At 39.5% G+C, this 121,896-nt stretch overlaps 4 protein-coding genes across 11 annotated transcripts; 3 read left to right on the top strand and 1 right to left on the bottom strand.

The window, feature by feature from the left end:
- Window positions 1-581: 581 nt before the first annotated feature.
- Window positions 582-59,925, bottom strand: LOC120900155 (frizzled-2). Of its 7 annotated transcripts, none has more exons than XM_040306787.1 (3): window positions 59,077-59,925; window positions 28,138-28,294; window positions 582-6,705 (listed from the first exon to the last, which is right to left on the bottom strand). In XM_040306787.1, exon 3 carries the CDS (start codon window positions 6,643-6,645, stop codon window positions 4,327-4,329), a length of 2,319 nt encoding a protein of 772 aa, XP_040162721.1. In that variant the 5' UTR covers window positions 6,646-6,705; window positions 28,138-28,294; window positions 59,077-59,925; the 3' UTR covers window positions 582-4,326. The 7 variants fall into 7 exon arrangements, with proteins under 7 accessions (XP_040162721.1, XP_040162720.1, XP_040162722.1 ...); XM_040306786.1 differs by lacking the exon at window positions 59,077-59,925 and adding an exon at window positions 32,302-32,657; XM_040306788.1 differs by lacking the exon at window positions 59,077-59,925 and adding an exon at window positions 31,875-32,295.
- Window positions 59,926-89,558: 29,633 nt separating this feature from the next.
- On the top strand, window positions 89,559-92,005 carry LOC120904310. Its single transcript, XM_040314221.1, has 3 exons — window positions 89,559-90,230; window positions 90,424-90,554; window positions 91,719-92,005. The coding sequence occupies exons 1-3, from the start codon at window positions 90,086-90,088 to the stop codon at window positions 91,863-91,865; spliced, it is 423 nt and encodes a 140-aa protein (XP_040170155.1). The 5' UTR covers window positions 89,559-90,085; the 3' UTR covers window positions 91,866-92,005.
- A 4,755-nt stretch (window positions 92,006-96,760) lies between these two features.
- Window positions 96,761-103,389, top strand: LOC120903807. Of its 2 annotated transcripts, XM_040313422.1 has the most exons (8): window positions 96,761-97,065; window positions 97,237-97,453; window positions 97,518-97,674; window positions 97,742-97,907; window positions 100,392-100,525; window positions 100,590-101,120; window positions 101,194-101,369; window positions 101,446-103,389. In XM_040313422.1, the coding sequence occupies exons 2-8, from the start codon at window positions 97,245-97,247 to the stop codon at window positions 101,672-101,674; spliced, it is 1,602 nt and encodes a 533-aa protein (XP_040169356.1). In that variant the 5' UTR covers window positions 96,761-97,065; window positions 97,237-97,244; the 3' UTR covers window positions 101,675-103,389. The 2 variants fall into 2 exon arrangements, with proteins under 2 accessions (XP_040169356.1, XP_040169355.1); XM_040313421.1 differs by having other exon boundaries at window positions 96,761-97,453.
- LOC120903808 (probable small nuclear ribonucleoprotein E) lies at window positions 99,626-100,281 on the top strand. The gene is made up of 2 exons (XM_040313423.1): window positions 99,626-99,857; window positions 99,964-100,281. Exons 1-2 carry the CDS (start codon window positions 99,722-99,724, stop codon window positions 100,098-100,100), a joined length of 273 nt encoding a protein of 90 aa, XP_040169357.1. The 5' UTR covers window positions 99,626-99,721; the 3' UTR covers window positions 100,101-100,281.
- Window positions 103,390-121,896: the final 18,507 nt, after the last annotated feature.

Below are 121,896 nucleotides of genomic sequence, written 5' to 3'. Positions count from 1 at the left end.
GTAACCATTGCACTCATTACTTGCGGGCTAGCAGTGGTGCATGGAGCAAGTCCTTTCGCAGCAACGCGCGTTGCTAAGAGAGCTCTGCTCTCACCACTTTCTTTCTCTCTCGCTGAATGTTTACTCTCACGTCATTGCGGCGATTTTCTATTTTATATATAGTGAGATAAGAGTATATTGTAATAATTTGTGATATTATGAGCTTTTGCAGTTTAGTTATTGTTTAAAAGTACACAATTCTTACTTCAAAGATTTTTTTACAATATAGTTTAGCCATCTTCATAAGAACGAAATTAAAAATTAAAATGAAACTATGTAAGGATGGAGATTATTTCATGTATACCACTGTATATAGAAATATAAAACAAACAGAACGATATGAGTGGTACGTTAGCTAGATTAGGACATTAAAACGTTCGAACCGAACCGACAATCTAACGTACGAAGTGATAAGCAAGGTACAATATTAAATGAAATAAAAATAAAAATAAAAAAAGGAAATACCACATCATGTTTTTATTATTTTAATAATTTATTAAACAATTAAAAATATGCTTTTGTTTCCACTGTATAAGAGGTTGTCTTACAATAGTAGCTTTTACTGCGCGTTTTTTTTTTTCAATTTTCTTGTTCTGTTTTGTGTGCACTTCTTGACTTATCATTTATTCACTCTTCACCCCCTGCTGCTGTCTCTATATACTTGTTTCTCAGCCTACAAAAAAGGATTGTATTCTGTGTGACGCAGGCTAGTTTTTTTTTTTATCTAAACGCCTAATATTTATAAGTTTCTCGCACGTGCCTGCGTCGGGGCCCCGTTTTGCCGTAGAATGGCAAATAATCCTAACACCCATAAACAATTGTTATTTTGTGTGTTTGATTTACGACTACCTCATATGCGACACATGCCTGGGCCACTGTCCTGGGTTTCGCTCGTTCTTTGATTGGACGCTGTTACGGTATTTGTGTGTGTGTATGTGTGTATACAGCAGTAACGCCTTCAACATTTGTCCCCGAAACCAAACGAATTTGACAAGACTGTTAGAGAACAAAATATAACACTTGGCATTGCTTGCAAGTGTATCGTCAAACACAGAGGTGCAAACATAAGGATCCGTTCGTTTGATTTCGGTGACCCTGTAAAGTGTAGCTGCCGTTGGCGATCGCACGGTTTACTTTTTTTCGTCAACGCAGTAAATGAACAATATTCGTATACAGTCTATGTATCTGTTAAAACCAGATATTTTTAAAAAATTTCCTTTATTTGTAAATGTTTCTTCTTCTTCTTCTTCTTCCGTGTCCTAACGTTTGTTGAACCTTTTCGCGCAAAACAATATCCCTTCTTATTAGATATTCTCGTCCCATTCATTGTATTGTGCATGATCACTGTTAATGTGTGTTCTTTCCTCTTCTTTCCCTAGCTGCCAGGCGGCACAGTTTGGACAGAGCTGCTGTTGCAGGGATTAAATAAAAAAAGGAGAGCCTTAGATGCCTTTGGTTTTCCCTGTTCTACTACACGCGCTAAGCCCATTCTGCACCTACGTTAACAGTTTGGCTGTTGTGGTTGAGGAAATAAATTTGCCGAATAATTTTTCCACACAATCGATCGATAGATAAGTTGTTTTCCATTGCTTTTTGTCAAGTTATCATTTGTGATTAGGGGTTTGTTTTTTGTCACCGATCTTAAGGAAACAGTTGTGAAGTCCGTTTATTTAGCTGCATTGGAAAAAGGTGTCATTATTTTGGTTCTTTCTGCACGATACTAATACGGCCTCCCCCGGTCGTCCATGTGATGTGTTTTTGTTTGTTTCCGTTCACACCTTATTGTTCTGCCTTCGTTTCGTTTAGCTTACACGTCTAAATATCTATACACTGTACTGTACAAAAGCGATTACACTTGTCGTGTCGTGGAGCCTACGCGCTGAGATTGCTCGGTAAGCGATCTTCGAGCGCTCGAGGTATTAACACGAATCGAACACGATCGATACCACATCTCCCCCAATGATGGGCATCCAACAACGATGACAATAAATTACAAAACATTTACACTTAATTTTCTCATTTCTCGGCCGTTTATGTTTAAATATCCCTTTGCCCTACTTCCTGGCTATGAAACTAAAGATTTGAGGGGAAGGGGGTGAGGGGGACAACGAGATACAAAAATGCATGAATGTATACGCGCCCTTGCAGTTGGTTGATATGTACACTTTAACCGATTTACTTCCCGAAGCCAACAATTGCCGGCTGGTTGCTGTGAACCGTAGGAAGCTGGATGCGAACCGGTGTCTATTCTATTGTTAAGCATTGCATTGAAACAAAGCAGGACACAACACTGATTTGTAGTACGACGGGTAATCGGAAAAAGGAAATAAAAGGTAACAAAAAAGTGTAACTCAAAAATAATGCAACATAAAACAAACTAATAGAAAACATGGGCGAGGACACTGGATAATGTCGTGTGCCCGACCAGTATCAGCACACCGCTAGCAGGTGATACAACCTCTGCTTAACTTAAAATCTAACCGTAATTCTTAACCGTCACTTGCAACCCTTCGCTAAAAAAAGGGGGAGCAAAGGTTGCCGAGGGTGTGACTTTTATATGGCAATCTGAGAGAAACTTGCACTGGACGAGTATGAAAATTGGCAAATGAATGTGGAGAAAGTTAAAAAAAAACATACACACACATACATGAAGCAACTAAATCCCACTACAAACGAAACAAAAACAAACGTAAACAAAACGATAGCGTGCAGATATACTTTTGCAAACTGTACAACACCGGCTACGGCTAATTCTCACACCGATACAGAGGAAACGGGAAATTCGAAGCGGTATAATGATTTTGAAGCGTTTTCTTTTTTGGGTTTGCAGCGTTCGTGTGCAAACCAGTTCTAGCAATTGAATTGAATGCATTGATGACTGCTGGATGATTTACACTCTACGAAAACACAGAGTAGATACTCTAAATGGGATGCTGATAATTTGCAAATATGCTGCATATAATTGATCGGCGATTATGTGGGCCGAAAAAGGAGGTTGGGGAGGGGGGATTGATTAATTATTTCCAATCTACGATGGGGTATATAAGTTGCTCAATTTTGAAAAGCATTTAAAATTAATTCTAATTACGTATAAAAGTTTCATCAAAATGCACCATTTTAGAAAGAGAGGGTTCACCGGTAGTTAGTTGCTCGTCGTCGTCGCTGCTAGAAGCGGCACTCTGCGACACACCAATAATGTCCTCCTTGGTGGTGCAAGGTGTTCGAGTGTCTGAACGAAACTAAATATTGGCGGCAGTGGTATAAAACGTTGCCTTGGCTTCTTACACATGCATGTTGTGTAAACGGGGGATTTGCATTTGTTGTATTTTTTTTTTTGAGTTATTTCATCGGCATAGGAATGAGAAAAGGTATTGTCAATTGTGTTTCCTTCTGTTGTGTGCTGTTTCCCTCTTACTTTGTTCGCTGCGAATCAATCGCACACCGTAGACATTCTTCCCCATGTACAATATTATCGCACTGTTTTGTTACGTTCCTCTGCTTACGTTTGCTGGGGTGTTTAGCTCTATGTATAAAATATAACTTACAAACATCCGCAACTCCATACATCTCCACGAACAATGCATCTATTTACCATCTCTAAAACACTATTCCACTACTATCCTCATCATCGACTAGAAAGAGAGCCGCTAGCTTGAACTGTCCTTACAATATGCCTGCCTGTCGGATAAGTTATTCATAAGGAGCTTTAAATGTAGGTTATGCATGTGTATGGGGGCATGATGCGCACGATTACGGATAAGGTAGATAGAGCGTAATGATAGCTTATGGTGTTGTGATCGTCAGTGATAGCATTTTAGTCTGGCTCGTGCCTTGTATGCACGAGAATAGAAGTAGTATCGATTTGAGTTGAGTTGATTTTAATACTATTAAGAATTGCTTTCACGCTCCATTTCACACCCGGTCGGCTCCATTGCTAACGTTTGCCACCATCACCACCAGCTTGCTGGCCACGTAGGACGAAAACGTTCCTTCTCGCCGCCTTCCTGGACTACTATCCCTGGGAGCAAACGGTTTCGCCTTCCAGCAGCGAATCGGTGAAAATGGAAGGGATGAGAGCCGATACGGGTTTCACAGTTCACTTAGATTGCTGGGTGGTATTCTTCGAGTTGCCGCATCTGGTCGAACGGTCAACTATATCGGACCATAATCGCTGAGAGCTTGTCCCGGTTGCGGACCGGGCAGCGTAACAACGACTGAGACGGCGCGCGGATCTACGACCGATCCGGATCCGGCAGTTAAAGTAGATGCGCCGCCGATATCTCCAGGTCATACGTGACTCAACGGTGCCTGCTTGAGAACGTGATGGTGAAGGTGGTGGTGGCTGGTGGAAGCCACACTGCCTACGGTTTGCGTGTACGGGGTGGCCAGCAGGGAAGCTGCCGCCGATCCAGGTACACCGATGCCGGACGTGGCGTACGGTTGGGGCAGTGGTGGCCGTGGCTTAATAAGCACCTGTCCTGCACCGGTAGGATCCGGCGAACCGAACAGTCTTCTCCAGAGCCGCCGCCACGAATCGACCGTCTTTCCGGACCAGATCCAAACGCCCGACGTGATGCCGACGGCCAGTGCCATAAAGTACTTCAGCATGAGCACCGAGTAGAGCGGCTTCTGCCGCAGCCCGGGCGCTACCTTGCACGGACAAGTTAGGCCCGTCATCCAGTCCTCGAAGTAAGACGCCTCGTACAGATGGCAGCCGATGACGATCGTTGCCGGTACGGTGTATAGCACGCTGAAGATGCCTATCCGAATCATCAGCTTCTCGAGTTTGTCTGCCTTCGAGCCAGCACCGATACCGCCCTGCTGCTTGATCACGGACCGGATGCGGAACAGTGATACAAACCCGGCCATCAGGAAGGTGGTGCCGACGACGAGATACATAAAGAGCGGGGCAAGCACAAAGTTCTTCAGATTTTCGACGGACGTGTTGCCAACGTAGCAAATCCCCGCCACGGGATCACCATCGACGGCGGGCCGCAGCAGTACCGAGACGGTCTGCACGGTCGGAATGAGCCATGCGGCAAGATGGAAGTACTGCGAATGCTTCGAAATTGCCTCGTTGCCCCATTTCAGGCCGGCCGCCAGGAACCAGGTGAACGACAGGATCACCCACCAGATCGAGGAGGCCATGCCGAAGAAGTAAATCATGATGAAGATCATGGTGCAGGAGCTCTGTCCCGTTGAAGGGTACTTGATCGATTTCCCGTCGCACGCAATTTCGTCGTGGCCGAGAAAGATGCGCGTGAGATAGCCACAGGAAACGATGAAGTAGCACGCCGACAGGAACACGATCGGTCTCTCAGGGTACTTGAACCTTTCGGTGTCGATGAGGAAGGTGGTCAGTGTCATTAGAGTGCTTATGCCGCAGAGGCCGGACCACAGCGCTATCCAGATGCCGGCGAAGTCCTTTTCCTCCTGGGTGAAGAACGCCCCCCGACACGGGATCGCGCAGTTTTGCACGTCGCCGACCCTTTCGACACTTTGGTTGCTGCTTAGGCTGCCGTGATGGTGCAGTAGTGTTGTGGTGCTGCTTTCCCTCCCCAGGGTGACCAGTGGCTCCCGGCACCGGCACATGCACTCTTTTGTTCTTTCCCCTGGGGGATTTTGGCAGTTTTTTGAATTCTTGCCCTTGCATTTGTTGTTCTGCTGATTGCCGCCGCCGCTGCTCTGGCCACCGCTGCCACCGTGCGATTTGCGGGTCGGCTTGCCAGAGTGTCCCGAGCTACCGCTACCACCGCCCGACGACCCTCCGGCGCCGCGGTCTTCGCCATGCTCTTCCTCTCTCGGCATCTCCATGCACAAGTTGTCGCTGTCGCCCGATACGGGCAGATTTTCGCAAGCCATCCGTTCCGGCCAGTTGAAGCTGTACGACTCCATAATCGGTGCACAGCCGGCTCGGGCCCGCTCGCACACGCTGCGGCACACCGGCAGCGGTTTGTGGTAGTCCTCGATGCAGATCGGGGTGTACATCGAGCAAAGGAAAAACTTCAGATCCGGCGAACATTTGATCTCTACCAGCGGCCAAAACTGGTGCACCTCCAGGCCGGCTTCCTCCTGCGTTTCGTGGTTCATCTCGTTCGGAAACGAGGTTAAATTATAACCGATGCCCCGGCACATCGGAATGGTGATCTCTTCGCACCGCGAATTTGGATCTTTCGGCACGGCAGGTACGTGCGGCATCGGGCTGACACCGGAATGATAGCTACATTCCGCTACCCCACTGATCATGAGCAGCAGTATCGGCAGTACGCTTACTGCACAGCGTACTCCAACGGTCTGTTGCAGTGTACTTCGCACCGTGTGCCGTCTGTGTTTACTTCGCACCAGTGCCATTGTGTCTGTATGTTCGCCAAACGCGTTACGTTGTATTTGTCTGGATTGTGACTCTGGCAGGCGCTCTATCGCTACTTCACGATAATGTAGCTTCGTGCACTTGTCGCACACTCTGCTGGTGCTTTTATTGCTCAATTGCTCGATAAGCTGATTAAATCCCGTTTTCCCTTTGGTCTTTGGTCGGCTAGATTGTCCGCATCGTGCTGCTGAACATTCCGTAGCGGTGCGTGCTACATATACGACGACTAATTGCATTCGGGCGTTGTTCAGTAATGCTTCTCTCTTGCTCTCGTTGCGTACACAAAGCGTAGAATTCTGTAGAATAAATTAAAACAGACGAAAAAAAAACAATCATCAGTGGGTGAAAATTAAAACAAAACAAAAATCTACGACAGTATTACAAAATTCACAGAAAATTGGCACGACAAATTGACATTTGAGTAATGCTCCATCGTTTGCGATTTTAGCTCATATGCTGTTGTTTGCTTCCATACGAATTCAAATTCGCAGCAAACATTAAACGAAAAATGCTTCTTTTGCCAGATACGGCAACTAAACGGCTGCTTTATCTCCGTTAACCTACCTTACAACAGGGCATATGAATGTCAAGAGCAAATGTACTAAGTGAAGTTGGGTTCAGTACGAGTAACATCCTTTCGTACGTTAGCGGCAACGTATAAGTGACTCTATACAGAAGGGTCCACCACACTTCCTTCGGAATTATACCAGAAAAGGGTTTGGTTCGATTAAACGGTACAATTGTTTAATGTAGGAATGATGTGCTCTTCCCTATCGACCGACGCCTCTGAAAGTGATGAGTGCCCGCTTGACTTACGAACCAATTCATGCCAATGGGTGAATGGGAAGCTGAAGCCGCCTGTGGCGAAAGCAGTCCTATGCGCGTGTACTATTGCATCGTGTGTATTACTGCTCCAAGAAGCAGATTCTCGGAAGACGACGGGTCTTTGTACGGCTTCTCTTGGGGATCTCGGAGGAGAACAAAAAGCGAGCATAATCGCTTGCGGAACAGACAACCGACCGCTTAGGGTGAAGTGTTTGAAAGGCGTTAAAATTATTACACAAGCTGGGTGTCGCCTTACGGGTAAGCTGTTCGATACACCCAGAAGGTGTTGAGGGGACACTTGCGCAGATTGTCCCTCTCCTAAAGGTGCGGACTCAAGCGAGTTTTTGTGTAGAAAACGCCGGGGCGTTAAGTTACCATCACTGTATCAGATTTCTGCCACCCAATGTGTGGTTTGGGCCAAGAGTTTTCTTTGCATTTTGGCCGTTTTTGCTTCGTTTGCTTTATGCATCGATAAAGCTGATTTTTCGCTTACAATTGATAGGTGTCGTAGCGTCAACCTGTGCGCTAGCGTGTTGCTAAAGGTTGACACTTGGAGTTTCTTATCCCATGTTTTCGCGTCATTCCGTCATTCATGTTGTGCAAAGAAACCTCCCTTCGATCACGGTAATCTAATCATGTGGAAGTCTCCTCGGCAACATATGCGCAGCAGAGCAAATGTCAAACGGGGGTTTGAGTGTTACTCAGCCAGAGATCTGCCGCTCGTGTGATTCTAACTGTGTATATATTTACAATTACCCCCCTGGTATCGTGAAGCAGGGAACCATTTCAACGCAAAAACCATTTGTACATTAATTTTTGAACGCAAATATTCATTGAAACCATATTTTTGCAAGCGTTTTCTAAGCCCATGTTTGCGAACCGTACATCTTTTGCTCGTGCCGATTGAGCTAAAATAAGGGACAACAGGAAGTGATCAATAACGACCTATTCGCAACGTCTCTCGCTCTCTTTCTCTCCCTCTCCACTGGGCGTGTCTATCATTAGGCCTCGTGTTCAGGTGAATCTGCCATCGTACATATACATATTCCCAAGCATATGTCATCCGGTTCACTACGCGAAGGAAGAACGAAAATTAAACGGATGGTGTGTCACGGACGGAACATTTGGATGGGGTGTGCTGCTGCTACTGCATGTGCTCGGGTAACTTGGGCTCAAACTCATATGTTTCATCGAGTCGATGTGTCTGAACCGGTAGCAGACAGTTTAGAAAAGAAGGAGAGCATTAAATTTTATTATCTGTAAACTATTTTTATCGAACTTGCGCGTGGGTATCCGACGTTGTTTGTCTTTCAGCATTCTTGGCCACTGCCACCACTCGGGGTTCTCCTGCGGGGACGAGACCAACCTGCACTTGTGTGCATTGCATAGCCGGTAAGAAGCATCTGTAGGAATGGTGTGTGCGAAGGAATAACAAACCGAGGAGGAGGTTGTCAAAATCAAACCAGACACCGAACTGGCTCTGCTGCTAACGGAAGATGCTGTTCGAATGCTGCTGCAGATGTGTCTACCACGGTGGGGAAAGTAATACACAACTAGTCGCTATGTTTCTGTCCTGCACCAGCACACTCAGGTACGGTACGAGTAACAGACAAGCTAGTTCTAGTGCGATGGAGTAAACATGAACGCAAACAAACAACTGCATCTGGAAGTGGCTAGCATCGGGGGCAGTGCAGCAGACCGTGTATATCATGCAGACTTCAACGGAAATGTACACAATGTTACACTAGAAGCAGGGAGATGCGCTATACGCTGGAATGATTTTACTTTTTAGTGTTGGTTGTTGCATATTACACTCGAAAAGAACGTTAAATTGTTTCTAGTCGAACGAAATAGTTTTATGTTGCAATGTTGAGGAAGGAATACGAGTGCAACGAGCAATAAATGGTTAAAATCTTATGAATTGCATATTCTTTATATTTAATTCTCTACCAAAACTGAGCAGCCTCGGTTGAATGATACATTTCATATTTACAATGTTAATAGATTAAACGAACGAGGAATGATTCATAGACGTGCAACTGAATTATTTCACAAACATTGAATTACAATCAATTTTGTTTACGCCCTTTCTCTGTTCACATACACACACACATTTCCCTAGATCTTTCTCGGAAACCCCAAAATATCTAGCGTTAATTGCATTTTAATTACCAAATAATCCAAATGCACATAGACGCGCTGGTTTTGCAGCCGCTGGGACCGACCAAGTCCGGAAAGTAACGCAATACGGAACATTAAAAAAAGGGAACAGCCGGAAAACGAGCACCAACCAGAGCGTAGGGACATCCGCTACCGTTTACATTATGCTCAGTTCGCCACGAATAGAATTGAATTAGTTTACGTACCAGCCGTGGACGAACATTAGCGATCGTCCGGCATCGTGGTGGTAGTGCAAGTGAAAGGGTCACATGAGCGAGTTAACCGAACTAACTCGAACCAATGGGTGTATCGATTGACACGAGGGTGGATTGTTTACAGCAAGAATAGAAGGTAGGTACGGTGTGTTTACAGGACGAAGCTGTAAATACAACATTAAATTCTCACAAAACTATTTGGAATAACAAAAAAGTCTAAAAAGCTTTGTTGTTCATTTTGGCAAATGAAATAACGGGTGAAGAAACCCGTGACTTTAAATTAGACGAATGTAAAAGTATGCCCGAGCACAGAAAACTGCCACTCGAATGATTCACCTTGTCCGCAACCTAGCTTGATCGTCGAACCTTTACGCAGCTTGCGTATGATCGTACTTTGCGTGCAATGATCGCAACGAAACGCAACACCTCTGGGCGCAGCAACAGCAGGTCAACGCAATGCGCTTGTTGTTATTCAAATTTATCGTTTCCCAACGCCGGGAACCAGATCTTGTCCCGCTGACAACCTGTTTATAAAGAAAAATGTTGAATATCTCTCGACGTACTAGGGGTCCGCTCTTGTGATCCAAGAAGTGTGTGTCGCCCCGGTTCGTTAGCGATTGCGGAGGAGCCTGCAGTTGAGCCCCCGCTCGTTGTGTGGTTGCTTTTTCTCTCTCTCTGTCACACTCTCTCTTTCTCTGTTTCACAAGTCTAGAGCAACGAGATTGTCGTACATTCCACCACTTTCTGACTTTCCAAGGTACATACATACATGCGGGGGTAATTTATGGGACAGATTTGTGTAAAATGAAGAAAGGGGAAAATAATGAACAAGAAAATAACAGAAAAGGAAAGAACACACCGACGACATGTGCTCCAATCCATACTATACCCGTGTACACTACATAAATCTCCAACATCAACAACACTCAGATGGTGTCAGTGTGTGTGAGTGTGTGTGCGTTCGATCGTGCGTCGATTATTTGCATTTTAATTTATAAGTTTATGAATCTGCGCCAGTTTGTTGGGTAACCCACATAGAAGACGCCCGGGAACAATTCGTCCACCTCGTTGCATTTTAATGCACTCTTCTCATTGGTCTTGTGGCGCGTTGTGCAGTGTTTACGGGTCACCATGGCGTCAATATTCGATCATCCCCTCTGGGACTAGCCCGTCCGCCCGGGCTATTAAAAGCAGGGAATAAATGGGCTGCACAGGAAAGGGGTCACACGAATGGCGACGAATGTGTCATTTGTTTATATTTATTTTCCAATCAATTACTTAAGCGACTCCGTGGGCTGGCATCATCGATTAAATTCACGATCGCGTCCGCTTGGCGTGGGCAATTTGGTATTTTGCATCTCCACCGCATCCGTAGATTGTGCGCTGTACACTCGATGATGTTCGATTAACTTTAACTATGGGCCAACTACAGGCCAGAGGTAAATGGTATGTGCGGTGGAGAAGCACGTTGGAAAAAGCTGCATCTGAAGCGGACTTTGCTCATTGCCACTTTGCTTCATCCGTTAGTGATTCTTCAAGATCATCACACTTTCGCGCTCTGATCGTTTGGCAGCGTAACAGTGTCCAATAAATATTTTGACAGCAAGCCGGAGCAATCGGCTTGCGATGACCTTCTTGGGCAACGATTGTCAATGGCAGTAACAAAAAAGAAAATATTTGTTTAAAAAAAACCAGACAAAACACAATTGAAAACTTTCGGTAATGGCTATCGACACTACGTCAGCGAGCGCGAGCGAATGCTAGTGGGCCCTTGGGTTCAACCAAAAGGGGCGAGACTTGAGCAATTTTATTGAAGTAGAATCAATTGACTTCCAACCGGCCGATCGATGAAACGAAGGTTCGGCAAGCAAGCGTCGTTCAAATTGCTTACGGTATCCATATGTATGAGTAGAACGTAGTAGAAGAAATGTCATCGCAATAAAGCTTCATACAGAATTCCATGCGACGGATCGAACGAAAAGCCACCACCAATACTATCGAGCAAAATATTGTTCCTTCCCCTAACGGCGGTGTTATGAGCAGAGAATCGAGTGTAAAGATAGTTGATAAACCATATTGCATATTGTCTCCTTCCGTTTTGCGGAATTCTTCTACTATCAGGCAAATCATGAACATGTTGCCATTTCTTCGTTTATCGCTGAATCTTCCAACAGCTTAAGGTGGAATGAGCGTCGCACAGCAGCAGCATTCGATTTAAGCGGGTGGGGATTGTAAGCAACAAAGCAGGGAAATATAAAATCGATACGCAATTGCGATACACGCGTAAGGAAGGCACGATTACCAAACAATCGTTCTTGATGTGTCAGTTGTTTAGCATACCTGGTGTGGTGGACGTCCCACACATATGGTTTTAGTTTCCTATTCCGTTTAGCCTACAGCAATTCAATCGAGAGTAATGTAATAGGTACACACAAGCAGCTTTACACTCGTTTCCCTCCCTGCGCTCATGTTCGAAAGGTGCTATGTGCCGGCCGGGGACTGTCGACAGTCGTCGTGTGTGCCGGTCAATATTGACGCATTCACAATCGGGCATAGAATTTGGATAAAGGGTTACAAGGAAAAAAGAAAAAAAACCGAATCATGAAAATACAAAATAAACACAACAACTCTTCGAAATGATGCCAAGTGTTATAGATATACGCTTGCGGGCATAAAGTACACGACGTTATGTTCATTTTGATTTTAAAACAAGTTAACAATCGAACGATCGCGTTGGAACGATCGGTAGATTTGACACAGTGCGACATTAATTTGTTCACGCCTCCGTGGGCAAAAGCTAACACTTCGCGTGAGGTGCAAATTTTTACAGTTCGCTGTTGATGGAGCTGCGGTAGGTCGAAAAATTGCTAAAATTTGTTTTTTTTTTACTACTTTCAAGTTCAGCTTGGAGACAAAATCAGCCTCTCACTCGTAAAAAAACAGTGACCAGCAATAACGACATTTTGTTGGGTGCTGTGCTGTAAAATATCGTATTGTGATGTAGAATTACTCATTGCCCCAGTGCTAGACGATAGCGATTCTCGTGGTCGTGTGTTCGCGTGACAAACCAGAAAATATAGACAAAGATTTCTTAAAGTATTGCCTCAAATTGATACAAGCTACGGAAGCTGCCACGGTGCCGACTGTTTAAATATGTGTATTCTCTTTCAGGTCGACATTCTTTGCCCTGTTCTGTTTATTTTAGTTCTCCATCATTTTCAATATTTTCAACCACATAGATTTGCTTTTTTAACATCACCACAACGTTATTGGTGGGGAGGGAGTGTGTGTTTTCTTGGTGTTCGTTGTTCTTTTTTTTTGGTAAATTGTAGTCTAATTTTTCCTCGCTTAGCGCATCACACAACCTCCGTGCGCGACTAACGCTCAACCCAGACGCTGCTGCTAGGGTCTGTTCAGTCAGACAAATAAACCTATCGACGTACGCAGTCGTGGCTGGCCTCCCCATACGTGACGGGAACGTGCCGCAACGGAGAAAATAGGAACACCCCGTGGCCGCGAGATGATGTGTGCGATGATTGACATAGCGTGAAAATATTGAACGAAGCGTTTTTCATGCCTTTATTTTTTTTGTCCGTGGTCGAACGGAGAGCGAAAAAAGATTTCGCCACTTTTCTTAACAACACACATACACACATTATCTCTCACACCATACGAGTCTCGCAGGCAGCCGGATGACAAGAAATTAGTACCAGACGTAGCGAAATTATTCGCACCCAGACGGGGTACGGCGTTGCGTCTAGGCAACTGGGCACGCCATAGCGTAGTAGGGGAGAAAAATGCTCCAGTGTAACGACAGATGGTAATTAATAATAATTTCAGACTTTTCAACACCAATTTTGTGAAGGTACTGGATAAAATAAGGCAGTTGTTTGCAAATAGTCAACAGACGCAAGCCCATATCCTGTGTGAAAATGGTTTGAACGGTGGTTGGTGTCGATGTTTTACGTTTACTAATGGTACATGTGAATAAGGTCCAACGGGTAAGGTGTCCCGTAGACGTTGAAGTTGAAAAAAAAAACATTTTAGTTCATCAATCTTTCCCTTCTTCGTTCTGCTAAACACACTCTGTTTGACTTTCGTAAGGCAAAGAAAACAGACTTCAGCAGTAAAGTAGTGCAAATCTCCTGCAAAAACCTCTCATCGATTGTGAAACATGCAGCAGTTGTTTACTGTGGGATACGCCTATAGGCAAACATTGACATTGTGTCCGAGGTGCATGTGGTGCGCTTGTTTGCCGACATTGATATAGCTTTCTTAAGTGCGCACGCTGCTGTTTGCCGGAAAGAAGCTGCTCAGTGGTGTGGCGCGAGTGAGAGACCACCGGAAGGATGGCGAATAGTGAATGTGCGTGATAAGGAAATCCCAAGCTGCACACTTTACGATCAAGATGTGCTTAAAAGACCGTCCATGGTATCCGTAGTAGTGATCGTACATCGGCACACAATAGCACCCAACGGCAAAGACGGATCTATTCGTATCAACATCATACCGGTGACAGGGACAGACAACGATTTGCATTTGTCGTCCGATGTACCCACCATCCGAGTGTTTCATTTCGAAACCCAGATACATCGCGGAAATGCGACCATCGCGCGGAAAGATTTGAAAGAAAACGCATCTCACCAATAGGCAAATAGTGCAAGGCAAAAGCACCGATACGGAGAAATCATGCGTGATAGGACCGTTTTGTAGTGTGGCATGGGAGGTGCAGGAAGATAAATAACAAGTGAAAATTGTTTGGGAAACTGCTAGATAAACACTATTAAGATCTTAATTTTCACTGCACCAATCAATAACAAACACCGGGCACAGCAGTCAGTATCAGTGCTGTGCTCTTCGCCCGGACCGGAGGCACTGCTCCGCAGGAACTCGAAGATGTTCCGTTTCGACGATACGCGACGTCTGCTGTCACCGGAAATCGAAGACTTCATGCAGCGGATGTAAAACTCTGGGGGCCCTCGATAGCCACCCGATGCGAAGCTAAAGATGCGGCTTTTGCCTTGCTGTAATCTATTTCCAAATTGGAAAAACATGATCGACGCTACCGCTCGCTTTTGCAGGAAATCGGATGCTGTCAGCCAGCATGGCGTTTGGTAAACATTTCATCACCATCATCATCATCATCGTTCACGATTCCCACTGCTGTTAACGGAACCAGCGACATAAATGTTGAAAGAAATCTCACAACATTCTTGGCACAGCTTATCGGGAGTGTATGACATGAGAACGAGCGTGCTGGAGTATGATTGACGTTTTCGGGTGGACGGTGGATAAAACCCTGCACTCAAAGATGTTTGAACATTGAAAAGTGGTACGTAATAAGCCACATGACAATGTAAACTGTCACTTTCGCTTTGACTACACATTAAACAGGAACGCATTATGGGTGCGGTGCAAATTCAAGCATCGACAACTAGAAGGGTGCCCTCATCTGGGTGTCATGTGTCCTGTTTGGAACTGCCTCCAGTCAGGTTATTTTTCTGGCCCATATGGTACGATTCCCCAGAACGTAACCCTCGATTAATGGATCAATGCGAGAGCGTTTCGTTTGACGTTGTCATATTGACTTACACTAATGGGCAATCGCAGGGAATGACACCATCTCCATCACATCGTACTGAAATTCCACAGAACGTCGTTAAGATTCTTCCCGTAATATACTGCAAAGTCATATAAAAGCATAAGATAGAACATATTTTAAAATCTCGAAATGATTTTTAGCATATCGTTTTAAAGTTAGGCTTTTGAACAATGCACGATAAAATGAATCAATGCTGGAAACATCATCGATAGTGTCGTCAGGCGGCCGTCTTCATTATAAATTAGTTTACTTTTAGTGCTAAGAGCACCCAGGCCGGAAACCAGATCAGACGCTGTTTAACGAAAAGTACGCAGGTCTGACAATCTAACTAGTTTCAGGATTCTTCGTGCATTAATTAAACATTTTTTTAAGCAATTCAATGCCTAATAAAATCCCATTTACCAATACGGCAAAGCTGTTCCTTCTGAATAAAAAAAAATCCCACTTACGATTCCAATAGATTTCTTCTCCCATATGTCTTGTGCATGTAATATAGCAAGCCTTATGGTATAGAACAACGCGTGCACACGGTGTCCGAAGAAACTACTACACCTTTATGGTGTTTTCCAATGGTTTTGGTTTTTCGGGTGTAAAACGGCAAGTCTTTAGTGGCTTGAACACCGTGGAGGGTAATTTATTCTAACATGACTTGATTTCAACCACATCTTCGTACTGCTTCCCTACAGACTGATAGCATCGCCGTTGTTCGATTGCGTACGAGCGCGTCATTCTCACCGCAATCTTTCCCTTCACGCCATCGTTCGCCACAACAAGATTCCAGGAAAATTCCCGTAGGGGCGCGCGCAAAAGCAAACAAACCTTCGGAGTTGCAAACCGGAGCAAGTAAAATAAATAAATTTTAATTATTTATGACAATTTATTTATACATGCACTCGCGACGGACTCCCGTGCTTTGCGTTTGCCCATTGCCTTTCTCTTTAGCTTTTTCATATTTTCTCTCTTATTTTGAGACGTTTCGAGACGAGAACGTGCATTCCGCCAAGTTTTCCTTGTCGGTATTGTGGTCTTTCCTATTGCAACGGGCCTACCCAATGATGAAGGCGCGCACGTCGCCTCGTTTAATACACGAGAGCATGAGAAGACACGCGAATGTTGCGTTACTAGTTGGCCTTTTTTGCCATCTGAAGCTCGGCCATTTTTGTCATCGCGCGCTGCTCCGGTTAAGTTGATATTTTGCATTTTTAATATACCTTTTACTTGGAACATGCTGATGATGATGAGTGGAGAGCTTGTCTGCCTCTTCGTCAAATGGGAAAAAAAGAAGTGAATTGTATCAGTGTTCATACGAGACGAGAGCAGGAAACAGTAGTACGATCAGAAAACGCACGGAACAGATGCTGTCCAGTAACACTTTATGCATGACTTGGAGGTGATGTACATATTGAGGCAATTTATTTAAAAAGTTTCATTTCGTTCTCGTTACACATTCTGGTAGATTCTGCTTTTCAAATTTGGTGGCATTAGCAATATGATATATTTAGATATTTTGTTATCGGAAATAATGTACTGTATATTCTTGTATTCTTTTATGCATGTGTTTATGTTTAAGTGTCATATGTATTTTAGCGAAAAGTTGTAACAATAAGTTAATATAAGAATGATTTATTTAACTAATAGACTTTCTTGGAGAATCTTCGTAGATATTGATAGAATTGACCAAAGCAAATAAAATAATACAACATCTGGCAGGATGTCCCGATACGAAAAACGAAACGAGTGCAGGACTGCAGTGTGGTAAGGCAATTTAATTTACGATCACAACCACGCGTATATCATATCCGTGTGGGACGACGCGGACACACGCAACTCTAACCGGCCACCAACATTGGCGGTCATATTAAATGTCCACCCAGGCTTAATACTCTTTCAGTTAATGCACGACGGGATCGTAGCATGTAACGGAAGTCAACAGACATACTATTCAACCTTTTGGCAGCAATGGCGCAAAATAAAGTTTGCCCGTTTCTGGGTTCATCGTCGACCAAACATTGGCGTATTTATTTCACTAGTTTGGCAGAGATGAATAGTGCAGCAAGCGTACCTGTGAAAAAGGCCACCAGGGGAGACAATGAATGAAGTCGAACCACAGAGAAGGAGAGAAGTGGAGCAAAATGGGTATGAAAAAGATTAATTAGTTTGATGTCACATAAATAAGTGTCTTAGCGAGGAAAGCTTGAGTCTTTCAGACACAGATGGGTTGGGAAGTGTAATTGAATTTGAAAATGTAACACGACGAATAATTCTAGTCGGATTTCATGGTGAATAAAAATCTGAATATGGAAAGAAGAAGATACAAAAATACAAACGAGGGATTGCTACACGCATTGGTACATTTTGCAGGAAACTTGTAGTACAGACATAAGGTTGTTTTGATTGAAAATAGGGGTTTACATATACATTTAACTAATGCCGAACACTAAATAAAACATATTGTATTATTTAACGACAATGGCAAAAAACGATCAAGTTTATTTCGTATGCGTGGCTATCAAGAATAAGCACTGACAGGAAAAGTTCATTTCCGTAGCCTTCAAATTATGATCCAATCAATCTCCCTACATCAAATTTCCTTACATTCAAATTGATTTTGTTCAGAATCTAGGAAAGCAGCACACAATTCTGCCTTCATACAAATCAATCAATTTCTTAAAGGTTAGGGAACAGTTTCAACCAAAAGCGAGAGCATGGCAAACAGCAACGTTAATTATAATCGTATCGTTTCAAAACATTTGTCAGAAAAAATAATCTACAAATTGTGGTACAGGTCTTTTATTTGAAAACTTTCATAAGACAGTCGTGAAAAGCGCTTGACAGTCAGAATACTTTTCTTTAAAAATACTCCTTTCCCTTTCCATCGATGATACCCCGGATTTGGTGCGCTAGTTGCACCACTCCTTTAGTCCGAGGGTGGGACAGAGATTTCTTTTTCCTTTTTTCCCTCCATATTATGTATCAATGCATCAACGTTGTTGTTTTTTTGTATGGACTTTGTACATAACTTTAAAAGCTTAGTACAGCAAAACTTTGGTGCGGAGTTTTCCCACTTTTTAACTCTAGTTTTTTTTTCTTGGACTTCGGTAAGCCCAAACGATCAAAGAGACAAACTTTTTCGATTAGTCTACCACTTTCTTTGCTGCATGTCTGTACACCATTCACTGATCCACCACCTATCCTCCTGGGACAATTTGGTGGACTATCAGATTATTTGACTTTCAACAATATCTGTAGCACAGCAAAAGAAAGGCTGAAGGAGTTTGCGTTGCCAAGCTGATTGTTTGCAGATTAGACTTGATTAGTGTGGTGGTAGGTAGTCACCACTCCGTAAGTTCGCTAGGAAAAATCCACTTCGCATGAAACAGTTTAGAAGTGGCTCGACACAGAATTTCTTTTTCAAAGCAACAAAAACGGAGACAACGGTTTTGAATGAAACAGCGACTTAAATGAAATATTTATTTAAACACTGGGCGAACATTATGTTGATACTTTCAGGCAGTTTTTCGCTTTTCCAAGCAATGCAGATGTATTGATAGGGCCCAAGAATAAAACATTCGAGTTTCGCTTTGCTAACAAGCAGAGAGGGTTTGGGGTTACCGGTGTCCTTAATTTATACACAACTTACACGGCGCGAGAAACATGCAACCGTCGCCTTCTGGGGCGAGGACGAACATGGTATATTATTCTTATTTTCTGCGATCCCTGAAATTCGATAGCTCACAGCTTGGGCGTCGAGCGTTAATGACCGGAGCCGCAGCAACTCACGCTCTACGAAAGCTAACGAGTCGGCGTCCACAACTCAAGAATCCAGGCAGACGAACGAACGAGGAAAGCAACCCAACAAACGTGGTTAATTAACGTGGTAACGAAGCGTCAGCGCTCACCAACCATAACCATGTCGCCAAAAACGCCAGATTCGTGTGACAACTTGAACAGAAAATGTAGTCGATTGGGATTCTTACCATTCGCTTGGATGAAGCATTGCCTTTAAATTTCCCCACTAGAGAGCACTCTGCTAGTTTTGCCGTCGCCTCTTGTGTCTACCACATCCATTCACAGTGACTATCCTAAGAAATCGAGCACCGGCGTTCATGTTAGGACCGTAGAAACAACACTCATGTCGCAGAATCCCAGCGGGTGTGCTTCCGGGTAAAAGGGAAAGACCAGTCATACGATGGCCCAATGGTACGAAAAGGTAAGGCGACAGAACCCCGCCACACTGAACAATGACGCTCAACACAGACGGCTTAGCCAACGACAACTTTCCGCCTGCTTGTCGCCGCGTTGCCGCAGAATAGCTATTATCAACATTTTCCAATCACAAACCTTGGCTAGAGAATGTTCTTAAGCAGATTGCAACGCGTTAATCGTAGTCTAATACTTACGCCACTACGTGGGTGCAAGTTGACCAACGGACAGCAAAATATGACATCTTGGAGCCGACGGCAATCTTCGGGGTGCGGTGGATGGTAATGTTCAATCTAACTGGCCAGGGGTTTGTATTTGAACGGACCAAAATCATGTTTCTGTTTAGATTTAAAATTGTTACCTCCTCATCTTTACAGGAGCTGAGGTGTGGGCGTTGATGCACAATACATGGCTCGTCTGCAGCGCTAGGATAAGTTCGGTACAGTTCGGTGTGTACTGCAGTAGAACCAGTGAGCAGAATATAATGCACTGCAAATCGACATGGCACGAAAAACACGCCTCGCTTGTCAAGGCACCTTATTTCCAGCATTTAGAGTGTACCACAACCATGGTACTACATGGTGGTAATCACGAGTTCACGAAATGCTTGTAAGGTTGCCTTTCAACAAAATGAGAAAAGGTAGAAAATACTCGATGAGTCTAACTCTCTATAACCACACCATTGCAAGATATACCTGGTTGTCATCGATCCGCAGAAGATGCAACCGAGTAGATAAGGGTTTCGGGAAGCCGTTTCTCAATATTGCACCGTCGTCTGACGTTGGCTATACTCGCAGCACAGCCTCTGGCTCCTGCATTCGTGACAGCATCCCACGAGCACCACCACTCCCCGTAATGCAGTGTAAAACCAACAAAGCGCATCGATGTTAAAAAAGGACACCACCAACCACCAACCAGATGTTGTTGCCCGCAAAGACGCACACACTAACCGATTCTATTTGAGAAAGGCGAAGAAAAAGGTAGCCAGTAGAATTCCCAATTCTGGGACAGTCCCACGCAAGTCTCGGGGTCGTGGATGCAATTGATCTTTTTCCTTTTCTTTGCTTGTGGTGGCGTGCTGTTTACACGGAGCGATATTTCTGCCTCCACACCATATAGCATCACGGATCTGCTTTACGGTCGACCTTCGCGCCAGTCTTTCCATCTCTCTCTCTCTCTCTCTTTCTCCCTGTCGGCTGCCGGTGTCTCTACCGCCATCGTCCTCAACGGATCGGATCAGATTTCCAAAAAATGTTAGTTCGCCCGCTGGTTTGTGTTGCTGGCCAACGCTGTTTCCTGGAACAATCTCCCTCGCAGTGTTGGCCATGCTTTTTAATGGTGGTGCTTCTTTCCGATTCCTTACGATCGTATCAGAATACAAGAATTTCAATAACGATATTTTCTACAATTTATATCCTTCGTTTCATCATAACATGTCGCATTCGGTCAAATTCATGGCGTAGGAAGTGAAAATTAAAACCTTCGAGGTAAGCCATATATTTCTTCCATTGATGGCATTAAATGGTTTCGACTATTTTCAAGTTCTTCAATTTCAAAATCCAACATAAAGATTCATAGCAAATGTAATTGGAACGCGGTAAACAGGTGAGAGAAATTCCGATGGGATGGTGTGCTTTCTGTACAATGAATTTTGAATGTTACGATAAGCCCAATGACTAAGGATGAACAATCACTAAACGCTATCACCGATCTGGCCGCATCGTATGGAGGAATGCGTCCGGCCCCAGCTTACAGCACTGTAATAAAACAAGTTGCATAGCGGGTGTATGGAGCGACCGACACGATGAAAAACTTGCACGAATAAGAATATTTAATCAAAACAAAACAAATCTGACACTACCGAGAACAGCATGGGATATTGTGGACTGGCGGACTGATGCGCCACTGTTGCTGTTGTGGGAAACAAAGCATAAAAAAAATCATGAAAAGAAACCTGTACACGTAAGCAGCTCGCTCCACTGTGGCTGAAGAAGAATGCCAACGAGGCGCGTCTTGTGCGCTTCTTTCCACTTGTGTTTTATGCTGGGCTGGTGGTTCGCCGCTCTTGACGTTCCCTTGTTGACGTCGCGCCATCGCCCTGATCGGGACGCTTAGTTAAACAACTAGAACGTACACGCACAGCGGGAGGGCTCCGTGGTCTTGTGGTTCTTCTGCTGTGGCGCGACGCTACGAGGCGAAAGACACCGGCGACCCGGGTCCAAAGCCGGCCCGGGACGCGCCGGACATACTAAACCGAGAAGGGATTCCTCGGCGAGAAACAAATCTCCGATGAACGGCACGACACCGCCCGTCATTGCACTGTTTATGCTCATGCTCATGTTGGGCTGGCTGCCTGGAGAGACGAACAACGTTGAACACGGGATGTGAGAGATGTGTTTGGTCTGATGTCTGTCTTTCAAACACGACACGCTGCTTGTTGTACATTGCGGCATACGTTCGCGCCACACCGTTCCGGACAAGTCTTTGCCTTTCGTCTTTCCTCCGGCGATAGTGCTGGCGATAGAGTCTACGAGGAAGCGTTTAAAGGATATCTGATTTCATTTCGTTCCCGGTAAGGCTTCCCTCTGGACCGTTGAATGGTGAGAGGCTGGCCAAGCGGGGGAGTTTGGTGGTGTGTTTATTTTATTTATTTTACCGGACCTTACGCAGGGAAGCTGATGACCGGGGGGCAAAGCCTGTGCACTCGATAGGGTTCATCCGCGGGCAAGGGTTCAGCGACAAATAAGTGTTTGGGATTACAACCGAGGCGTCGTCAGTCAGCTCCGGTCATATCCCGTGGATTCCACATCGTAGCGTATGCATCCATGGAACCCAGAGAGAAAGTGTATGTCCTTTTTCTACCTGTGTTCGCGGTGTAGGTATGTTTTACGCCAGGGAAGAACGACAAGTCATACATGTACCACCACTACTACTGATACGGCCATGCCATATGATGGGTGAAAATTCATTAACCCAGACTAGGCCCGACACGACTCCACATGCAACACACAACTCTTGTGGCGCGCTGCAGACACCCTCCAGTTGGAAGACGGACCAAGGTTTCAACAGTATGTAGCCATGTGTGTGTGTGTGAGTGCCTACCTGGCAGCAGCCTCAAATTGGTATGCATCATTCAGCCTCGTTTAACTTCGCTTGCCCTCAGGGAGTCCCGCAGCGGACTGGACGGACAAGTTTACGGACTTTTTACCCCCTATCGGACATCCTTGCCGTCCGGGAGATGCCTGGTTTGTGTTTTACTATTCCTTTCGCACGCTGTACGTGTTTCCATTGCGTTTCCTCGCCCGTACCCCGCCCGAGACCGAGTTTACGAGCGTGCAATCAGCACCTTGTAAAGCTTTGGTTAAATGTAAACCTTCATGCTCAGGTGTGCGTGTACAGTACAGACTGCAAGATTTATCTGCTTTGAAAACGTTATGTCTTTTACATTGTAGTGTGCTGCTTTCTTTGTTCTTCATGCTGTCTTTCTCTTACTTCGTTGAACCGTTGTAGCCACTTATCCTCTGACCATCTTGGTTTGGTATGATAAATGTCATCCATTTATTAGCTCCATTGTCAGTAGCCTTTGCAACGGATCGATGAATGTGGAGACACTGCTGTCGCATTCAAATCTTGCATTGGTGAAATAAAATATTATGACAGTCAACGCTACTCCGACCCAAACCAATTCAACGAGCGATTGGGTCGATTGATTTTTAGATTGCGCTCCAATGGAATAAAAAATGGCCCATGGATTGGTTGAATTCTCAAAAACAAAAACATTGAATAAAAAAACACACGCACGGCAAACAGCAATCCGTTGGGCGTGTGTGTGTGTGTTGGTGTGCTGCGAGTCTAAATCCAGCCATTCGAGAAACTACCCACCATTATCCAAGCTACTAGAGGCAGAGATCGGGCAGGCAAGGTCGGGTAAGTTATTCTCTTCACAGTTGATTTGATGCTAATTTTTCATCGAACGAGGTTGGTTGGTAGCGCGGTCGAGCGAAGGAAGCAGCTGCTTGCCGGCAAGAGACGCCCGGCGCGAGATGAAGACGCGGCCAATTCCAGCCTTGGAAATGACAGCACGATCTGGCGAGAAAAAGCAACGCGAAGCGCACGGGAAGCACGGGAGCACGCACGAGAAGAGGATTATCGGAGAAGCGTTGGCACCACGGGGGAAGGGAATGAGTAATGCAAACATTACACGTCGTTTGTTTTAGCATTTTCGTTGGCACCCGGCAGAACTAAGCTGAGGAGCGTAACGAGAAAGCAACAGAGCGAAATCCGCCCGTCCGCCAGCAACGAGACGCAGCACGGTGACTGTAGACGACGTGTGCTCGATCATGAGCATCATCAGCTACATCATCAGCATAAACAAGCCTCCCCCCCCGCTCCTACTACCAAACGAGCATCGTCGTACTGCTGCCGTATGCTCGGACTCACGCTGTCGCTCGTTCGCACCACGGTCGCGCTGCTGCCACCACCGCGCGCGTTCTGACGCGGAACGGTTTGCGCTATGGCTTCGCGATACGCGCAACCAAATCTCGTACGCCAACCCCAACACTACCACGGATCGGAAGAACTGTGGGGGCATATGCGAGCAGGGGAGCTTGCTGGCTGTGCGCTCAATCGAGCTTGGCCTGGCGGGAGATAAAATTGGAGTGAGAAATGATTGCACGGTGGACGACGCGCACCGTGGTGTGTGGCTTTTTCCTGTGGGGCTGTGTGTTTGCATGAAAGCATGCATAAACAAAACACGCAAAAACGACGTCCTGGCCTGACTGCGTTGAAAAGAATCGTTAGCAAGAGTCGAGGTTTGCCTTATGTTGCATGCATGTTTTTTTAAATATCGTTTTGTATTGTATAATGCAGATTCGGTCTACAACGATGATCACCATCAATCTACGTGTGATATGGCTCCGAGGTTATGATGTGATGAATTCAATTATATGCTAATCTAATGATCAATAATACAGATTCAGTATAAGCATTCGTTCTGATTTGCGCGATCAAAACAAAACATTTGGTGTATACATAATTTTTTTTATTAGCAATCCGATATTGCTATAAGACAACTGGAATTCCTAGTTTCGCTTGCGTTTTTGTTTTGTTGAGTAGTCACAGTTTAGAAGTTGCGTTAAAGAAAAGTAGAATTGTTCTTATGTATATATTTTACTATTGTAAAATCGCTCCAATTCGAAGAGGATAGTTATTTTCTTGGGTAACTGGATACAAAAATGACTGAAGCTTGCCCGTTTCAGACTGCCGGTTCACCCCGAACCAACTGGATTCTCGTTGAGCATCGACTGTTGAAAGAAACCCCTTTTACGCCCATCAACGCCAAATATGCACCTTGCACTAATTGGTAGGCGGTGCCAGTACAATTTTATGCAAGTGCAGCTTCCACCCAGGCAGCGACCGCTCAACGTCGTATGCGCACAGCGCACTAGCCACGAGTGGAACCACTTGAGCTTAAAGGATCGCTAAAAGAACTGAGCAGTGCATGGATGGAAACCGGCAAATAATTTACGGTTTTTTTGCTTCCTCTTTCTTGTGCACGCACTCTTCCCATTCCGCGACCTCTCTTTCCGTTTCGAATGTCCCCCCCCCCGGCGATTTATGCACCGAACTGAACAATTTGCAGGACGACGAAACAAGACGTGAAAATAAAACGAAACGCCACGAAACGGGATGAGGTGATGATAAGCATTTGTGCATGTGCTCGCGCGTGTGGGTATACGTCGTGTAATTATTGTTTTCGTTTGCGATGCTTGTTTGGAAGCAAAGCAAACATCCCGAAAGGTAAAGTCCCAAATGACGTGTGTATTGTAAGCAAAGATGGAACTAAATGCGCTTAGCCACAACATCTGCACTGCTCTCTTGAGTTGGATAGGAAACTGTCTTAAACCTAACAAGAAGTCAAACAATTTTATAACAAAATGTTGCAAAGTTTAACAGCTTTGCGGTGTGTAATCATTCATACTGAAATGATGATTCAACTTGAATGCCGTTTGAAACGTGAAACGACCTCCCCGTGACTGTTAAAAACAAAGAGGGTGCAGCCAACGATATGAGCACGCAAGACGCACACGGCGCGTGAAAAGCACAAAATCAATATTTAACTAACTCGCGTATTAAAGATAACAATAAACTCGGCAAATAATTACCGTTGGGCTTCCGAATAATTGCCTAAATGATCAGCGCTGAATCGCTGATGGCGTGACCAGAGGAGCTAAGAGTAGGAAGAGTTTTACGTTTTCGGGGTGCGTCGGTTCAAGAATGCTCAAACCGTTTCTTCTGTTCGTTTGGTACACCTTTTACGAGCATGCAAGCCTCCATCGTTGGATACGAGGGAAGAAGAGCATTGAAGCGCTACAACACGGGATCGTCGGTTTGGCGTGTGTGTGTATTGTTCGAATTGGCTGGCATGTTTTGTGTGAAGACACCTTCTAGGAGCTCTCGTTCATAAGGAAAACAAACAAATCAGGGAACTTTAACTTACAGCACCGCAGCAGCAAACCGTATCTCGTCGGCACCCTGCCCCGATCAAACCCGGGCGAATCGCAGCTTCGCTTACACCGACGGTAAGCGTTCAGTTCCTCTCTACCGGCCGAGGAACGCAACAGAAATCATTTGTCTGCTTCTTTTGCGTACTACCCTCATCATCGTGTCAAGCTCCCAAGAGCGGATTCCACCACAATCTTGTCTGCGTTTCCCCAGCTCACCCATGGACGCGGAGAGATGGCCTCAGGGAAAGTCATTACGAGCGGACTCTCGATGATGTTTTGGTGAGTCTTTCCGGTGATAGTTCACTTGGAAACAATTCGCTCCGTATGCAAATGCGCAAATGCGAGGAAAATGCAATTCCATCTCCGGTACGCAATCTTCCTTAGCACGCTACAATAGTGAGTAATGAATGCGTGAAAAAGTAAAAGCGCCACCGTTGTGCTTTCCGTGCTGAACTTTCTAAATTAGTTTAAACAGTGAACAAAATAAGGATGATTTGATACAGATTGAGATTGAAACAGAACCAGAGAAGTACATTGCTTCATTAAAGTAGCAAACATAAAAATGCAACGAATAATCGTTCATTAATATTACATGCTGCTCTCGTTTTCCGGATAGTCATACTTTTAAGCCATCCTTCAGGGTCGGCGAGGGAACGTTATGAGTAATCGGCAGCTCTTGGAAATGATTTGCACAGCGGATTTTACGATTTCGAGTGATATCGTACAAATATATGAAACCGTAAATCTTATGTAATACTTCTACAAATTGCATAGTAAAATGTATGAAAAATAATTAAAAATCTAAAAAAAAAAGCATAAACAATGGCCACCTTTGCCTACGCTTCGGATAGCATAACGATATGCTCGAGATCGATCGCAGGGCAAAATACTTATACTACACTAACGCGTCATCGCGCCCTTCCCTGTTGTCTTAGAGTGCATTTGTGTTATTTATTCTCCTGCTGATCATACTGCCCAGGGCAGTTTGCTGGACGCGGGCAGCATAAATGCCACGGAAGAAAAGCAGCATAAAGTTCGCCAACTTCTGCTGCCTCCTACCAATAACGGCAGAGAAGCGCAGCGCATGGTGTGTGGTGGCTTGGAGAGCGGAAAAACAAACAAAAGCAACAGAATTGAAGAAAATTTATGATATCAGCAACTGTAGATCTTCGTGTGAGCCGTTGCGCCGGAACGGTGGGGATGGATTCGGTTGTCAGTGATGGCGAATCTTGCCCTTGACTGACCAACACGTCCTCCCGATACGATTTCTTCCAACCGCTTTCCAACCGACCTATCCACGATCGCGCTGAAGATTCGTGCGAACGGATTGAAAAGTATATGCAGTATACATAAAAAGATTCAATTTGGTGCTAAGTACACTTGTTTGCACATTTTGTTTTAAAATAAGAAAATCGAGCACACGTATGGGTACGTGAATCAACGACTTGGTCTTGTATTCACACTTTTTCTCTCAGAACCTATCAATCCGTGTCGCTGATCTCTTCATGGTTGTTAAGAGTTGGGCGATCAAGGAGCCACCGGAACAGAAACTGTGCTCGAGCCCACGTTCTGCGGACACTGCGTTGAAGTTGTGAAGAAGAATGGCTTGTTTGCATTTTTGAGCACCGAATCAAGCCTGTTCTCCGTTCCTTCTTCTGCGGCGTTCTTGCGAAACCAGAAGCGGAGCAGATTTGGCTGAATAGCCGCATAAAGGATGGTCGTGTCGTGGATAATCTGCTAATGAGCTGAAAGTCCCCCACCGAAAGGTATACATTATATAGAAGGGCGTTGATCGTATAAAACTGTGTGCGTTCTCATTTCGATTGCTATCCCTTGCGAAAGTATCGTACAATTGGGTTGATTTTGATGTTGTGCTGCAGTTCATGTCTCTGCCGTGTATGAACACGTAATGATTAATTAACCATACGATAAACTACCACAATGCCGTGCGCTATGATTTATTTGTTTGCTTAAAGCATAGCTTATCAATGCACAGAACATTCATACACTTACTTACTTCCTCAAGAGAGTTTAGTGGCGTTTTTCAGTATGTATGACTTTAGACCTTCAGATATATCGAGAGATAGTAAGTATCGCATTATTAAACAATCTTGCAACAACGAACAATGGTAATGCTCGGCTCGCTCAACTTTGAAACACATAACTATAAAATCTTCACGATCAGCTTTAAATAATACACATCTAACATAAGCTTACCTTTTATAGTAGTAGATTCAATGTATGTACGTTCATCATAGAACGTGAGTGTTTAAAGGCAGTCGATCTCGATTCAAATGTACGAGTAGCTAGACGACGATTGCTTCATCCTGTTCATTACACCACTCGCTACACAGTTGAGTGACTTTTCCGGAAACTAAACAAAAAAAGATAGAAAAACATCGCAAAATGAGACCAACCAGTTAAGTACATACACATGCGCAGCGTAAAAGGGGTTGAAAAATTAGTCCAGCTCATTAGAACTGTAAATTTGTGCTCGTTAAATTTCCGTTTCGTCAAGTAGCTGAAACGCTTCGAACGTTGTTAGTGATTGTGAGTGGTTGGGCTGACGCAGTAATGTTACAGAAGAGCGTGGATGCTGACGCTGTGTTGCGCCCAGCCCAAATGTTACACGTAGTCCCACCCAGTGCGCTTGTCGCGGGCGGGCGGGCGGCTCACAGCACAGCTTTTTCTCTTTTAATTTCACCGTTTCCACGACGTTTAGGCCGAAAAAATGGGGACTGAAACAATAACAAATAAACTTCCCTCAACAGTACCACCGTTTTTCGGTTCGCTTGCTCGGTTAACTGTGATGAATTTATTCGTCATGTTTAGTGAATCAACAATCGACTAGCTTCATTTTTCCTTGGACCTTGGTCGTAGTGCAATCTGACGATCACGATCGTTTTTCATCAACAGAAAACTGCGGCCACAGTTTTGATGCCACCAATCTTCTTGGCATTTTTTTACAGGGCTGGCGACTCTTCTGGCACCCTATTGTGTGTGTGTCTTGGGGCTTGGTGTTGGTACGAAAATGGAATTTTCATTTTAAACTTTTCTCACATCTATTTTCTCTTCTCCGTGGTCTTCCAATCTTCTTGTGCGCCTTCTTTTTGCAGTGCATATTTTTCAACTGAGAATTACAATTTTCCTATATATTTTTTTTACAAACACATTCCTTTTGCTGAACGATTAATTCCCTCGACAGCAGGGAGAAGATTTTACGGGCATGATTTAAGCGTGCGACCAGACCAATGGTGCACATCTATTTTTAACAACGGGTTTGATACGAATAACAGCCAACTGGTAGACTGTGGCCGTGGTCAACTCAATGATTATTTTTCAACGTTGATGCTCCCCAAAAGCTATGGTTTACTATTGCCCCGTAGCTAAGCAAGTGCTGGGGTTGGGGGAAGATAATTTGTCAATGTAAGCATAGATAATAAATATATATTAAAAAAATATGAAAAAATTCAAACCTAGGTTATTGGATTCTTACCAGGCAAAGCAGTGTAGAACGAATCGGAATTATCAATATTGTTGTTTCAAAGTTATTACACTGTATCAAGTTCCAAGCGATTACATCGAATGAATTTTAAAACAAATCTATCATCAATATAAATCAATTTTAAGAGCAAAGGATATGCATCTTCTATAGCCACCAAACTCAAAATTATATCAGACAAAATAAATAAAATATTCTTTTCTCGTTGTCAAGAGTTGTAAATGCATTAATAGACTTTTTGTACAACCTCATTAATAGACATTTTGTACAACGGAGAATTTAACTACGTCCGTTCTTTACATGAGTCACTAATCGACCATCCTATGGATGGATAACCGCCCCTAAAAACAGTAAAATGCACCATGAAAAAAAAGTATTCTCACAACTCATTGGTCCTTTTAACGTGTTAAGGCACAATGCTTGCCAATCAATCATTCAGTAGGCATCACAAGTTTGCAAACTAGCGCACGTTTGAAATTCGAATGTAAATATAAAGAATTTAAATTCACTACCAGTTGGAAATAAAAGCGTCGAAAAGCACAGAGGCACAGTTGCAGAACCCAACTAAAAGAACATTTCGTGCGGTGTTTGTAGTGGATATTGATTGAGCACGATTGGAGAGGATTGAGTGAAAAACGAATTCAAACGTACCAATCATGGAAAAAAAATCCAACAGAGGTGATGTCAACCTGGTTGCTTATAATTCCACATTTGCAAATCAATCGAAATCATTATCCGGTTGAAGGTGTGAGAAGAGGAATGATGATTAGAAATACCGCATTTCGTTGAAGCCATAAAAGACATGACCGTTTTATAGCTTCTTCATATTGGCGACAGTCGTGATTTGTTCGATGCTGAAGAAAGGCATAACAAACAAAAATAAAAAACCCTAACACCCAATTTTCTGTCGCTGATTATTTGAAAGCATGGCGTTTTGAAACCACACAGCATGCACAACAAACATCGCTCTTTTGCATGATTCAGTGAACATTTTTATGCACCAAGTTTAGTGCCATGCTCTATTTCTTGCTTTATCCTAGGTTCATGGTTAAATTAGGGCTAGAGTGCACCGAACGGTGTACTCTTCTAGTCTGCAGTTTTCTGCAACTATCCGCAGAACTTCTACTCCAATCGCGTTTCTCGTTCTTATGGGTGCACAAAAGCTTCCTCCGGCACCCTTTCTTTTGAATATTCATGCTGATGTTGATTGCAATGCGGCGCAAAACCACCGCCCGTACATCGCTGCGGTCTGATCGAAAACCGTAAATTCATCATCATCATCCCCAGGAACACCCCGTAGGTTGCGCCAACAATATAGGAACATTTTCTGACACTCGAATTATTTTTTTTTGTTTTGTTTTCGGTTGTTTGACTCCGCAATTCATTCTTTAGAAAGCACTGTTGTGAGAATGCAAAACAACCTCAGTATTGAGCGTAGTACGTGTAGATAGAGAGAGCTTTTTCGTTAATTTTCCCCATGCCATCCAACACAAGGCATACATTTTCGATAGGTCCAACGGTCGCATGATATGGCCGGCTAGAGTTCAAAGAGCTCATTTGCATTTCAACACGAGGCGAATCACGGTGACAGAGGAGTGATTTGCATCCTGTTTGTTAAGTAAGAGTTAAAAACATGCTTTCACTTGCCAAACTACACCCCATCAGAGGAATGTTTTTTCATCATATTTTCATTTTATTTTAGACACAATTAAATTGGATTTTTTTATATGTATACACATTTTTCTGTCTTTAAGCTTTGCATTTAAAAAAAAAGATTTTTTCTTGAAATATTAATCAATGGATTTGTACTGTAATAAATATTCCACGCTCGGTCTAAGGGTTCCTTTTGTAACATTGGTAAAGCGTTGAAAAACCGTCAGCTATATAGAGCCGGTAGCAAGATTGCTAATGAGCATACAATATTTCAGTAGAATAAACCAGTCTGCTGCTGAACCTGCCATAGCGAGACGCTTTTAGCGTTTCTATAAGAGAACATTGGAAGTAGTTCAGCATTTACGTAGCTGTATCGGCCTATGAATTAAAGATGCTATCCAGAATGGACTTGGATCATAAAGCTATTTACGAAATACCATTCAATAAATCGATAAAAGTTCGCGCGTATAAAGCATCCCCCGACATCTTTCCAAGTGGTTGGCGGTTATTGGTTTTTCGTTGCTTCTGCTGATCGAGAAATAGCGCTCTGTTCGATCCGGGTAGAAGACGTACGGGTGTCTTTAGAACTCGCCTAAAGAAGCTAGTAGCGTCCGTCCAAACACACACACTTCAGGTTTTGATTTCCGGTGCAGCTTTGTGCGCGGATGTAGCATAAACTCTTCCTTCGCAAAAGTACACAGCAAAGGTTTTTTCACTAGATGCACACACACGCACATTCGTTCGTTCGCCCATTTGGGGAAAATAGCTCGGAAAATCCCACCCCACCAATATCACTCACGGGTACGCCGCTGCCGGACGCTGTTGTTTTGCATTGCTTCAGAGTGTGTTTTTGCTTTGTTGACATTACGCCGAAGCGAACACGACTACATACACAGTGGCATTTTCTTTTAGGTGTTTCTTTTCTATCGCACACACTAACCGGTTGCCCATAGGCGTGTACCCATCTCGCTCGCACTCACGTCCCACGCGGGCCACTTGGGAGCCATTATTCTTTCTTTAGGAGAGAGAGCTAAAGCAACCATCATTTTATTCACTTGCTCATTTCGCTTGCTTGGATCTTGGATGTTGGTTTTTATTCTTCTGTTTCGTTATATACTCCCACAACGGTTGTGATGAGACGTGCCCACACTAGCTTTTCCGTTTCACAGAATTAGTTTTCACAGATCAAAAATGTAAAATGGAAAATTCTACCACCCGTCACTCACCTACAACATCACGCGCGTTCTTTTCGCTCGATTGTGGCTTTCGTATGCCGTACACACACCGATCAGCGCACTCTCAAACATTCTCGAACTGCTAACAATTTACGTTCAATCGCCCTGGTTTCACCTGGCACTAATATTCACTGACAACGCAAAACGCAAAACGAATGGTTGGTTCTATGCCGCACTTGCACTGCACTGTGAAACGAAGTTCGGAAAAGATTCGAAACACCACACCTGGAGAAACACACTTTTTCACTTCATTTGTTCAGAAGTTGGGCACCGTGAACTCGAGCGCAGCACCGTCACTCTGCACGCGACCGAAGTTGAGATTGAAGTGCGAGAGTGAAGAAAAAGTGCGTGAGCATGAGCGTGTTTTGCGTTGGTGTGCGTATCGTCGGGCGCGCGTTGAATGAGTGAAACAAAGCATGTGCAAGAGAAAACGAGAACGAAGCGCAGTTTCGAGACGAGCGCGAGAGCTAAATGAGAGAGAGAAAAGAAGAGCAAAACCGTACTGTTGAACAAGGTTGTGTGCGTTTCAGCAGGTATAAGCGCTGGCCGTAGGCAGGGTTGGTAAAACATTTCGTTGCAATATAGGGTGTAAACATTTTGAGAAATTAGAAAAGCGACGATTTATTCTTCATTAAACAGTTTTGATTATTTTTCTTTCTTTTTTACTACATGTTATATTTTAAAGTGTATTTGAAGTGAAAAAATATTTAAAATCCCTTGCCTCGTAAACCCTGTTTAATTTGTGCATGTGCATTCTCAATGTGTTTAGTAAAACAATGTATTGTCCATCCTTCTTCCTCGAACGTAGTCCGCCTACCCGATCCATCTGTTGTCTTTTTACTTATGTGCATCCACTGCATCTAAGGGGGATGAAATCAATGAACGAAATCGGAACGCATGAAATGGGCATTTGTAATTTTAAAATTCAAATAAATCACAATAATACATGGTGGACATTTTCGCTAATAGACTTATTACACACAGTTATCCAATCAAATTATTACACAAGTAAATGATGAACATGTATAATAACAATATCTAGAGACACATACACTTAAAAGGTTATGTTTCATTTGTGAACTTAACGTACATATCGTCCATTTGGAGCATTGATGAATGGTTATTTGCTAGGTTTGGTTATTTTATATCTTCTTCGACACGCATATCCGTCAAGTGCACTGGGGTACCTATCGTTGATTAAAAGCTATGTGTACGTGCAAACAGACGATCCCTCCATTGCCATTTTGAAAACAACCCCAAGTACAATCATCTTCATAAGTTTGCGGTGTCCTGCAACGGTCCTCTACTCTGCACGTTTGCTCAACCATCAACGGATCTAATGCGCTAGCTGTTGCGGCTAGCCAAACATACAAGAATCGCAACAACTTTCCTTTAAAGAGAAATAATTTTCGCTGCATGCACACCGTCGTGCACGGCGCAGCGTACAAATAGAGAAGATGCCCTGCCCGACTGGTTAAAGCATTTCGCAGCCATGTGATGCATTGCTCCGTCTGTCTGGCTCGGGTGTTTCCATCCTTTTAGTAGATAAATAGTGGTACCTTATGGTACCTGGAAACTGGGAAAGATAAAGTTGGTAGCGCAAGAAATGTTGCAGTTATGTGATGATGCAAGTGAGTAAACGGAAAGAGGAGCGGATGGCCAGACATAGAAGACACGCAGAGGGAAGGAATTTTGCACTTTTTAAGGCACCGAAACAGTGAAGGTGAGTGATGGTCATTTGCTATACATTCATGGTGCTATTAATATGAAACATAACGGCAGTAAGTATGTTGAATGGTATATACTCCCCCATATGAACATTCAAATGAACCTATACTTTTGTTGTTTTATGTTCCACAAATAATCTTGATGTGTATATTTAGGATCAACCAGCGTCTTTATCTCTAAACAGTCGAACAATATTTAACCTTCGTTGCACTATCAAATCTTTGTTGAAAAGGACAAACTCGACATTAGTGTTTGTGTATCCTTCCAGGCCGCACACTCCGAGAGTTGCATACAAAACTGCATGTTTATGGTGTGTACGCCACCATGTTTATAGTTACTTTATCTTAGCCATTTTCTGTTTATGGTGGCAATAAATGTGGAAAAAATGATCTGTATTCAATCGTCTATTTTGTTTCAATAGGGACACCCTATAGAAGTATGTATGCTTGAGACAGTCTTTACTATTCGAAGGTCAGAGCGCATGGGGAACCTGCTATCTGTCTTTTTTTCTTCCAAAAGGGAAAAATATGTTTTCTACAAAGCTGATACATTTTCTTCACAAGCGATGTTGTAATATGGTTTCGAGTTTGCTTTAGAATTTTTCTGTAGACGCTACAGCGTGTTCCATCGTTACAGTTAGGTAAATTTTATTAGATCTAGCGCCAATCTCAGATATTGAGCTAACAAAGTAAAAGAAAACCAGTGTTTGAACATTAGCATACCCCAAACACTGCGAGCCTTTGCAGCAGCTTCATGTTTTTCATATCTTCGTTTGTCATCGTTCGCTATGGCACACACATTCGTACGGGACCTTGTACCGGAGACATCGCTCACTTCCAGATTCATTTGCAGGGAACAGCAGGCAACCCGCTAACGGGCATGTGACCTGCCAGGAAGAAGACGAGGTTTATAGGAACCCCAAAAAAAACGTAACCAGAGAGAACAAGGAAAAAGAATCGAAGAAACAAGTCGAAATCATGATAAACCATAATATATGACCCTACTGATCGATTGGACTGATCGAAGATGGATCGGAATGGAATGAGTCCACGAATCGCTCATGAAAGCGAAGAAGGCAAAGGCGAAGAAAACCACCACAATAAAGTGGAGGAAGAAAATCATGTTCGAAATTAAACAAACAAAACGCAATACAATCTCCAATTCCATTCCTCAGACACGGGTCTGCGTGTGTGTTGTACTGCCTGCGCGAGAAGGTGATGCGTGTTATGGTAGTTAAATCGTTTTATTTTTCTTCTCTTCTACATTCGAGCCTGGGTTTGTCTCGTTAGCAAATATGATGTCCAAAGCGGACAACTTGCTGGTCCTATCCACCAAAGAGCCTTTTGAATGAACCTCGACGTTAACACGATCGTTGTGTGTTTTAAGATATTCAAGTTCGGTTCAACTATTAACTCATTCTGGAAGTTTATGTTGAAATTAAGATAAGTTTTTAAATGTTATTTTCAATTAGCGCCGTATTGTCTTGTTGAGCAATGTTTTCAAACACCTTGTGTGATAAACATTTAATAGTCTTTAATTTACAGCAGCGTATATGCAACACAATGTGTTTGATGAGCTAGTGTGCTAGGAAAGTCAGAATTACCGATGATAATTAATATCCGGCCTTTGCAAGGTAAATTGAAAATTAACCCAAAAGCCAAATTCCTGCTCCGGGTGGCGATGGCTGCCACACTTTGGCTTGTTAGCAATTGAGGTGTCTCGACATACCTAGAACTACGAATCGACATGTTCGCAATGGGTACAACGATGGGTGGGCAGATCGTGTGTAGGGTAGAAAGAGAACCACGTATGCAAGAACAACGGCCGAGAAGAAATCGAACGAACTAATCTCCATAAATAAAATGTCTTAACAAGATGAATTTTAAATGTTTTGATGCGGAAAACCAACAAGAATGAATGTGAAAGAAGCATACAAAATCGAAAACAGTGCAGTGTGTACTGGTTGATGGTAGAGAAGGCTCGAGTAAAAAAACACACATACGAGAATGGTAATCAGCAGCCAGCGAAGGTGTAGGAAGGCAGTCCAAACCTCGATCTCATCGCACTCACACAACGCAACAGCGATGGTTCCGGAGCACCAGCAGAGCCAATAGAGGCAAGCCTGCAGAAGGCTACCGTCGAGGTAAACGGGTAGTGAGGTGAAAGAACACCAAACCATGTCTTGTCGAAACGGTGTGAAGCAAACGAGATGTGTTCGATTGATGTTTAAAATATCTCAAGGTGTGTGGGGCATAAACATAAGCATAATCAGCCTCTCATGTCTTTGGTTCAGCCGTGGATGTTGGGGCAGGTGGCGAGTGTGAATGTTTCCTGTCTCATGCGCAGCGCGCCACATGCGGTGGATACCCTAGGTATTAGCAGATTAGCACAGGGTTCGAGGAACCGGCATGCTCAACGATCGACTTATCCTTCCATCTCAACGTCGTATGCGAGGGAGTCTGTAGGGTCGCTTGGAAAGACGTTAGATATGTTAGAGAGTGTGCTAGAAAATTGCCGGAGATTAGCTTATGTGGAACTAGGCTTCAATTTCTATAATTGAATCTCGCTCAGCAGTGAGCAGTGAGTCTAGTCGCCTAGCCAGGTGGCTCTGATTTTATCTCTCACACATCCTCTATCTTCCCTTTATTGAAAATGTACGTATTGTACGTCCTTTGAGAAGAGGTTAAATTTCACAAACCATGGTCTTCCAGCGATCGATCAAATAGATGGATGCTGGCTAGGCGTCAAGGTTCGAAGGTTACGTGCATGTTTGAATTCGTGAGTTTCTGAATCATGGTCTTTAGCACGAACGACAACAGCTCGAACCATGGACCGTAAGGTACGAGTCATGAGGAAACAATATGTCTGAATGGTATGCTGCGAAATGGTAAAATACATTTAATTTATATCCATATCTAATTGGCGAAAGATTTGCTTTACCTAAAATCACTTTAATACTAATCCGATCATCTCCAGAAGCACCAAACTGTTGTAATGAAATGATAGTAAAGAACCAGATTAAATATTTCGCTAAAGAGTGAAAGGAAAGTATTGTTTCGAAAGCTATCAATTTCCCCGCAACTTTCTTCTGAGGGATCAAAACACTGTGTCAGATTTTTTTTTTAAACGAAAAATGGTCGCACTCATAACAACTACCGAAAACACACCATCGCCATTGGTAGGCATATGCGTGTAAAGGATTCAGTGCGGGTCCCATCAATCATTGCGCCCAATCTCGGCAGGATCTCTTCGGGGTGGTTTCGGTGGGCTGACAAGTTCGGAATGGTTTCGCGATGTGTGTGTGAGGTGCTTCTGACAGGGCGAAGTTGGTTAGTTTGGAAGTTGGTACGCTGGTACGGCGGCAATACGTGGCAATGTGTGGTGTTGTTTGGTGTACGGAAGGATTTTTGTTTGATTTGAGTTAGCAGGGTGTTCGGTATGGGGCAATTTATTTCGATCTCACCCGAATCCCGGAGCGGTTCACCTAGCGTCGTGTGCAATCGACAAGCTTAGATCAAACACACCGAAAGCTGAACACTAGCCCACGCTATGCTTAAGGTACGATTATTTCTTTGTGCTTTGGACGCATAGTTTCGTGGGATGAAAATATAGCAGTCGAAACAGGTAACTTCAGTTGATTTTTATATACTGAATGTCTGTTGACTTTAACAGGTAGCTTTATTTACAGACAAAATTGTTTATTGTACTATAACTCGCCATTATGATAATGTTATGAATGATAACAATTAAAAAACATTAATTTTATTTCTTATCCTCCACCAATTCTAATGTTTCAGAATTTGCAATGTGGAATAGACAGGCGAGTATAAATCATAAAATACTGTAATTTACTAATTTTTGGTATGGAGGCAGCAAGAACAAATTATGAAACTTTGGTCACAAGCACACAGTATGTAGTTCGAGCTCATTGACACAATGATGTTTAGCTGAATTCCCGCGGTTTGCTGATAACAGCATTGACAACTCGTCTATCGCTACGTAAGCATGTCATCGAGTAGCGCGACCAGTGAGGGTACTGGTGGAATGGAAGGTAATGTGTGACGATACTAGCTAGAGCCGACTGTATGCCTCCCGATAACGCTTTGATTAATAGCAGAATAATCAGTAGCAAGTCCCGCCTGGTGCTACTCAATTAAGCGAAGCCTCCGTGCAACCGATTGTGCATCAGTATATCGTCAGCTCGTTATCTCTCGACTAAGGAATCGATTGGGTGTGTGTGGTGTCTGTGTCGACTTGTGAAGTAGATGTGGCTGGTTCAGCTCTGCTGCTCTGCTAGCGTATATGTAGTGCAGTGTTTGGTTGTTTATTTATTTCTTTACACAATCTGCTGAATGGAGTTACGGAGTTTTTGAAATGCAGCGCTGAAGCGATAATGATTTGAGTTATTGCTATGAACGGATATGAAGCAGCATACTCGTGCAGCCGATGATCGTGAGCCAGGGAATGAAATTGATGAATTAAGAGCAATGATATTACCGGGTATCGATAGCATAGCCTCGGAGCTATGCGTTCAGACCACTCAAAATTTCATTCTTGATGAAGCCGTTACCAATTGATGGATTACTATTGGTGATAATATCGTCGCTACCAGCATCTAAGGCCTTTATTACTAGTGAGTTTTGCATTATACTATGCAATATTATATTTTTAAGCAAATTAAGCAAGTTATTTTTTTACTTGTCTGCTAAATTTAAACAATATTTTTAGATCGATGGGGACCCTGTTTAATTTGCTTTAAATACGAAAGCGTGTGTAAACATGGCATGGGAACCAAATAATTAACGGTAGCGACACGAGCACGAGACCCAGAATGAAATTGAACGTGAAAGAGTGGATGCATAATTTAAAACACAAACAACTCTACTTCCAGCAGAAATGCCGTAATGACGAGGGTAGGCGGCGTAAGCAAAACCACGCTCGAGCGAAGAAAACTATTAAAGAGCTGTTCTATAAATCATCTGCAACAAACTGTGTGACGATACGTATTACATCCAAGCGCAGTACGCATAAATATTGTTCTTCTTTGTGCTTGTTATGGCCCTGTACATGGCCGGGTGTCTGAGGATTCACCGAGCGATGCGTTTCGCTTGCGTTTGAAAGTTTTCCCCGGGAGCAGAACCTGGGAGCATGTACGGCTATTTATAAACAACGCAGCACAGTGGCAGACGTGTTAATCAGGTATGTGGAAAATAGCGGAAGTAGTAATCAACCCAGTTAATTAAACTTGGTGCGCTTTCCTACACACCAACGGGGGGCACTGGTAGTCAAACTATGATGACGAACGCTTCACCAACTGTTTGTGTTCGCTCGAGTTGTTCGTCTCCGTGGAGAAGCGTGAAGAAGCAAAGGAAAGGATTAAAATGGGAAATCTGCTTAATCACAGGAAGCGGGGAAGTGGATGGAGTTTATGCTGCTACTGCTGCACGACTGGCTAACGATCCAGTAAACACCGATCGACCAATCGGTAATTAAGGCCATCGATTGCTGATGTGTTTGCGGAAATGAGCGATTTTTTTGGTTTAGGCAGTACACTGCCGAAGAAATGTACCCATGCTAATCTGTTAGTTTTCCCAGTCACTATGCTTGGAACGTATCAGCGAATGGCACTGTTGGAACATTCGTTTATGTAGAAAGAAAAATCACTGAAATGAAAACGCTCAATTATCTTTATGACTGTATAAATTGGTCGCGTAAAAGATTAAATTGAATTGTGCATAGCAATTTTACTGTTTGTTGATAATTGAAATATTAAAAATGATGGTTTTATGATTAGATGATTTGTTCTATCACAGTGTTTAAATAATCTACATGAGGCAAACGATTGTAATCCATACAAATCAATATTTATATGTTTAGACATAAAAATACGCACGCCTGTAAAAGGAGCTTGGTAGAAAATTGACGATCGCATAAAATGTCACCAACAGCAACGGCATGACTGATGACAGATTTGCAAAAGCCGAATCATTCACAACATGGTTGAGCCAGCCGTCGTCGAGCTCGTATCGTGCAGGTCTACCCAACTGAACTGCTCAACACCACACGTACGCATTCCAATTATGTTTCTATCACCGTCGAAGCGTCTGTCAGAGAAAGTGAACCCAATACGGCGGGTTACGGTGAAGTTTTCCGACGAAGAAGTACGGGATATGGTTTTAGTGACATGGCTCGGACAGGAACACGTGGTTTCAGAGGACATTTTTCATAAATATTTATAGATCGCAATATTTCAATCCAGGCGATGCTGCTGTAGAAAAACACGCCGAGAAAATGCGTACGTTTGCTGGGGAAGCGGGTGTTGTGTCCTTGCTGGGACTGATTTCCTCATTTGGGTTCTAACCGTTGTATGTCTTTTTTATTTTGTTTGGTAAGCTACATATACCTAACAAACGTCACGATTGTAGAAAGGGAGTAGATATTTCCGAGGATGTACCATGCGTAACTTCATTTACTGTGTGTATATTTTCCAAGATTTTGTTCAACCCTGCCAAATACACCCTATTCAAAGCATCGTCCCTTGCCTACGTCACACTGGAAAAGCGTATACGTTGACGGTTGGTTGAGAGTAAAAGTTAGACGGGTTCGTGGTGCAAGTGTAGGAAAAAAATGAATATTTATGAGACAGTGATGACGATCCGCTATAATGGCGTGTATACGCAAGGATCTTTGTAAAGGATCTGGCTGGGATGCTGCGTAGGAGAAAGTTGAATTAGAAAAATACCATAAACGACGGAAAAGGTGCAACGAAGCAAAGAAAGAAGAATTTGTAGATTCTCACAGTACAGTTGAGGATAATTGTGCAATCAGAACAAACGAATATACATTTGCATTTTCTTACACTTTGTATCTTTTAAATGGTCAATAATGCTTGTTCATAGAATATACGGTAGAATATTCAGGTAGAGATTCAGAGTAGATCGTATAGTATTGCATTTGAGTAGATCGTAAGGAAGTTTTTGATTTATTGTAGTGTTGTGTACTCTCTACAATTAAATGCATAGTATGTTACAGCAAAACCTCGACTAGTTCAACCAGGAGCTGTTTGTTTTTATTACGATTTTCTGACTTTACAGAAATATATAAACAGCCAAAAATAAACGAAATTGTTGTGCCTAAAACCAAAAGTAGATGGTGATAATCCGAAATAAAAATGTGCGACTGTCACAATCAAGACTATGTCAAACGGTATGAATTGTTTGGCTTCTGCTCGACACTCATCCCTATTGATTGGAGGTACCTTATCAACAAGGTCTAGCGGATGGGGTCATCGAAGCTGTAAGAAAATAAAAGATTATACATGAGACGTATTATTTTGTACAGTGATGCTTGCTACTGAACACCCAAGATGCTGAGTACGCCAAGGACACACGAAACACTCACCCGTAGTGTTCAATTACGCGCCTTAAGAAGACATATTGTCATTTTTTATTAGACGACGATGCAAATGAAGGTGAATAATGAAGTTGGTAATGTCTTGCTGCTTTTTTTAGAAGTGCGCATCTCGAAATATAATGCCATCGATAGTGTTTACATTTGAAAATTATTGTTTTTATGAGTTTTATTATTTTCTTTACGACGTTGTTGAATATTCTAATAACGTTGAAACGTGCGGTCATCCAGTTGGTATGGTACATACATATGTTGAAAACTGTCAGTCGAAATGTCAGTCTGGATAATGCATTGAATAAAATAAAATCTACACAACATAAAACTCACGTTCGCCAGACATGAAGCACTGTTTTCAATAAATATCGCACTTAATTGAACATCAAAAGTGACAGTGATATGATTCTGAAGGAAATATTAATTAATAAAATGGCACAACGTGATGTCTGCCAATTGCGTTGAACCTAGCCCAAGGGATTTGTGTTGTTAGAATTACTGATAAAACCATTCATTCTTTGCCATTTGCTACCGAAGCGCCGGGAGAACGTTGCGATGCAATGAATGTTGAAAGGCTGTGATTGTATAGGCTGGATTGTTTATAATTTCATATCGTGACTCATAAAACCAACCACGCCATCAAGGGATGGCGTTGATGGTTTGGCGGTGACCTGATTTAGCAGTGGTTCCAGGATGACAGGCTGGCGCGAGTCCGTTCATTGGCCGGGTTGCTCTTGCGGAGTGCATGAAATGGTAACAGAAGCAACGAACAGGATACGCAGCAAAAGTAGAGTTGCATAAATCGGAGGTAGTACGGGATGTTGTGGAACGTTGCTTTTGCAGTGTTTCTTGCTCGATTGCATTTTTTTGAAGTTGCTGGTGGTTGGCAGATTTAACAAGCACATTCTCCAGTACTGCACTTAACAAGCCTCGGTCCAGGCTAATCAAGTTGCTACTTCTGAAGCTGCTTGATTGTATGAATACGGACAGCAATTTCGCATTCAACGCATATGATAATTGGTGGGTCGGACATGAACCTTTTCAACGATTTGCCAACATGGGTGGTCAGTCAATCGATGGAAATTTGGATGAGCTAAATACATTGCGTATGATGATTATTCTTTTTGTTTGTAGTTAATGAAATAAAAATAAAACATGGACACGTTTTACAAATAGCAAAGTTTTGTTTTAAATAGCTTAATTAAGTATGGTACCTAATGTGTCAACTATTCAAAGCAATTAATTACTTGTTTACATTAATTTCAGTCATATCATATAGAACAAAGGATCTACAAATATGACTGAAAGTTTAACTAATTAAATAGTTTATCACAGTAAGTTATTTGTGAAATGGTATAACGCATCATAATAAATGACTGATTTTCTATTTATTTGGCAAAGTGTTTGATCTTACACATGGAAATGTTTTTTTCATACAATTCATGTGATTGAAAATAAACAATAAACGTTATACTAAACATTCGTATTTACTAGTAAACAATAAATGTTGCAATAAACATTCCTACCAGCATTAATGTTACAAAGAAAAATCGATGTAGTAAACGAGTTCTACAAATTTCTGACATCATGTGAAATAATTTTACACAGTACGGTTCACATTTACTGCTCACTTACTGCAAACCAGCTCCAGATGGTACCATACTGCTTCGTAAGCAGGATTGTGTCGTGCCTGCCACTGATGATGATAAATTACATTTAATTTCGATCAGCACTAGATTTTGCCTAGTTCCTAGCAGTTCGTTATCTAGCAAATATATAACAGCGACATGAAGCAGCAGTATGTGTAAGAAGTTTGATCTGACAAACGGCAGCCAAAAAGATTGAGTATGTTAATCTATAGTCACGACTATGTACCAAGCTAGAGTACGGGAGAAGTTTGGGACCCGGAAATTTCAATAGCAAATTATTCCATGTCGAGGGAGACTTGAGGTCTTTCCGCTTTGCATGGAAGCATGATTGCATTTCGGACTACAAATGGAAGGGGTTCTTGGTTAGAGCCATTTGAAGCGAAACGTTTCCATCCTGCTATCAGGTGATCAATCAATTAAATTCAATTACTTTCTGACACTTTTCCAGCACCACTTTCATTTCATTGCAAAGGCGCTATATACATCTACAGTGGGTAAGGTTGTAGAACCGATCGGATTCTGCCTAGATCAAACTAGACTTATGAATTCCACAATGGATTGCAATTAGGAAGAAATAAATTGAGCCAACGGATGTTCCACTCTTTCTTCGTCAGCAAATATTGTTTAAGCTTCTTTTTATCTTGTTTAATTATAGTAGACTTATTGTATATAAGGCGGAGGCGTAATTCACAATCAACGATCAGAAGCTGTTATTGTACTTAAATGGTGGTACAGATTTTTCTTTTGAGAATTTACTTCAAAAACGAGTTCTAGAACTATATAAATGTCTAATTAGTCAACAAATAACAGTTCGTTATTTCATGATACTATGTATAAGTGTTTGATTGCAGAGAGAGAGTTTGATTACAGAAAATTGTACATATATTTTGTAAATAGTGCACATTATAAATGTAATGTATTTTACATGTATTTAATCGATTTGAGTTCCATTTCAATTGTTATGTTATGGTTGAAAAATGAAAGTTCGAATATTTACATCGTATGGCTTAATATGAAGATTTTAAAGATGTAATATCTACTGAATCGGACTACATGCACTTTCATTCTGCTCGTCAGCCTACATCCTCAGCGTAAAAAGAAAATATAGTCATCGTGTTATGCATCATTTTTTCTACTTGGCATAATACGATTCTTTTTTGTGTAGCCATTTTTGATGTTGTACGTTTAACGCACTATGCACAAGTGCATGGATAATGAGACATGTGGTGCTACCGCTGAGTCGATACTTGTTTTTTTGCTCGTTGCATAAAGACTGACTAACTCTTAACGGAGCATTTCCCGTCGATCTTGTTGGCCTTTCTCTTAGCGTTGTGCTGTTCGGTTACAACGCACTTGACCAACTGAGTAAAAAGAGCCAACGAGATGGATGTTGTACGTTGTACCGAATAAATCAGCCCTACCCGAGCATCATGGAAGGTACTACAAGAGATGCCGATGACGTTGAGCGTAGCTGCTCATTTAAATAAGGGATAATTAAATATTTCTTGCTAAACGGTGGCGTTCGCTCTTCACATGCAATCAACGTACGTTGTTTGCAGAACTTGTCTACGGTCGGACGTCGTCCTGGTTGACGATATAAAAAGCACGAGGTGGTCGGCACAATTATTTGTCGCTTTTATTCTTGAGCAACTTGTAGTCAATGAACAGTTAAGACTTGGTTAACTACGTAAATGGCCTCAATAAAAGGTTTTCATTGAAAAGCTGGTTACAGTATAGAGTATTTTGCGTCATCGTGGAAAATGTGAGACAGGAATCAAGCTTATTTGTCCATTTTTTCGTCATTATATCCAGTTGTAAAAATGATGTAGAAATAATATAAGGGTAAAAAACGTACAAACAATTTACAATTAAGTAAATAGTTTTATTTCAATGTTATATTGTAAATGTTATATTTTCATCAATTTTTTAAAATAATGCTGCATTCCATTGAGAATGAAGGACGATTTAATGTATCTTTTTTGTTGAGATACGCTTATGATAAATTGAGTAAATAGGACACATAGTTATTATTAAAAAATGCAGAAGTCTTACTGTAAACTCCTGAAGCCTGCATGACGTACTAACACGTGTAGATGCATATATGCGCCACATTCAAAAAGGGGCAAGTGGTTGAATACGCATGAAGAGTAATTTGCAAGTACGTGTGAATGAATTCGTTTAGTTTTAAATTTCACTAAATGGCACCAAACACACGAAACACAATTTTCCAGTGTGGTGATGTCTCGTGACGCATTTTAAGCGCATAGAGTTTAAAAAATATGTACATGTATGTAATCTTTTTATGCTTCATTTTGGAGCTATATTAAGAAAACAAGTTGTTAAAAAATGCACTATCCAATGCAGTGAAAATCACAAGAACTACTTATATACAAGTAGAACGGTATCATATAGTTTAGCTTGTATTTAATAATTCACTTTATCATAAAGATGATTGATGCCTATGGTTTATATCGCAAAACGCATGCAAATGGTTCTCCGTATAATATATGCACGCAGAAAGTTTATTCTATATTAGCTACCCACATAATTTACTGTAATAAATCCTGTGGCTATCAAATAAAACGTTTTGTTACTCCTATAGAGTCACTTGCTATGGTATCTTTCCGTCTAATGGTATGTAAATCTTCTGAATGTTTGATCTTTGAGAGTATATAATGCACACTACAACCCAAGTTCGGTATATCTTTATGTTTGTCTAGCATAGTATCAAAAGCATAGAGGGATTCAATCGTTTAAGATAAAATGATTTAAGTGAGTTTTGTCGCCCAGTCGATCGGTGACACTAATCCAATAATGTCTCTATCAGGTGTCGTCAGCATCGTGCATTATTCATTCCATCCATGTGACTGGCGACGATTTGAAACGAGCTTGACTTAAGCTTGCACAACAAAATGAAAACAAAAAGATAACATGGAAAACGGCTTTTGATTCAAACAGGTTTGAGGTTTCTCATGGAGGATCATAAATTATGGCGTTTGGACATCCAGTGAGACGCGTTAATAGGGGCGAAAGTTGAATAAGCATGCCAACAAAGCAGCCAAACCTACAAATAAGTTCGCCGCGCAAACATAGCAACTTAAAATTTGTCTCGCAAATGATTCCCAAACCACCGATAAAGGTTTTAGATTCAGACTGCATAAATAGTCAAACAGGGCACGGTATTTATTTTTGTATTGTATTGTACTAAGATGGTTTTGAAACAATGTGATATAGATGCTACTGTTAACAATAAATAGAAGGAATGGTGTAAACTAGCCTGGTTTTAAATTAACATATTGCCATTACAACACATTAATGCAAACAAACCAAGAAAGTATTAGCTAGACTACATTTAAATTGCGTGTAAGTAAAATACAAACCCAAATAAAATGATCCGATGGTCCTGCTTCAGACATGCAGTCTCATGCTGTGTGGCATTCGAGTGCAGGCTTGAGTTGGTCTGATTAAATAAAGCATTATCAAATCTAATCTTGTGCTACTTCAGCTTTATTGCACACTGTGCAAAAACACTTGGCGACCAGCAGTAACGAAGTGTCGCGAAACAAATTTCATTGATTAAATCATGTGTATCCGACAAACGGTTGATGGCTCGACCGGATAAGTTTGTCCACTGTTAAACATGTCTCACTTACAGTCACCCTGATTGTAGCATAATGATCATCCCATTTGTGCAATGATATCCAAAATCATTTTACGTACTCGTAAGATGAGTGTGTTTTTGTTTTGACTTAAGATAATGTAATTGAGCGTTATAAACCAAATGCTTACAAACATAACAAACATATAATGGCTCCAGTAATGCTTATTTTGTCTGAAAATTTATTTAGAACTTTGTTGAAGAGCCTATAGACAGACTGAAAAAAATAATGTTCGAGCTGCCTTTTTATACTCAATTACTTTACACTTTAGTTCGTTAATCTTATATTTGAGCAAACGATTGGATATGTATGCGTGAGTAAATATATTTCCGAAGGTAATCGGTTCCAAAAAACGGAGGTACAGGAAGCTCGTTTCGTCAAACACAGTAGTGCGTGGTGCTGATAAGATAAGCCAGAGCCCAACCAAAGCGAAATCAAATCGACCACGCTGCGTTCAGCCGGACAGCGGGGCCGCAGTAGAGCGTAGCAATGGTCTGGACGGTACGACACCATCGTATGAGAGAAGAGGAGGTCTGTGGATTGATAATCGATCCAAATAGATAGATAAGACTGATGGAAAAGTTGTCGTATTTTGTTGATCGCATAGCACCTGGATGTAGCTGGAGGTAGCTGGTAAATAGCAGACGGAGGATACTGTCGGCAGGTAGGGTAGTTTGAGGTCGTAGTTACCGGTGCATGGTTCAGTCAGCTCAGAAAGGTAACGATTGAACACTCATTTTCAGCGTAAGTATCGAGGTTTCCCCTACATGTTGGCTACTATCACTGACAACGAAACGATTGTGGAGAACTGGGACATAACCAAGGGATGGTAAAGAGTGACATTTTATTGTGCATGATTTATGGGTTGCGGATTAAAGTTGATCGATTTGTTGATTATTTGCTTGCACGAGTGGTCGGTACCTTGCCCATCCAAGCCGCTGCCTCGTGATACGCTGTTTTGTGATACTTTTACCTATGCTAGCGCGTCGGGTATATTACACGCGGCGAGTGATGCAGTAGTATCAAACTCACACGCATTTATCGGTGCCATAATTTGGGGGGACGAAGGTGGGATTTAAAATTTATGGCATGGCTTTTTCGCATGACCAATGGCATTAGCGGTATTTGAATACTTTGCTCCGGAAACCAGGACGTACTGAAACGTGTTGGTAGCATTGGGCTACAGAGTGCAAAGTGATTAGTTCAAATAGGTAATTTGAAACTTATCTTTAATGCGGCATAATCCAGCTTGAATAGATCGATGGATTCGCATAGAGCTTTGGGAGTAAATATGATCACTTATTAGCTCGAACGATTTTTACGAACGTATTTTGGAGACACTTTAACTTCACTTGTTGCTTATGTCAGACCTGCATATATACGGTTAATACATTCAGAGAGCGACAATTCAAAGTCTACATGAATTCGAATGTGTAGGATATTGCAATGTTTGCTTGCTCACTACCATGTGTTTGCGTCTTGTCGTGGAGGAGAGTACATTACGCCCCAGCGGGACCGATGCGTAAAGTAAGCGTGACCTCCACAATTCTCGCTGTCACATAAACGTCACCGCGCGTTATTTATGTACTGAAACACTCAATTAGGCTTAATTTAAAAATAACCGAAATATCACCACACGTTCAGTAGAGCTTGAATAAATTGCTAACTCTTCTACGGTGAACAATTGCTACCACCAAGTGGAAACTTAGCTCTACGAACCATGCTCGTTGAAATTATCAATAAGATACGCTTTAATACATGCACACATAAAATATAAATTCCAATGAAATGAAATCTATCAATTTAACTGATCAAATCTCAGTTGATAATATAAGTTAAAAAAAAATAATTATTTTTCAAAATTTTGAATAATTTTCATCGATACGGTAGTTAAACAGAACTTTAAGATAGCCACTTACCAAAACCTAGAATCCCTCCCTAGAACGTTTTATTGTTTAAATGATTATATCATTTAAGATGTGGACTAATGTTAACATAATTAGCGACCAATCGCTGAACAATAAGCAATACGGTCATATGTCTAACAACATATTTATAATTTATTACTATTTGTAATGCTTATTATTACATATCTTTTAAATAGGTAAAATAAATTTCGGACGTTTGTGTACGCTATGAATGGTTTCATAGACCACTGCTTCTAAACGAAGAAATGGATGATCAAATTAGTTACAGAAGACAATAATACATAATATTTTGAGTAAATAAAGGAAATTATTGTTGAATTGCATAAATAGGATAACGATTCAAATGAACATGTTATACTGATATATGCAAAAAGAGTGAGGCTTCAATCGGATCGTTTTTTGCTTCCAGTCACCTTCAGACAAGACAAACTGTATGACGGTATAGAGAAGTGAAGAGTAAGTGAATCTCGTACACATAAGAAAAAAAAGCAAAGATCCTCATGGATATTGACTTCTACACTAAAGTGAGGGACTTTTCCACTTCATAGTCATAATCGACACTGCTTGAGGTGCTCGAAATGACTCGACCAAAAGAAAGATGATCTGAGTAAACGAATGGATAGGGTTGTATTTGCAACGTTGAGACATGACGTATGTAAGTTGCACCAGTGATGCCATTACGTCCGTTATCCGAAAATTAAGAATATTAATAGACCGAACGGAGGGACGATACGTAAAGCAATCCATATGGTGCTCCAGCAACAAGCGTATGCGCTGGTGGTGTGTATGATTTGGTATCTGCGTAACATGTGCTCTTAGGGCGAGTCATTTTGTCGAGTAGGTTTCAAAAGCTGCTTGAATGGTTTTTGGTTTTTTGATTTGACAGGCAAAGATGTTGAATGCAAAAACAAAATGTAAAAAATCCGACTAATAGTGGAATCGCGCAGTAAGGTATTTCAAGTAGGGTAGTTCAATGATGTGCTGTCAAACTGATTGGTTGGATGGGGTTTTAACAAGTACTGTAGTTGTTGTTCTTGGAGTTAATGTCATCACTGCGAGATTGCTGAGTAGCAGCTATGCAGATACTTCAATGAAACAATTCTGGTAGATTGTTTTAACATACTTGTAAAACACATGACAAGTAGGAGCGAGTTATGAAAGTAATTTTAATTGCTGAAAATACTACTGGCACGATGGACTGTTGACAAACGCGTTCTGAAACGATAAGATAGTCAAATTAAAGGAAGTGCATCTGTGATTTAAAAAAATCATATGACTACATCCCTGCCAGAAAAAAAGATGCAATCAAAAATCCATTTCCTGTCTCATAAGGTATCATGTCATAGGTATCATACCATCGTTTTATCCACCTCCATCATTCCAATGTTTTTCATTTATGCTATTTTTAGGTGACGAATTATTCTTCGAAAGTAAACAATAAATCAATAACTTGTGTCAGAATGTGTAGTGGTGGTCGTTATCAGTGGTAAACTGGTTCAATTTGTGGGCACGTTTCAATCGTGATCCATGAATTGGTAAAGAAAAAGTAATGCGATGTTTCTTGTTGAGAAATATTGCTCATTTTTTTAATAATTTACATTACATTACAGACATTAGATGTCAATGTATGTAGGATTATGACTATTGCTTGCCTTGTTAATATTAAGTATTTCTGATGCACAATATAATTTTGAACACTTTATTATTCGGCCAATATAATAGATGTACTTATTCTTACATTAAATACAATACAAATACGTTTAAATTTGTTATATGCATAACTTTTATACAAGATAATGAAAAATTAAACATACGTTTATGAACAGTAAAACGACCCCACACAGTAGATATTATTGTTGTCATTTTATCAACGCAAAAGATAGTGAGTTTTTGGTGAAATACTCGAATAGGTGATTAAATGCACTCAGGTTGTCAGATTGTGTATGATTGATGGATTTTGATAATAGATGATGTTTTAATTCAACCATATATGACGAGTCGAGAATTTTTCCTAAGATGGAAGGCGTTGGAAACAACATAGCAATATGGAGGAATTTACTTCCAAAACTATTTAGAAACAAATGAAATAAAATGAAATGTAATATTCAGTGTGTCATAAGTAATTGAAAAAGTTTAATTTTAATTGTTTAATTGTTAAAAGTTCTCATGCTTGCTTGTGCATTTGTGCGTATTACACGAACTCCTCAAAGCTGGTTGTGTCAGCTATCTCATCCGTATTGTCTGGCGGCAAATAGGCTGAAAAGCTGAGAAGCCGGTAATAAAGTTAATATGACATTATTTATTGCTTTGCAAAACTCGGTTTGTTTTATCGTGCATCTGTGGATAGCGACACTTTTTGCGTAAGGTTTATTACAAGTTTTATCAAAACACCTTTCTTTATAGAGGATCGTTCAATGTCTTTCCAAGGTGTTTTAACATTGCCAAACAAGATTCTTGTAAATGTCGCGAGACCGATACCATACGCAGAGGCAAGCAAAGGAAATAAAAACAAACAAGTTCTTTCCACGCACAGCTAGTTAAGTTGCAAGAAACAGGTTAGCGTTGAACCAGATGAAGCCATAAATCGATAAAAGCAGCAAAGACATGAAGGTGCTGGTGAATGGTGAGAATTCCTATCACCTGGTTTATTTTGATGCAGGTTGAGGTATTCGTATGAATGTTATATTTACTATGTATTTTGTTTAAATTAAAGTTAATAATTTTGTCTCGGGAGGTTTTCCAAATAGTTTGATCAATTATTGAGTATGCATTACATTAGCACGAGTATTTTCAATAAAAAAAATGAAACAAAAAGCTGTTTTCTTGTTGATTATAGTCGTTTCATTATGAGGGAAATGAAAAACGACATATCATCGGATACACGTATTGCTACAGAGCAGCGAAGAAATGTAAATACATAATTGAAAGACATGTGAAGCATGGAACGTGCTGCAAATTGTTAATGATTTACTTTCAGAGAAACAGAGGAAACGAGAGCTGCTCGAAATGTTTCATTTCAGGAAGATAAAAACGAGCCTATCAAGTTGGGTAAGTCGTTAGTATTGTAAAAGAACATTGTCAACCTTCCGATTTGCTTGAACATGAGTCGCTAAAGCTATACTTTCCGTTTTTTTGTGAAGAAATCAAATAAAGGATTTGTTCTAGATATTTTCATGGTTATTTATAGCTCTTATTTATAGCTCTTATTTATAGGTTATTTATAGCTCTTGGATTGTTTTTTTTTAAGCTTACTTTTTTTTTCTTTTGCACTTCAGAAAACTTCATCCATTGGAAAACCTAACCCATGATTGTGTGTTTGCAAATCTTTTGTTGAAAATCATAACTAGTTTGCCGTTCGTCAAATTGTCAAATCGTTGACATCTCTTAGTATGGTGACTTGAACCTTTGTTCATTACAGAACCTGTTCGACGAGACTCTTCAACCGCATCTAAAATGGGCATTGTTTGTCACGTCCATACAATCTCCGTTTAAAATGTCTTATAAACTAATGAACGATACATTTTATTCGCTCGTTGCATTAAACATTTTGCACTTATTTGGTGCACTTCCTTAGTCGTGTTCCATTTCATTAACGAAGTAGTTCATGGGCTCCATAAGATGGCCTTATAGCAGCTATCAATGAAGGAAAACCGAGTCGAGTTAGTCATCGCATTTTGCGACAAGTTTCATCAATAACAAGCCTAATATGAAATGTGTTGAACCTGTTTTTTTTCTTGAGAGATCACTCCCATTTAATGACATTGGAGCGACGAGAAAGTTGGCACTCTTCCCCACAGGTTTGCAATTTATCAAAAATAAATGCACTGAATTAGCTATTAATCATTAAAATGAACTCGAATGTGTATTGAAGTGCATTTTTACATTTATTTTGTCTTTTAGAACGGTTTCTCCGTTCCGGTTTGTTAGGCAAAAAAAAACTATCCTTAACCAACAGAAAAAAAGAAAAAAATATACGAAGATAATACAGGCAAACATAAGGGAAGAGCAACCTTTCTAGAGTCTCTAGAATAATTGCTAGAAGAGTGTTTGCATGGAATTATTTATTATTACCATTTGTAGTAGTGTAATCGTTAACGACATTTTAATTGCAGCTCGTTAAAGTATATCGGTTTCTGCGTCTGGCTTATTGATTATGTGAAGATAATTTCAGGAAAATGTATGGAAAATTGCTAGTAATCAAGTTATTAAAGAAGGTTGTGAAAATATGTGTCATTATTGACGCGCTTTCTAAAAGTGCTAGATACTTGAGACCAATTAGAGAAAAGTATATAAAATAAATGTACATATGTACTCACAATATGTTTGTAGCTTGTATAATATCTATTTTTTAATTATACTCCTTTATTTTTCATTAGGGTAATAGTGTTTTTGTTAAGATTATTAGAAAATAAACAAAAAAAAATCATTTTATTGCAATTAAACCACTACAGTGGCGAGGCTTGAACTCATAACGGGCATGTTTTTTATTCGTACGAGTTGATGATTGTACCATGGGACCGCCCCTAAAAAACTCCATTCCTCCTGAATTGAAAAGTGGGAATTCTTAATGCGTTGATTGAAATATTTAAAAAAAAATGGTAACAGTTCTTGTATAGAGCCTTTTTTATCAGTAAAATGTAAATAGATAAAAAAATTCATGATGGTTTATAGATATTCAGACTGCTATAACACCCATTATTTCATTCTTGCTATGACAGATAACAGAGAAAATAAGTGCCGACCCCATCCATCGTTTGGTTTATGTTACACATGTATTCATTGTTAATTGTATAAATATTGAAAACAATGTTCATATGTCTCTTGCATTGGATGTACTTCTTTTGCAATACAATTCAATTCAATTCAATTCAATACAATTCATAATTTTCAAGCTATAGCTAAATTATGTTACTATAACTAGTTGAATGTGAAGACACAAAGCGTTACTGGTTACACAAACAGCAGACATTGTTGTAAGAATATGAGCGTGTTTTGCAACCGGTGACGCAACATGAAATACTGGGTTTAAAATAATTGATTGCGTAATGTGTATGTATTGTGATCATTACACGTGATTGTAATGTGTGAGCAATCAGTGAACTTCATGAAGGACGGTACAATATCCTTATTTGGATAGCTCGAAATGATTGCTTGGGTAGAATCATACTGCGAAAACTTGCAAAATGTTATATATCGAACGTAGATGGCTCATAACAGAATGATTTGTGCTAAAAGACAGTTTAATCAAAAATATACATACCCTTTTAATTAATTTTTCTAACCTAAAATTTCAACAACCAGAAAGTTGGTGGTTTAATAGTTAAGTTAAACAAGAAGTACAGAGGTAGGATATGTTTTGTTTAACATTTAATGGAATTTAATTTTTAATTTTTCCTCTTTTTGGATTTAATTTTCCTCTTTTTGGCGTAACAACCTTGGCGGTCATACCAGCCTACACCAGATTTCCAAAATTATAAGGTGCCTCGCGAGAAGACGACAATGCTGCGGGATACCTACCTCCCAACTTAAAACTAAATACTTATTTGTTTGTATTTTTACTGTTTTCATCACATTAGCAAAATTATAGTTCTGCTGCTGATGTATTTAAAACATTTGTAATAAACAAGTTATGATTTTCTTATAAACTAATTATTGAAGCATGAAAATGTTTTGTTTAAGGCAGAGATGTCAAACTGGTAGCCCGTCACCGCTTGATTCAAAATTTATTTGTACAAGCATTTCTGCTTCTATAGGACAAGTCAGTAAATTCCAAACACCTGAAATATGACGAGATGTTCAACTTCGCAGGCTTCTCTACTAATTGTCAGACCATGCAACGTCATAAAACATCGTCGGTGTTTTATTGTACCCATTTTCTAAGCATGTGTGCACAAAATGATAATAATGCCAAAAACTGTTTGAGTTACACAGAAAATGTTTGTTTTAATGAAAATGAGCATTCAATTTCGGGCAATTTTTAATAAAATAGTTAAAAAATAATGAAAAATTATATTACCTTCCCGTTGAAGAAACTTATTAGAAACCAATATTTGATGAACATTTTTTAAAGAAACAACTCGCGTTTTAGCTTGAAACTCACAGAAAACTGTGAATGTCCAGAAGTATCTTTCCCAAAAATATATGTGGTTTTGGAACATTCCTGTTTTATTTTTAAGCAATCAATCTAGGTACTTGGTGACCTAAAAATCAATTTCTATAAGAAAAAGTCTTGGGATAACTAACAAAATCACTCAACCAACAGAAATTAAAAACGCAAGCACGCAAACTGTTTGGCATATATTTTTGGAAAAGTCGAACACTTCATTAGGTATGGTTGCAGCCTACAACATTATACTTCTGCAAAACGTTAAGAAAACAGATAAAGGGGCCATTTCCGTTTTAAGTTCGTAGGCTGAAATTTCAGTCTGTCAGCTGTTTGCATTGTATAGCAGTTTTCGAGCAGCTGTCTAAGTCGGTATAATATACAGGTGGGGTTATCCCAAGGTGTATGAATTTAGAAGACTGATTTTTATCGCTTGTGTTTCTGAATGAAGATTTTAAGAGTGTTTTGTGTATTCGTCAAGCCTCCAGAAAGCTTGTTTGAACAAAAGTTTTCACCCATCCTGTCAAAAAATGATATTCAAATTTGGTTATAAAAAACATCTTATGAGACCACCTGTACTACATACACTTTGATTCTGGATTCCATCACCAGATCTCTTTAATGCACCTTGGGATAAATGTAAACACCCAATTGACATTTTCGAACACGAATAATCGGAAATTCGAGCAAATTCCCTTAAACTGGAGCCTTAAACTTCCCTTAAACTGCACCAGTTTAAGGGAATTCAGAAAATGTCCTTTAAAATCAACTGTGATGCGGCTTTTTCGTTACTTTCTTCTACATTCGCTCGGAAATGATGTTTCCTATCGTTTTAGTTGGCTATGTTCCCATTTTATACTTAAATAATATCTTTTTTTATATAAAATAATGTCACACAAAATTAGCTTTTGTTTTTCGTAAAAAAACCTTAGTTTTGAATGATAAATGACCTCGACGGCATCGTCCATCGATAAAGGAACGTCTAATTTACGAACGCACCAAATTTTGGCGCTTTCAACACACTTGATCACATACTAATCCAAAATTTCAAGCGTATCGAGTACTAATCGAGCAGATATGGGAAAACAATTTCGAGCAAATGTCACTTGGGCACCATCTTGTTTCGCCATTTTTTCTAGCAGGTACTCGAATCTAATTCTAGTTTTGAGGCTAGAATAATCTAGACTGAAAATTGCAGGCTAGTTTTGTGTGTGGTTTTATATGGAGTGTTTACATGATTTCAGCCTCCAACTGTCAAACTCCATATAAAAAGCTGACTAGAATCGTGAAGGGCCCCAAAATCAGATGTTAGCACAAACACGTGTTACTTTTGATAGGATGTTACAAATGATCTCAAGCTTTCCATCACATTTCTAAGTTACCAAGACCTAGAATGTGATTACCTAAAGTACATGTTTACATGACTCTGTTTTTGGTCGCCATTATGAATGAGAGATTCTATGGAAGGGAGTAACGGTTACGAAATATGACACCTTGCAGTCCCCGGCTGTCAATTGAAGATTTGTCCAAGACTGGACTGGACTGGACGAACCGATCTGTAGTAATTTATGGACCTTGAGTAGCATCAAAAGTAAGAATTCACTGTTTTAGCGTACGGTAATAATTTTCACAATCAATACCAACACAAAAATATTGACAGTCAAAATGACATCAATATAAACATAAAATTTACTATTCTGTTTTGGATAAATCAACGTAGTTAGTCATGACTAGTTTTTGCAATTCCTTTTGCGTGCTAAATCTTGTTAGTTGTCCAATTGAAAATAATCTGCTAAAGTTTTTTTTTTACTTTCTTAACATCAAAGTTTTAACTATTGCAACGCAACTGTTATCTCAAAATAAAATGAAAAAAAAAAAATAAAATATAAATAAACTGCTAACGATCTGATTTTTGTAACATATAATATCATATAAAAACTAGGCTGCGGCTCGTGCTACCATTTTCAGTAGCATTTTGGCCCGCGGGTTTGACATGACTGGTTTAAATAAAGGATTTGATGCACCTTTTCGAGGTTTTGAGGTTTCGAGAAGTGAGCAATTGTCATACGGTATGTAAACCTTCTATTATTCGAAACATCTGTTTTAAATAATTTTGTGTCCATAAAAGTCTATGATAAAGTGCTATTCATAGATTTTTATCGGCATTATTGGTATTATATACAGTTTTTAAATAATATATAATTTTTCAGATCGATTTGTATTTCAAACTGATCTGCAGACAAAAACAAAAACGTTGAAAGTTGTGAAGAAGATATTAAACATGTATAAAGAGAAGGTTTACTAAATTAAATACATACATAATATAAAAACTTTTTTGAGAATATACGACGTGTTCTCTTTTAATCGCAAAAACCATGAAGTTTTCCCCTTTCATATCTGTTTCCGTTGTAGTTAGTTTCGTTTCCGGCAATATAAGAATGTATTTTCCTAGGCTAGGTTCTACAAACGGGTAATGTATTTTTGCTATGCTACCTAAACTTGGAATCCATCATGCCGGTTGTTTCCGCTTCTGCATCGACGCTTTGCCTTCACACGGATACAATTTAACTGAATCGCTACAACCACACGCAAACCTGCAAAAAAGCAAAAACTGACGTCGACATCATTTTTCTTTCTCTCGTGCTGATTCACAGGAAGAATATTAGCTGTTAGGTCCACGAACACATGCGCAAAAGTTGCGGAGAAAATCACTAGCATCGTCTTCTAGTTTGCTTTGCTCCTTGTTCAAAAGGGAAAAGTAAATCGAGTGCCTAGAAAGTGCGACATTCAGTGTGTATGTTTTATTTTATTTATTCCTATCCTTCGATTCCACGTATAGTCGTGGCTCAAATCTCTGGAGAATCCTTGTCCATACTCAGCAAACAAATAAAGCCCCCTTTTTGTGCTTAGGTCACGAAATAGCCGGTTAAATTATATTTGTGTCTACCAGTGAACATGCAGTATTCAAATGTCATTTGCGTTTGTTTGCAATGATAGTAAATTAAATCCGACGGGTAGCAGAATCCGCGAAGTACCAGCGTTGATTGAGGAGAATTACCTTCAGTAAATGTTATTTTCGGGTTATACTCTTTGAAAATAGTTTTGTTCATTTACTTTACTCTTTTCTATTGCTTTTTAAGAGTGAAGTTACTGAATGCAATGCTTTTATTGATTTTTTCAGTTAAGTTGTTAAATTTTAGTTTGAGCTCACCATTATTAGCAACAAGAGTCAAGCCTTCCAACCGCATAACATTTGCTTAACAATTGCTCGCAAAACTATCTATTGGTGTCGATTTTGTCACTTGTTCATGTTTGTTAACATCATGAGAAATCAGCACACTAAGATAAGAGACCGGTGAATGTAAGGAGACGTTATGTAGCCACCATGGTTCGTAAAAGTTCGGATAGGTATCAACTCCAAGATGGAGAAACTGTGCACACAATCATAACAATCAAACCTGAGAATAATACATTACTCATGATGTCTTTTTATCTGATGTCTTATCTGATGATGATAACTCATGTACCAAATCTTAATAGTTATATGAGAAAATCCATTATGTTAAACCTTATGGAGACGCATGGTATAATTAAAGTTGTATTTCTAATGATCTAAAGAAGTACTTTTAAAAATCTTTCATAAATTTAGGTATTTTAACACAGTAGAAGGAATTGAAACTGAAATTCTCTGCAAAAATAACGATTTGCAGTTGACTATATCTTTTCAATAACAAACACGATATGTAGATAAATATATATGTTCCCGATATCAACATTTGATACATATCCGTAGCCTTAACATTCTCATAACGACCTTTCGATTGCATTTTATACCATGAAACAATTTGCGAAGTACACATTTTGCGCTTTCTTCCTGTGTGGTACGTATTTCTGGCGTAAGATCTTTCTTCTTGATGGTAAATACAGATTGTAGACGTCGTTAAGCTTTTCAATCGCTCGTTTGGCAGAGTATCGTTTTTCAAATCGTAGCTTTGCGTACTTTTAAAGTCGATAACGATTATTGAAAACGATAGCTGTTGAAGGCCGGAAGAATAGAATATAGTGGGTAAAACGGAGGCATCGTTTTATGGCTGTCTGACAAACCGTTCATGAGGCAAATGTGGAACAGGATATGTAAGAAACGAAATGCTCACTCGGAACGAAGGCTAATCTTCATCCATAATGCATGAGAAGGCGTAAGCTTTTGTTGGCTAACGCACCAGACGCCGGTAAAGTTCAGCTGTTTGTATGTATTGTACACTAAAAGTAAACGGAAGTTTGGTCGGTCTACTCACCATAGATATCGCATACGATGATTGTTACCGGATCAGTATTTGCGATGCATCCACTAAGAACCGGAACTAAGAAAATGGTGGCGCTTCTCTACTCTCAATCAAATGATTTTGATTGTTCAGTTGTGAACTTTTAGTTGGTAGAGCAAAGGCAGAAGCTATATCGCGACTGTAACTCGTCCTTTTTGGCAGTGCCAAACCACTACATTGCCAACGCCACGCTATCACCAATACCACAAGTCAGCTACAACATTAAACTGGTTCACGTCTCACTGAAGCAAACAGGAATAAGCCAGGTGTGTTGGCCACATTGGTTGTTTGATGATTTTAACTTAAAACATGAAATGCTTTTGGCTGTACATAATCAACTTTGCTCGATATGGCGAATGCTCACACAAAACCACTTAATCGGTTTGTTATTTGAAGCTGATGGGTAACGTTGTTATCGACACGATTTTTGTTTCAATAAATTCGTAGAAGAGGCAGACGCACGAAGTACGGAGTACGTTTACACCACAGTTTTATTTTTTTATTTTTTTATCACGACAACCACTTTAACACTGCATGTTAGTTGATAGAACATAGCTTATGATTTTGGATGACACTTGCGCCCACTTCACAAGAAGTAAAGTATACGTGTGCCGGTAATAAAGCAAATAATTTATTAAAGTTGCTCTAGTTCTAGTTCTTCCTGAGCCATTAATGCGTGGTATTGATTCACTAAATAAATTTAATTAATTCACATCGTGATTGACATGGGAGGAAGCAAAGAAAATTTAGCAATGATGTTTTTTTTTAGCTGTCGCATGACAACACGGCTAGGAAGCGAAACTGACCGAATACGACTGTGATGAATTTGTCTCCCGTTCTAGTGCCATTCCCAGTACATCAAAGTATCGGAACGATAGCGGCCGTGGGCGGCTGCGCTGTGAGACTTTCGTCGTTCATCGCACTGGGCAGCGCGCATGGAACGTGAAGAAATATTGCCGCGTGTGCGTTGGTGTGCGATAAGTTCAAGAGAGAGAGAGAGGGAGAAGGAGAGAGAGAGAGAGAGAGAGAGAGAAAGCGAGAGAGTGTACTCTAATGCTTTCGTAGTGAGCAGTGCAATGGTTTGGTTTTAATCGATAATAAAGAAGCGATGCCTTCAGCACAGGATGACGGCTACTTTTATTCGATTTGTTGTCTACCGTCGCGGAGATGCACCTTACTCTTGGGAGCAACATGCATTTGTGCTCTTTTTCGTTTCACTCTACACGTGCGTGTGTGTGTAGACTTTACTCATATAAACAACCCAATACACTAGGATTACTATAGGATGGATTATGTTTTGTGCGTTTCACGCCGGTAAATATTAGTTGTGAGCAGCATAATCCTATAAATTGAGGCTTGCGCTTGGGTAAGGCTTCACGGATTCACTTTATGCTCGCGACACGGTGCGGAAGTAGGATATCCGTGCACACGTTTATCCTCACCCTTCGTTTTTGACGGGCGTGTTCGTATCCCTCGGAACAGCTCTAACCACTAATTGTAGTTTCATTGCATGAATGACGTCTAGTAGGCATCTCTCTGGCATCAAAGAGTAGGAAAAGATAGAAGGGGATTTCCGACACGTACCACATGTATGATCCCCGTACAGCTTTTATCTCTTTCTGTTCCACTCAAAGTTACGCACACTACGCACTTACTCAACGATTTCAGCCCAATTGGCGTGACCCAAGCCAATCGATAATACTATGGAAACCATAGCAACGGTGTCAACTGAGGCGAAAACTTCTCACCTTTCGGAATGTGAGTGCTGGAGGAGGATGGACATGAAAAAACATTGCGGAGGAGTGAGTTATTTTCCACGTATGAGAGAGTTGGTGGGCCACCATGTAGATGGCAAGAAAATGGTTTATTTTCATGTTACCCATTCCCCTTGTTGTTGTTGTATGAATAAAGATGTACTAACAAAGACTTTGCAAAATTACGTTTATTGGACCAAATTTGGATGCTACCTTCAAAATGTATTTTTTGTTTATAATCTAGCTACACACATCGGCCACCAATCTGACCGCGGATGAAAAATGTTACCAAAAATCTTGGGTTGTAAATTAATCGTTACGGGCTGTGGTGGCAACCTTTGAAAGTGCCATCGAAAATATGGCGCTTTTCCTCGAATCCTTTTTGGTCGCGAACGTAGACAACTGCGACAAGATCAAATGTCACAAATTAGCTTCATTTATGGGTGGGGAATAAAAAATCAAGATCATAAATTATACCATAAGAGTTATGGTGCGCGCATTCGGCCGATCGCCCGGTGATGTTGCGCCTGGTGTTGTACCTGGCGGTGGTGAACGTATTGGGAGAGCGTTTATTTGTTTGTTTTGTTCTTCCCGCGTGGAAGATGGTAATCGCTACCACCAGTTTCGAGCAGCCCAATTTGCATACTAATTCGTAAGATGATGGTGAAGATTCGAGTCAGCGCTTAGGTTTCATATCCGTCAAAGATAGTTCCATGATAAGTGAAAAACGAATCCATTGGTGTGCCAGGTGAACATACTAAGCTATTGGAGTATTGGGCATTTCCCACGTCTGTTAGTGAGAGGATTTAGTGGATCAAAATTAATAAAATCTGTCGTCTCACTGTACATAACTGATATAGTTTTTGAAATTTTAAAAATACTCCATTTTAAACTTATTTGATTACTCGTCTTTTTTTCCTCTTAGTGAAAACATCAATTTATTTCATCTATCAATTAGGTTTATATATAGTAGCAACTGAATCTCAATGCACGTCAAGTGTTTCATTTACATTTTGTGAAACTTGCATCTCATACTACATCTCATCTCATAGCGAAAATGCTCGGTGTGCTTACTCATTCTCTTCGATCATTGTCGTTTCACTCTTTTATCAAACATTGAAAGATTTTGCATTCCATGGAGCATATGTTTACACACGTTTCGGTACCATTTGGACCCGACAGCTTTCCTATGAATCGAAAAGGTCTCTGCTGAGAATGCATTAGTTATGTATTTCTGCAGTGCGTCATCGACTATTTGCATCCTGTGTAGAGAGTGAATTGTTGAAATTGACAAAAACTCATCGTAGTTTGGTTGCCCATAACAAGGACGTTTCGGTTAAGGTATGCCGTGGAAGTTAAAACCTGTTTGAGGTAACGTAAATTTACACTTGTCCTGCGGCGATTGTGCTGCACTATTGTGGCCGTTGTTGCGTGCTTGCACAGAATACAGTTTGTGCACGGGCAGATTATCGAGACAAGCGTGCCGTAACTTGTCACTGAGTAAACATCTGGCTCGATGCATTCGAGAAGAGAATGTTTGTGCACGTGTGGAATGGCCAGAATAGCTGATAAGTATAAACTTTAGCGTTTGCTGCGTTTTATTTATAGAATCTTGGCAAACAGCTCGTTCTTAGAAGCAACGTTTTGTAAAACACCTTAAACTGCTGTGATGATATAGAGTGATTATTTTCTTCATCGTGTGGTGAGAAATTAAAAACTAGAAGAAATATTTATTCTTTTGGTAATTCTAATATTGTAATATCTTAGAGCAGATTTATGAATTTGACTCTTAAAATGATGAAATGAATTTATTGGATTGTTGGATTTGTAACAGACTATTTCAAGCCCACGTTTGGCTGTCTGTTTTAGTAATGTTGACAATTGAAATGTTGCAATTACCTTAAACATCCATTTCATTGTATAAAATGCGAAAAAAACACAATAGCCACAATAACACTTTTGGCATACAATATAAAAAGCTGCTTCTACACTTTCTCATATGAAAAAATCAATTGCCTCATCAAATTCAATCATTGTACTGCTTAATCGGTGTGATAATTTTGGTTCGTGGGTAGATATAAATCGGAACAGAGTCAGAAAAAATACACCTCACATATGAACCAATCCGACACTCTTGCCTGCTTTCAACCAGTGAACGTTTTGACTTCATCCTACACATGGTTGCTGAAACGATCACAATGAAATCGATGTTTGAATCGAGTGGTGCTCGAGTGATGATGGGCACCAGGTACTGTGAAGCTGGTCCTGATGCTCGTGTCCATGTGCTGTGGATAGAGTTGAAGCTCAACGCGACTACAAAAGGTATTCACGAGGAACATCAAATAAAGATGAACTCAAAGCAGGCCTTACCTTTAGGCGCTTGGGCGACGAAAATTCACCGACGTTTCGGACAGCGAACGCTAGGAAGAAGAAAATTGGAAAAGATGAGTCCGTAGTCTAAACAAGATAATTACATTATTAAAATAATTTCGTATGTTCAGCTGGTAAATGTGGCGGGAAAGGGGAGAGCATGAGCAGTTTTCGGTAGTCAACGATCAGTCAGCAAACCTGGGCTAACCTGGCGGCGGTCCGGAAAGAGTGTAATAGGTGTAAATTAGGCATGGAAGGCATAATAGAAATCGAATGTAAGCAGTGGACGACTGTACTGCGCCAAACCGTTCGTTCAGGGCTTCTGACAACTGGGTCTTTCACATCGTTGGATGAATCCGTGGGCTATTTCGGACATTCCGTTTTCAGGCCGTTCGGCAACTTTCTTCGCCTTCACGTAGGCTGGTTGGTTTTGACGTGTTGTAGGCTTTGCCTCCAATGCAAAACAAACAAACGATCATAATCTAGAGTTACGGGATCGAAAGAAAGAAAAAAAAATGAAACGAAAAACTGTGTGGCTGTTTGTGTAGCGCATCGACGTTCGATCGAGCATATGTCTGCAACTTGTTAGGCAATCCATCGAGAGATGACTTCAAACCCATAGCTAGAATCGAGAAGAAGGAAAGTTAAGGAAATTGATAATTATGATGATTAATTTTGAATAAACGTTTCGTAAATACAGCCAATTACGATTGCCAATTCCAATAATTGCCGGCATAGTGGACTACGGTACTTGTGCATAGCGTGGCATCATCGGACCGAGCCAAAGCTACCGGCTGGTCATCTCGATGGAATCTAAACAGAGTTCAGCTACTTGAGTTGAGACCATCTGTTTGTTGAAAATCATGCAGCATACCTGTAACATTGGATATATTTGGGAAAAGTGATGTCACTGAAGGGCCCTGGAAAAAACACAAGGAAGTATGGACATAAAATTAGCTGTTTACGTATAGTACGCAGGTAAGAGTATGAGCAATGAAATTTGAATCGTAGCTGAAACTGTTACGATGAGTCTTAAGCAGGTGTTTTAATGAGTTTTGAGAAATACCTCACGACTTATTGTTTGCTTTTACACTTTTCCATTAAAATGTGTGTTTCGGAATGAAAGCAAGTAGTAATAAACCGGTGGTTAAAATTATGATACAATTTCGGAATAAAGCTTTATAAGTAGAATTTGATTTCTTGTGTTTTGATGGTATTGAAATTTAATCTTTAATTGGAACTCTGAAAAGGTACTAGGTTCCATACAGACAAAGGGTGAGAAGCCTTAATAATAATATCTGAGGTGGAACATTTCTTTTCAACGTATGATGCCGAACTATGGGAGCCAAAATGAAGACAATCCAATATTCAGATGGATATTCATAGAGTGAATCTTGAGAACCAAGACAGTAGAGGTAATTGGTCACAAACACGATGTTCTGTCAGCTGAGATCTTCGCCGCGAGATAACCGATACCTGGATTTGGTAGGACCGGTTACCAAGTTAGTTTACGAACTGATCGGTCAACATGATCGCTGTCTCTGGTGTCCCGTACACAAATTATGGATGACAACACAAGAAAGAAAAAAAACAAAAAAGTTATGTTTTGGTTGCACATTGAGATCGTTTGACTTGTTCCGATTAGTTTTGAACGACATTTCTTTGCATTACGCTGTTTGGATAACAGTCTCGACAGATCTGTCGTGTTGTTTGACAAGCCATTTCACGCTTCATGGAAGCCACTGTGTGAAGGTGTTGAGGTAAATCAATCGATGAAATAAGTGAATAATAAAAAGACATCCTATTCCAGAGCAAAACAAAACATTTGTTTAAACTTGTTTTTTTAATTTAAAAAAATAGAGATGACGAGTTTTATAAACTTGTTAAATTTGATAAATATCCTATTTAAAGATGCTCATTTAAATGAAGAAAAAAAAATCATTAAAGCTGTTAGATGATTGACCTCTTCTCTGATTTAAAAAATTGATAAAAACAGTTGAAATTTTCTAAATTGTTGCTAGATATTTGATTATAATAAGGTTATTAAGAAGATGTTCCAAGTTGACTTTCGCAACCGGTACCAATTACCGAAAACATAGATTGTGTAGCGTACAATACCGGAAGAGAGTTGAGTTGAAGCAAAACTGTTGTGACAAGTTTTTATAGCATCGTAAACGCTAACAATCTGATGTGCAGGAACAGACTGCGACGAGCAAATAATAAACGCAACTGATTCATATCAAATTGTGTACCAGTTGCTTCAGCGTTCCCTAGGTAGGCAAGCCTGAACGAAACGCAACGAATACCTAGATGTTGTTGATGTCCGAGGAATGGAACCTCAGTATGTTTCGTGACATTGACGCCCTAAACACAAGGGCGGACCACAGTCGTAAAATTCAAAACCATAACGTAAATTTACCACCCGCGATGCGCGTCCCATAATCGTCAAGTGCTCTTGATACGCACGACTCCCCCTTGTTCAGTAGAACGTGCCCTTCGGCGCGTGTATATGGTAGACGCATTAATAATGACGAGCAAGTCTCCTGATTTAACGGCTCTGGAGGTCGTGTTTTTATGCTACTACGATGCAATTGTTAGTTTGGAGGGTCCTTTGGGAACGGTTCCAGGGTTCCAGGGTTCAAATTGATGGGGTGCGAACGAAGTTGAATGCAACAGCCGAAGACACTTATCGATAATTTTACACAAAAATGTCTCAGTTGCAATCTTTGCCTAAAAATACGCAAAAGTCCTATTTTAAATAAATTATAGTACAAGTTTTCAACCAAATGAAATATAAAACGAAAACTAATAATTGTTTGCTGGCACCAGAGACTGATTAAAACAGAAACAAAAATAAACTAGAGAAAAAGAAAATAAGAATGAAAATAATACTAGAATAGTACTAGATAAATAGATAAATGTACATAAAAAATGGTGCGAAAGAGATGGAGATTGAGAGATAAGAAGAGGGAGAGAGAGAGAGAGAGAGAGAGAGAGAGAGAATTAGAAAGAGAGAGGGATAGGAAAAAAGACGGAGGCAAACTGTTACTGTTTTATTACACATTAAAATCACTTACTATTTTGGCAGGAGCATAGTGTTGTAAAATGGTGTTGATAGCAGATTGAACAAAGATTACCCAAAATCGAGGGCTTTGCTTGCTTGATGCTAATAGAGCATGGGAAATTGTTTATTAACAGAGTAAAAGTGAAAAGGGTGGAGTTAGAATCCTTATAGTTGCAATCATTCTATAAATTTGGTGAAATTGAAAGCAATTTTTCCCCCTAATGTGAAAAGTGAATACTCAATGTTTCTGACATGTCGAATAATTGTCAAGTAGAAATACTCGGAGGACCGGTCTGCTGGTACAGTCGTCAACTCGTACTACTTAACAACATGCCCATCATGGGTTCAAGCCCCGAATAAACCGTACCCCCATACGTGGGACTGACTATTCTGCTACGCGTAATCAGTAAGTCACTGAAAGCCAAGGCCCACAGGTATTACTACCGACCTCGGTGTTTGTGCCAAAGAAGAAGAAGAAGAAATATTGCAAATGATAACAGATTATAATATTCAACCACAACTTAAGTTGAAAAAACAACAAAGAATTGCATTCTACATACAGATAATTTCAGTTTGGTTCTTGTAATGCTAAATTATGTATATTGCAATTTGAAAATGTGTTTTATGTGTAATTAAAACAATATTATTGCTTTTTGCACAATCGCCAGTTGGTTGTATCACGTACATACAAAATTTACAATTGTTATATTTAAAATAAGCATATTGTTTTACAGATAATTGAATCCAATAAAAAAACTTGATATCATTAACAATTCATGATATCTTTTACAAACTAGTTCCTTATAATATGATATAATCGAACAACCCTTGCCAGAAAGATTTATTTTCTAAATAAACTACCTAACTATCTACAAAATGAAAAAAAAAAATGTGCGGAAATGACGAAAGTAAAACGATTTTGGATTTATTTAAGAGGCCTTTTAATTTATAGCCATTCTTTGGTTTCTAGGTCTTGTAGTTCATGGTATGAAAATGTGTCTCGAACATTGGCTCAGGTATCTTAGCAGTGTTACGTGTCACTAAGGCAATTTAACAGGAATAGGATTAGATTGGAAAAATGTTGAGCCTGTAGGTCATTAACCTAAGCCGATAATTTTCTGCTGGTTGATGGGTGGATTAGTGGTTATGAAAATTAATTCGTTGCACGTCAAAACATTCCGAGTCTATAAATATGTTTTGTATCGCTGCAGCAGGATGCTACAGTTGAAATGACTGCATGGAAAATGTTTCACATATCTTCGTGTTGATGACATCAAATGATTTATAATTGTTACATTGGGAATTAGTTTTAATTTTATTGAGGTGATGAAATCAAATGTTTGCTAACGTGTGACAAGGTGTTGTTGGAAATGCATGATCATATGGATAGTGAACTATGAAAAACACAAATTTACTTTTGAATATTTTTATTCAGTATAGCCCTGCTACGGGATATATAGCTTCCTACGGGCTGGATAGGAACATAGTTAGTTGCGCTCCTATCGAAACTTTTTGATGAATAACAGCTGATGCTTATAGCGTTAAAGTCATTATTTGAACTCGATTTTAATTATATTCCACTAAAAATACATATTTTGCCGATTTATAGTTCAAAGACATGAACAACATTTCATTATATGGAGTATTTATTGAAATGCTGCTGGTAACGTTTATATAGGACGCACTATTATTATATATTTTATGCAAAAATAAAAGTTCTTTTTATTCATAAGAAAAGCAGTAGACTAAATATTTTGTAAAAATGCAGTATCAAAATACAGGTGTTCCCCGAGATACTACTGTATTTGGGACCGAAAAATTGTCCCAAAGCAAGGCGTTAGTCGAAATAGTCGTATGTCTAACAATTGAGAATATAAAGATTATAACCGATGTTGAAGAGTCGGAATCTACGATATCGTGTACTTTATTTAAAATAATGTTTGATAATGTATCAATTTTACTCCAAAAGCCGTTTATACGATATAAATATTCAAGATCGGGTAGTTGTGGATTCCTTGGAAATGTGTGTGTAACGGTTATCAGCACAGAAATTCAACAAAAAAAATACATCAATTTCTTGTCAATGACAACTTTTAACTGTCAAAATCAAAATTGTCATATCTGCAAATCGTCGTAACTGGAGGGGGTCGTAGTTCGGGGGATGCCTGTATCAAATATCACATATTAAGACATCAAAATAAAATGGCATGCATAGTGGCATTGATCTCAAGTTTATGTAGTTATCTTTCGCTATAATAGTCAATACCCCCTAGTAACATTATTAATTCTGTTGCTCGTTTTATGACTATAAACCTACCTTACCTTACCTGCTTACCTACCAGAAACCATTGAACACACGCGATAAAGTTGTTTTGCAAAATCTGTTCGATGTGACCAGTATGTCTAGTGCAATATGAAGAATATAATTACACTAGCAATAAAATGGGTTATTTATTCAACGACACACTGGCACCAAATGAAGCAAGTGAATTGTATAGAAACTCGTTCTGCTGGTACTTCATTACTGATGCGTGAGTCGTACATAAACATTTGATTATTACGCATGCAGCATTGGCACAAAGGTGTTGGAAATGCGTATCAAATGAATTGAATTGAATCATTCAGATCTTGAATATGTTTCCATAACCCCTTGGCAGAAAACTGAACGAATGTTGAAGAAGAGATCCGTTTTAGTTTGTAGCGAAGTATTTCAAACAATTTTTGTGAATAGACGGAAAGTAGTTTTGAATTTTGACAATTGGGGAACAATCTTAAAAAATATCGTATAACATTACAGGTGATAAACAAACCTTTTAAAATATATTACCTGTTTAGTAAGTAATGTGTGTTGAAGTAATTAGAAAGACTGGAAATTGAATGTTAAAAATATGATTTTAATAGAATACTTTGATATTTTTTCTTGAGAAGGAACAACGAGATCGTATTGCTTAAAAGAGTACTATGATTGATATTTGATATGGAATGAATCCATACTAATCCATTAGAAAATGATTCTAAGTATTTCTGAGGAAATTCGTATGGTTATACATCTGAATGTACAAATGAAGTAAACAGACTCGTAACGCTGTTTATATAATACAGAATACCAGACTCTCAAATTTACAAATCATTAACCTGAATCGGATCCTGCTGGGCATAATATGTAATTCTACTGAATTACGCTGCGAATGAAAAATGTAAAATTTTATTTAAATCCTGTTGGCTCTGGGAAGAATTGCTTTTGAGTTTAAATCATTTTGTTACTTGAATTATTATGTTTATGTGTCAAAATTATTTATATATTTAGGTTTCTAATACGAAAACGAATAATATATTTTTGGAACAGCAAAAGATGTATAATATTTGTTTTGTTATAATGATACATAAGTGGTTTACATTAGATACAGAAAATTTTAACTAATCTCATGGGTTTATAGTTTATTGCTTTCTTAGGCGAAAAATGTGCAGACTGTTGGATATATAATAAAAATAGTTTAAAAAGAATGTAAACAGAGTACACAAGACTACGAAGGAAGTCTAAAGAACAATGTACAGAAGGCAAATGTGACGCTCTTGCACCCTGGACTGTTTTTTTACCCTGCTCAATGCACTTTTGCAATCCTCTTACCTATCTTACCTTCTTATTTCGCACCGCCTTCTCGGAAAAAGGTCTGCCGTTTGGAGGATAAATGTTTTCTAAAGAAGCATGAGATTGTATTGTAAAGCAGTAGACAAAATAATAAGATTGAATGTTGGTCACCGCAAGGACCACACGGAAAAGTAAGTACGTCATAATATTTGTTTACTTTTCATGCTGGTGTCATGTAGAGCGAATCGCAAAGAAAGGACGTAATCATTGGAACCCACCATGCAGAAAGGTGAGAATTAGGAAATAAGGATAATACTGCTCAGGGTTTGTGTGGGCTGCCAGCTGCACAGGTAGGTAAGTGTGCAATGAGCAAATTAAAATCTACAGCTGAATCGTTCCTAGAAGTCCATTGTATATTAATTGTTTGGAATGAGGAAGTGCCAATGATTACACAGAACCAAAATATTCTTGGTGTGGTAAAGCTCGTAGCTACAATGCGCTTTCGTTGCCACAGCACTGTGACAAAGAACGGATGTATATAAATTAATTTGGAACCTTCATTGTGAATCATAGGTGTGCTGTATAACAGAGCCAGTGTTTATGCTAGCTGTATTCTAGTGATACATTGCGTCGTTTGAATGGCCGAAGACAAAAGGAAGTGCAGGACGCTAACCTTCCTTTGCCGCCGGGGAAGGCTACGATGTGTCTAGTCGATGGGTAAACAAGCAATAAATTGGGTAATTAACTGTATAAACATTATTTAGTGATTCTATGTTGTGAATTAATCTAAATATTTACTGTGTGAACGATATCGGCGATGCTAAACAGCAATTCGGTGAAGATGTCGATTACCGATCGCATCGAAGGCTAAGTTTTCGCAGTCTTGTGGAAGAGGTTGTATTGCTTTTTTCCAGTTTTATAAACTATGTTCATCTAGTATAGCTTAGTATAGATTATTTTATCTGTGAGATGATTTTGAGTTTGGAAAGATAATCTTGTATCCCTAAACGATATTATTGAAGATGTTTTAGTCACGACTCACCAAATTATATTACTCTACAATTGTAAAAATCAGGGATTGTCTATTTTCTTGCCCATTTCATTCCTCGGTGCTAGAGCGGTAATAATAAATCAAGGGGGTTGATCGCACTAAGCATATCAACAAAGCTGTCAATGGATTTACGATGCCAATTGCTGTTAGCACTTAATCATACAGATATTTTAAGGAGATTTCCTGTGTTTTGGTAATTACCAAACCATAACAAACTAAACACGCCGTTCGTGATATGTATTTGTCTCAAGCACTTTCACATTTGTTCAGTCCGTTTTTTGTGAAAAGCATGTCTTTTGTTGTACCAAAAGATATGCATTATGTAGTGTTGCCTTTTTTCTATGTATGATGCATAAGGTAAGATCGAGCTTGTTATCATTTTATCATGCAGTTTGCTTAGAGCCTGCTCTTGCATGTAGTAGCGGTTCTTTGTAAAAAGCCACGCGGTTCATGGTGTAATTAGCTACAAGTTTACTTTCTCGTCCCCCAAGAGCTTAGAAGGGTTCTGAAGATAAAACGATGCTGCACACACAATGGCGTGTGATTGCGGCGTGCAATCCTATGACGGTTTCAACAAGATTCAACACACTCGGCAGGTATGTTACAAAATAAATATACTCATCGCGAGGTGGCGACGTAGGTAGATACTATATTTGCGCTACAGACAGGCTTTGAATCGCGGCTTCTAGATCACAGAACATCTCACCGCGTTGGTGGATCCAGAATTCAGAGAGTGCATTTGACGAGAAACAAAAAAAAAATATCTACGCGTCCTTTGAAGCATAATACCGCACGAGATAAAACGAAATTCATCTTGCCGGAAGATAAAAAGCAATACAAAGAACTACCGATTGTGTTGTGGATGCCAAAGGGGGCAATACTTCAGCACACATTAGCTCTTTTCTACAAGTCCTTTGTGGCGTCATGGGGCAAGGCAAACGTTGTGTTTCTTTTCAAATTAACCGGTGCAAGTGCTTCCGCGACAGTAGAAACTTGTTTGTACGATGATAGTACCGCGCCTGTCGACCGATCAAAGGTTGTTTGTTTGTGAAATTGTATGAAAATGCTGCTGAGTAATTCAGATTTATAAAGTTTATACAACAAACAGCACATTATGTTGCCTATAATTTTTATTGTTCCTCAAAACAGACTCTTACTCCAGGCATAGTATGGTTTAGAATATAATATATTCTAAACGTTAATGTTCTCAGTTTATATGCAAGTGAAATCTGGTTAGAAGAGCTATTTTAAATGTGTGGAATGATAAGTAGTGTGGGTGTAAAGTTTTGTCACCTTCTTCTGGAATGACACGAACTAGTCATGGAGAGAGAGTGTTTGTGTGTCATGTTAACAAAATCGGAATTGCTCATTGCCTCCATTATTTTTTTCTTCAACAGTAACCAAACACAATATTAATCTTTTTCTGATGAGAGAAAGAAGCCGCGTTATTTGATGAGTGTTATCGCTAGCCGCTTCCGCAAACAGTGGTTTCATGAACATCCTAATCGTATACACAGAACAATTGTTTGTTAGAGCTCGATCTCTTGATCAAACATGTAACGGCAAACTGGCGTTAACTCGCAGCAAAACGTGATATCTAGCCGGGTGGTCTCTTGGTAGCGTCATCGAGAAGAAAGTTTACTATGCTGAAATTTGCTTTGTTGATGCATTTTGTTTTCAATGTAACTGATCTCCTGATTCAAATTAGTTTGTTACATCTTGTGAAGCGATCGAGGATAAAGGAATAAAAATTGTAATCGAATAACTTCATGTTTTCTATTATTTCCTTTCATAGATTTATGCATAATCTATTTTTGTAAGAAGTAGTTAAATATTAGTTTTCGTTAATATTATCAACAACACAGAAAACAGTTTTTCTTTTTTTAAAAAATGTTTAAAAACCTTTGCTTTCAATCGATGAGACATTCTCGTAATTTCCCATTCGTATACTGAAGAAGATTGAAATTATAATCGTAGACCTCCTGCAGTTTGTCGAGATCCTTCACTATGCTGTGATTCAAACTCGCTCTCAATCTCTTGGCTTGTTTTCTGGTGTTGGGTATTTCCTTAGTGTCAAAAAGAGCAAAAAACTACCAGTTATTAAAAAAATCAACACGGATTCCACTGATTCAGCCATACCTGTTTGATCAAGCAGTTATACGATAGGTTGGAAACATCAAACATTGATCGCATTTGGTTAGATTTCTTTGGAAAACACCTCCATCTGACGGTTTGTTATTTGTGCTCGAAGCTTTATTGTGATTCTGCATGTTTCATGACTAATAAAACGGTTAATGTTACGTGTGTGGCGATGTTTATCTGATTTATGACTGAGGATATCCGATGCCGAGCTTAACGACACGAAACATTTTCTTTTTCACTAAAACACATAAGAGATCACCGTTCGTCCAAGATTGGCTATGAAAGAGTATTGATTTCATGCACTGTTTTGTCATCTCTTCGGAAGTGTGATCAATGGCAAACTATTGGGTGCATTTCTGGTTTCATAGTTTAAAAAATATATTTTGATAATGACTCTTATAAAACTTATAAAACCTTAAAATAAGTAATAAAAACACTTTTTAAAAATCGTTCAAAAATATATTCTTTAAAAAATTTGTAGAATATGTTATTTATATTTTTGAACGATTTTTAAATGCGTTAGGTAGCACATAAAACCTGTTTTTCGAAGTGTTTTTATAGTTATGGTACAACCATAAATTTGTTTTTTCGTCATAAGTCGTGTAAAAATGTGTTGAAAAAAATTTAAAAAATATACAAAGATGTGAAATGGTATTCTGCACAACACATACATTCACTGTTTTTATCTATCTCTTATGGATTTTCCGCAAATCGCGAATAACCTACAACCTACGTGATCATTTAGTCTTGTTAAGGTTATCGAATTTTAGTCGGATATTCCTTCCTTGCTACGGGGGGACGGTCAGGTTAGGAATCGAAGCGTAGAAGCCGACGAATCTGTCAATTAGACCACCGATACACCTTCACAATTGCCTATAGTGATGAGAAATTATCCGTGGCTTGATGCATCCATTAAATGTTATTCATTGTACCGAGAATCGTTCTGAATGCCGAGCGGTCGCTGAATAAACTATGCACCGCAATGAAATTTTGCATAGCTACTGCAAAATCTAAACGTGGGGGCCTTTCCGTTTTAAGCTCGTAGGCTGAAATTTCAGCCTGTCAGCTGTTTGCATTGTATATAAGTTTTCGAGCAGCTATCTAAGTGGGTATAATATACAGGTGGGCTTATCCCAAGGTGTATGAATTTTGAAGACTGATTTTTATCGCTTCTGTTTCTGAATGAAGATTTTAAGAGTGTTTTGTGTATTCGTCATGCCAGAAAGCTTGTTTGAACAAAAGTTTTCACCCATCCTGTCAAAAAGTGATATTCAAATTTGGTTATAAAACATGCTATGAGACCACCTGGGCTACATGCACTTTGATTCTGGATTCCACCACGTGATCTCTTTAATGCACCTTGGGATAAATGTAAACCAGGGGTCTCCAAACTACGGCCCGCGGGCCGCATGCGGCCCTCAAGAGCATATAATGCGGCCCACGATGACTTTGCCAGAGTTAATATAAATATTACGTTATTATGACTTATTCAAATAAAAATGTATTTTTTACTTTTCGTAGACAAAAATCAAGCTTTAGTAACACGAAACTGCACAAGTATCGTTAGTATTTTGTTGTAAAAACGAGATTTAAACGTTCACTCATCACTTAAAGATAGCGTCAAATGGCCTCCAACATAGGGTAAATGTACCAATAGTGGTGCAATTTGTAGTGGTACCCATGTGTTTTAATGGATTTAAAGTGTCAGGAACGACAATTTCTGAATATTTTAACACATAGCAATTGGAATATGTTTTATCTTCGCAATCACAACCATTTTTACCATGAAACACATCAAATTTACGAAAAATTACATATTTTTGTGATTGCTTCGTTGTACCTATAATGGTGGTATGGTTCGTATAGTCGTCGTATTGTGTTCCTATAGTGGTGGTAAACAAAGATGCATCAAAAACGGTGTATAATATTAATGAAACTTAGTTTCGAAGCTGTTTTCGTATGAATAGCAACGATTACTGCCATAATGTTGGTTTCTTGCGTAATTTGATCGTAAAAAATGTATAAATTTGCTTGATGAAACTATTCACTAAAGTACTGCATCACACCTGTCGTCAACCTACACCCGGAAGAGTGTGCTTGATTTGAAGTCAATTTATCATTCAGCCAGATAAGCGAATTTATGCCTGTTTTTGGTAAATTACCTACATAAAAATCATTTCTGTTGCTTATTTTAGTGAAAACAGTACCTCATGCCAAAAATTTCCTCGAAAAAATCTAAAACGACCTGTATTTATTGATTTTAGAGCTATAACCACTATAGGAACATGCCTGTTTTGTGTACCTATAATGGCACTATGGTAAAAAAACACTTAAAAATGCATAATTATGGTATAAAGGCAAATAAATTTAGTAAAACAATACCATTACATGACAGTTATGTTGAAAAACTAATAATTGCGTGGTTATGTGGTCGTTTAGAACGTTAACAGAAAAATGAGTTTCGTTATGAAATCCTAAATATTTTGGAAAAATGTTGACCCATTTCACAAAATAATGGATTTTTCGATCACTAAGTAACGGAATGGCCTCATTTAAATTTTAAACCCTTTGTAAAAGGCTAAAGAACATTTAACACTAACTTAAATAACTTAATTACTTTTAATTTGCCGTATGAACCGCATTTTAGAGCAATAGCACCACTATTGGTACTACCACCACTATAGGTACATTTACCCTAGTTATTTTTGAAGCAATGCGGCCCGCGAGCTGAAAAGTTTGGAGGCCCCTGATGTAAACAAACCCATGTTTTCGAGCAGGTACTCAAATCTAAATCTAGCTTTGTGGCTAGAATAATCTAGACTGAAAATTGCAGGCTAGTTTTTTGTGTGGTTTTGTATGGAGTGTTTACATGATTTCAGCCTCCAACTGTCAAACTCCATACAAAAAACTAACTAGAATCGTGAAGGCCCCTCGTAGCAGAAATCGATCCAAACGTAGCTGAAAATGATTCAGACGTAATTGAAAACGATTCAGACGTAGTTGACGATTGAAACGATTCAGACGATCCATTCTCATGGATTGCAATTCATAGCAAACGGATCAAGATTCAAAGGAAACTGAACTGCTTAACTTTTGAGTTCAAATTTCCTTTGTTTCATCATTATTCGGGGTTTCATTATTTCAATAAAATAATATAAAAACCCTGGAGCTATAAAAAATACGTTCGATTAAAAACTATTCAAATGAATCCATGAAATTTTGTATAATTTTACGCAACTGATTTAAAACAAAAATTATAAATGTAGAATAGATTCATATTTTCTACTCGGTTAACAGGAACCAACTGTTTAATAAACTAAACTGAGTTGGAGGAAACAACGGAATCCGTGACTCTGGCTGTGCATGATAGGATCTCTGATTTGTTACTTTACTTCTCGCACGAACTATGCTTCATAATAAAATTAATTTTTGAACCCCTACGTTTGTTTCTACCTGTGTAGAACATTTTGATCTTATTTCTCGATTAAAATCACTGTATTCTTTAGGCAGAGCTCAAACATACATGCACAGTTATTAATTTATGCATTGAGTGTTGTCAACCCAATCGTTAGAATCACTGTGAAGACCGGTTTTGCGTGGGAAAACTGGTAGTAAATAATAATTTCGCGGTATGGCCTCTAGCGATGACAAATTAGTTAGTAAAGGTTGTTTACAAACTTAACAAAAGTTACCCAATCTGAACTGTGACATTTAAGACACTTTTAGGAGTTACGTAACTAAAATGCCACATTGTTTTAATTATTTTGTTTCATTCAAAATTCTATTTATCAAAAGTCTGCACGATAATGTGTGGTCGATTTTTAAGAAAGTGTATGTGTATGTATGTATGTCGGTAGGATATTAGATGTCTCATGAAAACAGACATATTTTAAGCAGCACAAAAAACCTCATTTTCTTCTATTTGGCGTAACCGTCCTACGGGGGCATCGCGGCATATACTAAAAGGCATATATACTTTCGAGAATTTATTCAATACTACGCAGCCGGTTAGTCTTTCCTTTGTTACGGGGGAACGATCTATTCTAGACTAGAACCCACGACGGGGTTGTCGTTACGTCATGCAAGTAGAAATTATGTTCACCTATCACCTGACTTTGCGACCCCCTTGAACAGTTCTTTATACTATTTATCGGAAAACTTTTCTCATATATCGTTGAGGACATTCTTTAACTATGATCCTGCTAAAAATGCAGACCGATATCGTGAAATAATCTCGTAAAACCATGCATACATGCAAGAAAAGGCATGAAATATGTGAGGTCCACATTAGTGATGGGTAAAGTTGGCAAAAATCCGGAGTCGACTCCGATCCGACTCCGATAAATTCGGAATCGACTCCGGAAGGTAGGTCCGCGCTGCAATATCCGGAGTCGTTCGGAATCGTCAGGAGCCGTACGGAGTCGCCCGGAGTCGCCCGGAGTCGCCCGGAGTCGCCCGGAGTCGCCCAGAGTCGGAGTCATCCGGAGTCGTTCGGAGTCGTTCGGAGTCGTTCGGAGTCGTCGGAGTCGTTCGGAGTCGTTCGGAGTCGCCCGGAGTCGGAGTCATCCGGAGTCGCTCAGAGTCGTTCGGAGTCGTTCGGAGTCGTCCGGAGTCTTTCGGAGTCGGAGTCGTCCGGAGTCGTTCGGAGTCGTTCGGAGTCGTTCGGAGTCGTTCGGAGTCGTTCGGAGTCGTCCGGAGTCATTCGGTGTCGGAGTCGTTCGGAGTCGTTCGGAGTCGTTCGGAGTCGTTCGGAGTCGTCAACTGAAAAAAAAGGCTGAAATCATGTAAACAATCCATACAAAACCACACAAAAAACTAGCCTGCGATTTTCAGTCTAGAAATTTTTTTTAGAATTAGATTCGAGTACCTGCTCGAAAACACGGTTTTGTTTACATTTATCCCAAGGTGCATTAAAGAAATCAGGTGATCGAATCTGGAATCAAAGTGTATGCAGTCCAGGTGGTCTCATAGCATTTTTTTATAATCAAATTTGAATATCACTTTTTGACAGAACGAGTGAAAACTTTTGCTCCAACGAGCTTTCTGGAGGCTTGACGAATACTCAAAACACTCTTAAAATCTGCATTCAGAAACAGAAGCGATAAAAATCAGTCTTCTAAATTCATACACCAAGGGATAAGCCCACCTGTATATTATACTCCCTCAGATAGCTGCTCGAAAACTGCTATACAATGCAAACAGCTGACAGGCTGAAATTTCAGCCTACGAGCTTCAAACGGAAAGGGCGCCAATATTAGTTGTTAGAGGTAAATCGACTATGTTGGGGTGTTCTGTGTGCATTACATAACTTAAGCCAAGAGCTCTATGGTTCGAAATAGCCCAATGAAGCATCATAGTAATTACAAAGAGGGTATTATTGTTATTCATATCTTTACAGCTATTAATTCTATTAGAAGTCAGTGTAAACTTAGCTTCATAAAAAACCCGACAGTTTTTCATTCGTCTGTTGTACAAATGCTTATCGATTGTTGTAATGATGAATACCCTAAACTTTTTTTTGATCGGCTTATTAAAAATGACTTACACCATATCATTTCCTTTATGAATGATTTAAACCGATTAGTCTAAAAAAGAACGGCTAAAAAGGTAAAATCCAGCTGGTACGCACCTTTTCGCCTTTTGGTATCGCACGATTGCCGTGCAACAGAAATATTTTACCAGCAGCAACATAACACGATTGGCTTCACGGTAAGGTATATCATGAAAATAGAAAATAGTGACAAGATACTCAAACAGTTTGTCTCATCAATATTCATGATTTAATTTTAAGGTGCATGACAATAGGAAAAGTCGACATGAGCGGTCATGAAGGTAAGATACACAATCAAATACACATATTTCTTAGGGATAAGTACCGCTTGAATAGTAATGACGGTGGTTGTCGGACAAATAATAAATCGAGCTTCAAAGCACGTTTGGTGTTGGCGGGAACAGGTGTGTGAAGGATTCAGTGAACATTAAAAAACAATTCAATATACGTTGCGTAGGTGATGTCAAAGGTGCTGTTCGTAGGACTATTTTAATTGTGACTTGTGCATTTCAAAACTGTTGACTACAAAAGTCAACAAGTGCGCTATATTGTCAATAAATGATCTACATGGTATGAAAGTTTGTGTTTTTAGGTGGAAATATGAAAGCCCGACAGAATTTTAATATTTCTTTGTGGATTGCATCGAACAATACTTAATGCATAACTTATAATGTACGACATGGCGATGCACTTATATTACACTAATATTCTTTCTTCTATAAACAATAAACTATAAAGAACTTAAGTTTGTTTAATGCATTACAGCATCTATCACATATGTCGCGTGATTGATAGCTTTTTTTTTAAAAAACAAGTATAGACTGGCACCATGTCGTGAGATGTGTTTAGAAGGAACCATTCCAAACGAAAACGATGCAGAGACAAAATAAAGCAAAAGCTCACTCGTTTTCATCATCATTAATATAAAATCGAGTCAAAACAAACTACTTTCATGTCACGGTGGACCAGACCTTGGGAGGCTTTAATTAAGATTGATTTATGGTGTTTCAATGGCACGAAAGCCTGAGCATGTAGTACTTAGAAAATAAGAAAACTCTTACAAAGAACAGTGTCTGCGTAGCTCACATAACTTGTACGAATAGTCCATGTATAAACTATATAATAATAATTCCTTGTTTTTACCTCTTGTCCATCCGACGAAGTAAGATTAAGTAAGGCAATAGCATCTTTTTGGTTCCAAAGTCCAAAGTCTCCATAAAAATAAACAAAGCAAAACAATATTTTTGATTTATAGTTTATATAAAACGTGTGGTAAAAATATACGTACTTAAATTGATTTTTGAATCCTGATCTTGATGCCCTCGCCAAGCATATTATTATGTTTTATATTTGACCACTGGGTACAAGGAATAGTAACAGAAAATTATGTCTTAATATGAAATTGACAAGCTCATTGGAAAGCTTCATTTGGGGACGATTTTTAGGTATAACATTTATTCATTGTTATGGAAACTGTTTGAAGACTAGTTGCGCAAGAAACAGATATCCATTGCGTATCACAACAAGGCGTAACATAAAAGAAAAAGAAGTAAAAAATCGTGTTCAGAAGCGTTGAAGTCTAAGAACAAAAGTGCATAATTCACCTCTCGCACGAGTACCACATACGCATACACAAACACACACACACTCGGTATGCCAGCATCAGAACGGAGGTTGAATGATGTTTTTCAAGCTACGAGTCTCGATGGACCATTTATATCTAGGTTGATGGTAAAGGATGCTACACATTGTGCTATATCCTGGCGGAGCCTGTCGGTTGCATCTAATGTGCGGAGGTATGGCGGATGATGAGTTTGAAAGGAACTCAAAGGCCCCTTTGATCTTTTATGCACTTTTGTCGGTGAGTGGAGGCAAATGCTACCATCGGAAACGGCATGCAATGAGACGGTAGCTTGATCTTGGTGCTTCGAAAAGTCAGGCAAGTCAGTTAGAAATAGCGGAAAAGGTATCAAATGCACTTGCTGTACAAGAAAAGTTTTTTGTTCCCTAGTCGGTTGAAAATTGTGATTGAAGTATTTGGCCAGTTGAGAATGTAAAGATACTTGTGATAGTTTAATTTTTTTTTACATTTTTTAATACAGAGAAACTAGTGATAGTAAAATGTAGTTTAGTTAAATCATTTCTACGCTTCCAATCATCTGTCAGATTAGGCGGTGTTTTGAAAGTAAAAGTGAACACAGCTTAACTAGGACCAAAACTAGACCGTATCCCCATACGTAGGCCTGACTATCCTGCTATGGTAACAATAAGCCACTGAAAGCCAAGCTCACTTCACTAGTGGGTACAAGCAGGTCTTGACCGACAACGGTTGTTGTGCCAAAGAAGAAGAAGAAGTTTGATATATTTTGTTATATTACAACCGTCCTCCTGTGTAAGGACTAAGACTTGGTAGGACCTTGTCGTTCGTTTTGCCAAAGCAGAAAATACATAAATATAATATAGTATCAAAATTTGGCCTATATGGATTGTATGGTAATGATAATTATAATAATGAAAAGGACATTGGTAAATGTTATAGTTTTCACAGATATGGAAGTATTATGACAATTTATGACAAAAATTTAAAAGGCATTTAAATATTATATAAGACTAACATTAAATAACAAATTTAAGTTAACTGCTTTGCAACAGAGTTTGTTGGATCTGTAACCGTATCTGTTTTATAACTAATTTTACAGATGATGAATTATTTAAATGAACAATCAAAATGAAATATCTTGTTTAGCCAAAGTAGCTATAGCTATATCTGCAGCAAAATATATCTTATTAACATGGTTATTATGATATTATATCTTAGTATTTACTTTCTTTTGGCCAGTTAAACTGGAAAGTGCTATAATGTTAGCAAAATGTAACTAATTCCGCTAAGGTAGAGATTTTGATTATATTTAAATGACCATGGACAATAAACAAATCTTACAATTTGGCCATCCGTTAGTCGTACTTTCCTCAATCAAGAAAGATCCAACCGTACTGCTTAAAACCTAAAAGACGAAAAGCTTAAAGCTTATGATTTTTATTGAAAAGAATACATTTTTACCAGACAAACCATGACAAAGAAAGCAAAAAACAAAAAGACATATCCAAAAACCAAGAGCATATACTTTAGGATATTTAGACTAACAATACTGAAACAAAAACAAAGTAAGGGAATTGAGGAACATTTTGAAAGAAACTACATGTTGCTTTGTTTGTAGATGTGTAGGACTAACCATTTCTTTAGTATCTTACCAAAAGAAAATAATAAAAAAATAAATGACCAAACAGTTGAACAATCAGTGAATGGGATATCAAATACAAAGACAGTTTTAGTAATGAACTACCTAAAGATGATGAATGTAGAGCGATAAAGGATAGCTGTTAGGCCGATTATTTCCGAGAAGGTTCGAGATTGTTACAGAGATTGTTGTTTATAGCAGAGCTTTAGTTGAAATTTATTATTTATTTAGTTTATCATTTCTGCAGTATAGTAATCTAAAGTAATTATTATTATTTAACAATTATCAATCACCAAATTACTATGACAAAATTAGAAAATTCCATTGGGTTATACTTTTGTTTGTTATTTTTTAGATGAAATGAGCTTTAGATTAAGTACCACAAGTATTTTTCATGCTTATCATCATCAACAATTACATTTAAAATATAAAAAAACAGGTGAAAATATGCAATATATTTGGTATCAAGCTAACATATTAAATTTGTTATTGTGTGATGTTCCTGGTGTACGATTTATAGATGTCTATGTATTGACTCAAAACAAACACCATACCTAATATTGATCGTTTGATTAAATTTTTCTGCATTGTCTCGTTGCCGTAGGGTTAACAGTGAAAATTATTTCCCTGAGTTTATCCAATAGAGTGGATCGTGTGGGTTAAGTTTATTCGCACGAGCGTTTGATGGGTAAGTACTTACGACTGGGGTAACAGTGCGGCAAATGTGAGGATTTTCTAGCGATTTTGTTGGCATGGTCGAATCCTTCACCATTGCTGGCGTAGAGGGTGTCGATGAATCGAGTAAATAATACTGGAATTAATCGCTCCCGGCGTTTGGGTGACGAAAGTTGTTTGTTTTACTTGTCGATGTGGTGCCCGTCCAAAATTAAGTTAGCGAAATGAGATTTTCTTGCACATTGCTGTAGGTGATAGATTCGTTAATCTACCCAAGAGAGTTGAAGATAAGCCGGCTGAGCGATTTTTTTTTCAGTAATTTATTTAACCTCACTGAGCTATATACTAAATACATGTATTGTAAAATGTATATTACAATAAATGCACTAACTTTACCACTTTGATCATTAAAATATTCATACGAAGGATAATGAAAGGAGCCTCAAATTAGCTCGAAAAAAATCCACTTTTCGTTGGATACTCATGCTACCAATAGGTTTTATTGTCTTTGAGTGTGGTGTAATAAACGTAGACAGGCTGACTGCTTAAATACCTGAAGTAGATCTTTTCTGGTCTGGGCAATTTTCATCGTTTACGTTAGCAGATAGCAATAATTGTACTCAAAATAGCATTTTTTTTTTAAATTTCGTATACAAAGAAAACAACAAGGGCTACAATCCGAAATTTTCTGTGTTGTTTTTTGCTACTTGCATTTACATATTTAATGATCTTTAGTTTGTATCATACAATCATGACATATAAATGTTGCATCAACTAATGCGCAACGCGAAGAACCAAAAAACAGGAATTACACCTATTTCCAGCTACAGTGGCGGCTACCTAAAGTCGGACACCTCAAATTTTCCCCATTTATCTGACTTTGCGGCATCCTGGACAGTAGTCTAGACCACTTATCAGATTGGACTTTTTTCACGCGTATTTGAGGACACTCTTTAGCTATGCACATGCAAAAAATCGGACCGATATCTTTTAATATCTTGAAACACCATTCATGAATGTGAAAAAGGTATGAAATTTATGCGGCCCACTAAAAGTCGGACAGTCTTCATTTCATAACAACATGACCACGTAGCTTGCCAATATTTGCCAATATGGTGCTAAAGTGATTTGATATCAGTTGTTATTCCTCCATGAACTATTTTGGGAGGCCAGATATGTTATACATAATCTAAGTCAAGCGCATATACATAATCTACGGTCCGGATTAACCAATTTAAATATCAGCGTAATTTTGAAGAAGATATTATTGTTATTCATTATTTTAAAGTTCTTAAATCTTGTAGAAGTATCAGGAGTGAAGTTATAGAGACAGATTTGTCAGCTTTTTTTCATAATACCTTAATTAATACGAGTAAAAAACGAGAGAAAAAAATTAATATTACGGAAATATATGGATGCAATCTTGTTGAGAAATCTTCAAAAGCATCCGTTTTTGCGGTTGGTTGATACAAAACATTCCTGACTTCTTTCGATGCAACTGAATGATTTATTATGATTTTGCCAGAATGAAATTAGCTTACTCTTTTAATGATCATATCCCAAACACATTTGAAGCATCTACAAATATAAAATAGTTTCGATAAATGCTCCTCGATGATTATAAATTGTAATTGTTTGCCTAGGTTAGGGTTGCAATATACTCATATTCGTTGAGTTTTGGTTGGATTCGTATTGATGAGATGATTTGCTCAGTTAGACTTAACTTCCGATGACTTAGATATCATGTTTTAATGATACAAGATTTTCGATCGACTTCCCCAAAGCTTTTAAAAAAGCTCTTTCAGCTCTTTCTTCTTTCTCTATCTAAAATCTCTTAACTCGATTTACTCGAGATTTTACTCGCATAAAGAACAATTTCATTTTTGGTCCTGATAAGAAATCGTGATCATATCGAGAGTTTAAATACTAAGAATCGTTAAATATCAAGTTATTTCCAAAAAAGACAGGTATAAGTGTGAAGAAAAGTGTAACGGAGGTGGCACATTAACACCCACTGACGGCTCATAACTCAGGAAGTCATACAAAAATCATAAAAGACGGGGCGGGTCGTGGACGCGTTCACTCCACGTCCAGATACAGGGTTTTACAGTCCAATAAACAATCGTCAAGATGCTTTTAATGTCTGATTTGAAAAAAAATAATTGTTTACCACTTTTAAATACGTCATCCCGCATTTTGTACACTGTCCACATGATATCAGCTATATTTTTTTCGTTTGATGAGATGATTTTGGAAAAAAAGTTTTGATTGCTTGTTTATTTAGTGAATCAAAAGATATCTCTTTTTACATTTTCATTGTAATGTTTTATCATAAATTTGAGGACTAATGAATCTTTAAAGAGGAAAAACATTGATAATTTGGAAAAGTACTTTTGTGGCTCATTTTATCTAGAACTTTACGCACTTCACATACAATCAAAACAACTAAAATGACAGATGAAAAAAGATCAAAAAGCACTTATAAATCATCAGCTGGCGTAATTTACAATAGACTAAACAATTCAGGTTGCAGTTCTTTTTGAATAAAACTGATAGTTTAATTTTATGTAAAATAGATTTCCAAAAATGGAGTATTTTGCTTATGAAAATTCATACGGTGGGCAGTAATGTCTAAAAACAGTGAAACAGAACAGGAACAGTACTAAAACAAAGTAATCATATCGTTAATCCGAATCACTAGTTCGTTGGTTTTTTCTACGTTTCATTTGTATAGTTTACGCTCGGTAATCTGAACTTGACTGAGTTATCGAATTACATTTTGCTGTGTTTTTTGAAATTTTATATTTTTGTCTCGTTCCATGAGTTTATTATAATATATTAGACATATTTGTGATTAACAAAGAAACCTTATATTAAACAAAAATAGAACGATATTTATGTGTTTAATCAAATATCACTACTTTTGACCGAAAATTGTTTCTTCGCATGAATTTGTGGCGATTATCGAGCGGATTAACGAGCGTGCTTATTAAAAAAGGTGTTGATTATATATATGTTCACATGTTTTTCGTAAAATGCATGGAAGTTTTCACTTTTCAGCTTAAAAATTCGATGTTTTTTGAGCGCCTGAACGTGCGCAATGCGCATTACATGCGCAAACCACTGTTTTGGCGCTGCACACTGAGAGACCAGACGGACGTAGAATCTACGTTTTAATCTGAAATATTTCCTTTAATTCAAAATTGTTCTAAATTGATTCAACGTTTTAACATTTTGCATTTAAAACGGTTTCCATTGCTACCAATGTATTTTGCCTTCATAGTGAATTTTTGACAAGGTGAATACATTTTGCGTAACGCTACATGAAACGCTACATGGTCAGATTCTTTGTAATTTGAGCTGCAAAACCCTAGCTGACAATTATGAGAAATGCGGCAAAAACTATATTGTTCATCTTTAAATGTTTGTTAGGTTGCTAGCTTTGGAATGGTTTAGCCCAGCAATCGGCACAGTACGGTAGTACGGTTGCTGTCTAGATGGCGGTTCTTTGGCGTTCGTATATTTCAAGCAACTTTTAAACATCTTTACTCTTGGGTTATCTATAGGGCTCTTCACGTAGAACTCTACGATCATTTTTATAGAATTTGGCTCTTTTGGTCGCAAATTTTGTCGACCCCTTATCTAGTCCTCTATAAGACTTCATCTATTTTTTCTAAGTCAGTAGGTCAATTAAGCACACAACAACAGATTTCATTGTTGCTGATACGCATGACTTATATTAAAAAATAATAATAAAAAATTTCGGATGGAGTATTTTTTTGATAAAATTATAATTTAAAATAATATAAAATATAAGTTTTTATGCAGCATTGATGGTAAGATGCTGTGTAGTAAGTGTAATGTCCCTACCATAGAATTTCATTATGATAAGGGGTTGACTACATGCTTAATGAACATGAGTCATTAAAACTACAGCCTAGAGACGTGAGTGTAAACAAATGCATGAAGTAATTAAGTGATGTTGAAACTTTTTCACAAACTTTACTTGATAGCGATAAAGGACTGTGTCTACCCGAGAGCTCGAGACTTGCTAGCGATGCAGCAAACACACATATCGCCAGGTGGACGTCATTCGACACGTGCACTTAATGGAAAATGAATCAATTTGCCGACAAATAATTCAATTATTGTGAATGAATTTCAAACCATGAGACAAAATTGTAATTGAATGACGAACGATTTTGATGGTCCTGTGCATGATAGACGCTGTTGTGCATGCAATGTCATGTAAGTCATAAATTATTGCATTTTGTTTTATGTTTCAAACCAGGTATTTGATTGTTCAACTATTTTGTATGATTAAACAAAAAGTTGTTATCGTGCCATCAAAATATTTGAATAAGTAGATGTTAAGACGTTTTGTTTGTATAAAGTTTATAAAAAACGCACATCAATGATTAAATGTCTATAATTAAACCATTAGTCAATAAGTAAATAGCAATAGTATATATATATATATAAATATATAATAAATAGCAATCAGACATAATACAAATTTTACGAATCGGAGCGTAATAGTCAACGTCTACAGTCATCTTCAATAGTCTTGAGATGAAAACCCACTCATGTTTAATTTAAAATAAAGTACCTATTCCAAGGAAACAGGTTACTGTCAAGCTTATCAAGCTAATACGAGATCGAACTTTAATGCATTATTCTTTATAAACATTATGAGAAATGCTTAATAACTTGTAAAATGTAACAATGGCACTAAGTTTTGTCAGCACCAGGTTTTACTAACATCGTTTCTAATAATAATCCATTTAGTAATTCGAAATTATGAATAAACAAGAGTATTAGGGCATTGAATGTTACATATTCCTCATGCCATGGTAAATTAAAAATGTTAAACATTTTTTAAAAGATAATACATAACCTATAATGACTAAATTATAAACTGGGTCTCTCTCACACTTTCCTAACTTCCAGCCAACTGAAACATCTTATCACGGATTTGTTATCTATGCCTTTGTGATTATAGAGTATAGTAGTGAATAATATGACTTAGCTTAATTTTTTTGTCTAGTAATAGTATTGTCTCTTGATGAGCTACAGTTTTGAAATGAAATTTGTTAGTTGTGGTTGAAAAAAAAAACAACGGAATTTGGTAGCCAACGACAACATTCCATTGTGGAGTTGTTGAAAAAAGGAGAATACTGCTTGCGGCGAATAGCGGGCCCGATTTTTTGGCGTGAGAAACCGGTATCGAATTGTGATGAAAACATGTGCTGAAACGATTCGTATCGGCATGGAAGGTGACTACGAGTTGTAACCCACACTGGCGGTCGCACTCGCTTCAAGGGATACTGTTTACATCGTAATAACCGATTCGCATTTACTTTCGTACGCATGTTTGGGTGTGTCCGTTTTGTTGTTGTTTTGGAATTTCATGTGTTGCAACCACAGCAGAACAGCGACCTTATGATATGATACTGATCTGTTAAAGGCTATATGTTCAATGAACAGCAACTAAATTGTGAAAGAGTTTTCGAGCAAGTATAAATATTTTTTATTTTTTTATTCAGGAGTAACGGTCCAAAAAGGCCGTATTGCTTATATAAATAATTTTATAAGTCACTCAATTATGTAAAGTCAATTATGTACAACTATTGTTTGCTCTTATATTTAACTCATGTATAGTAAATCATAAATTAGTATTTTTAGTGTTATTAATATTAATATTATTAGTATAATTATTAGCGGTGATCGAGCCGCATCAATATAAGCGAGGATGTTAAATGTTTACGTTAAGATTTGAAGGAGTAAACAGTACAGTTAATGTTGATAGCAAAGGAGTAATCGTTGTTATCTACGATGTGATTAAGGTGGTTTTGGCATTGTAATCCTGTACAGTCTAGCCGTGCGAGGCAGGTGAAATAAAGCATATGAGCTATTTTGCCTTTGATTTGTGATATAAACAGATTTCTGCAAACATAAAGTTAAGATCAGAAAGTAGGTTATTTTTTGTTCGAGTTTACTGTAACGATCGTATGTACAAACATACACATATACATATACAAAGATAAAGCACAATAATATTATTTTACTTTCCTAAAGTATGTGGATGCCTTGTTTAAATACGTTAATAGTTTTTTTTTCATTGAGTTGTTGCACTGTTTATATGATACTGTCAGATGAAAAGAGAAATTTATCCATTACCTCACACATACGTTTCCGCAACGAATTAGTGATTGCATAATCATCATCGTGTTAGTTTTTTTATCATCATCGAAGTGGATGTGAAACAACATAAGCAGATAGGCATCCGTTGAACATAATGAACATACACCATGAACCTGTTCTGGACTGGTACATCTTATTTTAAAATATTTTTGATTTTTTGTTTGATTTCCATTGTGATTGAACATGATTGTAATCATTATCTTTGTTTGTAAGGTGCATACGACGTTTTGCATTGTTGTGGCATTAGTTTAAAATTCTTTCATATTTAACACAGAAAAGATGGAAAAAATAATAATCATATTTTAGATTGAAATAATCGAAATTAAATGCAAAATCTCACATTTTGACAATTTTGACAATCGTCTGTTTCCTTCTGTTAAATGCCTTTACATTATCCAAGTTTATCAAAAGTCATATCCGTGCATGGTATGTGCTAACAACACAAATGATTCCCTTTTACAGCAGCCACATGGCTGTAAACAAGAATCACTTCCTGCAAACGCCACTGTGGATTGTATTGCCAGCTAATGTGGCAGGAATTTGTCAACGGAATTTAAATATTTTTCGTATCGATTTAAAGCAACCGATAGGCAAATTATCATCCTCAATGTCAGCGAGTCTGCCTCGCGATGGGCAATAAAGCGACTCTCCCTCCATTAGACAGTTCCATCAGCTTCAATAAACAAACCCAGCAAAACGAGCCAAGCCGTCCCAGGCATTTTGAATAGTGGCTTTTAGTTTGGCCGCTGGCGGTGCGTGGGGCTAGAAGAACGTGCTTGTACGGTTATGAGTGTGCGTGTTTTGTGTTTAGTGTCTGTTTATGAAGTGCGTTAGCGCGGTACGATCGATCGATCAAGGGTCGCGGTGTCTTTTCGCTGATCCATGATCACATCTGGTGACGCGTATGCCACCACAGCCGCCACAGGAAGGAAGGAGATCGCAATAGCACTCTCACGTCGCCCAAGAGCTGTTGCGGATCGAAAGACTTGGCCGTCGGTGTAGCGACGAACCTGCTCGGATCGACGGTGCGGGAATTTGACGTTGTTGAAAAGTGCCGACTGGCACGGCGTACGATCGAGGGTTGGGGCAGCTTACGTGCGCGCTCTTACGGCGCGTGCACGGTGGACGTTAACCGGACGGAACCACTCGGAGGCCCACAGTCGCACGTCGTGAGTGCCATCGGTAGCATCTCGCGCGAGGAGAAACGCAGCTCATCTCGGACAGTGTAGAGTTTTAAGTTGTTGTGTTTGTATACTCGTACGTGATAATAGTGCGTCGTTCGTGGCTGGTGTAAAGGGTTATGTACATTCATTCACTCGGTGACACGATCAGTGAGTCTCATTATGCGCGATAAGCTGCTACTAGTGATCGGTGCGTGCTGCGCGCTTGCCTATCTTCAGGTGGCCAGGACGCAGCAGAGTGATTATGAAATCGATTACGATGAGGAGGGCTTTTGGATTGGCCACGGGCTAGGCAACCGCAAAGAAGGTGCGTGTTGTCCATTTCCGCATGGTGTGTCGATACTGCGCGCATCATGATATAACACCCAGATGGACGCGAAAACAAATACCATGTGCTAGTGTTCTGTGACCGTTTATCAAGCTAATTTGAACTCAAATTTGATTTCTCTGTACTTTCATGTTTGCATATGTTGGGAAAATACACTTCCGCCCGGATGCAGGTGACGAAATCCTGAAGGTGCTGCACAAATCGGTCGGTCCATTCGTGGAGCCGCAAAACGTTACCGTCGTAGAGAAGTTTACTGCAGCGGATGGTGAAAGTATTACGTTCACACAATTCAACTCCTCTAAGGTAAACGCGCGTATTACAACACGTAATGGTGGTGATAAAAAAAGGGAAATTAATGGCCTTCTCGCGATGCTGCGATGCCGGAGATGCCCTAGTGCTCCGTTAGCTGGGCTGAGTGCGCTAAAGTCGGCATCAGGCCAACGGTACGGTAGTGGTGTTTGTTTGTGCTAGGCCGCAAGAGACGGAGCTATTTCATTGTGGCATTCCACGAATGTTTGCACTCTTCCACAGGTTGTGGACAGATTTGCTCACGCAAGACCCGTGCTACTGGGTTATGATCCTCGTCGGCGGTTACTGGTGTGGATGGACGTTGACGCGTACAAACCTCAGCCACTTTGGGCGAGTAGTTGGTCGGTGCTGGGAACGTGCCCGGTGTTCGGTTTTGTTGCCAAACAGATCTCCTCCTTCTGCTGAAGCATGTCATGTAATCACTCCGCGACGCTCCCAAAAATAGTTTTACGTGTGACGACAACCGTACCACCATACCGGGTATACGTCCACTAAGGTGTGGCTAGATGGTACAAGGGAAGTGCGGTGCGTCATTTCTAATTCAAACACAGCGCGATAGACAAGCGAAAGTGAAACCCAAACCACAAAAACGGCTTTAGCATAGAGTCCATCTTGGAAGCCGCTACTACAACGCTTTCGCGTCGTTGTGCTACGTTGTTGCCGCTATGGTGCCAGCTCTATCGGTCTATCGAATGGATCAAGAGGTTGTTGTAACGGTTGCACATTGACCTTAGCCTCGGGGTCACCATTAGAAAGAGCGTAGGGAGCTGGAGTAGAAACGGAACGAGACAGCCGTAATGTCGGGCATCAAGGCGATCGAGTTGTTTGGATCATGCATTTAATTGGACCATTTGAGCGGGTGGTTCTGTTGTGCGAAGTGTCCCACAGTCGCAGCATACCGAACTAATTAGAGCAAAATTTACGCGCGGGCGAACAGAATGCAGTTATGAATGTGAACATTGGGGCAAAAGGTTTCAATCGGGAATTGTTTGTTTTTTTTAGGCTCGTTTGAACATGAGGCTCAATTGAACTGAGAAGGCCAATAGTTTAAATTCATAAACACGTTCACTTGAAACAGTAAAATATATATTTCTTTTGAATTGTGCTGAAAATGAAATCTTTAATTATTTGCATTTTTCTTCTCTTTCTCTCTTACAGGTACTCACATACTTTCACGAGGTGGTATTGGACTTCAATCCGAAAAACTTCTACATCCGGCTGAAACTGTTTAATATAACCAGCCTTCGACTGCAGCGAACAGTGTATGGGTTTCGATCGAACGCAATCAAACCGGATGTAAGCTAGAAATGCTCCTATTAAGCCATTTTGCGCAGCGACCCATTAGAAATTAGTGTCTGCTTTCTTTAATAAGTTATCTGTAGGTACTGTATTAATTAAGCTAGTGAATAAGGAATAAAACCAAAAATCTCTTACATCACTCACTATGCATTGGTGGTAGTTGCGTAAATTTACTTAAATCAAAAGAAAAAGAAAAAATAAGCATCAGCTGCATGATGTCATAATGATGTATACCATCCTGAAAGGCTTGACACCTTTTAGCTCTCAATGCTATTACGTTGTTGTATAAATATGGCCAAGGTTGGGTAAAGCGTAAGTCGATGCACAGTACTGATAATTAAATAGAAATAACAAAAAAAAAGTAAAATAATAGTCATATATAATACAGGAATATCATTTTTTGCCTTTAGCGTTTAGATTATTTGATATTAAGTCGGTTTCTATTTCAATGAAAATGATTTTGTTTAGCTATGTGTATCTTAGATGGTGGATATTAGATATCACATCACTTAGATGGTGGAGAAAACATATCACATTAAAAGCCCTAAACTTGATGCTTAGCTTAGAAAAAAACACCAGACAAATGTTTCTGTAAAACAAGTGACCTGTTTATATTTTCACTACTATCGAAAGTGTCACCAAAACTCAATTATCATATATTATTTCGCACTTTTTGCCATCTCAAAAGTCCTGTCTTCCGTTTTCGATCCCCAAGTTTGCAATCCATACACTTTGTTTGGTTTGCTCGTTAGAGTCAAGTGAAATTGACTGTTATGAGATGATGTTTATGTTGTATTTTCTATAGAAGTTTCACTTATTCCTTCGCTCCTGTGATAGGGATGATGGCCGACGTACGATGCCAATAAGTTGAGATACAACGAAGGACACATAATGTTGTTGCCTGAAAGTAATCAATTGTCGGCGGTGAAAAGGTAATGCCAATATGGTGGCATTCCATCAGCTGGCACGCCACGGTATCTGTTTTGCATAAAATTTGTTTAGCTTTTTTTCATTAAATCCTACGACATTGACACCGACGCGCCGACGGGCATTGACTGCTGCTCTTGCTACTGCTGAGACGCCGTGGGCACTAGCGAAGCGGAAGAGATTACAAATTTAAATGGATTTTTACATTAGGCGGAAAAACGTCAACCACTCTAACAGTCACCATGTACCACGCACCGTACCGTACATTGGTAACTAGTTTCCCTGTTTCCCCCTAGCTTTCCTATGCATGTCTTGCTTTCGTGAGGGAAAATCCCTTTAGAGCAGACTGTCCATGTCGCGGGGAGTCCTAAAACACGATGATAGGGGCTTCCACCAAAAGGGAATTCAGTGCAGGGATTTCATCTTCGTCAAATGGTGAGTAAAATATGCATTCGAATAGCAATCGGGTAAACAGAAAGGCGTGATAAGTGCTGTGAAAATAGCAGTTGAAAAATAAATCATCCCTTGCTGGAGTGTTTGCATTGGACAAACACCAGATAACCACGTGCATCCTTTTCCAGGAGCTTATAGATGCAGGGTAGTATGATTTTATCGATTTTATATGTAATATAATTACAAGACAAAAGGAAAGAAATAGGGCTTTTAAAGATTATGTTAAATGTGTAGTACTAAGAACTCTTAAATATGTACAGTAGTATAAATAATACAGTTCAAATACCTCAAATTAATGTATCATAGATTCCTTCACAAATGTCAGTAGCAGAAGCGTCAGTTACCTTTGCTAAAATCAACAGTCATTGAGAATACGGAATTAATTTGGCCGCCTCTTTATCACTCGCCACATAGGTAATTCAAATATAGCTTGATGTTTTTGGATCATGGACATTGGGATAACTTAATTTCATACCTACACTCATGTAAGGGTAAACAATCAAAACTTCTATTGCTTGCTCTGTTGCTGAAGATGTTTTTTTTCTCCATCGCTTGTCATTATTCACCCTTCGTCAACAGCAAACGCCATGGATTTATTTTGTCGGGGTATAGCTGGTTGATATGTATTGTTGATTCAAAGAATTGATACCAATCAATCTGCGAGACACTTCTATTAGGTTAGTGAAAATGATGGAAAGGAATCTTTTCACCATTCTCTCGATACACTTTTTCAAAGGATACACACTTGAAGAGGAAATGATATTTTCATAGTAACAGTAAGGACTGGGAGTGGAATGTGGATTCATTTTCTTTCAAGTGGAGGATGATTGGATGTATTTAACGTCGATAGTATTTAGTTTGAGTGATAGCAAATGCATGTTCTACGTTTTTGTGGCGCCGGTTTGATGGGTTGATGATGATGTTGCGATGATAAAAGATAACTTGATAAAATGTAGAGAAGTTTTTAATTTAATAAAACAACTATAATGTTGTAAAAATAAATCAGTAAACAAACAAAGCACTTACAATTATGATATTTTTTGTGTGGAATATAAATTTTAAAATTGTAAGTTTTAAATTGTAACATATTAAGTGATACGGCCACGATGGCCATTCTTACGAGAAAAAAAGGAAAATTTATAATATTAGTGTAAATAATTAAATTTATTAACATATTTCATTCAAGCTAAATCATCTGTACTAAACGCAATTAACTCATAATTTTGATAGAAAAATATATAAAAAGAATTAAATGCCATATATTAGCAATAATATTTATGGGTTTAAACATGGTTCGCTATTCACGCTAAATTATTAAAATCGTTTACGATTAAGTGGTATTCGTCTTAGGTTACTATCATTAGTATCGCTGTTACCAGTTACAATGCATATATTTTTTATCTATTATCTACGCTCTCCAACCTTTTTAGGATCGTGGACCACTTGGCTTTGAAAATGCATTTGCCACGGCTCACATTCATCTAGGGCAGGTATGTCAAAGTGGCGGTCCGCATAGATAATGTATGCGGCCCGCGAGAATATTTTGAGAAGCGCTGAAAGCACTGCAAATCAAAAATCTGTTATTACTATTTGTCGAAGTGTATTCAATTTTCCAGAGAAGAACAATCATTGTGTAGCTATATTTTTCAAATTTAACATTAATGTTCCCATAAAATCTAACAAACTTATTCTACACGTACGTACAGAACAACAGAGACCCTTAAGAAACATTAAATCGAATCCAAACTCATTCGTTTTATGTTTCGATTAAATTCTGAATATTAGCAAAATTTTGTGTAGACTCGATTGCAAATTGTATATGGAAAAACAGATTTGCGTCTGTCTAGATTGACTTGCGAAATAGGAATGAAAATAACAAAATACACACACTTGGAAACTTTGCAACAACTAGTGATGGATTGTCAAACCAACAGTTTCGCTCGTTGCCGTCCGAAGCCTATAGAGCCGTCTAGAGTCATTCGGAACCGTTGGAGTCATCGGTTATCGCACGGAGCGGCTAGTCTGCAGTCAGAAATGGTTCCGGTTGGTCCTACCGATCTTAATACCTCTGACTGCCGAGTAAAGGCTTCAGTCGGCTCCGAATTGCTCGGATCTGCACGGCTGCCACCATAAAAAATCAGTTAATATCCAATATGTACGACTTATCGAAAGCGTTTGTAGCCAAGTTGAATTTATTTGCATCTCACATTCTACAAGACAAATTGTACTTTGCAACCTCCCCAAAAATCAAAACCAAAATGAAATGATTATGCTTAAGATAAAAGGATTTACATTAAGGATTAAAATAAACGAAATGCCGAAGTCCTGCAATACATAGCTAATTAATAGGTTAGCTCACACAGTCCATTCCTTAATTCGCGAATCATTTCGCTTCAAGTGTAAAAAAATTGCCTGTAAAAATTGTGTAAAAAAAATCTTTTTGGGTTCACACACCACGAATCTGTGTCGGATAAAAATATCGTAATTTAACAAAAAAAATCATAAACAATGGGTTCTTGTTATAAGAAATGAATATACCACCAGAACATTTGAGACTTGTAAATTAGCGAAAACTAATGTTTAAACACGATTTTTTACAATTTTGTTCTTTTTAGAAACTATCTAAAAATTGCAGGCAAATATTTGTGTTATTCATCCAGCGATCGATAGCTCGGATTGCTTATAAAAAAAAATCTCAACATGCAGCTAGCTTTCCCCTACCTCAGTAAAAAAGTGGGGTTGAGCGATATTTTCTAACAGAACTGCCGTGTGAGAACGCGACAAATGAAAAATATCCTATTTTAATAATAAGGATAAAAGAGATTGCATGTGACTTTAAAAGTATATTAAACATTTTTTTAATTAAAAAGAGCACAATGAAATATAACATCGAAAATTTTTAAATAAGAAACGATTCTAGATTTGAGGCGAGGAGTACAAAAAGTCAATTTGTTTAACAATAATGATTGGAAACAGCATTTTGTATAAATATTGAGGTATATTTTTTATTCTCAACTTCGCGGGCCGCAATCACTGAAAATCTGTACTTGCGGCCCTCTGATGAAATGAGTTTGACACAACTGGTATAAATAATCCGATCAAATAAAGAAAACCTGTACTGTGGTTTTGAATTTATTTGATAAGGATGCGTATAATTTGTCGATGATAGGCTCGTTATTTGTCGGTTTATTATATTTTAGTAATATGTCTCACACAAGCTAAGGTGTATCATTATGAGTCAAAACAAATGGTTTGGATTTATTGTATATCTTCCCTAAACCCTAAATAAGGTTTGCCTCTCTGGAGTACTGCTTATCTATTTTGTGTCCACAGTTTACCCCATACTTTCCTATAGTGCGCGTGGTTCCAAAACATAAAACAAGAAAGAAACGCGCACAGGTAAAAGAGAACCTGTTGAGCATAGAATGGACAGGAGCAAGAAATAATAACGCTCTGCTAAGAAAACGAAGCCCATCATTTCACCGGTACTAACCCCATAGTGCATACAGTCGTCGTATACGCATCAACATAGCAGCAGGCGTACAGCGCAGACTTTGCTGTTTTGTTGCGTTTGTGGTCGCGTATAAAGAGTTTTAAAAACACTTTTCTTTGTGTGTATTGTTTTTAAATATTAAAAATACTAGCGAATAATCTTCAAAATCAAAATTGTGTTGGCTGTGAGCTGAAATTGCGGTGTGAAGATCAATTATTCTCGTGATCGCTACGATCGGAAGAAGTGTTGGTTGGTGTTAGAGAAGCGGTTGAACATTGCACCAATACTGATTCATACTTGTGAATTTGACGGTGTGCGTAAGGGTTTTACGGTGTAAGAGAGTTGTTTGTTTACATTTTCTGGAGCATATTTATCAACGAAAAACGGCTGAAAACCATTTCTTGACTCGATCATTGCGCGATCTATGATTGTCTCGCTATACTAGTAATTACTAAGTAATTTGTTTTTCTTCCATCGATCGGCGGAAAAATACGTCGTGTAAAGCATTTTGAATGAAATACGAAATCAGTTATCATAGTGATTCCGAGACGATGGGAAGTCGAGCGCAGTCTGTTATATGCGACAAAGTCCTGGCTGGGCTTCCCCAGTTGTTGGATGATTTGCAAAAGCTTTCAGAAGATCAAGATACGGCCGATATTGTATTTGTGCTAGGAACGGGCGAAGAACGGGTCTATGCACATCGTATCATTCTCATGGCACGGTAATGATTTGGCACGTGGAATTTACAATGCTGTGTACTAACTGGTGATTATTTTATTCTGCAGGTGTAAATCGTTTCAGAATACAAAACGAGGTGAGATATGTCGTATACCAGGGTGCACTGTGTCCACCTCTGCTCCCGGTACACCAACGCCTATTAGGTTGCCTCATATCGAACCGGACATTTTTCGTCAGTTTATCCTCTATGTTTACACCGCAAAGGTAAGGAAATTGATGTTTAATATCTTTGTTTTGATCACAGTTGCTCATCGTTTTCCATGATCATTAGATAATGTTGCAGGATTCTAAAGTATTTGAAATGATGACGTTAGCCCAGGATATGGGGGTAGAGGAGCTAAAGATCGCATGTGAGGATCACGTCAGTAAAACCATGTCCGTTGCAAATGCGTGCACATTTTTAACGGCTGTAATGGAAATCAAGGAAAAGGCTTGTGGTAAGTTATGATACTATTTTAACTTTTATAGAATGTACTGGTTGCCGTTACGTTACATCTGTTTGTTTGTGTATGTTTTTAATCATATTTATTCAATCAATTTTTAATAACATTTATCAATAATACTATTCATAGTGGCAGTGTGTGATTAAGAATTAATTTATGATAATTATGAAATTTCGAAAAGTTGCAGTAAGCAAGTAGCTCCATAACAAGTTTATGAATTATACAACTACAATAATGCATACATTTTGAAATAACATAGTTTATATATTGACAAAAATTGTCCTTGATTAGAGGAATGACAAAACTTGCGGCTAAAAGTGACAAATTCTATGAAAATACCCGTAGATTGAAAATGACGTAAAGAGACAAATCAATAAACCAAACATAAATATGTGTGAAAGTTGTTGGAAATATGTGAAGGGATAAAGCTACCATAATTGTAGCTAAGAGCCGCATGCGCATGAAATCCTATTTTTCGATTACTATATCTGGGACTTACTGGCGCATAATAGTTGATTCACACGGCGTATGGGGAGCTCGGTTCTTACGAGTTTTGAGCTTCAAACGGACATCATGTGATACTTTCCACTCTTTCATTCCTTATTGTTATGGGTATTTATTGTTGATTTTTTGTTCTGCTAGATGTTGTATCCTTGAGCGTAGGTGAATGCAAAACTCTTATAAAATATACATTAGCAGTTTCCAGATGCATCACTTTCAAAAAATGGAAGAAAATTATTGAAAGGAGGAATTTATTAATTTAGAACAATTTTTTGTCATCAATCTGTCGTTTGGATACGTCTTGACGCTTGAATCTTTCGTTTTGATATCGACAATTTGTATTAGTTTCTTTTAATATAATTGTTAATTAACATCGTTATTTTTTTATCGTTATAACTACATTCTGTTCCCGAGTTACGTGGTTTGTGCATTCCCGAGGAATCCGCGTAAGTCGAATTTCGCGATTTTCGCCCAAAATTTATCAGAAAAATGCAAATTATACTGCATTGGACAATTCTTAAAGCAAATTTCTCTGGTTTGACATTTGATCTGTCAAATTAAAAAATCTGCGGATCTCCGAATGTGCGTAATACGAGAACCGCCTAACTCGCGAAAGGCTGTTCATCTGAAAGTAAGCAAATTTAACAGCCTGGAAACAATTTTTTTTTTATAATATGCTACTCGAACTTGGAAGCTGTTTTAATCGGGAATGTACGTGTATATGCACCGGTCGTGTGTATACATGAATATACGTGCACCGGTCTCGTAGTACAGTCGTCAACTCGTACGACTTAACAACATGCCCGTCATGGGTTCAATCCCCAAACAGACCGCGCCGCCATACGTAGGACTTGACTATCTTGCTATGGGGGGAATCAATTAGTCACTGAAAGCCAAGCCCACAAGTGGGTACAGGCAGGCCTTGACCGACATTGGTTGTTGAGCCAAAGAAGAAGAGTACGTGTATATATGTGCGTTTTTTATTGGCGTTTTCTTCGAATTGTTTTTTTCAGTGAATGTTAAAATGTTTTTCTTTCGTTTGAATAAAATAAAATAAAATAATCTTAGTAACGAAAACTGCTCGAATGTGGAATCTGTTCGACAGGTCAGTTGAACAGTTTAAAAAATGACAGATCGGTACAGGCTGCGTGTCTGTCATGTTTCATGCAATATGGCGTGTTTGGGACAGCAACAAACGTCAAAATGATGACAGTGGGCTGACCTTACGCTTTGCCCATTTACACCTTGGCGTCCAAGAAAAGGCAAACAAAGTTGTATATTTTCTAAACGCTGTAAAATAGCTAAAAATGTCATTCAAAGGCTCCAAAGTGCAAAAGGTGATGGTTCAACCCATCAACCTTATTTTCCGATACCTACAGAATCGATCTCGAGTGCAAGTGTGGCTGTACGAAAACACGCATCTGCGAATAGAAGGACACATTGGTAAGCGCGAAAGCCGGGATGGCGGTCTAGCACATAACCTTGCTTGGGTTTGTGTCAACACAGCGCAATGGAAAATAATCGCCACTCTTCAATGCTTTATTTTCAGTTGGTTTCGACGAGTATATGAATCTGGTGCTAGACGAGGCGGAAGAGTTTAATATTAAAAAACAAACCCGACGCCAGCTTGGGCGTATCATGCTGAAAGGAGACAATATAACACTCATCCAGAACGTGCAGAATTAGCCGGTGTTGCGTACAATTGAGTTGTGTTTCGCAGTACCTTAAATTACATTAAATTTAAGAAATTAGATGCGCGAAGATGGTCTGCTGATACTAAGTGTTTCGGATAAGCAACCCCAGCAGCCAACCGGGTGAAAGACTAATAAAGTGTTTGTAGATGTGAGTTTGCATCTACGAAATTAAACCCTTTCCGTGTGTGTGTGTGTTAATGTGATTGGTAAAGAAAGGCTAAAATGCTCGAGTTTTAATAATCCCACTTGTCCTCGGCATGCGGTTTAAAACTTTTGTTTTCAGGTGCCAAATGTGCCGCATCGTTCCTAGATAAATGCATCACATACATAGCTGAGAATGCATCGGAGTGCGTCAAAACGAATGCATTTCTGAACCTGACTAAAGAAGGATTGATTCAAGTAATCTCGTATGACAATGTAAGTAAGAGGATGGCCACCCTGGTGAAAGTCTCAGTACTAATATCTGGTCTTTATTTTTCAGCTGGGACTAGAGGAGGAAGACGTTTGGCGTTGTGTGCTGGCCTGGGCGAAGAATCAAGCCGGAGTGACCCAGCCCACTGCTCACTGGACGGAGGAAGAAAGACAACGCGTGTGCCAATATTTGGCACCGGTAATTTCACACGTACGGTTGTTCCTAATCGACAGTCAGGTATTTGCTGAAGAGGTGGAACCTACCGGTGCCGTGCCGATAGAGCTATCGCTTGAAAGATATCGTAGAGCTGCCCTGCACTCCAACAAGTTGCCCACAGCAGCTGCCTCTGCAGTGCCTGTGCCGACCGGACCGTTAACCGAAAATGATAAACGATTGCAGCCACGTTTAATGCTGAATCTGTTCCATGGGTCCGCTATATTAAAAAACGATAAAATCCATTTCCAAGGTACCCTGAACGGTTGGTTCGGGGCAGCAAAGCAAACGTGGCGTATGGTGTACCGTGCCTCGACAAACGGATTCGCCGCATCCGCATTCCATCGTCATTGCGATGGAGTAGCACCACTGTTTATAATTGCTTTGGTAGGTTTACAGGTCTTTTATCGCTTATGGTCCATCTACTACAATGATAAGGTTTGAATATTTAATTGTGCAGAGTTCTAATGGAGCCATCAGTGGGGGATTTACGGACATTGCGTTTGCCAAAACGAACCGGAAGGGAGGATATTTACATTCAGAAAAAGCGTTCCTGTTCGCGCTGAACTACAACAACGAACCACCGACAAAGTTCGATATAGTGAAGAAACCGTACGCTATTTGCTATCATCCAGAGTAAGTTACTTTGTGCAGACGTGCGGGTACGAACCAGCCGTACTGGTATTATAAATGTCTACATTTTCATTTTCAGCTGTGGACCTATATTCGGGGCTGGAGCCGATTTATTAATCTCGAATAATTGTAACGTAAATATGGAGTCGTATTCAAATTTTCCTCACTCGTATGACGGTCCGAATTCGTATGCATTTGGACATTTATTTGGTGATTATAACTTTACTATAATTGATTATGAAGTATTTACGCTAGCACCGGCAACTGTTCCGGCAGGAAACAAACTGAAACACGAACGATATCCTTGAAAGATATAGAGGAAGATGAAGACAGAAACAGGCAGAGAGAAACAGTGAGAGCGTGTATAACATCAGTTACGCTACATTTACTTATTTTTACTTTACACTTACGTTCTTGCTGTATGTTGTATGTTGTAACACACATCATAGATAGCTAATCTGACTATCGATCATGACACTTACATCCTTTTAAGTTCTTGTGTAATTGTTTTAGAAAATAGTTCTAATCAAATTTTCCCTTTAGAGAATTTGATTTAATCATAAAATCTTTGTGTTGTGTTAAGAATTATGTTGTTTAAGCATGTATTTTCTGTGCAATAATTTAAATTGGAGAACGGAATATTGCTCAATACATGTTATAAAGATAAAGCCTTCATGCATTCATTAAACACCAGCACATTGATCATACATTTAAATTTGAGTAGCAATCTTTTCTATTTGAGTTGTATCGTTCGCTAGTATTTTTACTCTGACTATACAATTGACAATTGATATTCATATAAGATATATAAGAAAGCACTGGATAAGTTAAAATATTATAGCGATTCCGAACAGTTCTGTTAGAGTGACATGGGTTAGAAAGAATTTAGACCCTTTTTTAAACGAGGATTTCATTTTCGTCAGAAACATTAACTCAAGCTTGTAAGAACACAAATAAATGGTAATTTGAATGATAGATGTGTTTTTCTATAATCTAAAATATGAAATAAATAAATAAAAATATAAATAAATAAATGATGGATAATTGCTGTGGCGCGTTGTATCATGTATGATTTTAATAGCTTTACATTACACTATCAACTATGAAAGATGATAAGTTCTAAGCTCGTAGTTCAACATTTGTGCAGTTGCTTGGGAATAATGTTTATCGCTACAAAATCGCACGTAATGTGTTTTACTAATGTGTTACTAATGTGTTATGTATTTTGGATAGTTAATGGTACTTAATAAGGGAGGTTCTATTAACATGGCTTATTCAATATAAGAAATATAATTCATAATTTTGGAATGAGGAATGCTAAGTTTCACCGTAATTGATTTGCTTTTGGAATTTTGAATCTTCTTATAAATACTGTGCTTGTTTCATCTACATAATTATGCCTCAAAATCTATTAAGCAAAATGATTTGTAAGGTTGAGAGATTAAATACTTAGCTTCGATTGCTATAATGCGTATAAAAATGTTTTTAAAAGAATGATTTGAATTATCTCAATCACAATGTTCAATGTTAATCTATAATACGTAATGTTGTATAAATAAGACTGTCTAATGCTGCACTCAGACGTCCGAGAGCGAAGTTCTTGTGTAAAGAGTCTCTACGTAGCCAGGACTGCAAAACCGGTATGATCGAGTAGTTTGTAAAGCAAAGGTATAGAATTTTTATATAAATTAATTGGCACACTCAGTTGTTTAATTATTTTTGAGTTAAAATTAAAATTTAATAAAAAAATTTAAATTTCATCTTAGCATGAAATCCTAAATATGCAATGTTTATCTCAATTTCGCCTTATGCAGCAGAGCCCACGACACGCTCTAACCTGCCGTTTAGTTTGTGTAGTTCATTTATCCGACTGATTGTTTAAATGCCGCTAAAAAGCAGCATTCATATGTAGAAGGTAGTATGCGATCATCTGCGATAATTTCTTAATTTTTTTTTAAGAGATAAGAATATGACCAAATTGCCAGAGCAAATCAAATACGGTGAAACCGATTATGAAGCGAATGTCCTATATGTAGACGATATGGGTTGGAAAATTGTCAACGTCGTATGAAAGAAAGTAAATTTGTATATTTAATTAACTAATAAATAAAGGAAAACATCTCTAAACCTAACAGTTTTGAAGATCAATCATACACGATTCAGACGCAGAAAATTTATACGATGCAGTAGAGACAGTTTTATTGCTACTTTGAATTTAAAAATATTTTTGAAACTACTTTCGTCTACTTCTAGTTGTTGTGTTTTAGAGACTCATTTAGACATTATTTTTGTAAATTGATGAAAAGATTAACTCAAAAATTTTACCTCTATGCAAGCTATTGGGAAAATAAATCATTTAATGGGTTTGTCATGAATTTACTCAGGTATTAAAATGTTAGCTGGATGTAGGATTTTGCACAAATGCGTCATTATTTCCCTAAACTTTTATCTACTCTGGTAAATCATGTTTCAAATGGGGTTAAACATGGATGGCGTAACATCCTACACGGTAATGCTGGCCTATACGGGCAGCTTTTAGACTTATTCTGTACCACACCCTTATCAGACCTTACTGCGGGGGGATGGGACATTCTAGACATGAACCCATGTCGTGCATGTTATTTGATCGTACTGAAAGTTTTCGACTGTACGACACGACCGCCCTATGCAGTTATTGTGGTGTATGCAGTTATTGTAACAAAATAATGAACAATAGGATTCTGACAATTAGGTCATCAATGGCAATGAAGGTAGTAAATGTTCACCATCACTTCAATGTTGGTACTTCTAAAAGATAGAATAACTTAAAAAAATATGAATGACGTAAATACCTTCTTCAAAATTATTCTGATACTTCATTTTCTTAATTCGGACTGTAGAGCGCTTGGCCAAGCTTATGTAAAACGCATCTGACTACCCTACGTAGTCGGTTGAGCTCTTACAACTGATATTAACGGATTTTAGAACCCTCTCTTTCTCTCTCTTGGTGGCCTGCTCACGATAGAGCACGTCGATGTGATATGGCCCGGTCAACAATTATTCTCCAGGATGCTCGGTCCATGCAGACACCCGATCTTCGTCAGGTCTCGCTTCACCTGGTCCAGCCATCGAGTTTGCTGTGCTCCCCTGCACCTTATGCCAAACTGGGGATCGCTGTCGAACACCTTCTTGGTGGGGCATGAGTCCGGCATCCTCATGACATGCCCCAGCCATCGTATCCTGCCAGCCTTCGCCACCGTCAGGATGCTCGGTTCGTCGTACAGATCAGCAAGTTCGTGGTTTATCCTTCTCCTCCACGCTCCATGCTCAAACACACCGCCAAGGATGGTTCGGAGGATGCGCCGCTCAAACACGCCCAGAGCGTTTGCATCCTCCGCTCGGATGGTCAAGGATTCGTGTCCGTAGAGGACCACCGGGCGAATCAATCTATCTCACATTTCGTGCGGGCTTGAAGTCTTCTTGGTTCTCGCCCCGCGCCTCGAATGACACGTTCCAGGGCGATGTTGAAGAACAGACAGGAGAGTCCGTCACCTTGCCTCAGACCCCTGTGAGATTCGAACGATTTCGACGTCAAGTTCGATACTCTCACGTTGCACTGCACCCCGTTCATGGTTAGAAGCGGAACCCATACCCATACCCGTTTAGAACCATACTGGTGAATATTGTCAAGCTACGTGGTCATTTTGCTAAGGAATGGAGACTGTCCGACTTTACGAGGACCTCACACATTTCATGCCTTTTCTTATATTAATGCTTGTTTTTTCGAGATTATTTCAAGATATTGGCCTGCATTTTTGGCAGAAACATAGCTGAAGAGTGTCTTTAACGATACGTGAACAGTTTTCCGGTAAGTGGTCTAAAGAGCTGTGCAGTATGCTGCAAATTCAGAATATATTTCAAAATATGAGGTGTTTAAAAAAAATCCGATTATTGACTTGTATGCGTTCTAATAGAATAATTGTTTCAACGATATATTTGCTCGTACAATTGTTTATTCTTAAAAAAAAAAATAACATGGATCATTCGAGCAAAGGATGCCAACGCTCTGGGCGTGTTTAAGCGACGCATCCTGTGGTCCATCTTTGGCGGTTTGTTCGAGCAAGTAGTGTGGAAAAGAAGGATGAATCACGACCTTGCTGAATGACGAACCGAGCATCCTGACGGTGGCGAAGGCTGGCAGGATACGATGGCTGGGGCATGTCATGACGATGCCGGAGTCATGCCTCACCAAGAAGGTGTTCGACAGCATTTCCCAGTTCGGCATAAGGCGCAGGAAAGCACAGTGAGCTCAATGACCTGTCGGAGATCGGGAGTCTGCATGAATGGGAGGCTGCAGCCAGGGACCAAACATCCTGGAGAATAATTGTTGACCGAGCCTGTAATGTCATGGGGGGCTTAACATGTTCATGGAGTTTTTTTTCATATTTATCCATGTGTATTGTCATTATTATTATTATTATTATTATTATTAATTTATTTACGTTATCGGGCAATAGGCCTAAATAACAGATACAAATTCTTAATTAGTAAACAACTTAAACATAAATAACACTAGCCCTTTACAACTGACGAAGGTGAGAAACAGGGATATGAAAATCTGCAGATGATTCAAGTCTATTGTAGCTGACACACATTTTAATTAAAGGGTCGTTAGCGCCAAATGAAGAAGATCGAAATGGGATCCTGATTAAAGACCTGCTTCTAAGATCCCTAGTAGGTGCAGAAAAACTGATCAGATTAAAAATTTCAGGTGCATCAATAAGCCCATTTAATAATTTATGCATGAAAATACATTGAGCATTCTTTCTCCTGTGTTCTAAAGTTTCGAGACCAAATAACTGACACCTGACATGGTACGGGGGGCGTGGCACTTGGTTTGACCATGGAAGACGATCAAACATAGCGCGTGTCACCTTTTTCTGAACTTTTTCTATCATGTCTATATAGGTCACTTGGTCTTTTAAGTCGGAAGAAGCACGTAGAATAAAACCAAACATATTTAATGCTTTTGAGACGATTGTGTGGAAATGGCACGATAATATAAGTTTACTGTCTAACATTATTCCTAAATCACGAACTACAGATGACCGCGGCACACTGTCTTGACCTATTTTGTAATTAAAAGTTATTGGAATCCTTTTCTTAGAGAAAGTAATGCAGTTACATTTTTGTACATGCACAAACATTCATATCTTATGTCTCTGAAAAAAATGTGTTTTACCAAAACAAAGAAGCGCTTGTTTGAACAGCAATACATCTCAAAGCCGGCATAGAATTTTTCCAGTATGCCAAAAACAAACAAGATTAATATACCAATTTGTCGTAGGAAAAATCGAAACCTTGAGAAAAAATAGCTTAAAATACCATGTATATACATATATATTTCATTAATTAATTTTTGATTCCGCATCGAATGGTGTGATCCATTATCACATTCACCTGAGGATTGACGATTGAAGAAAAGATGGAAAGCAAAAAAAAAAAAGATGAGTATGCTCTATCGTACTAATTGATCCATTAGATCTGATTTCAATCGTGTCATTAAGATAATTAGATAACGTACTAATAGGGGTAATCTCTAATGTGCTTGCATTAGACTACAAAACCGCGTATTGCACTTTCTAAACGGCAATGCTGCTTCGTTACGTTAACAAAATATGCGCTCACTTGTAGGTAAAGCTCGAAATGAACCCATTAAAGTGCATTAAAATCAGAAATTGATCGATATGCCAATCATTCACGTTTTGCCGACACCATCCTGCTCCGGGCATGACGACTTGCGCTCAGCGCCTTGCCACGGCAAAGCGTGAGCAAAGAATGTATAGCGAAGAAAAGTACAAAACGACAGCAGTCGCGAGGAAAGGTAAGACCAGCAATAAAAAAGGGGCATCCGGAGAAAGAAACTGCACCGAACGAAGTGCACTAATAATGCAATCATCCTGCTGGTTCACAAGAATCCACCAGCAAGCCGGGCCGACTAGCCGGCATGCTGTGCCAGTATCGGTGGACAGCCCCCATGAAATATTTGCTCCATGGGATATTTGCGGATTGGCCGTGCTACCGATCGGTAAGATAGATCGACATTCTGAAGTTTTCAGGCCCACTCTGTCCCTGTCTTTTGGTCCGCTTCTGTTAAACTGCGCTTACCACGGTGGGACGCTTTGTAGTGCATCCATCCATCCATCCATCCATCCATCCATCTATCCATGCATCCATCCATCCACCCATCCGCCCTTCGTTCCACCCAAATCGACTGTGCTACACACTTTCCATCCGCCCGATATGTCGCTCCTTACAGCAGAGTCCACAGTGTTTCTGCACCGCGTGATGGGCGAGATCGGTAAAAATGACACGAGTCGTGCACTATGATCCGCAGAATTAAGCCTATTAATTATGTCCCTTTGCACATCCTGCGCTAATCTCTTCCAGGCAGTTGGAGATTAATATCATACCGAAAGTTATCCATCAAAAAGGAATGCCCTTCATAAGTTTGAGCGTGTGCAGCAGGGATCAAAACCGGGAACGTACATTTCGTTCGTCGCGGGGTCCTACCCTACGCATGCACTCAATATGCACTCGATGTACGCAACCTCATCAAACTAGCACAGCCTGAAATTGTACAGTGTTTGGAAAAATCGCGCATAAGCTCGCGAAACCTCGCAGGTCGCAAGATATGATTGTCGACAGAAATATTTCAAGCACGCCGGAGTGGTCCATGCCATGCGCGAGCACAACCCGCGACAGTAGCCCGGCCGGGTCCGATTCTGTAGCATTCGACCAGCGGAGCCAATAAATCATTCATCAGTTTTGGAATGCTTTCCCGGGTGTTGTGGGTACTGTTGGTAGCTGTTGGTACTGATACACAGCCAAGGCAGCGCGAATTAGGTCTGGAGCGGTGAAGGGGACACAACGGTTTGTGTGCGGCAGATAACCTGCATTCAAAACAATTCCAGCGCGGGCAACTGCGCAAGCCTTCGAATCGCTGGCAAATCATCGGCCCGTAGGCTGCGGCTGCGGCCAGATGCGCATTGCAGTGCCCGCCAGCAGCGGATGATCGATGCTAATAAAATTAAGTCCGTGTCATTATATGGGTATTAGCTTTTGTTGGGGCAGCGGCTGCGTAAGTTCAGCGGCTGGTGCGCCCGGTCGATGTACGCCAATGATGGCGTGCAACGCATGATGGCGGTGACGGTGGCTTGGGTTGAAGAATTTTAACCGGGAACCACATTCTTATACAGCTCCTGACAAGAGATGACTAGATCGTAGGTTGACCTTATGAACCGTTGTGCATCGGAGTGCCTGCACACGGTTTATAATGGAAATTGGCAAACGGTACAGTAGCAATGCAGTTTTAGCAGGGAGCGATTTCCGCGCATCTTTGAACGCTTTCTCCTCCTGGGGGTTAAGACATGACGGGCTGAACGGTTCGCGAAAGGGGCGGATTATTTTCTGCTCGAATGATTTTATACTGCGAGAAGGAATTATTGTGACCGCGTAAAGCTATCCAGTAACATTGTCTTATATTCATTGGTATTGTGAGAGCACAGTTTAATTGAGCGAAGTGTACTGACGTTATCTTTTTTTGCTAGCCAGAAAGTCTGGAAACAACCCTAAGCAAACTCGTATGTTTACATTCCAGTTGGTGTGGCAAGTGTTGGTACAACCATTAAATAGTTATAAACGACTTGTCCTATCCAATTCCATCCAATATACTGCTGGTCTAGCGAGGTTGGTCCAGCAGCGCTGGGAATTAGGTAGATTCCTGTCGGTGCCACATGACACTCCCTGTGCCTAACCCAACTGTGGCTTATCGAACGCAAGATATCAGCGCAGCATCGGATACGGAATTAGCGGGTGACCGTACGTACCCATCTTCGGTCAATTACGAATGCAGGTGTTAAAGGGTAGTCAATATTATCGCTTTGCAATACTTCCCGCACTGCCGCTGCTACGCACTTTCCCTGTGGTATCGCTGGCGCACGGGATTCTTTGTAGCAAAACGGTGCAGTACAGTGATACATACAAACCGTGGGTGTTCGCAGGCGTATGATGCTGCGGCAGCATTGCTGGGGACTGCAATTGGCATTATTCACGAGCGACCGGCCAAGCTTTTACGGCCGTAGGCATGCTCTCAGGAGAGAAAAACGACTGACACTCACATGCAGCAAAGGTCACTATTAAAATGACCTCGAACTTGTGTGCCCATATTTATAAACACCCTTTTCCGGGACGCTTTTCCTTCGAGCGCGCGGGCCCCGGCTGCACCGGGTGTCTTTTGACTTTTACTCTGCCATAGATAGCGGCGCATCACCGAACTGTTGCGCGAGGCAGCGAAGTAATGCTCGCTTCATAAATATTTATTCACATGCACTAGCGTACGCTCTCTGTGGGTTACACACATTGCTGTATTGGTTCTGAATAATGTGCGCAAACATTTGGTTTAACTGTAGCATAAATCCGTGCTCAAGCTGAAGCATTAAAAATGCGTCCACTGTTCGATTGTTAGGTACCGTAGTTGGTAATTTACTTGCTTTTGAAACTCATTTGTCAGTTAAAATCAGGCTTCATCCATTAGCAACGCAACGCTAAAATTACAACCATCCTTCTGATCCTCCAGAAATATGCAGCACATTTCATGTTTCTCTATTTTGCTTTCAAAAGGTTTTAGATTTTGCGTCAGAATCGATATGCTCACTTAACACAACATGTACAGCAAAGTATATCTTGCCGGTTTTTACTGACGATAAAAAAAATGCTTCCCCCTTTTTCATGTAAAAAGTTGTACCGTTTTAAGACACATCCCCTTTGTCAATATTGTTTCTTCCTTTAATATTTGAAGCGAGCGGTTGATGCTAAAAAAGCGAACATTTTATATTGGAATTAGTAAAACAATGATTTAATAGAATTATGTTTTTACTTTTAATTTTAATATTTAATTAATTCACGAAAATAAAAATGAAGTCAATTGAGCACTGGTCTGAATTACTGATCAGTGACTCAACAACTGCAAAACAAAATAATCAAATATAAATGCGTCATATAGTGAAGAGGCGTTCAGGGTATTATTTTACACTATTTCTTTTGTTTTAAGACAGAGATGTATACAACGAGATATAAATGTTGTAAAATGTGTAGTTATTAAATGATGGGCAAGTAGAAATTACGCTGACGTTGCGATCTTCAGTAAGATATTAGCTGAAAAGCGAGCTTTGGCTGCAAATATACAGGTGACATTTCGGTGTACATGCCTGTCACACGATTGTAATAAATTTCACGGATTTTTTTTCGAGCCGATGGGTGCTAAACAAATCATCGTTCGAACGGTATGGTGGATTATCGTTGACATAATCGACGGCCATTGATTATTTTCCCATGATCCTGTTTTCGTTCGTTCTCTCTACCAGTCGAGTACAGCTCGTTGCCGTAATCGAGCAAGATCGATTGGTGGCTGTAGCGGCTGTTCGCCTATCGAGTTCGCCGATCCAGCGCCTGGAAGCAGAGTAAATAGCACATAAATTATAGATCATCAGTTTAGAGCCCAATTGTCTAATGCAACGGTGAAGCTGGTGCAGCGAGCCATCGGCAACACGGCCGTTTCCGAAACAATGGATCACAATTGAGCTTTCGCTCTGTATTTTACTCCGGCCACAGCGATGGAGGAAGTACGCCGGGAAGAGATTCGTTCGCGAATCAATAAAGATTGTGGCAGTGGTGGGCACTTTCGCCCCAAAATAACCGTGAAACGAGATACTTGGATGCGAACAAACGGAAAGCTCGGTTCGATTTGCTCCGGCGTGGACCTGAAAGCTATTGGGATGTAATCGCGACAAAATCACTGTATCGTTTGGAAGTACGCAGGCGTATAGAAGAAAAAAAAAGAAGGTTAGACGAGCCCATTCATTTATTATTGGGTTTATCGGTGCTTGGCATGCACGTAGATAAGTATCACGGAAATTGACCAGTATTTTGGTGATTTCATTCCAATGCTTCATTCGCAACTGCGACGAAGGGATCGGGAATAGCTTGCAGCATAGAAAGGAGGATATGATAATGAGATTGATTGCACCAGAAAATTGTTTCCTTTTATAGATTTAGGGATGATCTTTATGTAAGACGGAAGCACCCAGAGAATGTCAAAAGTGTGACATTTGATGAACTATCTCATGCTGGTGTTTCTAATACTACTCGAATACTAACTTACGCAGTTGCAAAATCGGCCATCTATTTAGTGGTATTAATGTCAAAACCGAATGACCCAATAGTATTGAAATTTGCCACACACATTAAGTGGAAAATTGTCCGAAAAGGATCCGATCGTACTGGGTCACATTCCAGTGTCGATTATGGCGCGGATCCTGTGTACTGGTCGTCGATATGATCAGGTGTTTACGTGGTGCATTCGTTGACTTATCTTCTGCTTTCGCCGTGTGAATTGTGATTGCGACCGTGTGATTGCGATGTGGGAAAGGTAAATCTTGGGAATGTGCATTGTGTTGCCGGGCACAGCAGCATACCCTGGCGCAGTGGATGCTGCTGACCGGCCGGTCTCAATTTGTACCGCTAGCCTATTCTGTGCCTAATCTATCCTCGATATCAAACATAACTCAATTACCATAAAGCGAAGCGCAGTGCCAGGACTTCAGGACCAGGGGTCGGGCGAGTGCGGTGTGGGCACACGAGTGCGCGCATTGCGAGATTGCAGCAAGGTGAGGATCTATGCGATCGAAGGCGTTGCTGGCGACGAGCAACGGTATTTACCTCGGGTCGAAAACAATGGCACGGTAAAGATGCACCTTTCTCGAGCTCTTTGATTTTGCTTTCGCGTCGGCTGCAAGTGAAAAGGGTAGGTTTATTAGATTTTGCAGCTTCACGATCGAGCAAGTCAAGGTGCATGTGGTTCATGTACACACGTGAATTGTATGCAATGCAATAACGAGTAACAAACGTACTATAAACAGATAAAACTTCCTATTGTAAGCAATTCCTAACAAAAACTACAATTTAAAAATACTTAATAGTATGCATACTGCAGATTTTCCAATCAAACTTTACTACAGTCAGCATATTGAAATATAATTGGTTATTTTAATCAACCATTTGTTGATGGCTTCAAGATGTGATCATAAGTGTTAGATTATCTTATGCTGACAAATGAAACGTTCATGTCGTGTTAAATTATTTTATTTGTGCATAATTCGAGCTTATGTTTAGGTAAGGTTACTCTTGCCCCATGAAATAATGAATTTTATAAGTTCAATGATTATTATTCGAAGAAAGCAACGCTGGTAAAGAACTATGTCTTCGCATAAAGAAAGTTAAGCAGAATTTACGAATGTGTGGATCAAACGAAAAAATAAATAAAACAAATTAAACCATCTAATCACTTCCATCTTGCTGAAGAATAGTGCAAAGAGGCTCTTTTGAATGAGGCATTAATAAATCAATCTTTAGTGGTGATTTTATTTTCACGACCAATATGATCAACAGTGATGAGTTTCGTTAAGATAGTTTTCTGTTTGATGGTGATCACTATATTTTTCGATCTGATAATGATCGGGCACAAATGTTCATCCTGGCCTTCATAACTGACTGGAGCGCTAGTGGATAGTGCCGGGATTTCGTCATCAAAATGTGAAAGATTTATAGGGTTTGTTTCATTCGGTACTCAAATCGAAAGGCTTGCCGTAAGACAGCCTTTGGACAGCCGTTAAAATCGTTTTTAATTTGAATCTATCTGGAGTGATTGGAATATTTGGAAGATCGTTTGTGTGAGATGGGTATCGCTAGGTGGCTTAGAGAAGAGAGACAAAAATTATGCACACCAATCAACCGGGCACGACGACATTGGCGGTAAAAGGTATTTAGCCGGAAGGTTTCAAAGCAGGTGAGATAACCGCATCGTTAAAATGATGATTTATACAAGCAGGAAACCAATCGTACGATCGACTTAAATGATCATCAGAGTTCGAACACAGATCAAGAACCAGTTTGAAATGATCAGCACTGAGATGTAAAGATCAAATGAGAGCTCTCGGCTGGTAGCTTTAACGCGAGTTTTATGTCCGTTTCATTTTTTCGTGATTCAGCCAAAATAGCGATGGCTGGCCCATGAGTCAATTTGTTGAAAAACAGACACGGTTTTGAATATGACACCAAAGGCCGAAAAAGTGTTTTGGTTATAAAAACACATTAGTACGGCTTAAGAGCGTGCGTTTGAAATTCTATGCTGATGTTTTCCAATGTTGTGCTAGCGTTGATCGAATTTAAGCAAGCATACACACATTCAAATCGCTTTCCTTACTCACCTGATTTTAAACGTAGGCGGTGGTGACATAAATAAGAATAATCCTGTAGCTAAATCAGGGGGTTGATTGGGAACTTATTCGTTTATCGTCGAGAAGGATTACATATATGTTTATACATTTAGTGTGGCACATTGTGAAAGCACTACACCTGTAGATGATGAAAGGAAATTTGATTGGAAAATCAACAGTTTGTGATATATTTTGCGGTTTTGGGCACGTATCAGAAGGCAAAAAAGAAGAAAGATTGTAGTATGCACGTTTTTACACATTCTATTCTGAACGTTTTGATCAGTCTAACAGTACAGTATGGCTGTAGATTTCTTTCCGTGACCCAGGGCTATGAGCTGTATGCTTTGAATCGGCCAGTGCAACAGAGTAGAGTAATGAAACGAGGACGTTTTTTTTTCACCTGCCCGAGATTAGTGGCAGTACAGTCATCCAGCTGAAAGGAAGAAGCTACTTTCAACCACCGAGAAATGAATTGGATAATAAAACAGAAAACATCAGATAATGATATTAGGATAGCCTCGGTCGACAACGACTAGAAAGCAACCATCGCTAGTGCTGAAACGGTTCGGCGAGAGCAAATCGACTTGTGATGTGCAGCCGAAGGAATTTCAAACTGGACGGAGTACCGCACGGCAAAAAGCTATCAGGGTACCACCTGAGTGCAAGAATACGAGTTAATTTGTGGAATGAAACCAGCGGTAATAACAATGATGCTAAACATTGCCGGATCGCCGGTGAGTGGCTAGGGGTCGGTTAGGGCAGAACGCGAGACGCTTTAGGTCACCATCGTTTACAATGTGTCTTGCAATAGAGGCTTGCCTTGGGACCTCGACCTGTGATGCACCGTGCACCGTGGGTTTCTTTGGGAACCATACGTGCCTAAGTTCCAGGCAGTCTGGGCTAGGCTGGAGGTCGTCTATTGCCGGAGTCGTCGTCATCTGTTGAGGTTGAGCGGATTTTATCTTGCCGATCGATGAAGACGAAACCTATGTGAATTGTGGTATACCTTTTACTGGGGATGTATAATTTTCCTATCGATGGCAATTTATAAATTGTGTTTCATTGGATACATTTCAAATACGGCGATGAGTTGCTGACAATAAAAACCCAACAAGCAATGTGAAGGTTTTGGAATGGAATATTATTCGTTCACGAACTAATAGAGAGAGTTTAGTACATCACAACATGTTTTGACTGAATGCAGAACAAACGACAAATGTTTTTTTTACGTGCTTTGCTGTTGTATATTATAGGTTGTAATGTATATTAATTGATAGATTTCCACTCCGAATCTGTTAAAATGAGTTCACATTTCAATGTAGTGCTACTAATATCAATTCCTTTGGCGCAGCTCCATCTTTTTGCATACATTGTAGATTCACACATGCTGGTGTTTCTTTTAACCACGATCATTTGGTGTCCAATTCCTTCTTATCGAATCGTAGAAGGCTTGGCTGGTGGGACTTGATTCTCAAAAAATGAAACGAAGTTTCCGTGTTTGTTTAAGAGCACCTAAATGAGACCATTTGCTGTCCAAAGGAATTGTGTTTTAAAATTCCACTGCAGGTTTTACGATTCATTTTCATTATTAAATTGCTGCTATTTAGGATTAAATTACGGATTCCACGGGTTACACCGTGTCAGTGGTGAGCAGACATCATTCCCCGTTGCCGGTGCGTCCCATGTCCTAGCCGGTCCGGCCATCCGTACGGTGGAAGTTCATTTCCTCCAATTCAGTCGGGGATGACGCGCTTGATGGAAATTTATGGAAATACGAATGATAATCAATTTTTGTCGAGCGATACGAGATCGAACGACTTGAAAGGTGACCACCGATCGATTTCATCTCACACGTTTCGAATGTGTCCGGGTATGGGCGATCGAATAAACGACTGATATAGTCAAAAGAAACGTGACTGAAGGCGTCGACATGAGGGCAGGTTGATATTTATGAATAAATTTACCTTCATTACTCCAATAGCTTACCAAATTTTACGATTTTCACGATCATACATCGAAATAGGTGAACATGGGCCGGGTCTCATTTCCAAACAGGAACAACTGTGCCACTCGCTAGTAAGGTGTTATACGTGCAATAAGTGATGATGGCCCAGATCGCAAGGCGTTATGTTTTATTTCGTTTCGAATTTAGTATTTCGTATTTCGAGTGATTTGACGGAATAATTTATTGAATAATAATAACATTGAGAGTCATACATTGAAGTGACGTTTTTCCATTTAAGATTAAGTTTTTTGTTTTTTTGGTGACAACTCGGATGGATAATTGAAGCATAACAAGTGCACTAATTAAGAGCAATGACAAACTTAAACCGACATGCATGCAGCATTTATTGTCACTGCTTTTGAAAAAGAAAAACCAATCCCGGTAGTGTATCTTTTGAACAGGGTGCAAGTTGACAGAGTTCGATTTCCATCTAGACCAAACTGTCGTAGCCTGTAACGACCGGCGTGATTGCATACATAGTTAGACTAAGAAGAAGAAGAGCCTTAATTTCTGCTTAGGTAAGACATCGAAAATGTTCTTGTATTTCACCATATTACACTTTAACAAATTGATTCCAATCAGATATTTTCTTTGTGTTATTTCGTGAAATATGTCATGCATGAATCACTGATGTTAGTAGTACTATATGTATTTTACGTATTTTATAGAATTATCTTAAATTTATGCTCATGCTGGTGAAGTGCCATAATCGTTACAATAAAATAGCATATCAATCATTTTAAAGTAGGGTGTTAAAGCGAATGTTGATACAAATATCGGGAATGGGAGTTTGGCCTTATAAACTTGTGCCTCGCTACTGCTTTAATGCAATTGAAGCTACAGCAGATAGTTTAGTAAGGTGGTTGATGTAAGCCATGCAGCGTAGCGCCCTATCGAGGAGCAGCATTTACAGGCAAATACATATCGTTTATATTGGTTTGCTCCATTTATAATGATGATCCGACAGCAGATATGGCATAACTAGTGGAATATGGATAGCAATTGCACTACCCTATTACACATAAAGATGGTACGTAATGCATAACCAATATCTAGAATGTTACTTTATGATGCTCTTTCGTATGAGATTAAGATGGCGAATAATGTACGGAATAAAGTAATACATATGTGTTTCGTTAGCGACACATGTACCAAGTGGCAAGTTCCTATGCTGCTAAAGATATGAAGACAAACTAAAAGAAAGTATATAAAATTAGCTTATAAATAAGCTTAGATATAGCGTTATAACCAACAAATATAATATAACATTTATGATATTCGATAAGTATTTAAGAACAAGGCAATCATCAATCGCTATGATTCAAGTCATCATGATGATGATGAGTCCCACCTCTATCCTCGACAATGTATTGAGAGGAACGAATGTATCACTATAAAAAAACAACTGACTCGTTTTCAAATCAGGGAGCTACATTATCATACATATTAGTTAAAAAAAGCAACATACTTCAACATAGTAGGCCACTTGAGACTGTTTGACTATCTCAAATCCATATACATCAATCCATAAAGTTCTGATTCTTGCGCGCGAGTCTTTATTCATTGTCGACTCTTTCTTATTTATCCTTTTTAAACTTAATCTGCAATGTTCTTTTTGAAAATGATAAAAAAACAAAGAATAAAAAATATATCATCATCATCGCAAGTGACTACAGATCAGTGTAGCTAATGAGAATAATATTCCAATACTTATCTATAACTAGACTTAATATTTGTCGCACAAGATCGTGTGAAGCTGTACAATAATGTTTGATTAACTCCGCGAAGTAAGGGTAATTCTCAAATTTTGTAGCATTACATTTTCGATTTGAATCGCTATTATTTCACGTAGGTGAAATAGAACATGAATATCTGGCTTAATGATTTCAATAAATGAAATCCGAAAACGTCGGGCAGCGCCCAGTAGGAGGTTGCTGGATAAGATCAAAAGTTCGTAAAAAATGTATTAAATGGATATTCTATTCAGGTCACGCTTATGATTAGAGTTGCTTCCTTTTTTGGCTTCGATTCGCTGTAGCTCAGGACTCATACCGTTCCATTCGTTGACAAACCTATGAATGACAAGCCGAACTATAGTTCGAACTGGTGAGCGTAACATTTGGATCCGATATAACTTAATTGGCAGTGGTCAAGATGCTATCTGCAGGTTCGTGTGGGGACATGTAGTACGATTCGGTTTGTATGGCATCGTTCATCTGTGCGGTATCGTAGATTACCATTAGATTGTCAGCAGGTCGCTTTAAACAATCAGCTTCCATCGCAGTTCTCCACATGGTTCGCTTAGTTTCTGATGAGTGGCGACCTCATAATAAAATTTTAGTAGAGCGATAATTTACATCCTTAGTCGTGATTATTACTGCACGGTTTTATGTTGATTAGACAAAATCGCTGACGGCAACGGTCGGATGTGGCTGCGGATAAGGAGTATAAAGTGTAGAATCCGGAGACTGTTTCGATACAGTACGGCTGTTCTCGTGCCATTGATGAATTACGCTATTTGGGAAAATGTTTCGAATGAAAGCAAGCATCTAGAGCAGGCCGTGCTAATTGGACGCAATAGTACGAGAATGCTTGCGCTCGCGCAAGGCATCGCCACTTGCCTAGTTCGGTAAATCGGCTCTGCGTGTTGCCGATGGTATTTACAAACAAACAGTTCGCACCTTAGCGCTCTGCTTAATTTTGCATCGGTGAATGATAATTGGGTTGTCTCGTGTCGATCGCGCAAAGGGTACGAATTTTAAACACGAGCAGGAGCACGTACGATCGGCGCAAAGTGCGCCACCTACTGCTGAGCAAAAGAGCAACTTACCAACCATTCTTGCAACTGGACGGGTCCATCCCGTCGGATGCTAAGTGACCGATTAGTGCTAAAATAAAACGGCACTCACGCTGGTAATCACACGCGGAGAGCAGCATGGACTGGCGCAGAGTGCTGGAAGCAAGCGAAGTTATTTATGAGTTTTACGATCGGGAAACTTTTGCAAGTCCAGTGAAACAGCAGTGGAGCGCGCTGCAACTAAGGTGACTCTACTGCACAGGTCGGCAAATTGCACACAATAGGGAAAGATAATCGATCGCCTGGTACGCCAGTTCTAGAAGGTCGGCTGGCCGCTGGGGCTATTGGGTCTTCGTTAGCATCCCGAGCAGATGTGACTTACCCCCGTTGTGCTGTGCTTTTTTATGGCTAAATAAATTCGGCGGCGACATTGTAATAAGCAATTTGTGCACTCTTTTCGCACAATGCACATATATTGTCATGTGCAGAATAGTACAAGCAGAACTAGATTATCTTTATTCGCAGTAAACACGGTTGGTGTTGGTGCGAGGTGACACATGGGCCCGATGGTCGATACTGTTATTTCAAAGCTAACTTGTATTTATGGCAAATTATATGATGTACAATTTTGAACAAAAAAGGAATGTATATTTAGATTCTACAAAAAGCAGGATTTGTGTCGGAAATTAAAAATGATGGTAAAAAAATATCTAACAAAAAAAGAAAAATATTTTAGTTTGTTTGAAATATTTATAATGGTTAAGAACGTTGAACAAAATATTGGCTTTAGTACAATACATTACTTACGTATTAGAAGCTACAATCAGCCAAAGTTAAACCCCACTCACGGATTCACGCTGTGGATCAATATCAAATGCCTACAATCAAGCAAGCCCTTCGCCCGAGGTATTATTTTACATAAAAAAGAGAAGTTAAAATATCGATTAAACTATGGTGAATGAACAAAATATTTTAGAATTTGCCCTCTAGCATTGCAATTTTCATTGTTTTAGTTTGATAAAAAATAATCACTTAAAATAGTAATATGATTGGCCACAGTTTGATGATCTTTTCATAATTTCTGTTAATTAAATGAGTGGGTAAAAAAATAATTCAGCATCATTGCACGAATAAACAGCAGCAGTTGAAATGATTAGCGCTGGAGATGTCTTAAAGAGGTGAAAAATGTAGCGCAAAGCTGTCGGCAAAACGCCCGTCGATGGTAATACACCGTTTATCCATTCGTTTGAATTAATCGACACTCTCTGCGTGTCGTGACTTGATTGGAATTCATTTATTGTTGCTTCCCATCCTTATCGTTGCCACATTTATTTTCCCCAACCCTGTCGCTGGTTGGTGTTGTCGTTGGCAGTGCTTATCTACCAGAAGCATTTAATATATGTCACCGAGAAGACAAATCCAACCGCATCGCCCCGTTTCGATTCTGACGACGTCCATCGCCGATGTTGAACCTATGGATCCCGTTCGGTTCATTCGTCTATTTGTCAGGCGCATGGGTAAGCGGATCCTCGGCAAACTTACCGATGGTTTTGTAGCTGGCGACACGGTCAGCTAGTATCGGTTGACAGGGTACAAGAGTATGCCCAACAGCTTAAGATTAATTTCAGCGCTTTATAGTGACGACGCCCGGTTCGGATGCTTCATCGTGCGGCTGAAAAGAAAGGGGAACTAGGAAAAAAAACCTGCGATCGTGTGCTATACGGTTTCTACCAGTCCGTGCACCATTGGCCAGTGGCTGAAGTGGAGAAGCAGTAGACGTTCTTGTTGTGGCAGTTGTAGCAGTACAAGCTTAACCACATTCCAACAGATCCGCACGCACTGTACGGTCCCAGGAAGAAGAAGAAAAAGCTTCCCCCGCCGCGAAATGATGACGACTTCGCACCTTACCGAAAGCATATTTCACCATGCGGGCGAGTGGGAATGATTGGAGGATCGTGGTTGGTGGATAATTATTGATGCTGCTCTCAATTTCGTATTTAAATAAGATTAATGATAATCTCTCAGATCCATGGCAGGCGGGCGGCACAGCCGAGGAATACTCCAATTTTTTGGATCGGCTTTGAGAAATAGTTTGACAGTGTCGCTTTTCGTAGATGTTGTCTGTTTGCTTTCGGGAGCGTCCCGCTGCTTTATTCTTGGGCCGAATGTTAGATTTGGTGGTATCGATCGAATGTTGCCAGTGATCAGTGAAAAAGGCTGCTGGATTGATATTGGTGTTTCGTATATACTTCTAGCTAGTAGTTGGTTGCTAACGTCGCATACCGGTTTTGCTATGTTGAATGTGAGGATCAGAGAGCAACGATTTGTAACAACATATTGGACAGGATTTCTCAAATGTGTCCTAGTGAATATCAAATATGATGTCGACGTGAAATTGTTCTCTACATGTATCTACAGATATATTAATTGTTTTGTCGTTTTATTTGTTCTACATTGTTAAGAGAGAAAACTTTTCAACAGGTTGCCAAACCAACCTTCAAATTCTTGGTATCGATTATGTGGTATTCTGGCTTGAAAAATATTATTTACCCACTGTATTGGTTGGTCAATTTGAAATACAATTTAATTTTCTTTATAAACTTGCATACCAATAATGAAATGAACATTGAACACCAGACACGACTCATTCACCATTAGTAGTACTTCTATTTCAGTTTACAATGATGACCATAAAAATTATAAGTAATAACTCCGTGCAGTTAAACAACATGGATGTAAGGATTACCTCATCACAGGAGAATAGACGAGCTGACCTCCGCAAATGTACGATTGATTAATATTGCAGCTTTGCCGTGATTTTTCATCGTCGAATGAGCTGGGTTATAAAAATGCGACTACGAATGTGTTCACAAACTTACGTCTCTCTCACTCTGGAAACTTTGTAAACAATCTGTATGGACTGGAATATTAATCTTATTGGTCTCAGTTTACGCAGTGCAAGAAGGTTTTGCGTGCTGGAATCGAGTACCGATAGAGAATTTGAAGCCAACGTTGACGATAGTTTGTATGAACGAGCCAGGGGTCCATGTGTTTCATCAGCGTGCCGTCGCCGGGTGTTTGTGGATGTGCACAGAAGGCGAAGATGTGTATCGCAGCTTCCAAGCAGGTCACAACTATTGATGATGGTGAATTGAGCGCGGATTAGCCATAGTGCACGCGTTTTATAGCCTAAATAAAAATCATTACCGAGCCAATCCTTAGTCCGCATCGTTGTCTTCACTGGCGAGCCTGCCCGATGGAAGTTAGCGATCCGTTCTCAAGAAAGCGTACGGCATCGGGGCTATCTGTGTGTCCTTAATTATCCGTAGGCTTGGTGCAAGGCTTTACGTACAATAGTTAGCTGTAAGGTGTCATGTAAAAATCATAAAACCCGAATTGAATTAAATCTGTTGG

Source organism: Anopheles arabiensis, chromosome 3 (assembly GCF_016920715.1).
Source record: "Anopheles arabiensis isolate DONGOLA chromosome 3, AaraD3, whole genome shotgun sequence".
Classification (NCBI taxonomy): Eukaryota; Metazoa; Arthropoda; class Insecta; order Diptera; family Culicidae; genus Anopheles; species Anopheles arabiensis.
This window is presented reverse-complemented; position numbering and strand designations above follow the sequence as displayed.

What these genes read in the sequence shown, in the direction of transcription:
- LOC120904310 (XM_040314221.1), top strand. Translation starts at nt 90,086, where the DNA reads ATGCGCGATAAGCTGCTACTAGTGATCGGTGCGTGCTGCGCGCTTGCC. An exon ending in GCTAGGCAACCGCAAAGAAG is followed by an intron (nt 90,231 to 90,423) that starts GTGCGTGTTGTC and finishes GCCCGGATGCAG; the next exon opens with GTGACGAAATCCTGAAGGTG. An exon ending in CACAATTCAACTCCTCTAAG is followed by an intron (nt 90,555 to 91,718) that starts GTAAACGCGCGT and finishes TCTCTCTTACAG; the next exon opens with GTACTCACATACTTTCACGA.
- LOC120903807 (XM_040313422.1), top strand. Translation starts at nt 97,245, where the DNA reads ATGAAATACGAAATCAGTTATCATAGTGATTCCGAGACGATGGGAAGT. An exon ending in AAGTAATCTCGTATGACAAT is followed by an intron (nt 100,526 to 100,589) that starts GTAAGTAAGAGG and finishes TTTATTTTTCAG; the next exon opens with CTGGGACTAGAGGAGGAAGA. An exon ending in GCTATTTGCTATCATCCAGA is followed by an intron (nt 101,370 to 101,445) that starts GTAAGTTACTTT and finishes TTTCATTTTCAG; the next exon opens with CTGTGGACCTATATTCGGGG.
- LOC120903808 (XM_040313423.1), top strand. Translation starts at nt 99,722, where the DNA reads ATGTCATTCAAAGGCTCCAAAGTGCAAAAGGTGATGGTTCAACCCATC. An exon ending in GCGAATAGAAGGACACATTG is followed by an intron (nt 99,858 to 99,963) that starts GTAAGCGCGAAA and finishes CTTTATTTTCAG; the next exon opens with TTGGTTTCGACGAGTATATG.